The sequence below is a fragment of the Citrus sinensis genome, chromosome 3, assembly GCF_022201045.2.
Source record: "Citrus sinensis cultivar Valencia sweet orange chromosome 3, DVS_A1.0, whole genome shotgun sequence".
In the NCBI taxonomy this organism is placed as follows: Eukaryota; Viridiplantae; Streptophyta; class Magnoliopsida; order Sapindales; family Rutaceae; genus Citrus; species Citrus sinensis.
Window position 1 is genome coordinate 42229330 of NC_068558.1, and position 121896 is coordinate 42351225.

At 35.7% G+C, this 121896-nt stretch overlaps 16 protein-coding genes and 1 non-coding gene across 34 annotated transcripts in view; 8 read left to right on the top strand and 9 right to left on the bottom strand.

Annotated features, from left to right (window-relative positions):
- LOC102609202 (uncharacterized) overlaps positions 1–2701 on the bottom strand; it is a 3514-nt gene extending 813 nt beyond the window's left edge. For all 7 annotated transcript variants that reach the window (XR_008053593.1, XR_001508376.3, XR_003065679.2 and 4 more), the window contains exons 1-7: positions 2029–2701; positions 1702–1914; positions 1422–1622; positions 1174–1281; positions 861–998; positions 492–743; positions 9–329 (exon numbers count right to left, since the gene is read on the bottom strand). Coding sequence is in view for 1 of the 7 variants with exons in the window: in XM_006479362.4 (XP_006479425.2) it covers positions 9–329; positions 492–743; positions 861–998; positions 1174–1281; positions 1422–1622; positions 1702–1914; positions 2029–2514 (1719 nt within the window). In the remaining 6 variants the exon portion in view is untranslated. The remainder of the gene's footprint in view (positions 1–8; positions 330–491; positions 744–860; positions 999–1173; positions 1282–1421; positions 1623–1701; positions 1915–2028) is intronic.
- Positions 2702–11157: 8456 nt separating this feature from the next.
- LOC102609487 (tyrosine decarboxylase 2) lies at positions 11158–15847 on the top strand. 2 transcript variants are annotated; one of them, XM_025097986.2, is made up of 13 exons: positions 11158–11338; positions 11403–11541; positions 11712–11784; positions 11999–12229; positions 12641–12804; positions 13179–13319; positions 13753–13812; positions 14229–14393; positions 14495–14551; positions 14837–14901; positions 15116–15239; positions 15333–15470; positions 15603–15847. In XM_025097986.2, exons 2-13 carry the CDS (start codon positions 11440–11442, stop codon positions 15732–15734), a joined length of 1452 nt encoding a protein of 483 aa, XP_024953754.2. In that variant the 5' UTR covers positions 11158–11338; positions 11403–11439; the 3' UTR covers positions 15735–15847. The 2 variants fall into 2 exon arrangements, with proteins under 2 accessions (XP_024953754.2, XP_006479426.2); XM_006479363.4 differs by having other exon boundaries at positions 11159–11338; positions 11418–11541.
- An 8090-nt stretch (positions 15848–23937) lies between these two features.
- LOC102609764 (ABC transporter C family member 5) lies at positions 23938–32521 on the top strand. Its single transcript, XM_006479364.4, has 12 exons — positions 23938–24387; positions 24705–26939; positions 27099–27419; positions 27498–27584; positions 28027–28722; positions 28857–29021; positions 29379–29673; positions 30010–30224; positions 30710–31015; positions 31365–31428; positions 31529–31768; positions 31899–32521. Exons 2-12 carry the CDS (start codon positions 24831–24833, stop codon positions 32009–32011), a joined length of 4611 nt encoding a protein of 1536 aa, XP_006479427.2. The 5' UTR covers positions 23938–24387; positions 24705–24830; the 3' UTR covers positions 32012–32521.
- A 1465-nt stretch (positions 32522–33986) lies between these two features.
- On the top strand, positions 33987–38120 carry LOC102610078 (NADH dehydrogenase [ubiquinone] 1 alpha subcomplex subunit 9, mitochondrial). 2 transcript variants are annotated; one of them, XR_370830.4, is made up of 13 exons: positions 33987–34173; positions 34265–34364; positions 34783–34847; positions 35016–35101; positions 35207–35291; positions 35389–35459; positions 35925–36056; positions 36383–36498; positions 36645–36768; positions 36843–36911; positions 37201–37321; positions 37447–37653; positions 37864–38120. XR_370830.4 is itself a non-coding variant. In XM_006479365.4 (12 exons), the coding sequence occupies exons 1-12, from the start codon at positions 34080–34082 to the stop codon at positions 37584–37586; spliced, it is 1203 nt and encodes a 400-aa protein (XP_006479428.2). In that variant the 5' UTR covers positions 33987–34079; the 3' UTR covers positions 37587–38120. The 2 variants fall into 2 exon arrangements, 1 of the variants encoding a protein (XP_006479428.2); XM_006479365.4 differs by having other exon boundaries at positions 37447–38120.
- A 2998-nt stretch (positions 38121–41118) lies between these two features.
- LOC102610788 (xyloglucan galactosyltransferase MUR3) lies at positions 41119–43939 on the top strand. Its single transcript, XM_025098692.2, has 2 exons — positions 41119–41283; positions 41388–43939. The coding sequence occupies exon 2, from the start codon at positions 41725–41727 to the stop codon at positions 43594–43596; it is 1872 nt and encodes a 623-aa protein (XP_024954460.2). The 5' UTR covers positions 41119–41283; positions 41388–41724; the 3' UTR covers positions 43597–43939.
- A 1646-nt stretch (positions 43940–45585) lies between these two features.
- Positions 45586–47886, top strand: LOC102611392 (subtilisin-like protease SBT1.2). The gene has a single exon (XM_006479368.4). It carries the CDS (start codon positions 45586–45588, stop codon positions 47884–47886), a length of 2301 nt encoding a protein of 766 aa, XP_006479431.2.
- Positions 47887–48040: 154 nt separating this feature from the next.
- On the bottom strand, positions 48041–49529 carry LOC102611091 (photosystem II reaction center PSB28 protein, chloroplastic). 2 transcript variants are annotated; one of them, XM_025099464.2, is made up of 3 exons: positions 49288–49529; positions 48550–48979; positions 48041–48441 (listed from the first exon to the last, which is right to left on the bottom strand). In XM_025099464.2, exons 1-3 carry the CDS (start codon positions 49367–49369, stop codon positions 48291–48293), a joined length of 663 nt encoding a protein of 220 aa, XP_024955232.2. In that variant the 5' UTR covers positions 49370–49529; the 3' UTR covers positions 48041–48290. The 2 variants fall into 2 exon arrangements, with proteins under 2 accessions (XP_024955232.2, XP_015386361.2); XM_015530875.3 differs by having other exon boundaries at positions 48041–48979; positions 49288–49525.
- A 2606-nt stretch (positions 49530–52135) lies between these two features.
- Positions 52136–52347, bottom strand: MIR159A (microRNA MIR159a). Its single transcript, NR_129302.1, is given in 1 exon segment — positions 52136–52347. It is a non-coding gene; the product is annotated as a microRNA MIR159a (primary transcript).
- Positions 52348–60150: 7803 nt separating this feature from the next.
- LOC102611688 (bifunctional TH2 protein, mitochondrial) lies at positions 60151–64514 on the top strand. 3 transcript variants are annotated; one of them, XM_025098234.2, is made up of 7 exons: positions 60151–60793; positions 60910–61018; positions 61425–61715; positions 61866–62280; positions 62532–62798; positions 63553–63732; positions 63845–64514. In XM_025098234.2, the coding sequence occupies exons 1-7, from the start codon at positions 60615–60617 to the stop codon at positions 63847–63849; spliced, it is 1446 nt and encodes a 481-aa protein (XP_024954002.2). In that variant the 5' UTR covers positions 60151–60614; the 3' UTR covers positions 63850–64514. The 3 variants fall into 3 exon arrangements, with proteins under 3 accessions (XP_024954002.2, XP_024953999.2, XP_024954001.2); XM_025098231.2 differs by having other exon boundaries at positions 63553–64514; XM_025098233.2 differs by having other exon boundaries at positions 60612–60793; positions 60936–61018; positions 63553–64514.
- A 2480-nt stretch (positions 64515–66994) lies between these two features.
- LOC112498196 (MDIS1-interacting receptor like kinase 1) lies at positions 66995–70481 on the top strand. Its single transcript, XM_025098235.2, has 2 exons — positions 66995–69941; positions 70072–70481. Exons 1-2 carry the CDS (start codon positions 67295–67297, stop codon positions 70479–70481), a joined length of 3057 nt encoding a protein of 1018 aa, XP_024954003.2. The 5' UTR covers positions 66995–67294.
- A 559-nt stretch (positions 70482–71040) lies between these two features.
- Positions 71041–75938, bottom strand: LOC102612365 (auxin-responsive protein IAA11). Of its 2 annotated transcripts, none has more exons than XM_025098236.2 (5): positions 75168–75938; positions 73090–73391; positions 72521–72663; positions 71549–71610; positions 71041–71461 (listed from the first exon to the last, which is right to left on the bottom strand). In XM_025098236.2, exons 1-4 carry the CDS (start codon positions 75497–75499, stop codon positions 71590–71592), a joined length of 798 nt encoding a protein of 265 aa, XP_024954004.2. In that variant the 5' UTR covers positions 75500–75938; the 3' UTR covers positions 71041–71461; positions 71549–71589. The 2 variants fall into 2 exon arrangements, with proteins under 2 accessions (XP_024954004.2, XP_006479435.2); XM_006479372.4 differs by having other exon boundaries at positions 71096–71461; positions 72546–72663; positions 75168–75930.
- A 1695-nt stretch (positions 75939–77633) lies between these two features.
- Positions 77634–81213, bottom strand: LOC102612671 (uncharacterized). Its single transcript, XM_006479373.4, has 4 exons — positions 81000–81213; positions 80494–80628; positions 78437–78624; positions 77634–78089 (listed from the first exon to the last, which is right to left on the bottom strand). The coding sequence occupies exons 1-4, from the start codon at positions 81056–81058 to the stop codon at positions 77914–77916; spliced, it is 558 nt and encodes a 185-aa protein (XP_006479436.2). The 5' UTR covers positions 81059–81213; the 3' UTR covers positions 77634–77913.
- A 3074-nt stretch (positions 81214–84287) lies between these two features.
- Positions 84288–87780, bottom strand: LOC102613175 (hypothetical protein At1g04090-like). Of its 2 annotated transcripts, none has more exons than XM_006479375.4 (2): positions 87401–87780; positions 84288–86288 (listed from the first exon to the last, which is right to left on the bottom strand). In XM_006479375.4, the coding sequence occupies exons 1-2, from the start codon at positions 87501–87503 to the stop codon at positions 84682–84684; spliced, it is 1710 nt and encodes a 569-aa protein (XP_006479438.2). In that variant the 5' UTR covers positions 87504–87780; the 3' UTR covers positions 84288–84681. The 2 variants fall into 2 exon arrangements, with proteins under 2 accessions (XP_006479438.2, XP_024954868.2); XM_025099100.2 differs by lacking the exon at positions 87401–87780 and adding an exon at positions 86875–87042.
- Positions 87781–95973: 8193 nt separating this feature from the next.
- Positions 95974–98013, top strand: LOC102613459 (uncharacterized). 2 transcript variants are annotated; one of them, XM_006479377.3, is made up of 4 exons: positions 95974–96182; positions 96351–97192; positions 97455–97627; positions 97735–98013. In XM_006479377.3, the coding sequence occupies exons 2-4, from the start codon at positions 96398–96400 to the stop codon at positions 97865–97867; spliced, it is 1101 nt and encodes a 366-aa protein (XP_006479440.2). In that variant the 5' UTR covers positions 95974–96182; positions 96351–96397; the 3' UTR covers positions 97868–98013. The 2 variants fall into 2 exon arrangements, with proteins under 2 accessions (XP_006479440.2, XP_006479439.2); XM_006479376.3 differs by having other exon boundaries at positions 95975–96214.
- A 146-nt stretch (positions 98014–98159) lies between these two features.
- LOC102613965 (nuclear transport factor 2) lies at positions 98160–103259 on the bottom strand. The gene is made up of 10 exons (XM_006479379.4): positions 103099–103259; positions 102807–102939; positions 102552–102686; positions 101752–102061; positions 101148–101413; positions 100317–100530; positions 99649–99770; positions 99485–99553; positions 99142–99223; positions 98160–98651 (listed from the first exon to the last, which is right to left on the bottom strand). The coding sequence occupies exons 2-10, from the start codon at positions 102834–102836 to the stop codon at positions 98506–98508; spliced, it is 1374 nt and encodes a 457-aa protein (XP_006479442.2). The 5' UTR covers positions 102837–102939; positions 103099–103259; the 3' UTR covers positions 98160–98505.
- Positions 103260–104318: 1059 nt separating this feature from the next.
- LOC102614451 (pre-mRNA-processing factor 39-1) lies at positions 104319–114096 on the bottom strand. 3 transcript variants are annotated; one of them, XM_006479380.4, is made up of 14 exons: positions 113842–114096; positions 112870–113352; positions 111935–112044; positions 111349–111578; positions 110559–110726; positions 109527–109908; positions 108888–109031; positions 108297–108449; positions 108092–108208; positions 107376–107456; positions 107087–107236; positions 106178–106468; positions 105061–105168; positions 104319–104765 (listed from the first exon to the last, which is right to left on the bottom strand). In XM_006479380.4, exons 2-14 carry the CDS (start codon positions 113315–113317, stop codon positions 104658–104660), a joined length of 2490 nt encoding a protein of 829 aa, XP_006479443.2. In that variant the 5' UTR covers positions 113318–113352; positions 113842–114096; the 3' UTR covers positions 104319–104657. The 3 variants fall into 3 exon arrangements, with proteins under 3 accessions (XP_006479443.2, XP_006479444.2, XP_024954458.2); XM_006479381.4 differs by having other exon boundaries at positions 104319–104762; positions 113842–114009; XM_025098690.2 differs by lacking the exons at positions 111349–111578; positions 111935–112044; positions 112870–113352; positions 113842–114096 and adding an exon at positions 110884–111119.
- A 3593-nt stretch (positions 114097–117689) lies between these two features.
- Positions 117690–118963, bottom strand: LOC102611210 (uncharacterized). Of its 2 annotated transcripts, none has more exons than XM_052438259.1 (4): positions 118839–118963; positions 118443–118589; positions 118197–118340; positions 117690–118056 (listed from the first exon to the last, which is right to left on the bottom strand). In XM_052438259.1, coding segments are annotated over exons 1-4 (498 nt in total). In that variant the 5' UTR covers positions 118840–118963; the 3' UTR covers positions 117690–117850. The 2 variants fall into 2 exon arrangements, with proteins under 2 accessions (XP_052294219.1, XP_052294218.1); XM_052438258.1 differs by having other exon boundaries at positions 118701–118843.
- Between the last annotated feature and the right edge of the window lie 2933 nt (positions 118964–121896).

Below are 121896 nucleotides of genomic sequence, written 5' to 3' on the forward strand. Positions count from 1 at the left end.
AAGATTACCTTGAGAAGGTACTGGGTCAGTAAGCTTCCCTTACTCGCACCAACTCTCCCACCATGGCCAGGTCCTGTAACAGGAACTTCAGGCTTGTGGGACTTAATTGGATCCTTCAATAATTTCTCTCGCTGACGCTTGCGACTTGGCTGATCTCTGAACAAGGGTAATGCATGTGGATTGTGAATAACCGGAGCCACCTCAAAATCATCAACAGATTTTTTCCTCGGTGCTCGTGCAACACACACAAGAGCTCCTCTCTCACTCAGTCTTGGATCATATAATATGTGAGTTCCTCCCTGACTTTTATCTCCAGCTGTTGCAAAGATCTTCAAAAAAAGGAAATTAAGGGGAAAAAAAGAAAAAAGAGCAACAGATGAGTGTATCTCCATATGCATGATTGTGTTTTGCTTCGAAATGAAGCCATAAAGGATTCATCACACACAATAGCTCAAACCTTTTTTGGGGAAGGCAGCAAAAGTGTAGATTACCTGATTTAGCTTTGGGTGCCAAGCACATTGCACCACACTACAAGCCGGTGATATTCCAACTCTGGAAACAAGTTCCAGTTTCTCCCTATCATAAAAGCATAGAAGACCTCCTGTTGTGCTCTCTCTTTCCACAGATGTTCCAGTCAAGAAAAGTTGTTCATCAGGACTAAATGCTACATTTGTTTGGGCATAGTTATTGGGGAGATCCTCAAACACCTTAAGAGGCTCTTTCATTTTGCGCAAATCCCAAACCTGATACACATTTCAAGAATATGTAAGAATAGTGACAACATATTGAGATTTCGAGCATGCACACATGTACATTGAAGGAAGTAAACAGCAATATGTTGTGGAGACATCAATTGCTACCTTCAACGAACCATCAAAGCTCCTTGAGAGCAGAATTCGCCCATCACTAGAAAACTTAAGTGCAGTAATATCATCAGAATGACCTTTTTCAACATGAATATCTGGCCTGCTCCCCCATCCAGGCTTAAGGTTCCACACCTGCAAGAGTGAAAATACAAGGCACGTGAAAAGAACTGATGCAAAGTTCAGGAAGTCAAAGAAAGCATAAAGTAAAGAGAATTTTGATAGAAACATCAATTTGGGAAAGCCTAGGGTCTAGCCTAGCTTACAGTATACAAACACAAAAGAGATATCAGGCATCACAAGCAAATACCTGTATAGAACCATCTCCTATACCACCTGCAATGCATTTCCCGTCACAATCCCAAGCACATGTGGTAACTGCAACCCTTCCAGGCCTTGCAAGCTTTGGTTTGATAACCTATCCAATCCAGAGAAAGTCACATCATCAGTTGACAGCCATTTAATTCCTTTCAACTCACTTCATAAGAGTTAAGAATGCTTGGCATATATCCACCTGGCATATCTTAACCAAAGTTACAAAGTATAAAATAAACAAACCTGCTTCTGACTTTTGAATTCATTTACATCCCAAATGCGAAGTGATCCATCCTCTGATGATGTCAAAATTGTCTCTTTAGTTTTAGGGTGCCACTCTCCACAAGTCAATCCACAAATGTGGCCCTTTGTGTTTTTCAGATCACGTATATACATATCACCCTTCACAAACTCTCCTAGAGTAAGTCCATCTCGGTCATATATCTGAAATACAAAGTTATACATGAGAGAGGTGCCATAAACAATAAGCAAATAACAACAAAAAGCTAGCATGCACAAGTACCTTAGCTTGAGCAGAACCAGTCACACAGAGAAAACGGTCAGATGTTGGACTCCAGCTCAAGTTACGAACTTGATGACCCTCAGATGGCTCAAGCTGCCTAAAAGATTGTAGACGGGAATTCATTCCTTGAAAGTCATACATGCGTACCGTATAGTCATAACTTCCAGAAAGAACTCTAGAACCAGAGTGATCAACTGCAAGAGCTGAAACAATCTGACAAGCAACACCCATAATGTCGTTCTCAGCATAAACCAAAACCTTTGAAAAGCTAACCCTAATCCACCCACTTAAGAGCAGGCAATAGATTCTGCTCAATAAAAATATTACCTTAGTATGCCCTTTGAGTACAATCTCATTGCTCATCGGAATTTGATGCCGATTCTCCTCTCCCTCCTCTTCATCAACATCATCATCATCATCATCTCCTGACTCTGCCGGCGGCCGAGGAGGCCCAATCATTACGCTGTCAGCATCGTCCTCTTGCTGCTGCGGAGGCCGAGGAGGCCCAATTACCACGTCATCGTCATCGGCTTCCAGTTCCTGCTGCCGGGGAGGCGGAGGTGGCGGTCCAATTGGTGCAGCGTCCGAAGACTTAGGGTTTCGAAGCGTGCCCAGCCATTCCTTGGAGGAGGAAGAGATAGACGGCAGGTTGTTTTTCTCATTATCGGTAGCGGCGGTTGTTGTAGTTAAGGGGTCGGATCGGCGAGTGGCGTTGTGGATTTTCTCAAGGGGCGTTTGGGATTTTGCCTGTTTCCCGAATGTGAGAGGAAATTGGGCCCTAATTCCATCATATATCTCTGCCTCGTCTTCCATTTTGTTTCGTTCGCACCTACCCGTCGTTTATCAGTGATCTTTGTTTCCTTTTAAATTTGTGGACCATTTATACGCTTGCTTGGCCGCCATTGGAGTTCCTTCCCGCAGGAGCAGGGACAGGTAAAGCGGATGATGGGCCGGGTAACCCGAGGGACCCGCTTTAATTAGGCTTTCGGGTTCAAGTTGTTTTTTGATGCAGGGTATTTGACTGAGGAGTCGGCCTTTTGATAACTCTTCAAATTCCTTGTAAAATCTTTTTTTCTTCGATTGAAATTATTTAAATAACCTAACATAAATTAATTCAAATGAAAATTTAATTGAATATTTAAATAAATTATTCTTTTAACAAATATTCTACACTCAATCCATTTCATAAGTTATACTTATTATAGGAGTTTAGAGGTATGAAGATCAAAATTATAAAATTTAAAAAAAAAGAAGATAAATTTATATTTTAGGATAATTTAAAATGAAACATTTTTTTCAGTAAATTTTTTTGGAAAGATGATCAATTTTAATGATATATGAATTTCTATTTTAACAGTTAAACTAAGGGTATTACGAGGATATTAAAGGGGTGTACTCTCAACTGAGTGATGTGTTTTTGCGTAGAGCTAGTGATTGAGTTTAGCAGTCGTCCTGGGTGTACCCCGAAATCAAAGGCCCTCGTGAGTTCGCAGGCCAGCTTGGCACATGATAATCCATGTCTAGAAAGCCCGAAAATAAGCATTTTTTTTTTTTTCTAGTTCTTACAAATGTTTCGCGTGCGGGTGGTTAAGATAAGATAGAATCCTAAAACTTAAACGCACGGTTTTGTATCAGTCCATAGCCGAATTGGAAAGTTAAAACTTCCATTCTAAGAATTAAGAACGGGTCCCACATACGTATGGATAAGCATGACGCAGTGTATTTAATTTTTCCTTTATAGATATCACATCACTTAGAATGATGAATTTTATTATTCTAATGTTTGGCTAAAATTTTTTTGTTGTATTGGTGTAGTTTAAGTTTAGGAGTCTTACTAATAGTTATTGAGTTTATTTTAGTTGGATTTTCTTATTTAATTTTCGTACTCAAAGTTGAGTTTGTTATTTTATTTTAATTAGTATTTGTGTTTATTTGCCTTTGTAAAGTGAGATTATAATTTTTCAATTTTGTCATTCAATAAAATCATCTCTTTTATTTTATTTTTTTAATTATGGGATTATTACTTTAAATTCATCAATGTCACGTGTAGAATTGTTCGTACTGGAGTAACATTTAGTCTCATCACAATCTAATCGTAAATATTAAAAGTTAAATTGTATTCAATGATGTCAATTCACCTGTGTAAGAGAAATTCAAACATTAAACTTCTTGTATCAACACAAGAAATCATACAAGTTAAGACAACTAGCTCTTGTAAACCACATGATTGATAAAACATAAATCACAAAAGATTCAATAAATTCCACAAGAAATGATATATATAAGGAATGCACCTAGATGTGAAATATAATCAAGTTTTAAATAGTAATATAACATTAGACTTGTTTGGATCACTCGCACATCGTTTTCAGATAAAACAGCTATAATCATACCCACAACAAATTTTTAAAACTCTTTTACAACTGAGTTGTTCTTATTGGTGAGACACATTAATATCCGATGAAGTCTTTCAAATTTTAACATAGCAATTGAAAGTGCGAACTAAGGAATTGACTGAAGAGTCTGAGAGAAGAATGAAACTAATATGTGAAAGTTATTTCAACAAGATATCGAGTTCTTTTTAGGTTCTATCAAAGGTATTCTGTAATATTCAACTCATTATTATTTTCATATTATTTTGATATTTTAATTGGTTTAATTAGAGTATGTTCCATGTTCCCCTTTTGTCTTTCCCTGTCAATGAAATAGTTTATTTTTGCTTGAAATTATAATTAGGTTTTGATATCTTATATATCTTGTAGCCTAAGATCTTATTTTAGGTTAATTAATACCCTAAGATAAATTATCATTAATTTATGGTAATTGAATTTTTAATTTAATCCATGATAGAGATTTGGATATATGCAAATTTGGTAGTCAAATAGATTATATTTTACCAATTAGACTGGGAAAAAATCATTTCTTCCACCAGTATTGAATATGGATTATTCGAAAGATTTTAGGTAAGTTTTAGATGAATTCTGAAATCAATATAGATCTAGATCCATTAAGGTTCGATCCTTCTAGTGAGCTTAAAATTCCACCATTTGTTGTCTCATGAATCTTGGAGTTGAGGCGCCCGACTGACACCCCCAATTTAGGGTTTGGCCAGGGTAGGTTGATGGTCCGAATGGATACGGGAATGAGGGTTATCACCATAAAGAGGGGAAAAAAAAGATTCATACATATTTATAAGTACTAAATTTTAGTGGTCAATGAATTATATAAAACCCAAGATAACAAAATCTATATTACATAAATTCTTCTTTTCACACTCAGAAAGTTTTGCTATTTTCTTCTTTTTAAGTGTTTAAGTTTTAGCATATTTTTTTTTTCTTAATTGGTAAATTTCTTACCCTTGATTTTAGATTTTAGTAGTTTAATAATGCATATGAACAAGAGGGAAATAATAGCTAGTTCTTTATTTTTGCTGGTTCACCTACGTACTGTGTTATTCTTTACACTTCAACAGTTGATTGACATTTCATACTAAATGCATTTAGGATGGGTTTTTGAGACTGCAGTCTATGTCTTTGTAGGATAAATTAATTTGCTACTCAGAAAGTTGATCACTAGTACTAATCATAATGGGGAGGAATTCACTAGACATGGCTTGGCAATACTGCACAATAATTGACAAGAAGAAAAATCACTTGCGATGCAACTTTTGTGGGCATGAAATGCATGGGATCACACGCTTCAAAGAACACATTGCTCAGATGGGAGCGGACGTGAAAACTTGTACGGACTCTTGCCCTCAAGAGTTAAAACAAGAAATGATTGAAGAACTCGTTCAGCATTCTCTTAAGAGAGAAGAGAAGGAAAGAAGATTAAGAGAAGCGTTGCAAAGCAGATTGATGAATGTTACACCATCACCACCACCGCCGCCGCCACCACCACCATCACCGATATCAGTAGATTACAACAACAAAAAGAGGGCTGCTTCCGCGGCTACGGCCGACTTAGAGGCGGAAGAGAGAGCTATGATGGAGAAAGCTGTCAAGGAGAGCCTTCAAACGTTTGAGATGGAAAAGAGAAAAGTTGCCAGGTATGCTGATGACGAAATTGAGGCTGCCATTCGTGAGAGCATGAGATCTTACAGAGAGGAGCAACATTGGAGGCGCGGCCGAGAGGGTTCCAGCAGATATTATTCGGAGGCAGGACCATCATCATTTGGTAACTATGAACCCACTAATGATGTCGATTCAGATTACGACAGTGATTTCAGTTTCTAGTTAATTTGTTTGTTGTGTGTCTTACTTTTACTTTTATTCGTGTTGAAGAACTTAATTATGTGACAGCTCTTATATTTCATCTTCGTCATATGTTTGTTGAACTATTGATTTAGCTTTGTTATTATATATATTATTTAATTAAGGTTTATATGACCTTTAAAAATGTTAATAAATAAATGATATGATAGTCTATATATGATTGATATTATTATTTTATGATTTGTTATTTTTAAGATAAACAAATGTGCCCTTAGATCCTCGGCACATATCTCTGATAATATTGCTATCCAATATATAAAAATGTAGTTTGCTTAGAAAGTTATTTTATTTTCAGGGGATTAGAAGGCTATTAATTTAAAGGATTTCGTACTCACAGTCTAGACACCGTCAAATAATTAAATTTTCTAATCATCGTACCTAAATTATTAGGTAAGGCACCCGTAATATAGCGTGGTCCGACCTGGATTAGAAAGCCGTTTCTATTTATCTGAAGTCACTAACAAAACAAAATGAGGTGTGTTGATGATCTTAAAGAACATAATGGGTTAGGACTTAGGATGAGTATGATAAAAAACAAACAAGAGGTGGGCAATTGACGGGGTACTAGGAGTTTATAACTCGGCAAAGCAATTAAAACTCTTGTCTTTTATCTCTTTAAAGCCGTCTCAGAGAAGTATCTAATGGAGGAATAATCGTAGTTTTGTCAATCTATTGTTCTTCTTGTGTACTTTCAATGTTCCGAGTGATCATGTTCAGCAAGTGTTAATGAAATATTTTCTGATGAAAACTTTGTGATTTCTGCAACTCTATTAGCTCCCAGAAGCTTAGAGACATTCCAATTTTTGGTTGGGACAAATCACATACAATTTTCAGCTGAATCTTACGTGTGAGCAGCGTATGTACTTTCAATACGTGGAGGATCAAATAAGCTCCGACATAAGAGCTTATTATACACTGACAAAAGAGATTTTCATGTCTCTGTTGTTATAAAAAGAGCATTGTATGAATAAACAAAGACACATTTAACCGGTCGAGACAACTAGCTCCCCAAATAATGGGATTGGTAAAACATAAATCAAACAAAATCCGTTAAATTTCTTAAGCAAAGATATATATATATATATATATATCAAAGTATGTGGGTGAATATAAAAAAATAATCAACTTTTTAAGATGGTAAATTGGTATATAATTTTTTTTTGGATTATTTAAACGCGATTTTGGATAAAACAACTATAATCATACCAACCAAATTTTAAAAACTTTACTTTAGAATTGAGTTGTTCTGAATTAGAGAATATGATTAGCAAAAATATAAATATATCAGACAAAGACTTTCAAATTTTATTTACATTGATAATGAAAAAATGATCTAATAAGTTGATCATCAAAAGCTATTTTAATAAGATATCGTGTTCTTTTAAGTTTTCTTTAAGATTGAACATTTGGTTTGGTTTGGTTTTTTTTTTTTTTTTTAACTAAATCGAATCGAGCCTAATCAAAATTTCAGATTTAGTTTGGTTTTTTATATGGTATCTTTTGTTGTTTTAATTTTATAATATTAATTATTAAAATTAAGAAGCAATGAAAGCAGAATTTTAGAAATCAAAATCAATCTCCATCTTAAAAATTTTGACATGAGTGATGAGGTCTTCAGAAGGTTACCTGTGCCAGATTCTACCTTTAACGCTGGTGAAGAATATCAAAAGCTCTCTTGCCTTTGTTTGTCATAAGCCCCATCCAATTCATGTTTCCTTTGAGATATGGGTCATGGATGAATTTGGTGTCGATGGAATGCGGAAAAAACTAGTAACAGTAGAATGTAGTCAAAGATTTCAATGGCCTCTAGCATTCTGGAAAAATGAGGTGGTTATCATGGCGGACAGGGTTGGAAAGCTGTGCTGCTACGACTTTGGAACCCAAGAAATTAAAGAACTTCCAAGTTCACAAGCATCTCATAAATTAGTTTTTTGTTGTAATTTACATGAGCAGTCTAGATTCAGTCAGAGGAGGAAATAAGCTCGACATAGGATAGGAGCTTTAAAACCCAGGAAAGTAAAGTCTTCCCTTACTATAGTTTCAGACTGTATATCTCTTGAAAATTGACCCTGTGAAGTATCTAAATAATTGTAGTTTTGTCAACTTATTAAAATCTTCTTGGGTACCTTAATGTTTGGTGCCTTTCTCTTTAGCCAACGTAAATAAAATGTGCATATCTATCATGTACGCATTACTTTGATGACTGTGGTATCTGTATTCTCACCAGAGAGCTATCGTGTATGAAACAGGCTGTAACTCTTACCAATAGTGTCACAGAAACTTATACTACAGAAAGCTACAGACGCTTCAATCAATACGAGGAATAGACTGAGAAAATTACGATTTTCTTTTTATTAGATGATAAGAAATATACTTGTAACAGATCAGTCATAATCTCTTAGACCAAGCTTGTTACCTTCTCTAACTGAAACTACGGCAGAAATTTTTCTAAGAATTTTAATTTCTTGACTGGTGGCTGACTGGCTTCCATCATAAGCTCATTGCTTTTCCCAAAACAGTCATTAATTTTTTCCACGATCCATTGATACCAGATTCATCCACTACCCATATTGCACAGAAATTATGAACTGAGTAGAGATTCGTTCAACACCATAACATTTCTGGATTCTCGCGTGGGATTAAAAGCAATGGTGTCTTTGGAAAGACCTGATCAATCATATCAAATTAAAGGATAAACTGTTGACAAATGTGAGGATGATCACCCCGTGTCCATGCAATCCAGTAACAAGCTCCACTAAAGTATAAACATTCAAAATTGTAAATGAAAACCGTTCTTTAGCTTCACGAAGGCTTATGCCAATCAGTTCTCTCCAGGACTCAGCCCTTTCGGTTGAATCAAATCAGGCAACTTTGTAGTCATTGGATTTGGTGTCATAACCAAAGCCAACAAAGTTTGTGCTAAGACAAAGAAAATGGCAAGCAGTGTCAAGGCTGATTAGATGACTGAGGCAGTTCCCTGAATTCCCTGAGAGAAAGGTTAGCTAATACGACTGCACCAGAATCTAAAGCAAAACCAAAAAAATTGCCATGGCAATGATGCAATCAAACATACCACTTGATAGAGAGGAAAATCAATAAACGTCCACACAGGAGAAACATGATCATCACCAAGTGGGGTATCTGTTTTGTTATCAAAACAGAGTAAGGACCAAAAATTTTTCGTTTTGACGACCATCAATGAGGAGCTTGGACTTGAGAAAAACAAAAGTACTGTTCTGGTTATATATCACGGATTTTTGTACGCATTTGAAACTCACCAGTAAGTCTTCTGGCGATCATGCAATAATCTCCACCATGCACCAATTCTTCCACTATATTTTGATTTTATTTTTTCAACTCATTGTCCTATAGCATACATCTTCACTGTATAAATAATTGCCAAAATGCAAGTATTCATCTTGGAAATGTATTAAATAGTAAAAGATAAAATTATATGTAATGATCATTATATATATATATTTTTCAAACCAATAAAGTGTTGGCTCCACTGGCAATGTAGTCCCCTTAAGTGGCTTGATTGGGTTTGTTCCCCAGTTCGAGTCGCAGGGAAGTCGACTTTGTTGGGAGAACCTGTGCCTCTCGGTTCGAGTGGGGACTTCTAGTCTGAGTTGTGGTACGGACTTAAAAGTGCCTCCCACAGTTGGGGCCCTCCCCAAGATACCTCGTGGTCAAAACAAAAAAAAAAATATTTTTTTTCAATGAACCTAGATAATATTGAATTAAATGGCATGTTAAATGTTAACGCATCTTAAACTAGATTATTAATTTTTATCTTGGATCTGGAATTTTGATGCGAACTCTGACGTAAAAGCTTATTTCTATCTCTTGTCATTATTTTTCCTTGTTATGAGAATACTAAGGCCAATAATATTTATTATTAAAACTTTATTGAGACGCCTTAAGTTAAGTATTATAAAACCGTCCATATTTCCATCTTTACTAATATTAAATCAATAACATTAAAGCCACTAGGGTGAGCTTAATAGATAGAACTCATATCTCACAATTATGAGGTCAACCAACTGTGAAGTTTAATTTTCTTTTTCAATTTGAGTGGAGTGACGTTCCTCGAATAACATTAAAATATATCTAAACCCCCACTACTTTTACCCAATTTTTTTTCCTCCCCTCCTTTATCTCTCTCTTTTTTTTCTCTCTCTATAGAGTTCCAAGAACATATTCGAATGCATGCTCTGCTCCATCTCCAATTGAAACTAGCTATTAGGAACCGAATCTCAGCCGTTGAATTATTTAAAGTAAAAAATACCAGATGAAAAGCATTTCAACCCCCCAAAAAATTAAGGAAAATTATCATTGAACCACCTCTCTTTTGTCTTATATTCATCCAATCATCATAAAATTCTAATATGTTCTTTGTACCACCTTTCTTTTTAAATTTGTATTAATTACCTATTTTTGTACTAACACCATTAAATAATTTAAACGAAATAACAATTTTACCGCTAAATAAATTAAAAGATCATTTTTATTTTATAAAAACTTTGAAAATAAAAAATTATAATTATAAAAATACCTCTAAATTTAATAAAAAATAAATTCTAAAATTAGAATTTTTATTTTTTAATAAAAAATTATAATTATAAAAATAATTACAAAATTTTGGGATTTAATGCAAATCCCCTAAATTATTAAAATTTTGGGATTTATTTTTTAATAAATAAATTTAGTTATTTTAATAAAATTTTACAAAATTATAATTTTTTAATAAATACATTAAGTTATTTTTAGTAAAATATTACAAAATTATAATTTTTAATAAAAATAATTATTAAAACTTTATAAGATCTAAATTTAATAAAAATAAGTTGAGCACCTCTATTTGAGATTTATTTTTTATTAAATTTAAGGGTATTTTTATAATTATAATTTTTTATTTTTTAAAGCTTTTATAAAATAAAATAATCTTTTAATTTATTTAAGGATAAAAATATTATTTTGTTTAAATTATTTAACAATATTAATGTAAAAATGATTAATTAATATAAATTTAAAAAAAATAATATAAAAAATATATTAAAATTTTATAATAGTTAAATGAACATAAATCAAAAGAGTGGTGGGGTCTCAAATAATAATAATAATAGAAAAATAGTAGGCAATCGGCTTTTGTCTTTAACTTTAGTTTGGGCTACGTGCTCTTCATCTGCCTCGCTCATCCTATCAACCTCAGAATTTGGGTCAGGGTCAGTGCGTCTGATGTTTGATGTTGGATTTTCTCCATCCATATAAATTCGAAACAACAAACAAAATTTTATCAGGAAACAAACACAGGAACAGACTACTCGCAACACCCTGCATTTGCACAGCATAGCCGCCAAAATGTAAGTTCACGAACTCGCTACAAGTACCTACAACGCTGTAGTTAATGATCACTGAACGTGTCAGTTTGCTTTTTATTAGGGAGAGTGGTGGGTTGAAGCCAATGGATGCCGAGCAATTGAGAGAGAATGCTCACAAGATGGTTGATTTTATTGCTGATTACTACAAATCCATTGAGAATTTCCCTGTTCTCAGCCAAGTTCAGGTTCCTCATTCTCTCACTTCTTTCTTATTTCCTCGTTTTTTTAAAAAAAATATGCTATTATTTATTTGCATTCTGTTGCATTTGCTTGCTTTGTTCCAATGATTACATTATCCGATATCAGAACAATTCTTTTTATTGGTCACATTTCCCTGTGCATTTTTTATATGCAGCCAGGCTATCTACATAACCTTATACCGGATTCTGCACCGCATCATCCGGAGTCACTCCAAAATGTTCTTGATGGTGAAGTAATTCAATCGGTTTCTTATAATTTGAAACTTTTAGGAAAGAAAGAAAAAAAAGAAACAAGAAAAAAAATCATTCTTTTAGCTCAATTGTGTATGCAACTGATAATTCAATCATTGTGTGGGATAAAAAATTACTTTATAACTCAGGCTAAATTAAATTGTATCGTTAATTTTCTTTGACATTTTGTCCAAATTCTGAGGGTATATAGATATTCAAGAAAAGATACTACCAGGGGTGACACATTGGCAAAGCCCGAATTACTTTGCATACTATCCTTCTAACAGCAGTGTAGCTGGGTTTTTGGGAGAAATGCTCAGTGCTGGTCTCAACATTGTGGGTTTCAGCTGGATAACTTCTCCAGCTGCAACAGAGCTTGAGATGATTGTTCTGGATTGGCTTGCCAAATTGCTTAAGTTGCCCGAAGACTTTCTTTCATCAGGTATTTCTTTTTCTCTGTTTTCAAGAGATGATTGAAGATGCTGATGTAACATGATTCTGAGAATACTTCAGGTTAATTTTAGTGCTCCTTGACAGATAAACAATTTTTAGTAGTAGGGTTTATGGACTTAAAATAGAGGGATTGAATATGTAGAGTTTCTGATTTTAGTAGAGGTGACTCATGGGTCAAAAATGATAATCAGTGCTCTGCACAAATTTCCTAACATTTTGGGAAGAAACCTTCGACCTCATCTTAAGATTATGTACCTTTTGGATGTTTCCAATTGCTGGAATTTTGAGAAGTTTAAGGTTGTTGAATTTTTAAACCTCAAAGATAGCCATACGGGAGCTGATATTTTTGAAATTGAGCTTATTTGATGCAAGTCTCTGAAACTCATGAATGATGTTGCAGGACAAGGTGGCGGAGTTATACAAGGCACGGCAAGTGAAGCTGTTTTGGTTGTACTATTGGCTGCTCGTGATAACGCCTTAAAGAGGGTCGGAAAAAATTCCCTTGAAAAGCTTGTGGTTTATGCATCTGATCAAACACATTCTGCATTACAAAAAGCTTGTCAGGTATCTTTAAAATGTGCATTGATATGTAACTTCTTTACGTTTATTTTCACTTCTTTATGGTCTATTTTCTTGTTTTACCCAGAACACTTTATATTTAAGTGTTTCTTGCTGACACTGGTGAGATTATTTAGAATTCACGTGATAAAACCGGAACGAACTTATGAATGATGGTTTATAACCAAGTTTGTATTCTGTGATTCCTTAGTTCATTTATTGATAAACATTTTTTTGTTTTTGTTCTTTTTTTTCAATTTGCCTTTTGCATTATATTTTTAAAAATAAATAGGGAATCTCTTTAGAGCTTAGAGAATGAAGTTATAGTGCTGTAATCATATGCCTGTTTACTGCATGTGATATTTTTATTTTGATGGCAGATTGGAGGAATTCATCCACAGAATTTCAGGGTGCTAAAAACAGACTCTTCTACTAATTATTCACTTTCCCCAGATTCACTTGCTGAGGCAATCTCACGCGACCTCACCATTGGGTTGATCCCCTTTTTTCTATGTGCTACAGTATGTAATTTAGTTTCTTTCCATTCTTCTCCTTAATCATACATTTTCCCTAGATGCTTTATCTGAATTACCATTGATGGGAGCAGTTTGGAAGCTTGAATTCAATTGTTAGTGCCTACTGTTTTATCGAACTGGTTATGAGTGATGCACTGTTTGCATTCATGATCATAAGTTTTAATTTATGTACTGAAGAGGATGGTGCTAGCAAAAATGAACAACCACATCCAGGTGCTGCTTGATCATCAAGGTTTTAAGTGTAAAAACAAGTGCTCATGCTGGATTTAAAAAAAAAAAAAGGTTATCCAACTACTGCTTAATTTGTCAGCCATAACAAATAAGTTATCATATGTCTATAGCTTTTATAAGCTTGTAAAACATGATTGTAGAATTAGAGTTTCAATTGGCTGAGGAAACCTCCCATTTATACGTGCAGGTAGGCACTACATCATCAACGGCTGTTGATCCTTTGCTTGCACTGGGAAATATTGCTAAGGTAGTACTTTTTTGAATTGAGTTAGAAAATTATAAAAACGCTTTACATGTGCCAATGTGATATTGATTTTTTAGTTTGCCATACACATGGAAATGTCGAGTACAGTTGTCCACATACACATGGAAATGACATGTACAGCTTTCCACCTCTTTTTATTTGATTGTGTTTGAGGGATTCAGCAAGGTGTTATCAATGTAAGCTTTAGATAATTGGTAAAGAAGTGGAAAAGTGTTGTAATCAGTTCCTAGATGGTTCGGTTAAAGTATATGAACTAAGAAATAAAAATTTGATTTTTTTTCTTAGTTTATTGAAATTTTTTTAAAGCTAACTTGTCTAAGAGATCTTACTCAATGATACTCAAAATGTTTTGTTGAAGAAATAATTTAACAGTGCCTATATGGATGGCTTCTTGACAGAGTAATGGAATGTGGTTTCATGTGGATGCTGCTTATGCCGGAAGTGCTTGTATATGTCCTGAATATCGCCAGTACATCGATGGTGTTGAAGAAGCTGACTCATTTAACATGAATGCACATAAGTGGTTTCTAACAAACTTTGATTGTTCAGCACTTTGGGTTAAGGTATGACGTCAACAACTTGCCTGTAGTTGTTGTTGTTTTTTTTTTTTTCTTTCATATATGTAAGTAAAATATTTAAACATATGTAATTTTCATGAAAACAGGACAGAAACACGTTGATTCAGTCCCTCTCTACAAATCCTGAGTTTCTGAAAAACAAAGTAAGTTTCTACTTTCCTGATCATGATATATTCTTGTACTATTGTTTGGTGCAACTTTCAAGACTAAAATCAAAATCACATTTGTTTTTGTTTGTGGCATATTAACTGCATAACAGACTACCCTTTCAACAATGTGATGTTGACTGTGGTAGAGTTGAGCACATTATCAGGTGAAAATGGAAACAAATTGGTGATCTCTTGATACAAGATGGATTATTTGTAGTTAATGGTTCGGTACCCTATATAAATTTGGATAAATCAAATTTAGCATGACTGATATTTCAGGCCTCTCAAGCAAACATGGTTGTGGATTACAAAGATTGGCAAATTCCTCTTGGACGCCGATTTAGGTGTGCCTTTTAACATTTTCCTGAAAGATGCTTATGATTCCATTCAAAGAGTGTTTTGCATGCACACGTGTCTATAAACTTGCTCCATTATAAAGGAAGTTTGTAGAAAAAATATTTAGCATCAACTCCGTATAATGTTTAAGTATCAATTTCGGTTGAAAGACTAAAGATTTCAAGTGAATTATTTCCCTACTAATCCATTGATTGCTCTTAGGTCACTGAAGCTGTGGATGGTGTTACGACTTTATGGCCTGGAAAATCTACAGGGCTATATAAGAAATCATATCCAGCTGGCTAAGCATTTTGAAGGGCTTGTTGCTCAAGACTTGAGATTTGAGGTATTTAGACTCATTCTTTTGTTGCTAGTTGATAATTTTTTTCTGAAATCATTATTACATTGTACTGAAGCTGAACATGGTCAATGAGGATAGGTTGTCACCCCGCGGATATTTTCCTTAGTTTGTTTTCGCCTTCTGCCACCACACAACGATGAAGATCATGGCAATAAACTGAACCATAAGCTCCTAGACGATATAAACTCCACTGGGAAGATCTTCATATCTCACACAGTAAGCTCATTATTTATCCTTGCCGGTATGCTGATGTGTATTGTCCATTGTCTATCTGTGGCTTAAGTCCAGTTTCCAGATTATAACTGCCAATAAGTGAAATGTGCTTAATGCTTTAACCATTTTGTGCAGGTTTTGTCGGGCAAATACATATTGCGATTTGCTGTTGGAGCACCATTGACTGAATGGAGGCATGTAAATGCAGCCTGGGAAGTTATGCAAGACAAGGCCTCTGCCTTACTAGCTAGGCTGTCCGTAGAATAAGTACAATGTTTCAAGTTCTCTCTTTCATTATTTGATGACATCAATATGTTGATTCCCTTTTATCTCCCTGATTTATGTCATTGCCTCAAAACAGCAACGGACCCCCCCCCCCCCCCCCGCTCCCCAACAACAAAAAAACCTGAAAAAGAAAATTATATATATATGGTCGAGCAATACATGTTGTTTCCATCACACTTTTTAGCCCAGGTTATTCCAATTCTTCCTATATGTACTATGCAAGTGCAGCTGGAGCATAAATTCTGGAACAGCTACCACAACCTGATTTCATTCCTGTTTTGTCTTGCTAGCACTGCCCCTCTGCTTTGATCTTTCTTCAGTTATTCTGCTTACTGATCCCACCATAATGGTCCACGCTATCTGAAAATGGTCCATCTGGATAATGTTCCCGAGTCTAGAGCTGTCCCAATTTGTCCCGAAATGATCGTAAATCTTGATGCTTGTTTGGATATGTCTGGTAGTGGTCATTTTTGTTAGTTTCTTACAGCAAAAGAGACCTTGTGTGGGCACTGGGCAGTCAGAATTATTTTGGCATATTCATATCAGCAGGCATTCTTTGCAGCATATCCAAAACAAGTATCCTATTCATCCGTGGCCGCAATTATCATTGGCTCGTTGAATTATTTTTGGCATATTCATAATATGATGTAAACAATGAGCGAAATGAAGTTGCCACTTCTACTTCATTGATCATTACCATTCTCGGGAAAAGGACTTAAATTTTGAATAATTCTAGAATCTGAATAAGGCATATACTGAAAACTGTCTTTTATATATTTCGTTTTGTTATTAAATTAAAACATGACAAGTGTCAAGAAATAAGAAGTTTCAAGAAACAAACATGCATCAAGATATGGTTATCTTTAGAGGGCAGATTTTCTCCGAAGATATGATCCCAATGCTCCAAAGATACTCGAAGGCAAAATTGAAAACAAAGTCAAGATAGGGTAATCTTTAGAGGGAAGATTTTCTTTCGAATACTTAAAGCGTAGATTTAGGTTTTTGTTATAGTCTCTGGTATCTGGGTTGTCTCGTAATAAAGCCTATTCAAACAAGTTCTAGTAAATTTTAAGGTCTACTAATATGATAACACAGTTGATGTAACCCCGACCCTAGTAGATTCATGACTTCTTTCAATAGATGTTTAAGAAATGTAATTAAAAAAAAAAAAAAGTGGTAGTACAAATTGGCAAAGCCACGTATCAGCAGAGTGAGTGACAGGGGTCGAAGGAACCATATTTCATTCTCTAAAAAAATGATCAAATTATCGTCGTTAATTTATATTTATATTCCCAACTTCGGATGAATGGGAACCCCTTCTGAATGTTTAGCAAAGAGAAAGAATTGGATTCTTGGGGAGCTGCTACTGATTTCCACTAGATCTTCATATCATTTTACTTGAGCTTGAATAAAATGATCTTGTGGTTTTTGTTGGAATATTATTTGACATTTTAAGAAATTCGATAAACTTTTAAAATATTTGAAAAAAAATCAACGTCCACTGATCAATCCACGAGAGCCTCATATCAAACTCATGTGCATTCTAGAATTTTATAACATTAATCAAATTAACCTATGTGTCGGCATATATATTCATAACTCAATTCTTACAAATCAGGTCGGCTCATGAAGCAAACACCAATTCAACCACGTGTTAGACATACCTCAATTAAGTTGGTGCCGCCAGCTGTGTACCTGAATTGGTTTTGAAAACATTGAAGGGCATGGTCCTTAACCTGTTAGGGTGTAGGTGCCTTTTAATATGATATATTTTCTTTAATGTAGCATCTAACTTCTCAGCACTCGTTTATCATGTGCATTTCATAGACTCCTCTCTCTGTTGCAACTTGCAAGAAAAATAAAATATAAGTCACACATTTTAAAGGTATAGATGTATATATGTTTCAATTTTAAAGGTATATATAATATGCTTGGAAGTTAGAAAAAAAGTGGACAAGATACAGTGATGTATGTGTCAGGTCAACATATAGTCTATGATCAAAAGATAATGCATGCGCTCGAGAATCAATGCTAAGCTTTGCAACCGATAAAGTGTTGGCTCCATTAATAATGGAGTTCCATTGAGTGGCTTGACTGAATTTGCTCCTCAGTTCGAGTAGCAGGGAAGTCATCTTTGTTGGGAGAACATATGTCTCCCGGTTCGAGCAGAGATTTCTAATCTGAGTTGTGGTTCAAACTTAAAAGTATTTTCTACAGTTGGGATCCTCTCCAACTGAAATCATCAGTTCGAGTCACAGGAAAATCGTCTTTGTTGAGAGAATATGTGTCTCTCAATTCGAGCAGAGATTTATAATTTGAGTTATGATTCTAACTTAAAGATGTTTTTCATAATTGGAATACTCCTCAAAATATCTCGTGGTTAAAAAAAAAAAATGCCAAGCTTTGCAAGAGGCACGTCTCGTACAAAATGCTTTCCAGGTAATTTACCTTTTGCTTGGAGTCTTTGTGTTACGTACTGCTTTTAACAATTCCGAAAAGCGCTTTACGCTTAATTTAACTGTCAAGCACATAATCAAGACGTGGCAACTGCAAAAAAAAGTGCTTTTTGACGTAGTGAAATTGTGGTAAGATACCATTATCCTCGCATCGCTTTAATCGAACAGGGCGACCGGACAGATGGTTTTTCTTAAAGATTATAATAAATAGACCGTCAAAATTATTCCTTAATAGCTCCTAAGCAAAGATATAATAGAAAATTGCGAAGAATAACACCCTGTACTAATAAATTGCGTTTATTTTTATATCATTTGATCATCAAAAAGCTTACGCTTCTTTCCTTCTTTCTTTCTCTCTTCTTCTTTTTTTTTTTTAATGCATGGATGGGTGTATGTGGAATGAGTTTCTTCCTGTGTAAGCATTCATGTATGGAGATGCATAAAATTAATTTTAAAAAATTAAAAGTTAATTTTGATTTAAAAATCACTTTTGGTAAAATCACGCCCTTTCTATAGCGGATTTTGAAAAATAAGAAAGAAGTAACTTTTAAAGATTTGATTTTGAAAATTAATTTTATATTTAACACAATTCCATATATAGTAAAAAAATTATAAATTAATAATATTGGGGCCATACAAGACCTATTGATTTATAAATTATTAGTTTATAGAGTGTATCACAATTCAATGAACATACATTTTAATCGACTAAAACTTCATTATATTTTACCAATTTAATCAATTGAAAATAAATTAATGCACTTGATATAAATTAGATTAAAAAAACTCTTTACAATTCTTGGAGTTTCATAATTTAACCTTGGAACTTCTAAAAGCAATAAGCAAATTTTTTGATGAGATCCACTTATATTTAAATTTCAAGAAAGAGAAGTAACAATAGAGTCATAATTTATTTTTTTAAAATGTGACAGCAATTATATCTATAATTTCGATAAATTATTAATTTATGATATGAATGAGACCATATAGCTGTATAAGGGTTTTTTTTTTTTAAAGTATTATCTTATTAATTTAGCCCTTTGACCCAAGTTGGGCAGCAAAAAAAATTATTATATCATAGTGGTTAATAATTTAGTTAGAATTAAATTATAGAGGCTTTATTGTATATCCTTATGCATATTATAAAAATCTAAAATTATCTTTATTTATTTGGAAATAAATAAATTAAATTTAATTGTCAACTATATTAAGATAACCAAAAAAAAGTTAAAAACATAAAAATATCTATTTTAGTCATCAATTATTATATATACACAATAAAAAAAAATGTGCATGCTTGTAGGTAAGTAAACAAATTTTATTCTAACATTATATCTATTTTAGTTATTTATATTCTTATGACAGTTTAATAGTAATATTTACCAAACACATATACCTCATTTTAAAACCCATAATACTTTTTATAAATGAATTTTACGAAAAGTTTAACTGATTTTCTTTATAAATAATTATTTTTTCAATATAACTAATATTAATTATTTTAAAAAGTTACAACGTTACCAAAGTGACCTTTAATCGTAATTAAGTTACAGATGGGATATTGAAATTAATTAATTAATTGATATTGATCACCGGAATATTTGCAGCTTGATGCCAGTTGATTAATAATTGATGGATTTGATATCAACTTAAAAAAGGGGACGTCAATACCGGGGAATCTGTTACCAAGATTGACTTAATATGACTCTATATATATATATATATAAACGTGATTAATTATCGTTAATCCATGACACTCCAAGTCATTTAATTAATTATCAGGAATTTTTAACTCAGGAAGGAATCAGTTGAGTGGAGATTTCATTAGTCTTAATTGTAATTAATCAATTGCAGATCAACAAAAAATCTTTTTATCATCATTTCTTTGCCCGCCCATTGGGATCAACCGACCATGATTCCTCGTCACTCCTCAGTCATCAGTCGTCAGTCGTCAGCCGTCAGCCGCCAATCTGAGAAATGTATTTATTTATTTTAAGGAGTTCCGTTACCGCTTCAATTTTTATTTGTTTTTGTCAACAAAATGAAATTGTGGGCTTAAATAAAATGAGAGTCGTGTGCCGAGTGTCTGCCTCTATGTACAACAAATATCACTACGAAAGGTCAACAATTAGCCATTTTAATTAAATAAATAATTTTCCCAAAAAAAAAAAAGGATATACACCCAGTTGATTTTGCCGTTGTGGCTAAAAAAAGAGGTCAAAAATATTTTTCAATACATAGTAAATAAATAAATATACTGAATTAATTTTTAAAAGGAATGAGGTCTAAATAGTGAGTCTGACGGTCGACATATGGTGTGAGGTGTCGGTCCGCCGGTGGGGCCACCGTCGATCCTAGGCAATTTGGTTTTGAGTCCGACCGGTGTTATGATAATCAAAGGCAAGATTGGCACAAAGTCAGCATCAAATTGGACTTCTGAGAAAAACAATTCAACGAGCAATCAAAGAAACTACTTTTGTCTAATTCTTAATCCCACTGCTTCGAAGTTTTTTTGACTGGTAGGTGACAACAAACACAATTTATAAGTGTAACTGCAATATATAATATTATATGTAAAACGAGTCCACTCCCTCTCAATTAAAAAACTGTAAGTAATCGAATTTTTTCGTTATTAATTCTCTAAGTATTTAATTATTTTTATAAGACTTAAGGTGTCAAACTCAATAAATTTCGAGAAGCAATAATGTAGGTGCCATAACTTAGAGGCACTAAATTACGCCAAGCGTCTAAATAAAAAAAAAAAAAAAGAAAGAAACTATCTTAGAAAATTAAATAATAAATAAACTATATCCAATTTATTTTGGAGAAAGTAACATTAGGATAAAATTCCCCATAAACTTACAATAACAACTAGGAGAAAAAACTCATTCAAATTTTCGATTCCAGGGTTTGAGGAAACCACGCTGAAGATCATTACATCATAGAAACAAATAAGTACATGGGTACGGAATAAATGACGTGGGTCATGAATAAATATATTTATTTCCCTACAATTAAATTTGTTATGCAAAACAGAGCAATCTATCGAAATGCTTTGAGAGAAAGATCAATTAACACCTAAACTAAGAACCAACCAATACAAGAAAACCAAGAAGTAAGCATGCAGAAGGAATCAAGAACTGTTGAACACAAAAAAAAAAAAAAAAAGATAATGTGGTTCAATTCCACAAAAGAACCTACATCCACGGCTAAAAATGCCAACTAGGGCAGAAGCTTTATTGAACAAGAATGACTGATTACAATGACACTCCACAACACATATTAAAACCACTATATGCTTAGCGTTTTTCTCTCTGTAATGAAGCAGTAAAGCATTGTCTCTCGAACTTCATAAACAACACATATATACTGCTTTTCACACGTGTGTTTCCATTAACAGAAACAAGCCGTTATGACTAACTACTTATTCTCTTGGACCCCACTAACGCCAACTCATCAGCCACCTCAGCAAGCTCATAACAGAATATAAATGATTTCGGCTTCACAAAATTCACATCCACGTGTACAAAAATAGTGGGTGACACGTGTCATCAAGGAGAGATGCCAAGACAAAACCCTAAACACATGTCACCCATCATCTATAAATAAGAACCATCTCACCAAGAAAAAGTGAGATCTCTCCTGAGTAAAAGAGAAGAGCATTGTTCACCCCTCAAAAGAGAAAAACATTAATCTTATTTATTATTCTTACTCCTATTAAATCTTAAATTAAACACTGACTTGGGCGTCAGAGTGTTTTTTTCAGGTAACCACCTTGCTGGATTCGAGTTCAACAAGTGTCACAAGTTCTCCACAAATAAAAAATACTTGTGAAGGTAAATTCTTACTTCCTCCAAATAAAATATTAGAAATTTTGGAAAGTACGTCGTAAATATGTCATTTAATTTTTTGTTCATACATTAGATTATATCTAGAAATGATAGAAGTGTATAATAAATGTGGGTTTTTTTTTTTTTTTTTGGTTACATCTGAGTTGGAAGAAGAAAATTTGTTGCCGGGAGGTATTTACTTGCTTATTAATTGTTGCTTTAAAGCAATAAATTTAGTGGAAAAACTAAGCAAGACGTGAGGGGAAATGTTTGTGAACTGAACTCCTTGGAAAGTAATTTCGTTCAAAGCTTAAAAAGGATGAAAAAAGGCGACATCAACTTTTGCTTTTAATGAAAGGCAAAATTGTTTGTAAAACTACCAGCAAATAATGGCTTCCAATACAATCTGAGCTGCATGTCAATTTGCTGTACGCGGCAATTAAATGGATCTCAAATGAAGAAGATTAAGAGAGGTTTCTTTCTAATCTACCATGTTGGGGAAATGAAAAAGGTGCATTAAATTTTAATGCAACCTTAATGTAGCATTACCAATTTATCATAATTGACAGCTGACGATGAATTTCTCAGAAAGGGCCAAAGCTAATTTATGCCAAACTACTTGGATTTGTATTATTAGCTTAATAAATGCGACTTCATTTTCATATCTGAATGTTTAAAGTTTAACCACACAAACCCCATCTTTGGGATTTTGCCATTTGTACTAAATCTTCTTTCTTTAACATTCATGCGTCCAACGCACACCACAACATATGATATTGAGAATAAAGATGTTACAAAAGGTCAAGAAAGCCCGGACATTTACATGCTAAAAAGAGAGACAATATGGTCATCCCATTCAGCCTCCTCAACTCAAACCCCACCACTTTTTCCCAAGAACCAAACAAAAGGATTTTGGTGTTATATTCAAGTTTACTTCCATTCTCTTCACACAACTATATTCAAGTTTACTTCCATTCTTTTCACACAACCAGCCAAGACAAGCCGGTGTGGTGATAAGTGGGGTAGCTGGGATATTCAAGTTTCAACATAAATCAATTGCTAATTGCTAAATGACTTGGATTACCCATCATCACTTTATGGCTTGGACCCCCACTCCCACTTCACCATTTTGATACGACGCTGTGCTTCTGCTGCTCTCCGTCAATGATCAAACCAAAAACCAAAGTGCGGCTGCAGGACTTTTGGTTTTCTTCTAACCTCAGAAACAGAGTCCCCCCACTTCTCTCATAAGTGTCCATAAATCATGGCATTGTGACAATAATGACCTGAAAAGAATAACAGCATTACTCACACATTCAATCAAAATTCAAAATATATGTGTACCTTAAAGTTGTTGTGCAAAATTATAAGAGTAAAAAACGATACTAATTGTATATTTTTAGTTCGTTGCACTTCTTAAAACTCTTGTGGCCAATACAACATGCGACGATTTTATTGTATAATATTATTTCACTCAATTACGCACGATTTTCATATCTACTTCCATCACTAATACTAAACATATATGAATACGCTAACGTTGAACATGAAGTTACCATATAGTAAGACAAAACGTCATAATATAAGATTGAAATGGATCCAAACCATAAGCACAACACCCACCACACTGTAAAAGGAAAGATAGCAAATGTGGGGTGTTGAAAAAGAGACAATGAAACATTGAACAAGGGTCAGAAATTAAATAATAGTGATTTTGAAAAAGGCAAGGTGAGATCCCCATCGTGATGATGAATTAATTACATTTCACGACACATGTAAATAAAAAATAATATTCTTATGATGATTACAGAATAATATTCCTTTTTAATCTCTCACCCGTCTCTCTCTTGCTGTGACGGACTCAAATCGGGCTATATAAACAATAGTGAAGCAGAGGAAATGATATTGTAAACTAAGATTAAAAAAAATAAAAGAAAGAAAAATTAATTTCACTCATTCAGCTTTCCACTCACCGAACCAAATCATAAACAGAACACATAACACATTAAAACTCAAAAACATTTTTGTTGCTTCAAGTCTTGTACTCAAATACGGCAAGTCCTTGAAGCAAAAATAGAAACGACAAAACAACAGAGGAAGAAGAAGGGGAGAGAAAGAGAGAGAGGCACTGTGTCTTCTTCTTCTTCTCGTCTATGTGTCTCTCATTTTGATTATTATTATCGTACGTGTTGTAGTAATTTAATTCCTCTGTGGATATAGCCCAAAAAAAAAAAACAAAAGAAGAAGAAAGAAACAGAGCATTGTTTGCTCTGTTTTATTTTTGTTTGTATAGATCACAGGGTTTGCCTCGGCTGTCGCCACCGAAACGGTTTTCAAGGACAAACCCAGGTCAGTTTTTGTTATTTTCTCAAATGGGTTTCCTTCACTTTCTTTGATTTTTAGCTTCCATGACCCCTCTGTCTCTCTCTCTGTCTCTCTCCCTCTCTCAATATTTGTCTCCATGCCTAAGTGAAATATGAAAACAAAAATAAAGAAAAAATATTTTTTTTCATTTAAAAAGTGTTTTTTCTTCTATATCGATTTCTGTTTTTGGTTATTAATATCTGTGTGGATTTTTTGTTTCTATATGCAATGTGTTCGTAGATTCTATCTCCAGATAACACTTTCTTTTTATATGTTGTTTGGTTTCTGCTTCTCATGTACAGATGGTGAGATGCCCTGCTTCGGACGATTTGATGACGATCTCTATTTTAGCTTAACTCAACACCGACTCGGTTCCCTTCTTCTCATTTTAAATAAGCGTTTTCTTCACCTACTCACCTTGTTCGATAATGGGTATCTCTCTTTTGCTCAATAGAATCTCAGCTTCATATTCAACAAGGCAATCACATTTTGCCCTTTTCAAGGCAATTCAAGGCTTACCCGTTTTGGAGCTTTCTTCTATATGCATCAACTTAACACTTCTCCTTGTGTTTCTTTTTATAATATCTGCTAGGCAGATATCTGTTTGTGTGGGTCGAATTCGGTTTTTTAAGGATGATACTGCTGCAAGTTCCAGCCCGATTAGACGTAATGTTAGTGTCGATGGAGAAATTAGAGAGGTTAAGATTGGTACTTGGTTTAAAATGTCTGTCTTTTGTTGTTTCTATGTGTTGTTTGTACAAGTTCTAGTATTGGGGTTTGATGGGGTCGGCTTGGTAAGAAAGGCTGTTGATGGGAAGGTAGTGGGTTGGTCTGCACTTTGCTTGCCTGCTGTCCAAGGTTTAGCTTGGTTTCTATTGAGCTTTTCAGCTCTCCATTGTAAATTTAAGTTGTCTGAGAAATTCCCATTTTTGTTAAGGGTATGGTGGGTTGTGTCATTTTTGATCTGTTTGTGTGCTTTGTATGTTGATGGGCGAGGACTCTTGGTAGATGGTTCAAAGCACCTCTGTTCTCATGTTGTGGCAAATTTCGCAGCAACCCCAGCTCTTGCATTCCTTTGTTTTGTTGCAATTAGGGGTGTTACTGGTATACAGGTTTGTAGAAACTCTGATCTTCAGGAACCATTGCTTCTTGAAGAAGAGGCAGGGTGTCTGAAGGTCACTCCTTATGGTGATGCTGGCCTCTTTAGCTTGGTCACACTTTCTTGGTTGAATCCACTTCTTTCAATTGGTGCAAAGAGGCCCCTTGAGCTCAAAGATATTCCTCTTCTTGCCCCGAAGGATCGGGCCAAGACCAATTATAAGGCTTTGAATTCAAATTGGGAGAAATTGAAGGCTGAAAATCCTACTAAGACACCATCTTTAGCTTTGGCAATTCTGAAGTCATTCTGGAAGGAAGCGGCCTTGAATGCTGTCTTTGCGGGGCTGAACACTATTGTTTCCTATGTTGGTCCATACTTGGTTAGTTACTTTGTTGATTATTTAGGGGGAAAGGAAACCTTCCCTCATGAGGGTTATATCCTTGCTGGGATATTCTTTTCGGCTAAGCTGGTGGAGACCATAACGACCCGGCAGTGGTATCTTGGGGTTGACATTTTGGGTATGCATGTAAGATCGGCTCTTACAGCAATGGTTTACAGAAAGGGACTGAAGCTCTCAAGCTTGGCTAGGCAAAGTCACACCAGTGGAGAGATTGTTAATTATATGGCAGTTGATGTCCAGAGAGTAGGAGACTACTCTTGGTATCTCCATGACATATGGATGCTTCCTTTGCAAATAATTCTTGCCCTTGCAATTTTGTATAAAAATGTTGGAATTGCTTCTGTTGCAACATTGATTGCCACCATTATCTCCATTGTTGTTACTGTCCCTGTGGCGAAGGTCCAAGAAGAGTACCAAGATAAATTAATGGCTGCCAAGGATGAAAGGATGAGAAAAACCTCAGAGTGTCTTAGGAATATGAGAATTCTCAAGTTGCAGGCTTGGGAAGACAGGTATCGGATTCAGCTGGAGGAGATGCGAGGGGTAGAGTTCAGGTGGCTCCGAAAAGCACTTTATTCTCAAGCTTTTATTACATTCATTTTCTGGAGCTCCCCCATATTTGTAGCTGCTGTAACATTTGGTACTTCTATATTGTTGGGAGCTCAACTCACGGCAGGGAGTGTTCTTTCTGCTATGGCTACTTTCAGAATCCTCCAAGAACCACTCAGGAATTTTCCCGACTTAGTTTCAATGATGGCTCAGACAAAAGTTTCTCTTGATCGGATTTCTGGATTTCTGCAAGAGGAGGAGTTACAGGAAGATGCAACCATTGTTCTGCCACGAGGAATGACAAATGTAGCCATACAAATTGAAAATGCCGAGTTCTGTTGGGACCCTTCTTCTTCAAGGCCTACATTATCAGGAATATCAATGAAAGTGGACAGGGGCATGCGAGTGGCTGTTTGCGGCATGGTTGGTTCTGGTAAATCAAGCTTGCTTTCTTGTATACTTGGGGAGATACCAAAGATCTCTGGCGAAGTAAGTCAAATTATGGAACTTTATTTATTTAATTATATTTTGTCAATGCTAATTTGTTTCTTCTTTTTAAATGTTTTGTATGATATTTTTTTCTTCCATAGTCGGTCAGAACTGGTAGGTCCTCATATATTTTTCCCTTTTCATTTCAATGCTTTTCAGGTAAGACTTTGTGGTACTGCTGCTTACGTTTCTCAATCAGCATGGATACAATCTGGAAATATAGAAGAAAATATTCTCTTTGGCAGCCCCATGGATAAAGCAAAGTACAAGAAAGTTATCCATGCTTGTTCACTAAAAAAGGATCTTGAACTTTTCTCACATGGAGACCAGACTATTATTGGCGATAGAGGTATAAATCTGAGTGGTGGCCAGAAACAACGTGTACAGCTTGCCAGGGCACTTTATCAAGATGCAGATATCTATTTACTTGATGATCCCTTCAGTGCTGTTGATGCGCACACTGGTTCAGAACTGTTCAAGGTTAGACTTGCACAACGTATCACAAATGGTGCAAGTCAGCAAATGGCATTTGGCTAAACTTTTGTTATTGAACTGCAGGAATATATAATGACAGCACTGGCAAATAAGACTGTGATATTTGTGACTCATCAAGTTGAATTTCTGCCTGCTGCAGATTTTATACTGGTATGCAATTTTTTTAAGTATTTTACTTACTTTTTATGTTGGCTTTACACCGAGTAGAAAGTTTTATTATTTTTTATTTTCCTTCTCCGAAGGCTTTTTGTATAAGCTTATAATGGTGTTTTTACGTCAATCATTGACTTTTTTTTTTTTTTGGGCATCTTGTTCTCGCTTGTGCCACTCATTCTATAATGTTCTTTTTCATTTAATGATGGAGCAGCATGATTCAAGTTTGACATTTAGTTCGAAAATATTAGAAATCTTTCATTTCTTGACACGTTTTGTGATTTATGTGGCTTTTCACATTCATCATATTTTACAGCTATTTATTTAAATGATGGAAGTATTTACATTTCAGCATCTTTTACCCTTTACCTATGTGTCCAACCTCTTAAAGATTCAAGCTTCTCTCTTTTTATTTATTTTGGGTGAGTGTATTCTGTAGGTTCTGAAGGAAGGTCGGATCATACAGGCAGGAAAATATGATGATCTCTTGCAGGCAGGGACTGATTTTAATGCTTTGGTCTCAGCTCACCATGAAGCAATTGAAGCTATGGATATTCCAAATCACTCGTCAGAAGATTCAGATGAAAATCTGACTCTGGATGGTTGTGTTATACCTTGTAAAAAATGTGATGCATCTGGAGATAACATTGACAACTTGGCAAAGGAAGTGCAAGATGGTTCATCAGCTTCAGAGCAGAAAGCGATAAAAGAAAAAAAGAAAGCAAAACGCTCGAGGAAAAAGCAACTTGTTCAGGAAGAGGAAAGAGTAAGAGGAAGAGTCAGCATGAAGGTGTACTTGTCATATATGGCTGCAGCTTATAGAGGCTTACTGATTCCTCTCATAATCCTTGCACAAGTGTTGTTTCAATTCCTTCAAATAGCTAGTAATTGGTGGATGGCTTGGGCCAATCCGCAAACTGAAGGAGATCAACCCAAAGTTAATCCTATGGTCCTTCTTGTTGTTTATATGGCCCTTGCATTTGGGAGCTCCTGGTTTATATTTGTGCGGGCTGTTCTAGTAGCTACATTTGGTTTAGCAGCTGCACAGAAATTGTTTGTAAAGATGCTTAGAAGTGTGTTCCGAGCTCCTATGTCGTTTTTTGACTCTACGCCAGCGGGACGGATCTTGAATCGTGTAAGTTTTCAGAAAATAATTTTGATCTATTTTTCCTTTTGACATGCGCTTGGAGCATTTTTTTTCCCTTTATTTCTTGGCGTGATATGATCTTCTCTCACATTATATAATGCCAACTATTTATGACGTTTCAGGTATCCATTGATCAAAGTGTTGTTGATCTTGATATTCCTTTTAGACTTGGTGGGTTTGCTTCAACAACAATACAACTTGTTGGCATCATTGGTGTAATGACAATGGTTACCTGGCAAGTTTTGCTTCTTGTCATTCCAATGGCAGTTGCATGCTTGTGGATGCAGGTGCTTAATTATCTTTTTTCCCCTAGGTTTTGGTGTCAATTATTGTGTTTTCTATTAAAGTAAAGGAGATAGAGGAAAATGAAAGGCTATTTGTCAAGGTTCCCTTCCTTTTTGAATCATTTCCATTTTTCCGTGTTCTTTCTTGGAATCAAACAAGAGATCAAATTGTCACTTTCCAAGTCTGTTTATTTGGAAGGTTTTTAATTTTTTATTACAGGTTATCCTTTTGTACACCTCTGTCTGCTTGTCGTGTCATTCCCTGTTTTTTCTTTTGTCTTTCCTCCTCATTTTCTGTTTTTTTCTACTTATAAGGGAAAATGGATAAAGAATATAAATGTTATTGTATCCTGAATGCAGAAATACTACATGGCTTCATCAAGGGAACTTGTCCGTATTGTGAGCATCCAAAAATCTCCAATTATCCACCTTTTTGGTGAGTCCATTGCTGGAGCATCCACAATAAGAGGTTTTGGGCAAGAAAAAAGGTTTATGAAGAGGAATCTTTATCTTCTTGATTGTTTTGCCCGTCCATTCTTCTGCAGTCTTGCAGCTATTGAATGGCTTTGCTTACGCATGGAATTGCTTTCAACCTTTGTGTTTGCCTTTTGCATGGTTTTACTTGTGAGTTTTCCACATGGAGCTATTGATCCGAGTAAGTAATTAATTAATATTTCTACTTTTTCCCATCTCATGTAATAAGGTGTATAGACTTAACAAAAGGGAAGTTGTATAGGGAAATAACCATTAGAAAGAAAATGCCTGCACATGGAGAAAAAGCTAAGCTTGATGGTTGGGGTGATGAAACTAATAGTTATTACGGTCTTGTATCCTATCATAGTTTTTTCTAGAAGTTCGTACCATTATAGTGTACTGCAGATGCATCCCATTTGGCATTCTTATAATGTGTTTTTATTTCTCTAAAAATGATTATTAAATTTTTTTATCAAGAGTAAATTGATTTTTAAGGGCAATTACTTCTTGTATGCAGGCATGGCTGGCCTTGCAGTGACATATGGCCTTAATTTAAATGCACGTTTATCACGGTGGATACTTAGCTTTTGCAAGCTTGAAAACAAAATTATCTCCATTGAAAGGATTTATCAGTACAGCCAAATTCCAGGAGAAGCTCCACCAGTTATTGAGGATTCTCGACCTCCATCCTCATGGCCAGAAAATGGAACAATTGAACTTATTGATTTAAAGGTACTCAGTTCTGCATTGACCGTACATCTTGCTCAATCTTTTGGGTCAAATATAAAAACTTTTGGAATTGGAACTTTGTTCACATCTGGTCTACTAAATGATATATTTTCACATGAATTTTGAAATTTTGTTTGAGATCTGTTTCCGCTTTGCTTTGCATATTATGATCGTGGACAATTAGCTGGAGGCATCTCGGTTTATATTTGACTAAAAGTGCTCATTTGTGCCCTTTGTTTTATAAGTTGACTTTTGAACGTGGAAAGTTGGATTCTGGGTAAACTTTGTTCTTTACAGAAATGGGCAATGTTCTTGGCAACAGAGGCCAAGCAATAGTAACTGATAAAATAGTGTAATCTTTTGTACAAGTTTTATTTTAGTAATTATTTATGTATTTTTGGTAAAAGAAGGAAAATAAGAAATTAACTTCCTTTATTCTTGTTTGAGGGGTTACAAAATGCTGACCATTTCTGTTTTTGTTTTCTAAGGTTCGTTATGGTGAGAATCTTCCTTTGGTGCTTCATGGGATAACCTGTGCATTTCCTGGAGGAAAAAAAATTGGCATTGTTGGGCGGACTGGGAGTGGCAAATCTACATTGATTCAGGCATTGTTTAGATTGATTGAACCAGCTTGTGGGAGGATCATTATAGACAACATTGATATTTCAACAATTGGCCTCCACGATCTACGTAGCCGTCTTGGTATCATACCCCAGGATCCTAATTTATTTGAAGGGACCATTAGATGCAATCTTGATCCTCTTGAAGAGCATTCAGATAGAGAAATTTGGGAGGTATAATATCGCACACCATATATGTTCTTTCAATTACATGTGCAAGGCAACTTAAATTTTCTGGTTTAGGAGATGTCCTTAGATATTGTTTGAACAAAGTTTACTGAATTATTATTAACTTCTTAATATTTCGTTAATTTTTTAAATAACTAAAGTGTTAGCTCCTATTTTAAATAATCTCCAAGTTATAGATAATCTTGGAGTAATATATAAATTTGTGTTTTCTTGGCGAATTTATTCCCCAATAACAGTGAGATCAAAAGAAATCCTTGAATTACCAAATTATTTAACTTCCAATGCTTAATGCTCTGCCCAAAGTAGTAAAGTCATGGCTTTTGATTTCGGACAGGCGCTTGACAAGTCTCAGCTTGGAGACATTGTTCGTGGGAAAGACCAAAAGCTTGAAACACCAGGTTTACAGCTCTCCTGTTCAACATTAGTTGTTAATATATAGTCATTTCTTTTTGGATAGATAGTTAATCCATTAGTTGCGTTTTTTGTTCAAATATGCAGTGCTAGAAAATGGAGATAACTGGAGTGTGGGACAACGTCAACTTGTTTCCCTTGGTAGGGCTTTACTTAAGCAGGCTAGAATACTGGTGCTTGATGAAGCAACAGCTTCAGTTGATACAGCCACAGACAATCTTATCCAGAAGATTATTCGTACAGAGTTTAAGGACTGCACTGTATGCACTATTGCACATCGTATACCAACTGTAATTGACAGCGATCTGGTTTTGGTATTAAGTGATGGTGCGTGCAATTATACTCATGAGTTTATTTGAATTTGTTAACTTTTCCTCAGAAGTCTAATACCAGTTCTGTTACTCAGCTCACTGTGCTCATCTATGCAGTAATTAAAAAGTTTTTGATGATTATGCAGGACGAGTTGCAGAATTTGATACTCCAGGGAGACTTTTGGAAGATAAATCGTCTATGTTTCTTAAGTTGGTAACAGAGTACTCCTCAAGGTCAAGTGGCATACCAGATTTTTAATTTAAATGGCATGCCCAGAAACCTTTCAAGTCAGCGACTGCGAGAGCAGAGAATGAACTGCTGCTGCCATTGCTTTCGGGAAAATCAAAGGCAAAGGGGAACGACAAAGGTTGCTATTAAAGCAGAAGCCCATCGGAGGAAATTAGTTTCTACTTCAAGTCCATAATGAGTTCTTTGATCCCCCATAAGCATGACTGGGAATTCATGTACGGTTTGGGCTCTTTAACCGGAAAATAAGTTGGTAGGCAGAATAGTCATATTCTAAGGAAAATGGGCAGCTGATAATATTTGTTCGACAATGTTCAATAAAACAGTCTAGAGAAGAACCAAGTTGTTCTTGTTTAGTTGGGTAATTTGAAGAGGTATAATAGTTGAATTCAATTCAACTGTTACAAGTTGTGAATTTCAGTTTAGGCCTACTTCCAAGGCCGGGAGTTTTGTTCCATATTTTTGTTTTAGCTTCTGATTTGCCTTTCCTTTGATTATGAAAAATGCTTATTACACTGGTCACTCCTAATTCTCTCTCTCTCTAACTGTTGTTGATCAAGAAGTAAGGCGTTGCTAGGGCTTGCAAAATTTTATACAATCCGGTTATCTGACATGAATAAATGGGTATTAAAATTTGACACAATTCGATTATCTGACACAAATAAATGGGTGTTACATGTCTTTGTAATTGTATCTAGTGTGTCACACTGAGAATTGATAAATGACTTCACTTCATGATTTTAAATTAGAAGGTGATCAAATTTGACATGATTATTAAATAGATTGGGTAAGGGTTCAACACTTTTTCTTTTTCTTTTTTTGTTGGGTTAGGGTTGAAGTTTTTTACTTATCTACTTGATTGATAACAATTATATTTTCTAAAATTAATTTGTAGATTTTCATCATCAAAACTCAAATATTGGATGTGATTATCTACTTTTTTTTTTTTGGTAGGATGAACATATACATGATGTTTCATTTATAAAATATAATTCTATATAAATTCAAAACTTCAATAATGTAAATGTGTAAAATATATATATATATATAAGCGGTCTATTGAGTAGCTCATTTATTTTTTGTATTAAGTTAGAATCTCAATATTTTGACATGATTACTAAATAGGTAATGTTTAAGTTGGTCTAAATTTAATACGATACAAAATTGACACAATACGAATATGATTTAGCAATCCATTTTGCCAACTCTATGTGTAGACCTGCTTCATTGTCTCTTAAAAAGGATAAGAAAATAATGGATGAATAAAATCAATATAAAATGTTAAGATTATTTCACTAGGATGAATTAGGAGGTTAGGCCGTTGTTTTTTTAAAGGTCTTTTTTATTTTAGAAATATCTCTATTAATAATACTACTACTAATAATAAGTAATTTAAAATTACATGATTCTTTACGTTATGTTTTTAAATTGTCATAAATTTTAAGATATACCCGCAGGTCATAACGTAATTTCACTATTTGATTATATCTATTTTAAATTGATAAATTTTTAGGACGCCGCAAGAAAGGAAAGAAAAACCGTAAGATTTTTGACAATTATTTAATTTTCTTTTCTGGGTAAATTTTATGATTCTAATGCTAATATGCTATTCATGAGTAGAAGTTATAAATGATTTGTCATATAATTTTTTATTCAAAGTAAAAAGTTTACGACGTGTCATATTTACAAGTCATGTAAAATTTTAATAGCTTTCTAATTTATGAGATGCCATATAAGTTCTTAATATATGTAAGTGACATGAAATATAAATTCAAAGTATAAATAACAAGGCATACGTCAATGCCCAATTTTTGTTTTTTTAGATAAAAGATCACATCATTTATGATGTAATATTTATATAAAAATTATCTTTTTAAAAGGCAAAGTATTAAAAGACAAATGTTATTACAGAAACTCATATTAAAAACAAAAATAAACCAGGAGGCATTGGGCCTGGTAAATACCTGACCCAGATCCAAATTAGTGTTCATCCCCGTTTCCAAATCCAAATTCCCCAATTACATTCAGCAGATTCTTGTGTGTGTGCGTCTCTTGCTGTGTTAGCTGAGAAGGAACAACGATGCAGGCCATCACAAGGCGATTAAGGCACCAATCTGTACAGCCCGCAACTTCCATTTCTTCTCTTAAATCGGTTTACCCGCTCTCCGATTACTGTAATTCCATCATTTCCTTGTCTCTTTTAGGGTTTGTCCGTCAAATTTTGCCCCCCCCCCCTTTTTATATATATTTTGTAAAATTTTACAGATAATGGAGCTGATCATCGGAGATTTGGATCTACTTCGGTCGCCACTCCCGGTACCGGCCACCTTGTTCGTAAGGGCACTGGTGGAAGATCTTCTGTTAGGTAATTTTTATCCAATTCTCTTTGCATTTTCCGTCAAATGTAGATAATATTTTGAGTACTTTGTTTGGGATAATGTGATCACCAAATGGGTACTCATTTTTTTTGTATTTTTCAAAAGCGCTGTCGCCTTTAGCTGATAGGTAATTTTGTGTTTTCTTTCCCTTTTCTTTGTTGGGGGGGGGGGGGGGGGGGGGGTGGGGTGGGGGGGGGGGGGGGGGGGGAAAAGAAAGAAAGAAAAGAGCTTTGGGCTGGAGAAGTGTTTGAAGGTGCAGTTGTCAGCAAGCATTTTAAATTTTTTTCCCCTTTTCTGGAAATATTTTACTCAAAAGCTCTTAAAGGAATCCTTATTTGCTTTTGAGGAATTTTCTTCTTGTTTTATTTCATATTGCCTTGTGACTAAGATGACTTATGTTTACAGTGGCATTATAGCTACAGTGTTTGGCACAACTGGGTTCCTTGGACGTTATGTTGTGCAACAACTTGGTGAGTTATTTGTTTCAAAGCTATTGATTTTAGTTGATATTATGTTGTTCCTGGTGTGGACGAGTGATATTCGATCGTGTTGATTTTTGTTTCAGCTTACTTTTGGGTTTCAACTGTGAATTTTTTGGGTTATTTCCTCTGACCGCTTGTACTCTATGTTTCTTCCAGCTAAAATGGGATCTCAAGTGCTAGTTCCTTTCCGGGGCTGTGAGGATGATCCTCGTCATCTCAAGTTGATGGGAGATTTGGGACAGGTGTAGTAGTAGTATGCAATTTCTTTTAATGGACATGAAATACAAATCTCTGTGCCGTGCATTTATGATTATATCCAATGATCTTTTGATATTTCTCTTTCTCAGATTGTACCGATGAAGTTTAACCCAAGAGACGATAACACAATCAAGGCTACAATGGCAAAGGCTAATGTTGTTATCAATCTTATTGGTAGACATTCATCCCTTGCGGTTCTGCCTATTAAATCCTTTTAATCTTAGGAGTGTGTAAAATATTAACTATAACTGCTAATATTTCTTATTGGTAGGAAGAGAGTATGAGACCAGAAACTACAGCTTTGAGGATGTGAACCATTTTATGGCTGAACGCATTGCAGGGGTAGATTCTTGCACAGTCATCCTTGTCATGTTGAACTTTTATTGAACTGTGGTAATATTTGCCAGAGTATGAATCAGGAATAGAGTGGTTGAGCAATAATTAATTGAAAAATTGCATGTATTCATTGGAGATCAAGTTGAACCTGATTTGTAATAGAGATAATGACTAATTCTGTGTGGGCCAAGCCTTGTAAATGGGGTTGAAATATTTGTTGAAAAGTAACATTTATCTATTGCTGCTGGTTTGCAGTTGTTGTTGACTGAATTTATATCTATCAATTGTGAATTTTCATGTTCTTTCTGGACCAGTATCTTCACTGACGTATGGTTTTGGGTTACATTATGACGGTCTTGTATTTGTTATTTTCTTCTGTTGTCATCCAAGTTTATTTTCATGAGGTTGGTGTTTTGGTTATTAAGAATTTGATTTTTTTTTTAATAATTCTTTTACCCTAAATTTGTCCAGATTGCAAAAGAACATGGTGGCATCATGAGATTTATTCAAATTTCTTGCTTAGGGGCATCTTCATCATCTCCATCAAGAGTGTTTAGTACTAAAGCTGCTGCTGAGGAAGCTGTTTTGAGAGAATTACCTTGGGTGAGTTATACTTTTTCTTTCCATCAGCTAGGCTGCTTTTTCCCTTGCATTGAAATTTTTTGTAGAGCATGGTCATCCCAAGTGTGAAGTAATCTTATCTCTGACATAACCCTTCTTCTCTGACTAAACCTCATTTCGTTGTCCTGCCAATATCTGGTAGGGGATGTTAAGTTAGATAGGATGTTTGAGTCAAGACTACAAGCATAGCTATCTCAAGTTAGACCACCTACAAGGTCTATCCATCACATGCTTTTCGAATTTAATTGTTACATTTTTGCTCTCATACGCCGATATGCGGAGCTCCTAACATAATATAATTTCTGTAGGCCACAATTATGAGGCCTGCTGCAATGATTGGTACCGAGGATCGGCTTTTGAATAAGTGGGCACAGTTTGTGAAAAAATTTAATTTTTTTCCTCTTTTTGGGGATGGATCTACCAGGTATGTGTTAACTCATCAACTACCATCGCAGATGCAGAAAGTTTTCTTTGTTTGAAGGCTTTTATAATGTTTTGCAGGCCTGGCAGAAAATTATTTTTTCGTTTGAATCCTTAATGGATATATTCCTGACATTGCCTGCTTTGCAGAATCCAACCTGTATATGTTGTTGATGTTGCTGCTGCAGTCACTGCAGCGTTAAAAGATGATGGAACCAGCATGGGAAAAATTTACGAGTTGGGTGGTCCAGATATCTTTACAGTGCATGAATTGGTAATTTTTCTTTCTGCTTCTCAATTTCTTGTGGTTTTGCAGGTTTTTATTTCTGAACTTGTATTGCCATGCAGGCAGAGCTTATGTATGATACAATCCGTGAATATCCTCACTATGTGAAAGTTCCTTTCCCTGTTGCAAAGGTAAATTATATGGCTGTTGTATCTGGGTGTTTGAATGAATAAATTTCTCCTTAAAAGGATAAGAAATATTTCTATACATGCTTCTGGATGTTTTTGCTATTATAAAATAATTAATTTATATGGTGCATCAGATTTGAGTATTTGATAATCTACCCTTTTTTCTGTCTTAATTACGTGTCTTTTTTCACTGTGCTGGCTTGCCAAAACATTTGTGCTATTTATATATTTCTTTTGATGTCTGAGAGTGTTCCCAGTTAATTTGGTTGCATCTTGGCTTAAATGTTTTCAGGCGGTTGCTATGCCTCGGGAGATATTACTTAAAAAGGTTCCCTTTCCGTTGCCCCGTCCTGGCTTATTCAATCTGGATGAGATTAATGCCTATACTTCAGATACAATTGTGTCAGACAATGGTTGGTTCATTACTATTAGGATTACAATGTCACTTGCTTTTCCAATCATATTCATTGCATGTTTAGTTGTCTCCGTGTTAGCATCCTGAATCTCTCAAGTTCTCATTTTGTGGTGTGCATTGCAGCCTTAACATTTCAGGATCTGGGAATTGTGCCACATAAGTTGAAGGGATACCCAACTGAATATCTTATCTGGTATCGTAAGGGTGGCCCAAAATTTGGTTCTACCGTCAGCGAAAGAATAAATCCGGAAGCTTGGCCATGATCTTCTTTGGCTATTCTATTTTCAATTGTTTGTCAGAAAATACCATCTATTTGGAAATATGGGAATGGTACGTTTAATTTTCATTTCCCTAAGACCGTGAAAAGACCTATGAGTGCAAACACTTTTGTTTGTTTCTCTCATGAGAAAAAATTCATAATCATCTGGATTCATCGAATAAGCTGGGTAGATGATCACTAAATAACAATTGAAGCATTAGCGATTTAGTGTTTTGGATTTTGTGGAGATACTAATAGCTTTGAGCCTTTGCAACCAATAGGTTTCCAGAACGCAGCATGTTTCTTCGGAGGCAGACCAGGAAATAATAACGATGTGGAGAGAGTTCTTCAATAACTCATATTTAAAATTACTGAGAAGTATTCTGGCCATTTGTATTTTTCTAAAAAGATTCGGAATGACTTATCTTGGCCTTTGCTCTGAAGCCCTGTATTTCTAATTCGTGTTAGGAAATTGTTGTGTATTTTGCTTCTGCATCATTCTTAAAGTGACTTTTGCTTTTTGCTTTTGCTTTCTTCAGTGTTGTTGTTTCTGTTCAATTTTGGGATATTGTTTTAAAACAAGTACACTCAAAGGTGCGAGTGTTTCCGAGGAGGCTTATATGCATGGAAGGAAGTGTACGAGCTTGCCTAACCTTACCATACCATTTATATGGTCATATTATTCAGTTCACCAAAATTATACTAATGCATCACAGATTTCATGTTCCCATCAAGCCGACCAACCATAAGAAGAGAAGCTGTTTCTATTCAAACTCTTGTATCGATTTCCTGCAATCTGAACCCTTATGAAGTTGGTATTGTTTTTATGCATTGTTTTCGTAAAGCCTACTAGTAGGTGAAAACGTGCCTTGAGTTATCTAAACAACTGTTGGATTTCCTTGTGTGTGATGCCTTTGCAAACGAGCAAATCCGCTAACTAGAGAAAGTATGAATAACATGAAAACAGGAGTATGGCATGGCTTGAGGATAAAGTCATTCCAAGGGATCATAAACTTTCCTTGTAGCTAAAGGCAAGTGAAAGTCCTTCTAACTGGGCACACAAGTAAAGGACATAGCTGCTACATTTGTTACAATCAGACCTAGCCGTAGCTTCTTCATTCTTTGGAAACAAACAAACAAGGGAAAGGAAGAGCGAAATCCAAAGTAAGAAGACCGATCAGAGAGTCTCCTGGTCATGGCTAGAGAAGGCAGCCACGATTGCCTCCGACGAGTTAACTTGGACGGGACGAACGTGGGGGCTACAATGTTCGTCCGCCGCAACGCCTCGGGCGAGTCATCACCAGACTGCTGTTGCCTTAACATATACGTAAACAGCAACGTTCAGGGGGTCAATAACTCCATTTTGGTTGGAAGCGAGGTAAAATTAAGAGATCCTGGAGTTCGCATATATTTTTTCGGAGATGTCGTGTTGAATAGGAGACGGCCGGGGTCAAATACCAAGAGTTGCAAGCCCGATTGGTCCGTGATGTTTATTCTTTTATGCATCTCAATTTTCATGCTGCTTTCATTTCTATGATTAGCGGTAACTAACAGATATTGAATCAGATACATTGTACGGTCAGCGTTATAATATTGATTGAATTAATATATTATTAAGACGGTGTTGAAAGTACTCTTCGTGGCCATCCACTCTTTCTGTTGTCATGTTTTTCATATTAACAGTTTGCCGCCCAACCTCCAGACTCCAGCTTCCCTACATGCAGACAGGCAACATGCTCGATACTCGACTACTTGTGTCATTGCAAGTTGCGCAACTCAGCAAGCTTCATGCTTGCTTATATTGTCGGATCTGATATCTGTTTAAAAATTGACTTGCCGTTGACTTTACCACGCCGGCCGGCTAGTGTCTATGTGATTGATTGATTTTGATTGATTTATATACCGTGTTCGAATATAGTTAATAATTTTTGTGGCGTACGTCTTTATCAACCGGAACATAATTTTAACAATAGATGGAGGCAGCATCAGCTTGGCTGTATATGCTCTCCCGTTGTTATCAAAATGAAACCATAATACATTATATTCTATATGTATTGACCCACGCCCATCAATTATGTAACTTTTCTGGAAGGACTGAAAGGTTAAATATATATATGTGTGTGTGTGTGTGTGTGTGTGTGTGTGTGTGTGTGTGTGGTTCACAAATTACAATTAAGTTTGTGGTGTCCATCCAAAGTCCAGTTGCGGTATTATTTTGATTCGGTTCTACTTTTTGCAGTGATTTTGAAAGCGAGTTTAATTCCATCACTCCAGGCTCCAGCCAGCTGTAGTTAATTCCATTTTGGTTTTAGCAGTCAAAAAAAAAAAAAAAAAAAAAAAACTTAATCTACGTTGCATGCATCTAATAGGAAATTGCAAATTCTACCTCTCCTATAACCAACCCCATACGAAAGAAAAACTGAAGGAAGTTCATGCTTGGATATTTGGAGAGCGTCATTAATTAGGTTCCATCTTTAGTCTTCAGGGAAGGAGAGCATTGGTTAGATTCGGGAGATTAGCTTTACACTGTCTTTGATATTAAAATATATGACCAGTGTTGTGTCATTGATTATCAGATTATGGTCTAAAGTGTGCGCTTTTGGAAGTGGGAAAAAAGATTAGCGCAATCATGAGATGACAAGTTGACAACGTGCATCAATGATAGACTCCCTCCCAATATAGCAAATACTTAAAAGCTTTTAAAACAGGTACCTTCTTCTTCTCCTTTTTTTTTTCCCCCCCCTAAAATCAGTTTTTGTGATGGATGATGCAAGCTAAACATTTGACCAAATCACCAAAACTCGTCTCTTAATGTCAATAATGAAATAAGCTAAAATAACCAGCCAAATTGAAATCTTGTTAATTTTATCCTCACAGTAAGGATCCTGCCTTCACAGGAGGTTGCAGCAGTAGTGTTAAATACAGCCATTAATTGTGTCGTGTCACATACCTCAAGATGCCGCCAAGTGCATCTAGCTGGCTCCGGCTTCTTCCCCTTGGAAAATTAAAATTAGGACCACCAAATTATCCCCCCCAATTAATCACTGAATCCTATGTTCCCATTTAAGTTTAGCAGCCTCGTTGACTTAACCGATATCCAAATCAATGGAATAACTTCACCGTTGACTTGGTCTAATTAACAGTAAACGCAAATTACATACAGATTTAGTAAAACAAACTCAAAAATGAATCCCCACCCACCGATCAAAAATCAAGGGGTTTTCGCCCTTTTAAAAATGGCAGCTTCGGTGTCATTTCCGCAAAACGAAATTCAATTCAAGAATCGAAGAAGGACACCAAATTTTGCAAAACGCTGATTTCAATTTTTAATCAGCCAATTGGGTTTGAGTAAAAGCTAAAAAGTCACCGGTCTCATTTGACCCTTCCACTGGATATCCGCCACGTGTGCTACGCATTCTGTTTCGGTGTTTCAAGACCTCTTTGGACTTATCACATTCATCATCATCAAAATCAACAATCATAAACAAATCATACGACGTAATTCCAGGAAATGCCAGTGTGACAAAGCTGACACGTAATCACGCGTACCCACGCGGCACTCTTCCACCGGCTACCGACAACGCTGCCCTTTCTCTCTTATATACGCCCATCCCCGATTTCTGTGTCTGTGTTCTACAAATTTTATAGCAAAATTTTCTCCATCTCTCACAAAATCCAAATCAAATCAAATTAAATATCTTGTAAGTTTATTTCTCTACTCTGTTTTCCTCTTTTGCTTTCTTAATTTTTCTGTCATTTCTGTCGCTGAATTCTTTCTGTTTTGCTGCTGACATGTCCGTAACAGATCATATGTAGCCCTCATTTTCTCATCATTTATGTTGAATCGTCGGTTTGTTCTTGAAAATCAAGATCCTCTTCTTTTGATTTGATAGTTCAGTTACCCTTTTGGTGATTAGTCGGTTACAGTTTAAAAGTTTTTTTTTTTAATCTTTGTTGTATTTAAGCTTCATTTCCGGAGACTTAAGCTGAACTATCGAAACTAGGGTTAGGGTTTGTCATTTTTTGTAATTTGCGTGGTTTTGCGAGTTGTGGGTGTTAGATTATAACTGGGATTGTGAGTGTTTTTGGTGAAATGGGAAGTTGTTTGATTGGTTGATTTATTTGGGGAAATTTAGAATCTGATGAGACGCCGGGTGGCGGCGAGTGGCCCGACAGAGCAAATGGATAAGGGAGCCGGGAAGAATCATCAAAATAGGCTATGTTTTTTAGTTACATTGTCCGCTTTCTTTTGGATTCTGTTGTTGTACTTTCATTTTATTGTGCTCGGGACTAATAATGTTAGTGAATCTAACCAATTGGAAACCAGTATCAAAAACTCAGAATCTTCTTTTGTCCATTTAACTAACGATGACCATCTAGCAGAACCTCGGAAGGAAGCCACCCAGCCTAGCACTTTTCGTGAATCTACCGATTCACAATTCAAACCAGTTAATCCAGAACCCATTAACCCTGAAGCCGTCGTTCATGAATCTCCCCAATCACAATCCAAACCCATTAACCCAGAACCCATTGTTCATCAATCTCCCGAATCACAATCCAATCCCGTTATTCCAGAACCCATTAGTCAAGAGAGTGCTGGTCATGAAGTTAAGAGTTTTCCATTTATGAAGGCACTGGAAACAATAGAAAACAAGAGTGATCCTTGTGGGGGTAGGTATATTTATGTGCATGATCTTCCTTCTAGGTTTAATGAGGATATGCTCAAGGATTGCAAGAGTTTGAGTCTTTGGACCAATATGTGTAAGTACACGGCTAATGCGGGATTAGGACCTCCGCTTGCAAATACTGAAGGAGTGTTTTCGAATACTGGGTGGTATACTACAAACCAGTTTGCTGTTGATGTGATATTCAACAACCGAATGAAGCAGTATGAGTGCTTGACAAACGATTCTTCCATTGCTGCAGCAATTTTTGTGCCTTTTTATGCTGGGTTTGACATAGCAAGGTATCTTTGGGGGTATAATATATCCATGAGAGATGCTGCCTCACTTGATTTGGTCAATTGGCTGACGAAGAGGCCTGAGTGGGGTATCATGGGAGGGAAGGATCACTTTCTGGTGGCAGGGAGGATAACTTGGGATTTCAGGAGAGGATCAGATGAGGAATCTGATTGGGGAAGTAAGCTTCTGTTTTTACCTGCCACAAAGAATATGTCCATGCTTGTGGTTGAATCTAGCCCATGGGGTGCAAATGATTTTGCAATCCCTTATCCAACATATTTCCATCCATCAAAGGATGCTGAAGTTTTTGATTGGCAAAATCGGATGAGGAAATTGGAGAGGAAGTGGCTCTTCTCATTTGCAGGTGCACCACGGCCTGGAGACCCCTTGTCAATTAGAGGGCAGCTTATGGAACAGTGTAGGAATTCAGAGGTGGGTAAGCTGTTGGAATGTGATTTCGGGGAAAGCAAGTGTCACTCTCCGAGCAGCATAATGCAAATGTTTCAGACGTCCATCTTCTGTCTGCAACCTCAGGGAGATTCATACACACGAAGATCTGCTTTCGACTCTATACTGGCAGGTTGCATACCTGTTTTCTTTCATCCTGGGTCAGCTTACACACAATATACTTGGCATCTCCCAAAGAATTATTCTTCATACTCTGTTTTCATTCCAGAGGATGACATCCGTAAGAGGAATGTAAGCATAGAGGAAAGACTGAAACAAATTTCTCCCGAGCAGATTAAGGAGATGAGGGAGACTGTTATCAATCTCATTCCAAGGGTGATATATGCAGATCCTCGCTCAAAATTGGCGACTCTCAAGGATTCTTTTGATGTTGCTGTACAGTCGATCATTGACAGAGTAACAAGGTTGAGGAGGCTCACCATTGAAGGTCTTCCAGAATATGATAATTTTGTGGAGCAGAATGGCTGGAAATATGCTTTGTTAGATGAAGGACAGCGTTCAGTAGGACCTCATGAGTGGGATCCTTTCTTCTCAAAACCAAAGAAAGTAGATGATCGCGGTCGCAAAAAATTCATGGAAGAATGAGCTAAGAGCTTGCTCATTCATGAGAGAAGAAGTTGAGGAAGTAGCTATTGAAGTTGAACTGATGCGCAAAGTAAGTGCAGACAGGCATGTTACCTACGGGATTGATCATTGTAGAAACTGCCATAAAGTTTCCTGGGGATAATAGACACTTTTTTTGGTGCTTCTAATACAGTTGTTTTTTCACATTTTGCATTTTGAATCTGCTAAGCAAATTCTTTGTAATGAACTGTAGTTGAGAATTCAATTTTTTTTTCCATATTATAATATAATATCCAATCAGTGTACACCAGAAATTATTACAAAACAATCAATAATTTTATTTTTGTGCTCCACTGAGTGCACACACTTTTGTCTTGTTGTAGCCACCCCCGGAGTCATCAGCAATGGAATATGTAAGAATCAACTCACTATCTCTATGTCGTGAGCACTTACTCTCTTGAGCTGTTAGTCGCCATCTCCTTTTTAATAATAAAATACTGCTCGATACTTTTTTATACCTAGGGAGGGAGACCCATTATTCCATGTAATTTTCTCTCTTCTTCTGGGTAGACTGTCATATGAAATGTGAATTGGAGAGTGGTTGTTGAGCTGGAAAAACAGAACGAAACAAAACGGATGTATGAACTGGTAGTCCGGAAGTAGCCCAGCTGGACACAACCTGATTTGTGTTTGGTGGGGTGGACTCTTCCAAATTCCAGATCGACTGTCGACCCAGCCCAATATGTATAGATCCCGCACTCTAGTCAATGAAATCAAAATGCCTCTCCTTCTGGACCTTCTCCAGTTAGGATCTTCTCCTTATTTTTCACTCTGCTCTATTTTTCAAATCCAATTTTTTAAAAATTAATTTAATTATAAACAAGAGTAAAAAAAAAATGACCTAATTCTTAATATCAAAATTTAAAACTCAATATTATCTACTCATTTAACAAGAAGAGATTGAAAGAAAAATAAATAAATAAAGAACAAGGAGAAGGTCCATGTCCCTCCTCATCTCATCCTATAGATTTTTACATGTTAGTTTTATTATAAAATTATACTCAAAATGAGAGACCCCACACAATTTAATAGGCCTAGGAGTGGAGAAACTTCCTTGTTTGTTAGCTGCATGTAACTCTAGTTACAAAACAACTTTAATGCAATGAAATCTTTCTTAGATTGTTGAAACAGGGCATAAACAGTAGGCTGTGCTCTGTGGTGTTTCAGCGCAACACTGTCAATATTCCCTGTAATTACTCAATTTAACTGAATATTAAATAATCTTAGCTCTCAATTCAGTTCGGTTCCCTTGAATTTGAATATACCCTCATTATTAACAGGACAAATTAATATGAGTTTTATTATAGATTCTTTTTAAGGTTAAACACTAGGGACCGGCTACAAAATACACGTATCCAACAAAGGAACCTGAAAATAAAGAGCCATCACGTGTATGTTCAATTACACGACATACAAAAATAGTGGCATCAAAATGAAGAGGAGCAGACTGCAGTCAAGCATAAGCACAGGCCGCACGAGGCCGGGGGGGAGCTGGGAGCCATTGCATATCTGCATTTGCTTGCAATTGCAGTCGTAGTCATAGCATAACATAGATAGAGCGTCTCCTACATAAATGTATCTTTTATGTACTTTCCAACTTTGCATTTAATGACACCCCCCATTAATATTTTGTTGTTTCCTTAATACCTTTTCGCTTCATAAAAGATCCCGTAGGAATTTTTGAATCAGCTACTTCAACATACATGTATTAAAACTTACTATAGTATCTCGTGAAAGCTAACACAGTTAAGCCCTTTCGTTTAGCTCCTCAAGAAACTAGAGCCTCTTCTCTCAGTGCCTGTCACAACAAACGTTCCTCGTGATGAAGAGCTCTTCAATTTCACGAGTTTCATATTCTCACACAGGCCTCTCTTCAACATCTTTAAAAACCCCACAATGTCCTTCACCAAATCATGCATGCTTTTTCAAGCTTCGACTTGTTATCAAGTAATGGAAGCCAAATCTCAGCTTCTATTTTCTACTCTTTTTTTATCCTTTGTTTCTCTCCATGCAAACACTCTCCAAACCTACGTGGTCCATCTACACCCACATGGCGTAACAAGCTCTTCGTTCACTTCTAAGCTTCATTGGCATCTCTCATTCATTGAACAAACTCTTTCCTCCGAAGAAGATCCTTCTTCACGTCTTCTTTACTCTTACCATTCCGCCATGGAAGGTTTTGCAGCTCAACTCACTCAATCAGAATTGGAATCCTTGCAGAAGTTGCCTGATGTCATTGCAATTAGGCCTGACAGAAGGCTTCAAGTTCAGACAACTTACTCTTACAAATTCTTAGGACTGAGCCCCACAAACGGAGGAGCTTGGTATGAGTCACAGTTTGGTCATGGATCAATAATCGGTGTCCTTGACACCGGAATTTGGCCTGAAAGTCCAAGCTTTGATGATCATGGAATGCCCCCGGTTCCAAAAAAATGGCGTGGGGTTTGCCAAGAGGGCCAGAGCTTCAATTCTTCAAATTGTAACAGGAAACTCATTGGTGCCAGGTTCTTTACTAAGGGCCATCGAGTGGCTTCAACCACAATGTCACCGAACATTATTCAGGAATATGTGTCACCACGGGATTCCACTGGACATGGAACTCATACATCATCAACGGCTGCTGGGACTTCGGTTTCTATGGCTAGTGTGCTTGGTAATGCAGGTGGTGTGGCTCGAGGAATGGCCCCTGGTGCTCACATTGCAGTATATAAAGTCTGCTGGTTCAATGGCTGTTACAGCTCTGATATCTTAGCTGCAATGGATGTGGCAATTAGAGATGGAGTTGATGTTCTTTCTCTATCTCTTGGTGGCTTCCCATTACCTCTTTTTGATGATAGCATTGCAATTGGCAGTTTTCGAGCAATGGAACATGGGATTTCAGTTGTATGTGCTGCAGGAAACAATGGACCACTCCAAAGCTCAGTTGCTAACATAGCACCTTGGATTGCTACCGTTGGTGCAAGCACGCTTGATAGAAGATTTCCAGCTATTGTTCGAATGGCTGATGGAGGACTTCTTTACGGAGAATCCATGTACCCCGGAAACCAATTCTCAAAGACAGAAAAGGAGCTTGATCTAATTTACGTGACAGGTGGTGATGGGGGAAGTGAATTTTGCTTGAAAGGGTCTCTCCCAATAGCCGAAGTACGTGGCAAAATGGTGGTATGTGACCGAGGTGTCAATGGAAGGGCGGAAAAGGGTCAAGTTGTGAAGGAAGCTGGTGGTGCTGCAATGATTCTAGCAAATACAGAGATAAACCTGGAGGAAGACTCAGTTGATGTCCATGTCCTGCCAGCAACATTGGTAGGTTTTGCTGAGTCAGTTCGCTTAAAGGTTTACATAAATTCCACAAGAAGAGCTAGAGCTCGAATTATCTTTGGAGGAACTGTTATTGGAAGATCAAGGGCACCAGCAGTAGCACAGTTTTCAGCCAGAGGACCAAGTTTATATACTCCTACCATTCTCAAACCAGATGTAATCGCCCCTGGAGTCAACATCATCGCTGCTTGGCCACAAAACTTAGGCCCCTCCAGCCTTCCAGAAGATAATAGAAGAGTGAACTTCACTGTCATGTCAGGAACTTCCATGGCTTGTCCCCATGTCAGTGGAATTACAGCTCTAATCCGCTCAGCACATCCCAAATGGAGCCCTGCAGCTATCAAATCAGCAATAATGACAACTGCTGATGGAAATGACCATTTCGGAAAACCAATAAAGGATGGGAATAAACCTCCTGCGGTGTTTGCTATTGGAGCTGGGCATGTAAACCCAGAAAGAGCCATCAATCCTGGACTGATATATGATATCACGCCAGATGAATATGTCACTCATCTGTGCACTCTTGGTTACACAGAGTCAGAAATTTTTACAATCACACACAGGAATGTAAGCTGCCATGAAAATTTGCGGATGAACAGGGGTTTCAGCCTCAATTACCCCTCTATTTCTGTAGTTTTTAAGCATGGAAAGAAAAGCACAATGATCAGAAGACGATTGACAAACGTGGGCAGTCCTAATTCCATCTACTCGGTGAAAGTAACGGCACCGGAAGATGTCGAAGTGCGAATTAAGCCTCAACGGCTTATTTTCAAATATGTAAATCAAAGCTTAATTTATAGAATCTGGATTATATCAAGGAAAAGAATGACAAAAGATAGAATGAGCTTCGCACAAGGGCAGTTGGCATGGGTGCATTCAGGCAACAGCAGCCTTTATAGGGTTCGAAGTCCCATTTCAGTAACTTGGAAGTAAAAGCAGAGGTGGGACAGAGGCGGCATTGCTAACAGTTGAGAGAGTTCTACTGATTGCTATAGTTATGTACTTGTGTTCAGGATGATTCCAGAACAAATTTCCAAAATTATGCCTTTTGTTTCTGATTATTACATCAATAAATACTAAATTATGATAAGCTAGAAACATAATAGAATTATCCATAAGCAGACATATCATGTCATCAACAACAAAAGGTTAATACATTCCCAAAGCTTGGACAACTTGCAGTGCATCTAATCTAACAAGCTGTATCTTCCAGGAATCACATTCTCATCACTTCTCAGACATACATTCCCATAATAGACTAAATCATTAAACATGCACGGATTCCTCTCTTCTCAGACAATTTGGAAAAAACAGATGATTAATTCATTAAGAGAAGTTCAAGAACACGGACCATCACCTTGCATGTACATAATGAAGGGAAGAAAATCGAACATCAGTAGCAGCAGCAAAAATATGTTGAAGAGAAGAGAGCATAAAGGTTTTTGCATCAAACTTAAATGGCTGTCAAGCAAAGCCTTCACCATTTGCCTGACCAAATTACACAAAACCAAAGATTTAATAGGGTAAAGCAAAGCAAGGAGAAGAAAAAAAATGCCTCATTTCTTGACAAATTGCAAGCCATTCTGATTAGCATACCGCTCCATGAACCTCATGAACCTATCCCACTCTCGGGGAGACCGCATGATATACTTTGCTTCAATCCTAGAAGGTCTCCCATTGACAAATTTGGCACTTACATCAACTGATTGAAGAGTTCCCTCCTCATCAATCATGTAAAATCCGGTGATATCACCAATTTCACCGGACGAGTCAAAAACGGAGGGTTCACTAAAACTGAATATGGCCATACCGTTTGAACCATCTCTTGATTTTGTTAGCTTCACATCCGGAACTGTCAATTCATCAGTTCCTTGGATGAACTGAATTGTTGGTTTCACCGCCATCGTTATGGGTCCAGATACCTTAGAATTTCGTGTTACCAGGGACAAACGCATACGAGGCATATGTACAGATTGGCCGTTGAATGGTGATTGTGCACTTCCATGCACAGCCCATGTTACAATACCTGTGAAACAGAACAGGCAAAGATAGGTCTTGTTCTTAACATTACCAAATTCACAACAACCAAAGAGAGGTTCGATCAAAGACAAAGGATTTCAATGAAATTTAACCAACTAGATACGCAAATTACTATTGGCAGCATCCAGTTTATGTTGTTTATGGGATTGCATAAATTTTTCGATATGCTGCCCCATAGAACAACAAATTTGCACATTCAAACATTCGTGCTCATGCATAGACAATGTATTTTCTAGTTACGGGTTACGTTCATATATGATTTTTTTATTTTTTTTTGAAGAAGAAGAAGCGTACCAGAGAGAGAGGGAGAGCGGGATTGTGGGTGCCAACAGTGTGAGATTGGAGAGGCTAATGCAAGAGACCGCAGAGCTGCCATTGCACAAAGACACTGAAGCAGAGACGGAGTCGGAGAAAGAAGGAGGTAGCCAAAGAGAGAGAGAGAGAGTTAGGTGTTGTGTTGAGACGAGGGAGAGTTATGTGTAAGAAGGATGGCCATTCACTTACCAGAGAATTCTTAGCTCTTCGTCCTCACAACTCACAAGATTGGTTAGGCTTAAGCTTACGTTACACCTACCCCACTTCATGCATGGCCGGATATGAGAATCCGACACCATTGCCTACGTGGCACTTGTGGCTACGTGGCACTTGTGGGTGTTCTGTTTTGGGCTTATTGATAGGCCTGTGGATTCTATGTGTAAGTAGCCCGAGTTCACTTAGGTTACCGGCAAATCAATTTACAGTGTACTGCCCCCATCCCCCATGACCGAACTGGATCTCAAAAAAACTGATTAGGTTCAATTTTTTCAGTTTCAGTTATCAAAGCTGAACCGAATAAAAATATCTAAAATGATTTTTAAAATTCACAAGCTGAGCCGAACCAAAAATTCACAAATTGAACCAAAATCAAACTGAGCTGAATTGATGCCTACCCTTAATAGAAATCACATAAAAAGACAAACATACGATTTTTTTTCCTTTTTCTTTTTTCTTTTTAATCTCTTTTGGGAAATGGGATATTCATTTAAGTAACTATAAAAATTTATAAATATAGCCACTTAAAGGACATGGTAGGTATATTATGAGGAGCATTTAGCAGCGTTCCAAGATTTTGGGACATAAAGCATTTTAAATTTTTTGTTGTCTTTAATTCTCTTCGAGATTTATAAGGTTGTCTTATATATCTCCCTAAAACTGCCCATTTTCTCCAACACCAGATTAATAATATTTTGAACATTTGATTCTACAACCAATGGGGCTAGTCCTAATTCCACAGCAATTTGAATACTAAAAGAGTGCTGTTAAATATAGAGAAGGCTGAGAGAAAGATGAATTATTTAAAAAATTAAAAATTAAAAAATTAATAGAAACACATCTTTCTCTCTACCTTCTTGACATTTAGCGTTTTCCATACTAAAATTTCTTATATTAGCAACAGAGTGGGGAACTAAGGATAATATTTATTGCAACAGGGTGGGGAACTCATGCTTGATCTCTCGCCTTTAGTCTCGCTCTAAATCTCCAGTAAAAACAAATTTCTTACTAAAAAAAAACTTGTTTGAAGATAGTTTGTGAGTAATAAGAACCATACTAATATTAGGGTTTGGAACATAATAGAGTCCGTTGAAGGTTATTTTTCGAATTAGAAGGGGTGTCGTTAAATATTTATATTATTATGATATATATTAATGGAATAAAAAAAGAAATGGGGCTTCAAGAGAACTTTGAACGGGTGCCGATAGTTTCAATTACCGATAGCAAAATGCAGGTTTGAGTAAGGTTTTTCAAGCCCATTGTAGAAATAAAATAATAAATAAAGTAAATAAGAGCTTAGAGATTTAATTTCTTTTTATTACTGGAACCTTTGATCTAAGCAACCTCTCAACTAATTAATGCTTTAGAGGGAGTTTAATATTAGAATGTTAGGTTATTGACATATGAATTAAGAATTTAATTTCTTTTTATTACTGTAACCTAATTTTAGAAATAGCCGAATCTATTTCAAAATTTCAAAAGAATAAAAAAAAAATTGAAAAGAAACATCAACCTTCAAAACACACATGAGAGAACTAAAAGCATAAGCCTAGACTCTTGGAGAGCTCTCAACTTTGATTAAGAAATAAAAGAGAATATGTGCCCAACAATCAAGGACAAGGAGCGGCTTTGCCTTGCCTAATGCACGAGATTAGAAAACAAGTTTATAACATCACAATATAAACTAATTCCACGGACAAAGGTTTGTTAATAAACAATCAATCCACTATTTGCTTAAACCATAAAACCCTAATATCATCCGGATATTCGCCAGTGATATCTGCAGTCTAAAGAGTACAAGCTACACCTTTGCTAACGAACGGTATCCCTAAAAATGCCTCCTCCAGAACCCAGAGATTCATTTCAAGATTGGAGGGGTGTCAAAACGATATAACTCGACCGGCAAAGCCTGATATCAGACCAAGACGCCAGCCACGGAAAGAGAGACTTAAATCCATAGTTTTTTTGTTCTTTTTATATGTTTGTTTCTCGAGCCTTGCGTCCAGATTCTAGCAGTAGGGAACTTGTTAAATAATCCGGACTGGAAAATGTTAAGTATAGAAGCACGGGATGATACACATATAAAATCACATATAATAATTATCTTCTTTAACATTGCAAGTTTAATCTTCCGAGAATAATGGGAAGCTGGAAGATAAAAAAAAAAACCAGTTGAATACAAAATGAGATAAAGATTTACAAGCTGAATCAACAGGCATCCTAAAGGGATCCAGGTTTTAAATTACAAAGATGCTTAAGTACAAAAACTACACACATTGCCAACTTCTAAAGCTTGGAACTTTGAAGAAAAAAAAAAAACAATTCAAGAGTGTTATTCTGGTCAGGGCAAGCTTTAGCATGAAGGTAAGAGAGAGTTCAGGATATTTGACTTCAAGCTCCAAAAACCTTGTGTCAGATTCTCCCAGCAGCCAGCTGAGACTGTAATTACGGAAGTAAAGGCAAGTGCTTTCTGGCAATGTGTTAGCTTCCTGCAAAATAATAATCGACAAAATCTATGCAACAATATTTACAGCATCAAGCAAGATATTAATAAGAATAACAAAAATGAGTAAATGGAGAAGAAACTAATCAAATAAAAAGTGAGTAGTGTGTAGAGAGGTAGAGCTCCCTTCAATCCAAAAAAGGGTAAAACTTAAGGGGTAATGAAGCTCCAGAAATATGCAAGCCACAAGCCTATCATCACCATCATCAGAAACAAACCCTAAAATCTGATACATAGGACTGTGGGATCCATAGCTCAGCAGCTCAATTTACCCTTGCTAGAACCTCTTTTGGACTTCAAGGAGCTCCACTCCTTAACCCTCTTAACACCAATCAATTAATTAATCCCACAAGATCACCAACCAATCAAAAAGCCCAAGGCTCCTTTTTCCCTGACCCTAGATCAAGAAGAGCATGCATAAACATTCTTCTTTAACAATCAAACTGCGAGCACTATTTCCTATTTCCCTCATCAAGTCATCAAGAAACAAAGAAAAACAAAATAAAGTAAAAAAGATAACCCAAGCAAACTGGTTAGCTAGCTTATACACAAAGAATCTTTAACAGATCCATACTATCCATACAAACCCTAAAACATTTTCAGTGTTTCTATTTATAAAACCACTCAAGGAACTTTCAGATCCACCAACCCACCAATAAAGAAAGTACCCTGGCTAGAAATTAAACTTAACAAGTAAACATATAATATGCATCTGCAACAACCAAATTAAGTCAAAAGTTCAAGAACCATCCATGAAAAACGACAGCAAACAGGCGGTCAAACCCTAGCTTAACTAACCAAAAATACTCATAAACCCCAAAACCACAAAAAGTGCTTTGAGGTAAAGATGAAGTTGAAATGAAGGGGAAGCAATTTCATGTATGGATAGCGCTGTAGGGTTGAAGTTGATTTGAACCAATTAATAATGGAGGGGCGAGGGTGGGTAGAGCCTCTAATCTATTATTATCACCAACTGTCTCGGCAACTGCGCTCCATTAGATTCCCTCTGTTAACTGTGATCATCACATGCACTGTCCCACGCGATATATTAATAATATCCCTAAATATAATATCGTATCATTTTATCGTTTTCATCCTCACTTTATTGCTACAGAGTAAGTGTTTCTTGTTTCTTTTCTTTTTGGTGGTGAAGTGAAGTTTACAGTGTTACTCATATGATATTTTCGAACCTGTCATTAAAAATATTGCTATTAATGACTGTCTAGCATTATAGAATGATGAAAGGCATCTTTGGCCCTTTTTATTTTTATTTTTTTCCATCTTTGATTGTGAATGGTCGTACATTTGGTTGATGAACACTCAAAATTTGGTTGATGTTTTCAATTTACATGCTGTATGGAATATGGTAGAATTAACCTACAAAAAACAATCATAGACTCTTACACCAATTGTGTGAATCACAAATATCTTTTTTTATTTAAATAAGAGCTACTACGCTATACACTTGCTATAAGTTTGTGTGTTGTCCCATTTTATTAATTATTGGCATTGATAACTGAACAGTATTTTTATACAAATATACTATAATTTAGTTTGAATCCATATACTCATAGTACAATTTTTATAGTGAGCAATACTCATAAACTTTTATTAATTAGAAGCGATATTAAAGTGACATCTGCAAAAACTTAAATTCATGTTCAGCTTATCATCAAACTACATGCACAATGTCATTTATTTTCCGTTGTTGATCCTAATAAATTCTCAAATTGTACATTAACAAACACAAAAATACGTAGGGGTTGTTTGGCTAATGTCTAAAATTTAAGATTTTATTAATTTCAAATCTTTCCTAAAATTTACTTTTTCTTTTGTAACTTGTTATATCCATATTTTTACCAAACTCGACACAATGACAAAAACAAATGTGCCCCAAGCCTAAGCCACATCCAATAACATGCCTTGATCTAAACAAGATTAAACAATACAAGTCCTAATTCTCGCCAAACTCAAATCATACAATATAAGAGATATGCTTTCCTAACTTAATTATTCTTATGATAATCTCTCTTATATAAAGAGATTATCACTCAAAGATATACATAGAAAAATAGATATATCAGAGAAGGTGGTATAATATCATCCAAGTCATTTCTCTTACTCTCTTTTCTCTATCTTATTATTTGTTTTTTATCGTGTCATTTTCAATCTTAACTTAAGAATACGAGGATCTACACCGATAACACCTTTGTCGACCTTGATGTGTTATTATTTTATACGATTTTGGTCATCGAGCTCTTCACTCTCAATAATGGCGATCATGAGAACATCAAACTCTCCCACAACCCATTCTTCAAGTAAGATAACTCTCTTTCAACTTGTAATGTTGACCCAAACTTTGGTATCAACATAACTTTATATGATTTTTAAATATTTATATCTTAATAGAAAAAGTAATTTTTTTTTTACTTTTATCTAAATGAGAAAAAATTTGAATGAGAAGTTTACATTATATTTTAAAAATATCTTTATAAAATATATTTATTTCCTAAACTATAAAATCTAGTCCTCTTTTTCTTTTGGTTAGCAAGGATATAAATGTCAAATAAGTATAAATTTTTTTATTTATAAAAATAAACAAAATGTCACTTATATTAAAATACAAAAAAAAATCACCTGAATATTCTTGTTTACACCCATTGTAACTTCAAAAAAATTTGAACATATTCAAATTTTAGCGGAAAAAAAGACGTTATATTTAAAAAAAAATGAATGTTTTTGGTGACAACATTATTGTTACATGTTACAAAGTGGTCCATGGTGGTGATGATGAAAAGAAAAGAAAAAATGTTTACCAAAATATAAAATGTTACCTTCAAATTCAATGATGCCAAAATAATCACCCCCTTTTCTTGGTTTTGTTTTGTTTGTTTTGAAATGGTTTCCTTTCGTCAATCTCGCACTTATCAACGTTGCACGAGTTTTTAACAAACTCGCAAGATATCAAATTTTATGTCGTGAGTTACACGTGCCGGTTAAAACAACCGGGGGAAAAGTCATGAATGGTAGCCGTTGAATAAAGATTATTTTGATCAGACAAAAGAGACGCTGATGTGACAACTCAAATTCAAAAAAGGCGAAAAAGAAAAATGGAAAACAGAGACCATTGGGGGGCCACTGCCCGCTTCTGCAAGTTATCACATCCTCTCGCGGAATTATCACTTTACCGTCACCAAGGTTTGAGAAATTATCACTCGGATGGAAAGGTTGATTATTAGGAACATACCCCCCTCGTTTAATTGACACTTTTAATAGCAAGTGAGTCAAGTGCCTAGCAGTTGATACTTTTTATCCAAGTGATAATTTTCCAAAGATCAAGGGTGGTAAGTTATAATTCTCTTCTCCCCGCGCCAAACTGTTTGCGTCCCGCTCTTTGATTATGTTGATGATTCGGTACACGTGTCATTTATTCGCAGCCGTACAGTTGGTGGCACATGACAGACAAGTGATTTAATTTTTAACGGGAGTACGGGACCCACTATTTGGTGGCTCACGTTGATAAAGAAGAAGGTCAGGACTCAGGACCAGTTTAACGGAACTGCTATGACAGTAGAGGAGTAAAACCTACAAGAAATCTAAGGATAGATCTCGTTTTGTACGAACTCACGATTACTTCGCCAGGCTGTCGGGGTTAATTTTCATTTGGTTTTTATATTGGCCACGTGTTGTGTTGGTGGGGCAAATACTTCTTCTTTAGTAATGGAGTTGAAGAGTCGAGGTGGACACGTGGTTGGTGATGATACATTTGAATTTTGTCAGGAGCCCCCACTCTAACCTCTTTTGAAACATATAACACATGGGCTGTGTTAAGTTTCAACGGGCCCTTTAAAAACACGAAGCAGGTAAATAAAGTAAAGGGTGGAGCTTTTGACACCCCTGGAAAGTCCTGATAAAGCCCCTTTACAATATTTATGATTTCACCATTGATTGAAATGACAAATTGTTGCAGCGACACCACCAGGTCACTGGTCGCCGCAGTGGTATTGACCAATTTATTTTGTTTTATCTGGCATCCGGGTGGTAATTGTTTTACTGAAGCATCAATTAATCATTTTCTTTTTTCATCTCGATTAATTTTTCACTTCAACAACATACTGGTCTCTCTCTCTCTCTCCTCGCCCACACAACCATTCTGATTCTCTGCAGCTCCACTGCTTTCTCATTCCAATTTCTCTTCTTTAACTCAGGTGGGAGGATAAAGGCAGTAACTGAAAAATTAAAAATGGTGGTGTTTGTTTTCTCTCATTCTGCCCCTCCCCTAACTCTATCTATTAATCCCAAAATCACGTTTCAATCACCAAAGAATCCGTATCGATTTTGATCGAACTCGATAGCGGCAAGCTAGCGAAGCTGGTCATCGACCAGTCATTGAAGGGCGTTCAGAAGCTAGACGCGGCGATGAAGATGAGTTTGGAAAATAATAATATAAAATGTTACTCAACAACCAACTCTAATTAGAAAATAAAATAAAAAAACTGTGATGTCTCCGCCACATTACAAAAACTTATTGGCCAACGTCACCACATCAGCCGATGACACGGTGGTGTTGACGCTGGGGAGGACTCCCTTAATAAGACAATGTGGCGTTATTAGATTTAGAATGACTTCGGTTGGCATTATTTAAATGGGGTATCCTTAGTAATATGTATTAGAAGGACTTTTGCGGGGGTGTCAAAAAGCGGGACTCTAAAGTAAAGTAGCAAATGAAGACCAAGGGAAAGACATAGCCCGACAAACATATGGACAATGCTATTTAAAATCCACTAAATTCATTTACTAAATAAATTCATTTACTAAATAAATTCATTAAATTCATATTTAAATTTTAAAATTTTAAATTTTACTCAATAAACCTATATAAATACCCAATATACCTTTATTAAACCCATTTTTTTATAATAATACTATTTGTACTTATTAAACCCATTAAATTCATTTATAAACCCTTAATAAATGTTTCTTTTTTTTTCCCATTAAACTGAATATTTTCTTTATGAATATGATTCTAAAAAAATAGTTACAGGCTTACAGCACATATTCATCCTTATTATTATTATTATTATTATTTTCAAAAAGAAATTTATTACAGCACAACTATTAGACCTTGTTCAGCCTATTTTACACCATTTAACAATGTCTCAACTTTTGATTCAAGATGAAAATTATACAAATTCTTCATGGAGGCAACAAACAAACAATATCTATCATCGCTTCTGCAGTAATCACCAACATAAAAAAAAAGAATTGCGTTATGGCAAAAATAAGAATTGTTTTATGGTTGTCTACAACATTATTTGTCTTCTTTTTTTTTTTTTTTAATTACTCATGTTTTCATACTCCAGTTTTTAGAAAATTTAAAAATGATCAATGTTGCCGACTATTGCTTAAAATGTGTAAATACAATCTCTTCAACGGAAATATATGACATTTTATATACCTTAAATTTCCATTTATTCAAGATCTCTTGAGCTCTGAAAAAAGGCATGTCAATGGCAGAAGATACTGGATTCTTCAGAGTCACGTAGGCTTTCTTGTAATTTGGCCTAGCAACCAAGAGACCCTCTCTTTTTTTCCTTCTTCCCCTGCATATTCAGTGTTCTTACATTCTCAATATTTCACTGCAACTTTTGATGGCGACAGGGGATGAAGTGCCTCGAAGTGGTTTAGATAAGTTTTTCAACAACACTACTTGTCCCACCAACTTTATTAATTATCCTGAATCTAATTACATTTGCCTGATGAACAAAAATATGTAGTTTGGAAGAAAAATCACGCCTCTAGTTGATTAGGGTTTGACAAAAATATGATTAGAATTTAACAAAATTATATTGAATATAAAGATGGGTTCAAAGTGTAAAATTTTTTATTTATTTTTACTATATTTTAATGTCCATAATTATAATTTAATTTAAGGTATTTTAATAATTTTATTTTTGTTTAAATATGTTTAATGAGTGGTTTGGTGGATTCAAATAGCCTCACTCCTATTAATATATTTGTTTTTCAATGCCTCAAATAGGCCTTTTTTTTTTCTTCTTTTTAATTTTTTTCCTATGCAGGCTAAAATATAACCAAACAAAGCGCAGAGTTACAAGATAAAAGCGAGAAGCATCAATCAAGATGTGACTGTAAAGAAATTCGAGGAGAATTTTATAATGCACAAGTCATATTGAAACACCCATCGTAGCGTACGAATTCAAATAATCAACACAATAATAGTAATAAAATGGGCAGATTCAAATTCAAGATTGTTTCTATTTGTGAAATATTAGTTCCTCACGCATTTACGTTGTCTAAATCTATCATGTCAATGTGAAAATGAATCCGCCCCCGTTTTTATCGAGCGTTAACAATGTGATTAGAGACTCCACATTTGTCGCGACGGACAATGGGGTTATGAACTTCCAAAATGCTTTGAATAATGAATGAATATTGTAATTGGGACCATGATTCACGACAAGTATTAGATGACAATGTTTTTATTGTGCCAAGTCTTCCACGCACACTTAGAATTAATTTCACGCGATTACACACAACTATTCAAGATTCTTTTATAAGCCATTGGAGCACTTTTGGGAAATCCTAATTCATAGCAAAAGTTAATACAAATTCCGAAATTGTACATGTAGTTAGGGGTCATGAATTGGACTAATAAGTCAATTGTTTTAATTGTCTCAAAAGAGAAAATATGAGTTATAAAATCTCTTATATTAAAAAATTAAAAAAAAAAGGGGGGGTTTTGGCCGTGCCGCCACATATTTGTACATGAAATTCACAGAACCAACCAATGTGTCAAACCAAGCAGCAGCAAATCTTGGAAAAGGGGTGTCTTAAAATTCTGTTGTCTTGGTAGTCTGCTCTAATGTTTATCCACTTCCACTTATTTATTTTATAATTAAGAAATGCATATTCTATTAATTAATTAATCATGCAAAAGTGTTTTTTCAAGATTTTATGGCCGCCCACACCTCCTTTCCACATCCTCCGTGGGCCACGGCCACCATAATTCCAAAGAGATCTAGTCACTCACACGTCCAGCATGAGTAAGGACTGGTGCGCATGCTTGAATGAGCTCGGATGTCAGGAAAACCTCAACAGCTCCATGTATAAAAGAAGTTTTATTAAACGAAGGGAGCCCTATGTTACAATTAATGTAACATACACATTCAACAACAACCACATAAATAATGAACCCATATAATTTATGTGGTTGTTGTTGAGTGTGTATGTTACATTAATTGTAACATAGCATTTGCCTTAAACAAATTGATAAAGAAGCATAATTATATTTTAATATAATTTTGAGGGTAACTTGAAAAGAAGAAGAAGAAGAAGAAAAACTAAGAGCAACATTACTCTCATACCACAATACTAATATTTACAAAGCAAGAATACAAGTGAATGTTAGTTGGCTCAATTGGTAAATTCTCAATAAAAATATTTACATAGTATAGTCGTATGTAGTTCGAATATCGCTCATTTTTATGATTTGAGAAAGGATTTAGTTCGAATATCGCTCATTTTTATAAGAAAGGTATAGGTTGAGCATTTACTAAAATAAATAAGAAAAATGCTTGATTTGTATCATTTCAATATCATCAAACAATTATTTATCTTATTTGAGGGCCATATGTATGTTAGGTGAGTTAGTATTAAAAAGAAGAAAAAAGAAAAAAAGTATAGTTACCAAGTAAATTATTTTTTCACTTTTGGTAAAGATACAGTATATACGCTTTTGCATTAGAGAAATTGAAAATAGATAATAATATTTCCCCTCTAAATTTTAATAATTGGGTCTAGATACGTTGGAACCACTCTAAAGTAGAGTATCTTTTTATAAACACACAATTAAAATTATAATAATTTTTTTTTACTATTCATCACTTTACGTGTGTAGTTATAATTCGTGCTCTATTTTAAAACAGCTCCAAAATAGCTGTATCCTTAATATTTTCTTTCAAATAAGCACATATTTTGTCCATTTGCATCGAACAAGTCCCTACCTCTTATTCAAATGACTAAATTACCCATATCGCAGTCAATTTTGCCCATTACATTAAAAGATTGTACTAAGGGGCATTTATTTCATCTAGACATTCATTTTCAAATTTCAACAGAGCAGGGGCCTATTTCATGAAACGGACAATCTACGTCTGTCTTCGTTGAGAAACCTTGAGACTTTAGGGAACCAGAGCGCGTTGAAAAATCCACCATGGTTGTCCTACGTGTTAAACCTCATCTGACGTGGCGGAACCACCGGCGTGGCGCAATAGGCTTTTACCGTCGTTGACCATTCTCTTTTCTTCCTCTCTTTACTTAACATGAATGGAAGTTGAAAACTGAGTCCGAGTGGGCCAAACTGACTCAGTCTCCTCGCCTCGGTTCCATTCAAAACTCACAATCTCACATGAGTTCCTTCCTTCACTTTTGACCGCCGGCTATATTTTTCTTTATTTAATAAACGTAACCACCACACCAACAGACTTGTTACTCAAAACGACATCACAACAACAGCCTTGATCTCTGTCTTCATTTAGCAAGATTGTGACGGCGCCGGTTTTGAAGAATGGGAGAAGCGGACGAAGGAGGAATTGCGAGGAAGTGGTGGATCAAGTTCAAGGATGAGTCTGTTTTTGCTAAGTACACTCCATTCTTCGTTTGCTTAGCCTCCGGAAGTTTAAACTGCGATACTTTTATGCATTTTATCTCTCAAGATGTCCATTTTCTCAAAGCCTTCGCTCTCGCGTAAGAGTTTCTGTACACATTTTCATCACCGGTTTTATTTCTCTGCTGTTCTGTTCTTACTCAATATATTAAACGACAACTTTTCCTGTGTTTCCGTTCTTTTTTATTTTTTTTAGTTATGAATTGGCTGAAGAATGTGCAGATGATGAAGAGGACAAGCTTGCAATACGCAAGCTGAGGAAACGGGTCAAGCAAAAGCTTAAAACGCTCGATTCCCTTGTCCGCGTATGATTTCTTTTTTTTCAAGCTTTGTTTATTCCCTTTTTATAGTTTTGTTTTTTTTTGTTTTTGGAATAACTTGTTGATTGAAAAGATTAACTTTTGATATTAGCACACTACCGTAGAATTATTCAAATTTCTGAAATGTAGTGATCACTCGACAGTTAAGCATGTCCGTTAATTGAATCCTTAAGCTAATTCAGGGGAAAGATAAAAAATAAATAAAAGCAGTTAATTGAAATTTTGTCTGCTGAAATGTACTACCAAGTTCTCTGTTTGATTCAACAGAAATGCAAGAAGTTCAACAGTAGTAAATATGTGGCTCCACAGCCACAGCGACACTTAGAGAAAATCTTACTTCTTATTACACATGTATATCTATGTATATAAACTTAAGGAATCCCTTGTGCAGGAATGGGGCTTTGAACTTCCAGAAGAGATCATTACCGATGATGCAACAGTCAAATGCACTGACTTTTTACTATCAACGGCTTCAGGTAAAGTTGAGGGAGAAAAAGTTCTTGGGAAAATTGAAACTCCGTTTGAGAAGATAAAAGTTGCTGCTTATACACTTAGTGCTATTTCACCCTGCTTGAGGCTCTTTGAAGTCATCGCTAAAGAGATCCAGGCTCTTCTAAATCCTGATGATGGTAGTCACTTATACAAGAAATGGATTGACTACTATTGCTCTCAAAGTTTTCAGGTTCGTATTTTATACGATGACCAACTACTAAGACGTCTTATAATGTTTTCTTCTAATTATGCTGATAAAATCATTTTTAAAAAAAGTTTCATATTTCGTTGGTTGCCAAAATGCATTTGATGGTACTAATGACTCTGTTTCTGATATCAGGAATCAGCTTTGCAAACTGAAGAGTTGCTGGATAAGTTAAGTGTTTTGTTGACAGGTGAAGAGCTTGAAGTTATTAAAAAGCTTTATTATAAAGCTATAAAACTTCATGTGAATTTTTTCGCTGCTCAACCAGTTAAACAGCAAACCACCGTTCCTTTGTCTTGGGTGAAAGACCCTGTGGAAGGTCATCTGACCCTATTTTGTGACTTTGACTGGACATGCACGGCTTTTGACTCCTCTTCGATTTTAGCAGAACTTGCAATTGTTACAGCACAAAAGTCTGATCCTGATCAATCGGAAGGCAAACTTACTTGGATGTCATCAGCTGACTTGAGGAACACATGGGATGTTCTTTCTACCAAGTATACCGAAGAGTATGAACAATGTATAGAAAGCATCATGTCCAGTGAAGCAGGTATGCTATCTGATTGGTAGATGCCTGACTTACATGGTTTCATAGTCCAAAAGTAGTGTGTCAATAAAATCTACCATTTTTTTATTCAAAGAAAGTTCCATTGGCTCATCCCGAAACAAAATTCTCGATTGATTTGTTGTAAATCTAGGGATCAATGCCAAATCTTTAAGCTAAACACACACACTTTTATGTGTTATGGAGAAGAAATATTTACTGGAATTCTATTTTTACCTTGTTTCCTGTCTTGTCAGTGGCAGAATTTGAATATGAAGGTCTGTGTGAAGCACTCAAGCAACTAGCATATTTCGAGAAGAATGAAAATTCAAGGGTGGTTCAGTCAGGAGTGCTGAAGGGTTTAAATCTAGAGGACATAAAGTGGGCTAGTCAACATCTCATTTTTCAAGATGGATGTAGAAGGTTCTTCCAAAATACCATAAAAAGTACTAATTTTAAAACTGACGTTCATGTACTTTCGTACTGTTGGTGTGGTGATCTCATTAGGTCGGCTTTTGCATCAGGTATCCTTTCTGAAACATATAAGTCTTGTATCATTCATTTTCGTGAGCATACTTTGTCTGAAAACTCTTCTGCACCACTTATGTTATCAGGTCTATTTTATGTTTCCGTTGGTGGTGAACTGGTGACAATTATTGACCTTTTTCATCACTGCATATGTAAACTGTATCCTCAGATGAGATCTGAAAAGTTATTAAAGGGATTTAAAAAAGAAATTTATTTTTCTTCCGTCTTTGAAGTTCACTAGTTTGCTGTTTGCTTACAGGAAACTGTTGTTTTGCTTATAAATAATTTTCAATAAAACTACAAAGGGTTAAGAAGGAATGGTGTCAGTTTAGGCATCAACATTGGAAGTTTGTAATTTCTTGAATAATTTACTTGGTGTCTAATTGTCTGTCAGTTTTATCTGTGCACTGAGTTATTTCTGTTCCTCAAAACCAATTTTATTGGAGATGGCTGCCAGGTAGATATTGTTAAAATTATCATGTCTGAGAGGATGTTTTCTTGTTTTCATCGTTGGACGGTCAGAGGTTTGTTGAGTCAGACTGGATGTAGTTAAATATTAGTTCTAATCTGTTGCTGTTGGTAGGATGCCATGATTTCCTGTATTAACAGGATCAATTTAATACCTTTTGAATGCACATTTTTGTGTGGATAAGCTGCATTCCAAGTCTTTGTTTCTCAAAATATGAGATGTTGCTGTGACTTTTTTTAACTTATCATAATGATATTAATATCTTTCCTAACATTGAGCAGGGGATCTAAATGCATTTAGAGTGCATTCAAATGAGTTAGTCTATGAAGAATCCATTTCAACTGGTGAAATTGTCAATAAATTGGAGTCTCCCTTGGAAAAACTTCAAGCCTTCAATGACATTCTGAAGGACCACAGTAATGATGAGCAGAACTTGACAGTTTATATTGGAGGCTCACCAGGTGACTTACTTTGCCTTCTCGAAGCGGATATAGGAATTGTAATAGGTTCAAGTTCAAGTCTAAGGAGACTAGGAGATCATTTTGGTGTTTCTTTTGTCCCATTGTTCTCCAGCTTAGTAGAGAGACAGAAGGAACTCGTTGATGGCAGCTCATATAAATGGAAAAGACTGCCTGGCACATTATACACAGTCTCTAGTTGGGCAGAGATACATGCATTCATTTTGGGGCCATAAAATCCATGAACCCTCTCCCTCTCTGTGGCGTCTTCTTGTTTAAACAGATATGAACCCGAAGGGAAATTCATTTACAGACTTACAGTAGGATATATACAGAATGCAGATGGTGGCTAATTTTATACTAGGGCCACTGGTCAGTCTGCATTGCAGAAATACACAGATCTTGTAATTGGGGTCGTCAAAAGTGTCTTGTTTCGTGGTAGAAGTTATTTACCCACTTCTTTTCTCCTCCGGTTCATTAGTTGTTCTTTTCAGGATTGTGGCTGCAACTGAACTGGAGTTGCAAAACTCTTATCGTAGTTAAAGAGGTAAAAGGATGCTATATCTACATGCTGTCATATGTATATTTCGTTTAAGGAGCCCCCTATAATTATAACGTACATCCACATACAGCAACAGTATTTATGATGGAATCTGCTATTGTTGTTGTATGTGGCGTACGTTACGATTAATATAACGTAGCACTGGCCTTTGTTAAATGTTTTTTCCCCATCTTAGATTTGTAACTGTTAGCGGGGTAATGATCAATATTTTGTTCCAAACTAATTCTAATACTGTCACCATGAACTGATTAAGCCACCTGGCTCATTGGTTAGGTCGCCGGTCGGCCCATTAATTCAAAAGGTCGTTATCTGAAATTTAAACTCTTACCATGACTTTGACTATTATGTGATTTTTTTTTTTGACAGAATCAATGAAGTCGAAAACAATATTTTTCGGCCATCACACTTTCACAAAAGAAAAATGCTAAAGAAGAGAAAGACGAGAGAAAAAAGAAATAAAGTGTGATGAAAATGAAGAGAGAAAAAATAGGTTGGGTAGAAAGAGAAAGTAAAATTCTCTAATTTTTTTTTGTTTTTTTTTTCTCTTTAGCATTACTCTTCACAAAATTTAAAACTCTAAGTGTTGGTTAAGAAATTAGCTTTGTTTGTCTGAATCTTATAAAATTTTCATTATCAATTGTGTTTATTTAGTTACAAATTTTAAGTTATGAGCTACACATATAGCTCAAGCTAAGGCATATTTTAAGAATGTAATTGAAAAAAAACAAAATAATAACCAATAAAATATAACTTGTGACAAATGTACATTTGATTATTCTTTCCTTGTCTTTGAAACACTCACGTAAAATCAGATATAAAAGAATTCATCAGTGTCTATATACCGACAAACTAGAGGGAAATGGAAATTGACAAAGTCTAATCCTAAGAAGAAAAGCAAATAAACCACCGAAATTAAATTTTTGATGACCACCTTAATGCTAGTTTACATAACATGTATAAGCACGTGGCACATGCGCAGTGTCACAAGTGTGATCTCATCTCTTTCTCTTATCTTTTCACGATCGTCAAAGGCTGGTTTCTGATGCGTTGGTTGGCATAAATACAAGTGGAGCCGCGTAAGAGTTCATCTCCACATGAACCAAAATGGGCAAACCCCATTTTATTTTTTCAACACCTTACTCGTTACCGCAATATGAATTTAGTTTCTTTTTTCTTTTTAATTTCTCTCTCTCTAATAATAGGGAAGCAGGAAGCTAGTATTGATCCTTTCCCTAGGAAGCTGCTCGTACTTTTAATATAATACCCAAATAAAAAATGAAAAAATAACTCCACTCTTATGTTACTTCACTTTAATATCACATGATTCCATGTGAAGTTTCATATTTTTATTCTGTTTTCTATTAGTTTATTGTCTCTGGTTTCAGTCTCAGTCTCATCAGACCATGATTGACAATTTTATCTTCTCTCACTTTCCTCCCATTTCTTCATCATGTTAGTTTTTTATTTCTTTACTATTTCTTTTGGTTTTCAAGTGGCGATACAGCACAACACTCTATTCTCTAATTAATTAGGGACAATTAATTGAATTCCACCTTAATGTTAAGAAAATAATTAATAACTTAATGAGAATTTTAATTTCCGATCCCATAGTGGCCACAGTGAGTGATCCTTGGTTTTAGCTTTGGCCCTAACATGGGTAGATTCCTTCTCTTTCAATCATACATAACGAATAACTAACCCACTTAAAATTAAAGTAATCGATCCATGATGGGCTTGATCTGGCATCTTTGAAAATATTCATTAATTGTTCAACACTCAGGCTGAGGCTTCCCACTATCTTTTCGTGAGAGATTACGACTTACTACTAGTACAACTTAGAACAAGGATTTAAACTTATTTGACTATTTTGTACGCTTATTTAAAAGAATAAAATAAGTACACAATGCTCTAGCTAGTAGCTACTCATTGGCATGACTCATGTGGGTTGAATTGTTCACATGTATATTAATGTCTTATATGATTCCTAAATCCTTGTCATACTTAGAAGTTACCCTATCTAGTAGCTAACTGGCTGAGTACCTTTACTTGGGAATGTTTGGATCCAAGATATCTAAATCATTTCACCATGCAGCCTTGGGTTCCTCACCCTTCTGAAGTACCATTTCAAAGTAGTTTTTGCCATTAATCTATTCCATTTACACGTCTTTAGAAGAAAATATATGATGCATCTTTACTGCGGCAGTTTGATTCATCTTCTTAGCCATAACTCAGAAGCCCAGATGTGAAATATCTCTTTTACTCTCCTATAGTGATCCCGGATTACCTGCAACCACAATTTAATTAAGTACAAAGATCTTCTTCTTTTTTTTTTCCCTCCAATTCATATTATAATTTGCTGACATTACAATCATGGTCTATGAAGAATTTAAACTCATGCAATTGTCTAAAAATCTACTAAGTATAGCTCGAAAATTTATCTTTAATATAGACGAGATCTACCCACACATACAAATAAATATTTACAAAGAAGAATGAGTTTTCTATGAAAACTCGAACTCATTCCCTTTGTGATGGCGGGAGAGTCTTTACCATAGGATTGATGAAAGGGGGTATAATACTTAAATGATAAATTTTGTTTAATGTATGCAGCATTTTCTGTCAGGTTAATGAGCTTGTGTAATTCTGTAAATGATAAAATATTGTAGGAAAACAGAACAAACCAAAAAACATTACCATCATCATTTGACCATCATATACTTAACAGAAGAAGTAGAAGAAACGATACATCGATTAATGGTAAGAACACATTCTTTCCCCATGTTTAATATCGGAGAAACTTCCAATAAGTCCAAAAGCTTAGCTGTTGCAGAATCCAAGATCTCACGAGCTCTCCAATAATTTAACTATCAACATACATACGAATATAATGTTTCTTTAATACATTTTTTTAATAATATATACACTTATACATTAACCAATCTTTATCTTCTTCCCATTACTTCTCATACAAGGATGGAAAGCTGAGACATGAACTAAACCAACATGCAGTTGAAAATTCTGTTGTTGGTTCTCTGTTTCTACTGTTACATTGGCTGTACTTGTTTTGGTTCTGCTAAGGTGGTTGCAAAAACTGCCTTGAATGATGAGTTATTGGCTCTGCTGTCGATCAAAGCTGGTCTTGTTGATCCATTAAATAGCCTTCATGATTGGAAGTTGCCTTCAGCTCACTGCAATTGGACAGGAGTGTGGTGCAACTCCAATGGAGCTGTTGAGAAGCTTGATCTCTCCCACATGAATCTTAGCGGCTGCGTATCAGATCACTTCCAGAGGCTAAAGAGCCTCACTTCTCTCAACTTGTGCTGTAATGGGCTCTTTTCATCATTGCCTAACTCTTTAGCCAATCTTACTTCATTGAAGAGATTCGATGTGAGTCAGAATTTCCTTAATGGTAGCTTTCCTGCTGGTCTTGGCGGAGCAGCTGGACTGACTTTCCTGAATGCTTCAGGCAATAATTTCTCGGGATTTTTACTGGAGGATCTTGGAAATGCAACTTCGTTGGAGACTCTGGATCTCAGGGGAAGTTTCTTTCAAGGCTCAATTCCAGTGTCATTCAAGAATCTGCAAAAGCTGAAGTTTCTTGGCCTATCTGGGAATAATCTCACTGGCAAGATACCTCGAGAGCTTGGGCAACTTTCATCCATGGAGACTATGATTCTTGGATACAATGAATTTGACGGTGAAATCCCAGTAGAATTCGGGAATCTTACCAACCTGAAGTATCTTGATTTGGCCGTTGGTAATCTTGGGGGGAAGATTCCAGCTGAACTTGGGAGGCTTGAGCTATTGGAGATAATGTTTTTGTATCAGAACAACTTTCAAGGCAGGCTTCCAGCAGAAATTGGCAACATTACTTCATTGCAGTTGCTGGATCTATCTTATAATATGTTATCACATGAAATCCCAGCTGAGATTACTCAGCTGAAAAATTTACAGCTCTTGAATCTGATGTGCAACCAGCTGTCCGGCCATGTACCTGCTGGACTAGGAGGGCTGACTCAATTGGAGGTGCTTGAGCTTTGGAACAACTCTTTATCAGGTCCACTGCCTGTTGATCTCGGCAAAAATTCACCATTGCAATGGTTGGATTTATCGTCCAACTCATTCTCTGGTGAGATCCCGGCAAGTTTGTGCAATGGAGGCAATCTCACCAAGCTCATTCTCTTCAACAATGCTTTCTCAGGTCCAATCCCAGTCAGCTTATCAACCTGTCATTCACTTGTTCGTGTTCGAATGCAGAACAATCAGCTTTCTGGGACAATTCCGGTTGGCTTTGGCAGACTGGAGAAGCTTCAGAGGTTAGAATTGGCAAACAATAGTCTCACTGGAGGAATTACAGATGATATAGCTTCTTCCACGTCACTTTCTTTTATAGACATCTCTAGAAATCACCTCAGATCTTCCCTTCCTTCCACGATTCTTTCAATTCCAAATCTGCAAACATTTATAGTATCAAACAATAACTTAGTAGGGGAAATCCCAGATCAGTTTCAGGACTGTCCTTCACTTTCTGTTCTTGATCTTTCATCGAACTATTTTTCTGGTAGCATTCCATCCAGCATTGCTTCATGTGAAAAATTAGTAAACTTGAATCTTAGAAACAACCAACTAACTGGAGATATTCCAAAAGCAATATCCATGATGCCAACATTGGCTATTCTTGATCTATCCAATAACTCTCTCACTGGTGGGATACCTGAAAATTTTGGAGCCTCTCCAGCCTTAGAAGTTCTTAATGTTTCATATAACAGACTAGAAGGTCCTGTTCCTGCAAATGGTGTGCTTAGAACAATAAACCGAGGTGATCTTGCTGGAAATGCTGGTCTCTGCGGGGGTGTCCTTCACCCATGCAGCCGATATTCACCAATTGCATCGAGCCATAGGAGCTTACACGCAAAGCACATCATACCTGGATGGATGATTGCAATTTCTTCTCTTTTCGCTGTTGGAATAGCAGTTTTTGGTGCTCGATCTCTATATAAAAGGTGGAACGCAAATGGAAGCTGCTTTGAAGAAAAATTGGAGATGGGGAAAGGAGAGTGGCCCTGGAGACTAATGGCATTCCAGAGGCTTGGTTTTACAAGTGCTGATATTCTAGCCTGCATCAGGGAATCGAATGTGATTGGAATGGGAGCAACAGGAATCGTTTACAAGGCTGAGATGCCACGATTGAACACAATTGTGGCAGTTAAAAAGTTATGGAGATCAAGAGCTGATCTTGAAACCGAAAGCAGTGGTGATTTTGTTGGAGAGGTTAATGTCCTGGGAAAGCTGAGGCATCGAAACATAGTTCGGTTACTAGGATTTCTTCACAATGATACCAACATGATGATCGTTTACGAGTATATGAATAATGGCAGCCTTGGAGAAGCCTTGCATGGCAAGCAAGCAGGGAGATTGCTTGTTGACTGGGTTTCAAGATATAATATAGCACTTGGAGTGGCACAGGGGCTTGCATATCTCCACCATGATTGTTACCCACCCATTATTCATCGGGACATCAAGTCAAATAACATATTGTTGGACTCAAATCTCGAGCCAAGGATTGCTGATTTTGGGTTGGCAAGGATGATGATTCGGAAAAATGAGACAGTTTCAATGGTGGCTGGATCCTACGGATACATTGCCCCTGGTGAGTTGCTAGCTTTACTCTGCCCTTGACTAATGAACTATTTATTAATATTTGTTAAAGAGATCTGTGTACGTTGAAACATATCTAATCTGCAATTAAGATTTATAATACCGTTATGGTTTCTTGGCAGAATATGGATACACCTTGAAAGTAGATGAAAAGATTGATATATACAGTTTTGGAGTGGTTCTATTGGAGCTTCTGACAGGAAGACGGCCTTTAGATCCTGAGTTTGGAGAATCTGTAGACATTGTTGAATGGATTAGGATGAAGATTAGAGATAACAGAAACTTAGAAGAAGCATTAGACCCCAATGTAGGAAACTGTAAGCATGTTCAAGAGGAGATGCTCTTAGTCCTTAGAATAGCATTTCTTTGCACCGCCAAACTCCCCAAGGACAGACCATCCATGAGGGATGTCATAACGATGCTGGGAGAGGCGAAACCTCGACGAAAAAGCAGTAGCAACAACGACAACGGATATGAAAATAACAAAGAGAAGTTAGTCTTCAGCACATCGCCTGTAAGTGGCCTTGTGTAGGAACAGAATTTGGGTTCCTTTAAGGCTGTCAGTTCATTCAACACATTCTTCTTTTGTATGTAGAATTGTATTTGTTCATGTTTGTAATCACTGGTTCATATTGGTGTCTGGGAGATCAACGAGTACATTAAAATCGACTTTGCTTTGCAAATAAAGTTCCATTCTTTTTTGTGTAGCAAGATGCTGTGCCCATAAATTAATAGAAGATGATTCTGGTACTAATATTTCTGCAGTATTGCAAGACAAAAGAAAACTTCGGTTTCAACTATCTTAAACCGCCTTGGTCAAGTCAAGAGACAGGATTGCTATCCCCATACTTGAAGTTACAAGTTCCCATACTTCGAAACTTCATATGAGTGCAGTACTCTGAAAATTTCGGCAAATTTAAGAGAATTCGCTACAAATAATAAGAATCATGGTAAAAGGGCAAAATTTCAACAAGTCTAACAGAGATAATGAAGTCTCAGTCAGTGAATTCAAACCATTTGTTGCATACAATTATATACTCAACACAAGATTTTTTTTTTTCCAAAAAAAATTCCAATAGACCCAACAAAAATACCAAGATCATCCCTTCCATCGACAAGGAAGAGCAAGCTCATTTCTGAAGCAAATTCCAAAAACATAGAAGTGGTCTGATATATACAGCGTTAAAACACAACGTCCATTCAAGTATATGCTTGTAGGTATTATATATTGTATACTAAGAGGCTTGTAGCTTCCAGAAAGTATAGTGAGTGTTGCCAGATACCAATATTGAGAATGAACATAGGTATAGTAAAATAATAAAGCAACCACAAAACAAACAAACAGCCGTAGAGGGCAAATTTTTACTAGTCAAAACGCTTTTCCTGTTTTCGTATCTCTTTTTCTCCTTTTGTGTCTCTTCTAGGATGCAGTATGTTTTTATCATGCTTAAGAGAAAACAGGCTAGATGGGCCTGTTTCTTTGTCTCCCATTACTTTCTTGTAACCTTGGAGCTGAAAATTAAGAGATAGACAAATGTAATTAGGATGCACAAATATAATGTATCCATCAGTAAATCATTATGTTATGCATCTGCATACCAAGTCCAGTAGCTTCAGATGTCCTCATGATTCGGAGCCTCTTAACAGAGCCAAGAAACATGCTGCATAAAAATTAAGAGATTAATAGAGAAGAAAAAACAAAGATAATTAACTTCATGCAGAGAAGCTTTAGTTAATATCTATCCATATGCGACTCAATGAAGCATCTTTTCTACCTCACTTTCTTATTCCAGATTCCGACCCCCATTATTATGCTTGCATTACATGATCATGTATATCCATAAATGGGCACAAATAAGTATAGAACTAAAAGTGTGCTATATTGTAGCTCTTCTCAGAACTGCCATCAGATAACCTTGAAACTTGCCATACTCAAACATAAAACAAGGAATCACTCTCTCACATGTGATTGTAGGTTCATGACCAAAAAGCCCTTGTCAGAGAGCAACCAAAACACTTAACAAAGTAGTTCGGAAGCATAATGTTTGAGATCTGCCTTGTGGTTAGACTTGCTTGGAGGAGGAGTAAACTCTATTTGCAAATATCTTAAACATGGACTAATGGACATAAATCTTTGACACCCAAAGGGTAATTAATATCAAAATTCAACAAGATAAGCATCCTTGGATAGCAATGAGAAATTGACCCATATGATCTATCTCTCCTATAATGGTATTCCATTCTAGTTAATAGTTATTGAATGGCCATTGATTGGCCACCCTTTGTTCATCGGTTCCTAATTATTAACAAACTTGATCGAGAGAGACAGAGAGAGGCTACCAAACAGTTTTAGATTTAGTCCTTATCCTCATATCAAGGAGACCTGCTGTATTATACAAATAAAATGTCAATGACGATTGTTCTAATGCTCTGTCATCTATTATTCCACCACATTAAGAAGCTTCAGATTCCATATTTCAGTTCAGACCTAGAAAACAGTTATAAAAAATAAATAAAAAAGTAAACAGACACACGTGTCATCTGAATACGGATAGGGTGTCGTATATTTACACAGAAGCATGTTGATGATACATACCCCCATGGGACATCCCCAACAAGCATCCAATCTCCTTCCTTGTCCTCGTACGTGAGCACATAGTCAGATGTTCCATCAAGAAGTTTTGAGGATCTTGTTGGCTCCTGTACGCTTGATCCTAATAACACAAATGATGCTGCTGTCAGCGAAAAACCACATTTACTTCAACAACAAAAACTTTTATTCAATGAACATGCATCCCTCACCACAGAAGTAGAAACTTTATCAGTTTAATGTTTTAAGGAATTTTAGATTTTCCTCAGAATTTCAAGTACAGGCCTGGATTTGGAGGAACTCAAAATTCCATAATTTGAACAAATTTTGATTAGGATAAAAGTAATGCCAATTACACACCTGAAGCATAAAAAATTTGGTCAATGGTGCACGCAAGCAAATAGCTCATCTACATTTCTGATTGATCTTTATGTTAATAATTCAACATAAGATTCGTCCTACTCACAGCTTCTTATTTAGGAAAAGACGACCAATAGAAATATGTGTACCGACGCTAAAACAGGTAAAATGGAGCAAAATTTAAACTCACGAGTTGTTGGCTGGTAGAACATATCCTCCAGAGTCTGTACTAAGCTCTCATAGCAGCCATGAGCATTCAGATCAATCTTCCTTCCAATTGGAATTCCATCCATATTCACCTTCACAAACGGGGAAGTCCTGCCCTTAGCACTAGCACTGTTCTTACTGCAGACATCAGTAGTCTTCTCAACCAAAGAATTTTTTCTTTTATTCTCCATCATTGAGTTGTATTCTTCACTGGCTACTGATTTTGCTTGGTTAACCATGCTGTTCATTCTATAAGCTCTTATAGGAGGCCATCCTACAACTTGGCTGCCTCAAGATTAAGATTTAAAAGGACCCAAAAAAAAAAAATATATATTCAGTTTTAGGCAAATAGAAAAGGTTCTAGACCTTATAGCTAACTACATTTTAAATCCAACGACACTTGAGTAGTATGTTAACAACAAAAACCAATCATATCAGCAAAGAGCCAAGCGCCAGAGAAATATCATAAAAGGAATGGAGTTTCACATGACAACTTTCTTAATCACCTGCCTCAGGCCCTGGCATTGATTTTAAGGTTCAAATATTCACACGTCATGGCCTAATCTTTACAAGTATGACTAAGCAAATCAGCCTGAGTTCTAACTTCCAAGTCACACAATACAGTCAAACAATGAAAAGAATGTTAGAAATCACTATTAACTGATGAGGCATAATGTTTACTGAACCAAAGACAGTTTATACATCAGTACCGTATAAACCCCAAAGTAATCAGCTCAACAATCACTTTCAACAGGAAAATAGTAACTGCCTAAAGAATGATAATGACATATTCAACATTACTCGAGTATTTCCAGATGACCACTCAAAAACTTATCAGTGGATAAGCACTTCCAAAGACTTTAGAAACCACAAGAAGTTGTCAATATGAACAGCCAAACAATTTTTGTTGACCTACTGTGCCTGCCTGGTTCAAATATGAAACTCGCACAACAGCTTCAGCCAGGGCAATGATATCATGCAATCATACACCGAAGCTCAATGCACTAATTGGTAAGGTCCCAAAGTGCCATTTGTCAAAAGAATGACGATGCTTCCATGCAAAGCATTCACCACAAGTGTCAACTAAAGATGCCTTATCGTTCTATCTTTATCTTGTCACCAAAGTTATCAGAATTGTGATCCTACCTCGGTCAGTGAACAGATCTTCAGAATAGTATTGTAGGTTAAAATTAAGAATTACTTGATCATATAACAATCTTCTACATAAAACAATTTGTACATGGTCTAAATTTAATTCTTCATCTCTATAATGAGCAACTTTCTCAAATGCCAAACGGTATAAAAGGCCACCATTCCAAGTATTTGTCGACACATTTGCTGATCCAATTCTATGATCTCATAATCCTATATCAATCTTACATGAATGATTTTTAAAAGAAGAAAGATCATTTCTAAAATGTGAGACATAGCTCTATCCAATTTTATCATTCAGACAAGATTTTGACAACTATGCTTGCTGCTACTTGTGAGTAAAGCAACGGTAAGCTAAATCCATAGAAGCAAGATCTAGTACATCTCAGATTGGTAGTCCAGATCCATGAGGATAAAGTTAATAATAGATTACATAGCAGTTTTGGACTCAAAAAGAAAATTAAATGAAGGACACAACAAAATACAAATTAAAAAAAGCATCCACGCACAGCAGGGAAAACGGAAAGGCAGAGCAATCCAGTCACAAAATACTAGACGATTACCACGCCCATAGCTCCCCATGATTATTTCTTAAGCAATGAATTCTTAAATAATCATCTAGGCCATACCCATATCAATCAACCCCTGTCAAGCCTTATCTCTTTGTAACACCACATTAGGATAAGAAAACCCCCCAGCATAATTTCCAGGGAAATCCGAATCCCTAATTATGAAATTAGGATATCAATTAAGCTACCTATTTTGTTTAGGCTGAAAAATTGAAAATTGCGAGACAGCATATCACCCTGAGATAACACAACTTAAACAGAGAGCCACAAACCATAAGCAACAATAATTCACCTCAGAAAAAAAGAGCTTGAGCACAAATTGAAAATAAAAAACTTTTACCTGGAACCATTAGCAGCAGCCACAGAATCAGAACTTCTCTTGGTGCCAGCAGCGACATAATCACCTCTGCTCAACGAAGAAGACGATGAAGACAAACAAGAAGATGAAGAAACAACAGAAGAAAAATCCTTAGCAGTCAATATCCTTGCATACTGACCGCCGCCACCGCCGCCACCTGAAGCTTGCTGCTGAGCCTTAATAAACCCACCACCACCGAGACTCAACCCAAGACCCAACTCGAGCTCAGACTCAACCGGGCTCGAAGAATCCTCAGATGACAACACAAGATGATCATCCCTTGACACTGTTGACACAGACCCACTAGCAGACATTTTCTATTTTTCTCTTAAAAGCTTCAATCTTTCTGTCAAAGCTTCAAAATTTTAGTAACAAGAAGACAGATTGTGATGTAATAATGCAAAGAGTTTATTCTGGTTTTGAAGAAGAAGAAGAAGAAGAAGAAAGATATTGGGGTGTGTTTGCATTCGCTTGGAGGGTATTATTGGAAAAGTATGCAGAAGTTAAAAGGGAAAGGTTGGTTTGGTGGTGACGGAGATGGTGGTGGTGGTGATTACAGTGGGGTCTACATGTCTGGTTTGTGCGCCTCCATTCATTGTTTTTATCTTTTCCTTATGATTTTTTGTTTTGTTTTTTTTCAGGTTTCTATTTTATTACCCTTTTCTGCTCCCATTGATTGCTTGCTTGTTGCTTCTAGACTTCTAGTTGCCAAGATGACTGAAAGTGGTTGCCTTATTGAAATTGATATACAAGAAAACTTTCAGCTTTCAAGCACCCTGATTTTAAAATTTGGGGTATTTGTGGGATTCTAAATGAATAACAAAATGTGACAAAAACAAAGTTGGATGAGATTAGTAAATGGGCTCAAGTAAGTCCAAAATATATTAATTAAATAGTCTGACCATGTCCCCCTCTCTCTACCAATAATAATAAAAAAAAATCAATCAATCTAGAACTCCATATTTTTAATCTGTCTTCAGGAGTTTAAAGGATAAAATGGTTTTTTTGGTTCCGCTTCAAATCAAATTTTGCATTATTACATTACTCACTCAGAAAGTTGTGAAAATCAAGCACTACTTCAAAATTAAATTTTCTCATAAACCATAAACTAAAATCAATATTAATTACTGGTATATCCTAAACTCGAGTATAATGGTAATATTGGCGTGAGAAAGGCGGGCCAGGGCCGGCCCGTAGAGTAGGCCCAAAGTCTCAATATCGTATCGCGATTCGCGAGAAAGCAAGCATATTTTTGGAAAGAGTTAATATGATATGGCATCCAAAAAGAGACGGCCAAGGGCCAACTACCTCTACGCTCCAAACGACAACCCGACAAGAGTGGGGACAAGCCATCACAAGCACTCGACAGCGTGGGACCCGCGTGTTAGACACAAAACGTGTGACACGTGCGGGTCCACCCACCCGTCAGAGACACAACGCACACGTTCAACGCCAACATCAAGGCACGTAGACAGCTCAACTCGAACGACCGAGACATCATCATCCATCAATCAAAAAGTTGAAAAAAGGGCACCAAAACTTCACGGGGCTTTTGAGTTCCGGAAATTAATAGACACCCTTCAAGTCCGTGAAATGGTGCCTCGCAACGTGGCAGTTGGGCCTCTGTTCCGAGACTTCAACGGGGCGCGGCCTTGTCGTGCGCCCAGGGAACAGAGTCCATTGTTGCCTTGGCTTTCAAACTGTTGTGGTGGGTGCCGCCATAATTTGATACACCGACAATATTATAAATTCCACGCCAGCCCTGCTGCTTTACTGACACGTCAAACTCCAGATTTGAAAAATAGCCTCATAAACAGCGGGTCTTGCCAATTTACATTTACATTTTGTCTAATTGACAGTCCATACAAAAATCATCTTGTCCCACTGTCTCTTACTATAATTGATCAGGATCTGTAACAGCCGGCTGTAAACTTACAGCTGCCATAAACAGAAGCCCCTCTCTTAACTTCCAACCAAGTGACCATTGACCAACCACCTTTATTAGTTATTACTGATCACTTATTTAGTCACTAAGTAATTATAATTAATATGCAGATTTTACCACTTGAGTCCTTGTTATTTGTTCTTATGGCACTAAAACTTTTAAACTGCGTCATTTATGTCCTCGTTAGTCTTTAGTTGCATCTGCTTCGTTCAAATAAACTTTTCATATTCAATGTTTAAAGTAACTAAGAATGAGATGCAAGTTTAATCATGTTTCACTTATTCTCACTAACAACTGAACTTGGTCAAGGATTTGAATAAACACACTGTAATTGAGGACTATCGTGAAGCATTCTTAAAATTTCTGATCTTTGAGATTCTTTCGATAAATTACAAGATCTCAAGTGATAAGAACCCTTAAAACATTCAACAAAAGTTAAAACATACGTTAGAAACAATTTCTCTGAATCCAAATCATTTATTTCCATTTTCCACACACGTATATAAAAATAGAACGTACCAAACTCGTCTTATTTTATAGAAATATTGCAATGCATTACAAAAGCATTTATTCCAAAAGATTTATACCGAATGAACCAACCGAACTGGGTCTTATTTTACAGTCAATTCGCAAAATTTATCTTCTGATGGGGACATCAGATATTGGAGGTTTCTCCACTCTAGTTCATATCACTATCACAGGAGACTTCAAAATTGAAAAATATTATCCACCAAACTTCTAATTTATTTTCAAGTATGGCCGTTCTCATTTCTTCTCAGATTTCTATGATACCTGAGTCTTGCAGTCAGTGCAGGCCTTACAATCCGAAGGTGAGAAAGGATCCAATAGGTTAATTTTTAACGTTTGCTGCTGCCCTTCATTTCCGGGGACGTGAAAACGAGCATCCATTATTAATATTTCCCAGTCTCTTGGCCCCAGAAAGGGAAACCAGCCGGGATCTGTAAAAATATCAACAAATAAGCAAAACGATTTATTTACTAGCAAGGAGAAAAATACAATATCGCTGAAGTTTGTAACTGAGAGAAATCAATCAATATAACTTGGAATCTCTTTCCCCCTAACTGAAACAAAAAGAATTTAAATCCCTAACATAATGCTGACGGAAATTGCATTTTTGCACTTCTCTTGCTTTTTACTCTCAAAGAGAAATAAATTATGGCACAGAAGACGAGCAGGCAACTAATCATACGTCAAATGTATGAGCACAAAAACAAGAATCAAGCACCCAAGATTATACAAGACATGGAATTAGAGGAGGCGAAGAAAAAAAAAAAAAGGCACAAACCTCCATTACGAACTGCCTTCAACTGGAAGATCCCATTACCTTGTGGTCCAGACACAGGGAATGTGCAAGACACAGAATGTCTATGGTGAGTTACAGCAAGAGATGCATTGTACCAGGGGCCCTTCTTTATTGGTTCTCCAATGGCATCAATGACTGCCTGATTCTTACTGGCTTTCTCCATGGCCTTGCTAAGAAGTTATGACGAAACGGTAAACATGACGGTTATATCCACATTTCCATGTAAAATAATGAACAATTTTTTTCTTTCAACTTGAAAAAAATTTGCTCTTCAACAAGAAGAAAGTTTAGAGAAATACAGAATCAAAAAACCAAAAACAAATGAAACACAGCATTATACATCCTTTGGGTGAGAAAGGACAATTTTATTTTCCAGTATGTTGCCCATAAAGTGATATGCATCATTATTTCATAGATTCACACAAAGATAATCATTTCTTATTATTTTATTAGATATTTATGCATTAAAGACTGTCAGCTGGCTGTATGATAGACCAACAGATACCTTATAACATATTTCATATTCTAAACAACAAGGTTAGCTTCTGAACAACAAATTGACCCTTAAGTGGTCTGCACATAAAAGTAGAACCCTGCAACATCCCAATTTTCGAGTCATCGTGTCTCTAAGTGACCGAGAACATAATCTGCTAAAGCTGAAGATGACAGTATCAGAAGTTATTGTTACAGTTAAGGCAAGATACTAAGCTGAAGAGGATGACTAGTAACCAGTCAGCAAGTTTCTTCACTCCTCAGGTCCCTAGCTATCTTTGGACAGTTTTAGGAATTTCCATCTACCATGTATTTGAGAACCTTAATGTACTTCAGCTAATGACAACTGAATCGTAAGCGTCAACAAAGCTGGAATTATCATGGCTGGATTTTGATCATAACAGCTAGAGAAAGATCAGGGGCATTGTTTTTTGGGGACTTGGGAAATATTTACTCATTTCTCCACAATGCTTTAATTAAGTGAGCGCTAGATAATGTTTGGCTTTCAACTATGTTATATGTTCTTAGAACCCTACTTCAGATACCTTCTCTTGGACTTAAATCTATGAACAATAAAACATACAAACTCTGGTTTCTATACAAGGAACTTGAGAAGCATAAATAGCTTATCATTTTAACAAACTAGATCTTGCAAAAGATTTCCACAGGGTACTACAGATTAAGAAGACAACAAGCATTACCCTGCTTCTTGCCCCTCATCTGCCAGCATTAATATTTGGCTGGTGATTTACAAAAAATGCCTAAAGCAGAGAAATAACACAACAAGAATCCACAAAAGCTATCTACATAAACTTGAGTACAGAGAATCATTATTGCATAGGGTTAAAACTACAAGACAGGTCGCTAATCCTAAGAAAAGAGTGGGTCAGTTCCAGAGATTCAACACGGGATGAACAGGAGATCATTCCGAAAAGTCAGCATAATGTAATTAATATATGAATGATAACAGTGAAAACAAAACAGGGTAACCCAAGGCGGCCCATTTATGATCATTAGCATAGGTACCAAAAAACTATATCCATGGTGAACTTGACAAAGTAAAATTAAACAAATGTTATCCACTTTTCAGCTTCCAACCAGAAGGATAATGATGGGAAAAAATCCAGGCAAAAGAAAAAGAATAGAACATGATATAGTTCCTCAAATGTCTATAAGAAGCTCGTTGATAACTTTCATATGGTAAGGATCCATCCAGTCAAGATCTAAGTAAACAAGAAAACAAAATTACTACTAATATGAATAAGTTAAAAGTAAGTTTCTAAAAAAAATAATTAATCAGAAAGAATCGTATAAGAAACCAATGGCCAATAAAACCCATCCAAGGTGAGCTATCTCTCAAATTAAGGGCTTAATGAGATATAAAGCCCTGAGCCTAACATTTTTCAGATGCATCAACAACAAGCAAAATCGTCCTTAATGCAGTAAAATGCAACCTCATTACCGCTTAGATTGTCTAACTGATAGTAAAAAGCCTACGAGCTTCTGCAACTCAATGGATATCTCAGGTCAAAAAATAGAAAATATACCTGCTACAGCTGTGATAAATAGCAAGGTCATCAAGGGCACTTAACGCTACACCACCCGTAACAGTAATCAAGACAAAGGACACTGCTTTACGACCAAATGACTTGCTTTTTTCTTCATCCACAGACTTTGCTGCACTGCAAAAACGAATAGTATTAGAAAAAAACACTTGTTGGGAAAAAAAATCGACAACGCTAATAATATAAGAAATGCAAAACATCTTAAGCATTTAAGTCCTTGACATTTCCCTGTTCCGATATTGAAAAAATAAAACCCTTTATCCAACTGAGACTAATACATAAAATCAGCCGCTATAATTTTTTATTTTTTTCCCCACAAAGCAGAACAACATAACATAAAACGAAAAATTAAAATACAAATATAAAAGTGAAGAAAACGAAGAACCCAGTTAAATAGAATATAAACAGAAACTAATTCTCCAATCCCCACGAATTAAAATGACAATTTGCTTATAAAACTTAAAAAAAAAAAAAAAAAAGGATTGTACCTGGACGCCTTTGAAGTTGGAGGGCTCTTAAAGAAAGAACTCAATCTTCTCGCTAACATTTCTTCCCTCTTTTTCTCTAAATAAAATTTATTTATTTGTTTGTTTGTTTTGTATCTTTGTAATTGTGTGGGCACCGCCGCACCGGCCGCAACGTATTGAGCTTTCTCTGTAAGCGAGTAGTTTTAGACTCGGCTAATTTTTAAAAACCTCCATGAGATTTGTACTTGTTGCAAGTAGATGGCGATAATTTATTTATTTATAAAAAATTCTTTACCATAAGTTAATTTTAATATTGACCATTAGTTGACTGTGCAAAGATAATATTACCCTCAACAATAATTTGTAGACGAAAATAATTAAAAAAAATTAAAATTATTGGCGCGAAAAATACAAACCCTATTTTTTGATAATTTTATCTTTGTCAATTTTAAAAATTTACAATATCATAGGTAAAGATTATAACTATTTCATTTTTAAGTTTTTAATTTTATCTTTTTTGTAGAAACTTTAAGAAAATATCAATAATTTAAAGAGGATTTTTTAAATTTTTAATTTTATCTTTCTTGTAGGAATTTTAAGAAAATATCAATAATTTAAAGAGGGTAAAATAGACAACAATTTTAATTTTTTTTAGTTATTTCCGTCTACAAATTATTATTAAGGGTAATATTATCTTTGCACAGTCAACTAACGGTCAATGTTAAAATTAACTGACGGTAGGAGGTTTTTTACAAATAAATCAATTCTCGCCATCTACTTGTAACAAGTCCAAACCTCAGGAGAGGTTTTTAAAAATTACCCTTTTAGACTCTGACCACTCGGCTGAATTTGATGGGTCAACTCGAAATAAATTATGTAGAGTTGGTCTATCGACGCCCACAAAATTTCTCATAGAACTTCTTTTTAATTGAAATATTAAAATATTTGGAGTTAAATTAATTCATTTTTTTATTTTTAACAAAATTTTAATAATACACTTTAGTGAAATTTCTTTAGAAAAAAATTAATTTAGAATTATTTTTTAAAAATTTATAAGAATTTAAAATATGGAGATATACACTACAAAATTAAAAAATAATAATTCAAGATTTTTATAAATCAAAACTTAAGACAAATATTTCTTTTGGAGGAAACTTTTATGGTAAGATGGTTGATCTTAATATATGGTTAGTAGCAATAGCAACGGGTCGAGCATTATGTAGGAATATTAATACCCATACACTTTACCTATTAAAGGTTTGAACGGATAAAAGTTGGGATTTTCTCAATAAAAATTAAAGATGCTCGTCCCTTTTTTTCTATACCTTATATTCACTTTATTTCTTAACATTTGTATTCATTTAAAAAAGAAAAAAATGATACTTTAATTATTTAGTTCAACATGAACATGTATCATTTTATTCTAAAATATTTTTAAAATTTATTTTTAATTTTAGGTAAGTATTAATTATATTTTGATGATTGTTAAAGTTCAATTTTAATCAATCCATCACTATATATTTGGATCCGAAAAAAAAAAAAGTCTCTACTTTGATATTTCCTTGTCTATCCTTCTCTCCTTTCAACTGACCATGATTTAAATATTATTCTATTGTCATTTGTTTTTAATTACGATAAAATTTTAAATGATCTAGTAAATAACGAGTCCATTAAATGACTAAAATCTCTAAGTAAACGTTTAGGATAATATCATATTAGATTGTTATTCGGATTATTAAGTTGTTAAGTGCTAATATTTATGTTATAGGCTTTTAATTTTTTACTTTAATATTTATTTATTTAACTATTAATTTTAACTTTTAAAAAATTAAAAAAAAGTAGCCAATTGTCAAATGAATTTAGTGAGCATGTAAGTAGGGGTGGGCATGGGTTGGTTTTGGTTGAATTTTAAGTCAACTCAAATCAAACCATAAAAATTTGGATCCAACCCAAATATTTTTAACCCAACCCAACCCAACCCAAACCATTTGGGTTTGGTTTGAATTTTATTATCAAAATAATTTTTATTTTAATGAAATTTAATTATATCAAAATTATAATAATTATTAATTTTTATTAATTATTAAATTGATATTAAAATATAAAAAAAATATAGTGGATAAAAATTTTAAATTTTACAATAACTTAATCCTTAAATTAAAGAATACTAGAAAATCAAAATAAAGTTTAATCACAAAAGTTATTATTTCTCAATAAATAAGATATATACACTTTAATAATAAACTTTCACAAACATGACATTAACAATCTAATAATAAAATTTGCCACTTGTTATTTATTTAATTATGCAGTATTTGTTTTTATTTATCGTTTTGGTAGTTTTGTGTTATGTTGTCTACTTATATGCTTAATTTTATTTACATTATGATATTATCTAGTGTGTATGCTTTATGTTCTAATTTCATTATATGGTAAGCAAAGTTTTGTACAGGGCCTAATATGGGCATTACATTCAATTATTGACAAAAAATTAGCAGCCATCTAGCATATCGGACCCAGTCCAAGCTGAGTTATTATTGATCACTAGTAGAGTCTCTTACTCTTTCTATGATGATCCTTCCATGTGGGAGGAATTATTTTTTGTAAATAAGAAAAAAAATTTATGTTATTTACAACAATATTTATTTAATTTAAATTTATTTTTACATGTCATTTTCATTTTCTAACTGTTGACAATTGATCACGCCGTAAAAAATTTAATGGTGGCCTTTTACTTATTTGTGTTTATTTATTTTGTTTTCATTTATTTCATTTGAAAAATTTGATTGTTGGGGTTTTGTCCATGACCCATGGGTAAACCATACCCAACCCATAATAAAATTGTTTTCTGTATAAAATACACAACTAACCTATTTTCATAATTTACCAAACCCAAACCATTTAATTTGGTTTGGGTTTGGATAAACCCATGGGTTGTGGGTTTATGCCCACCCCTATATGTAAGGGTATTAGTGTTTTATATCCATACCCATTACCCAAGTTATCTAATCGACTATAAAAATTTATAAAAAGAAAATAAAATTAAACCAAATACTCAATCCTAACATAATGGACCCCCATGGGTCCCTATACTTGCAGGAATTTTTTGGCATCCTAGATTAATATTTTACAACTTAATGTATTTTAAGAAATAAAATTCAAAAGTGGTGTTACAAGGATTTTAGAGGGGTGTTAAAGGCTTCACTCTTAATTATGCATGAAGCCCAAATATTGAGGCCCGAGAAAAGCCCATAAAGCCGTTTTTGGTCGGTTTTCAAAGCAACACAACTTCTATTGTACTGGAGAAAATTTCAAATAATCAGCTGAGAAGTATTGGATAAAAGACATCAAAAAATTTAGTTTCTTTCCCTCTATCTCCTAGGCTGTGTTACAAACTCATTGCACTTGTCGCACACCATTTTATCAAATCTGTTCTTCTAACCTGTTCCAATGCAAAATTACTTCTAATTGTTCTGATAAATAATACTGCACAGTGCTTCTTCATACTTTAACAAACAAATCTGTAACTCGGATGTCACTCTGCAGATTCTTCTTCTTCAACCTTCCTTCCTGGAGCTCTTGCTTGGAATGCCAGCTACACCCTTCTTATCTTTAATATATATACAATTATGACTAATATACAATTTTTCCGTAACTTAGTATGAGCACAACAACAGCAGTTGAAGTGGAGTCTGCCATGAACCTAGCCTCTTTCATCACCCACCCAGTTGTTCTTCTCCTTTGGCCCAGTAGGACCTTCTTCGCCATACAGCTCCAATGGCAACTTACTAACTGCATTCTCCACAGAATACCGAATCATCAAGGGCAAAAGCTTGATTATCTTATCTAGCTCAGTTTTGGAATCATAAACGATAGTTGGACCCCACTTTCTCATGAACTGCAGCCAACTAGGCTCAGCAACGACCCCTTCTCCAAGATACTCGGCAGCAACAAGTTCATATTGGATGCTTGAATCCACATATAGATTACTCCGAGCAGCATCATTTCTCACTCCAATCCCAAGTATTTCAGATCCCTGAAGATATGTACCTGGATGAGGAAAGCTTGCATGTCCATTTTTCGAAGAATAAACGATAGCCTTATTTCCCTCTATGTATTCCAAATCATAAGCAGCCACCCATTTGCCGCCACTGTGCTGAGAGAAGTATATGCTCCAGAGTTCTCCAGTAAAATTGCATATGCGGAGAGTAAAATGCTCCCAGTCACCCACATGCTGTCCAATCTTGCTAAAAGCAACATTCATGATTCCAACTTTCAGAGTACCTGGCCCATTGAAGGGACAAAAAACCCACATTACAATATCAGTGAATGTTCCACCAACAGCGGGCTTCACATGAACATAAAGTTTTGCACTTTCCATGTTTCCATGTTTGACAATCTGTCTTCCACCATCACTTGGTAGGTCTATCCAAAACTCTCCGTCATTTCTCCCACCGCTAGGCAAATTTGAGCCACTAGGATCAATGGCCTCACCAACCAAATCCCCGGCCTTGTACAATAGTGCACCATTTGTGAAAAACCATGAAACAGAAGATGGCAAATAAACCTCATCAGCATGAAAGAATACAGTTGGTCCATAATTCCTGATGAGCGCATGAATCTGATCGCAGTTTGGCATTGCATGGAGCTTAGGATCTAAATTCTTTAGGCATGCAATATTCAACTCCTGTCCTGATATCCAATTGCTACTGCAGAAAAATGTCCCCAAAGAAACACCTCTACCCAGCATTCCTCGGTTACAGGGTCTTGTGCTCCAAACCGAAAATGGAGAACTTGAGAATTTAGATATGGCATCAAATATAAGGTGATGAACTTCGCATTTATCAGTTAGATCATCTCGGACACATCTAACTTCATCCAACTCAGGTTTATTTGGAGTTTTGGTAACCAAAAAGCCCATGGACTTATAGCCATCAGGAGGCTGAGGTAACCAGAAGAAAGCACAGCCTTCATAGTTCCCCTGGCCTCCTTCATCTGAACACCAAACTAATGTATAATCAAGGGGATTTTGAAGAGCTGGTGACTTAAAAAGGTTAGAGGTATGAGCTGCTTCTGCCTCAGAGGAAGCCAAGTCCCTGGCCACAAGTACAAAACCTCTCAAAGGCCTACTGTCAAATTGGCAATAGTGACCAAGGCTATAAAATCCATCAGGGATTCCCGCTGGTTCATAAAATGTAGCACTTTTTTTCTTGCTCTGCAAAAGATTGCACCTCCAAATGAAGTTAAACCTGGAAATTCTACAAACTTCTATTTCTCCAAGATTTATTCGTCCAGAAGCAAATCCTTGACCTGAGAAGGCAAACACACAATTACATTGTTCAACATGATAACAGGAAGGCAAAACCAAAAGAAAAATGTTTTGACATTTCATGTAGTTGACATTATTTAAAACTTCCAGCATTTGGAGATACAATATTATGAGCAATTGAAAATTTGACAAAGCATCACATAAATTAAAATGCTCAGTTCAGTAATGGCACCAAAAGATGAATAACAAAAAATGACAATATCTGCCAAAACCACAACATGAAGTTTGCAGGTTGCTCAGGACACTGTCAACAATTCTTTTCTACTAATGTCCTTTAAAATAATAGGCTTGCTACTGCCAATCAAGTACTTCAACTCAACATGAATGCTGACGCTCCAAGCACCAAGAGTTCTATGGTCACAAAAGATGTAAAAGTCTTTTTTGAGATGAATCATTGATAAAATTTTCACCTGCTATAGAAACAAAACAGCAGGAAAAGCAATTAAAAGAATTTTAGAAAGTGAAAGAAAAGAAGAGAAGCAGAAAAGATGGGGTTAGTGGCTACTGAATTTGAGAGAATATAGCGCACAATAGTAAAGAAGAAAGATGAGAAAACCGAGAATATACTTTCATTCTTAATAGCCGTAATCCGCAACCACAAAATAACCCAAGTCACCATCTGAATAAGCTTGTTCTAATGTGATCTACAGAGTTTAATTCGTTTTCCTTGCAATCAGTGAAATAGCTGCGCTAATTCATTGCACACGGCCAAAATGACAAAACAAGCGTTAACCGACTTACGGGAACAAACAGAATGAGAAAATGGTCAACTGTTGAGCATTCACCTAGCCATCTCAAGTTTTTATCCTTTATAGAACCTCAAAGCAGCCCACAGAAACAACATTCACCGACAACGGGCATAAATGCGATAAACAAAATAAATAAACAAATCAATGAAGTGAATACGACCAATGATCCAGAGCCGCATAAGGGTAGAATTCAATAGAACCCAGATACCCAATAAGCTAATTACAATAATATACCAAATACCCATCAACCGAACCGAAAAAAAAGAACTACACAAAAAATAATTAAACCCCACATGCGAATTCGTCCAAAAAATAAAGTATTTTTAATCCAAAATTTGTGATACCTTGAGGCCAGGTGGGAAGTGGAGCAGGCAATGAGAAGGTTCCAGGTTCTGTTGGAGACATATTGTTAACTTCGTTCCAATAAAAGCATTTGCACCCAAACATTTTTCTTGCTCCAAAAAAAAAAAAAGCTCAGATGTTTCTCTGATGATCACGCGTTAGATTCTTGTCTTGCAGCACAACTCAACTTTGATTTAATTATCTCCAATAATTTCGCTAACTTGGCAGTGGAAGCATTTTCCACATGTCTGTGAGATCCGGGGAATCAAATCACCTTCCGGGGGTGGGACCCCGTTACAAATTATAAAACGAACCCCAGTTTCTTGTCGTCTGGAGATAATTTGTAACGGGGAAGATTTGTACATTGTTCTGTTTAGTGTTCGTTAATCTAATTACTAATCTTCGCGGGTAAATAATTTTTTATAAGATTACCATGTACGTCCCTAATTGTTCGCATTTTTCTAGAAGAAGATATAGTATTTCCATTTGTATCATATTGGTCCCTAATGAAATTGCAAGTATGTATGAGACTAATTAGGGACGTTGAACTTAAAGTGTACTTTATACGGACACACGTTCGATTGCTTATTAATTGTTTCTGTAATTCCAAATACTAATCTAAAACAATTATTAAACATCTTAACAATTATAATCATGTTATATTTTTTGCAAAAATAGTTATAGTGTTGTATGTCTAATTATATCCTCATTAATTCTAAGTGGTATGGCTTATTTAAGAGCCATAAGTGCTTATTTAATCGTATAAGCATTTTTTAAAATTTTTTATGGTGTTTAGTTATTTTTTTAATAGAGTTTTTTTAGTTTAAATAAGTTAATTTACCTCTACTAGTAAAAGTCCAAAATTTGAGCTTTTGGAAGTAGAGGCTACAGAACTTTTCTAAAAATATATAATATAAAAAATATCACACATTTTAATGGTTCAAAAGTACTTTTTTTATTGACAACCAAACACCCAATGACTTTTTGTCCAAAAGCTCTATTGGTATAAGCTCTACTGCTATAAGCTCTATTTAATAAGTTGTACCAAACGGAGCCTAAATCTAAATGTGACAAACATTGCATAATTTTATTAAATAATTAATATAGTATGATTTATTGAATAGTTAATCGTCTATTAATAAATGAGTTTATGTGTTGAGAACTCTAAATTCAAACCTAATACCAATACTATTCGATGACATGGATCCGACAAAATTAACACGGTGAAGAGATTTGTGTGCATGTGAAGAGATGGTTTTAGATGATGTCTTATGTGCACTTTAGCTTCATCGTGAGTGTGATTTATAAGTCTACTATAGTTTTTTTTTTTTTTTTTGAGAGGAAGTCTATTATAGTTCAATCGTGGTTATACTTGTCTTCGAATGAATGAATTTTTCCCTATTAAAATTAAAAAAGGAAAAAAGATAAATGAAACAGTGTCACAAAATTAACACTTTTACTTAAACATTAAATGTTAAAAGGAAACTTAACTTTGACTCTTCCATCAATGCTAGAAATTCGAAATCGAGATCTGTTCTTGCCACAATGTTAGAGAAGGCAACCCAACTGATAGAAAATTTAAGGACAAAATGGCTTCAACCGGCGACTCAGAAATTGGGAAATCATAAAGAAGCGCACAACCCGTGACGAAACTGCTTTGCTCGAAACTCTGAGAATTGCCCAGAAGGACTTTCAGTTATGTCTCTGACGCGTGTACGGTCTGAAGGCCAAAAATACCACATGCAAAAGCAAACGGGTGCAGCTCATAACTCATCCCTCAACGGTTGGTAACTTCCCATCGTCCGTACCACGAAATGTTCTAGAAGACAAAATGTACTTTTGTTATGCATACCACGTCACCACACGCCATGCACTCATGCAGCAGCAGATTGGAGTCAACGTACGATTTTTCAGAAGTTGAAAGTAGTAGCATCCGACGGAGCATATGCTCTGCCTCTTTACATCGCTGTTTAAACAATTATCACGCTGTTGGCATGCGAAGAGGGAGAACAATCATAGAAGCCTACCTCTGAGCTTGCCAGCTAATACAAACATGTGATGAACTCACATCACATGATCACAACACAACAGCTAGATATTTTGGGAAATTTGCAACCTACCCCCAAATAAACTGACATTTTGCACCGCGCACCCAAGAAAAATGACATGTTGCACCGCGCCCCCAATTCCGTTAGTTTTTCGGTTATTATTAACAGAATGGTGTGAAATTTAATGAAATGACGAAAATACCCATTTTTTAAATTCAAACACTAAAGCTACAAAAGACCATTTTTTTATTGTGTTAATTGACGTTATTATCCCTGTATGAAGGCTTTGCACATCGTTGATGAGGCTAGCGATAGACATTTGCTTGAATGGCCAAGTAAATATGGATTATTTACAGCCGCGTGGCAGCACATGAATGAAGCAACATTCAACTTAAGTGAATGTTGAAGCCTCGATCCAACGGCTATATATGTTTCCAACGGTCAAATTAAGCACCCAAATATATAGAGATTCAAGACACACACCCTCACAACCAGCCTCCATCAACATTCAACACACACACCCTCACAACCAGCCTCCATCAACATTCAACAATAAACATCAGCAGTAACTTCATACCTTCAACTTTCACCCAATGCAAGCTTAAAACATCAGCAACAATAACAGCATACCACATTCAACAATTAAGCATAACACTTTCAGTTGTGACTCCATTCTTTGTACATATCATAAACATTACAAGGAATAATCCATAGAAAAAGAAGAGAAGAGATGTCCAGTTCGAGGAGTGCATCAAGTTCATCAACCCACCCAACATCACAGAGGAATTTAATCAATGGGGGCATTATCAAGTTTCACAACAAAATATGCTACTGTCAACGTAGAGCAGCAATCAAAATTTCAGAATCTATACCAAATCCCAATAGATTATACTACTGCTGTCCTAATGACCATGGATGTGGTTTTTTTAGATGGTGGGAGCCAACTAAAGAGGAGGCTGGAGAAATTCAAGCAAGATCACACCTATTTGAAGAACAAGCAAATCCATACATGGTCGAAGAAGCTGTTCACAACAGCCGTAGTTTTAGTGACAAATTAGACATTGACGCCTTTCATCATAGGTTTACCAACATTGAAACCATGCTTCATCAACTGAAAAAGTATCAATTCACAACCATATTGATGCTACTAGTTTTGTTGTTTGTAATACATTATAATGCAAGTTATAATAGTGTAGAATGATTGATTGTAACAAAAAAGCAAGACATATATTAACTGTAATACCTGATCTGATTTGAGCATTCTAATATAAATTACTGTTTGATTCTCAAACAAACATTGGCAGCAGCCTATACATTCTAATTAGAACCTCTATGGTTACATACATTTGAAACCAAAAAACAAAATGAATTGTTGGTCTAATCTCTAATACTTGTATATGAGTCTTATGCCCAACAACTTACAAAATGCCACGAACCTTGCACAACTTATATACTACTTATCACAAACTGCACACTACAGCTCCAATTTCATGTAAAAAATAGAGCAAGTCAAAATACAAGCCTGTTGATCTTCATGTCGGTCGGGTGGTTCAAAATGGCATTGTGGAAGGTGTCAAAAAATGGTTATACTACCTCCACTACTTGTTAGCAAATCTGCTACTGCCAATGCTTCAAGCAAACATACACGATCACTGCATTTAAAATGACATTATTGAAATATCATACCAAGTTAAAATAATATACATGAAATATTACGCATAATGTATCTAATACTCATGTATAATAAGTGTAGATGATATGTTTACAAATACCATAAAACTTCCATTTATAAAGTATTCAAATTAATTTTTGGCCTAGCAAACATATAACTTACCCTTCATGGTGGGAAAGCCAATGCCTTCCCTTTGTCCAACTTCTTTTTAGCTTTATGTTCATCTCTTCGATGGTCTTCCCTCGGGTCAATTCCAGCAGCTGTTATGATCTTTTTGCCTTGGACACCCACCCAAGTAGCATCACTGCTTCCTTCCATCCTTTTCCTTTTAACCAAATTCTTTGAAGCTGATGGGCCTGCCTGAGTGGCAGTCTTATGCTTCTTGGAATTACGCAGATTGTATGTTGTTATATCTTCAACTTCTACAGCCACTTGGATGTTATCACTTGTCTGTCTTGGAGCAACGATTGATGCACAAGCAGGTCCTTCTAATGCTGCAGCTGTATCTTTTACTATGGCATTAAACATCTTTCAATTGCTACTTTACTTAATATAAATTAAATCATATGCATAATGCTATTTGACATGTATTTAATGTAGCAATTTAGAATGCTAATTTAATTGCTTAAATCAAACAATTCATGTCATCAAGTAATTAGGTATTTAATTAACGCAGCAAGTAAGATTAATTAATTAATTTAGCAGGGAATTAATTAATTTAGCAGGGCAGCCTAAATTCAGCAACAATGTAACAATAAATTGTGTTAAATAGTTACCGACCTTGTTCTTCTCCTTCACGCCTTGTTAAATAGCTTCTCAGATGACGCTGAGACAAATCATAAGCAAACAAAAAAAAATTTATTGTTATACAGCTGTCCTCTATTGTAAAGAGCATTAAAAAAAAAATTAAAACTTCCAACGGAAGCTAGCCAACTGACCTTGTACAATCTTGTCCTCTTATTTAAATTTTCAGGGTTAGCAGGACAACCTCTTCTATTGTGACCATACTCTTTGCAACACTTGCATTGGAGCCTGTATCTTTTACTTTCTGGTGGTACCTCATCAGCTTCCCTTCTTCTGTTAATCTTAGGTCTTCCAGGAGGCCTTTTCATTAAAGGAGGCAAAATTTCATCACCACCAGGATTTGGCCAAGAATCCTTATCTGGAATTGGGTGAATCATCCACGAATAACCTCTTATGTAAGTGTCCTTCTTTAACCATGGGCTGAGAAAATCAGCTTGGTCCTTATGACTGTGGCTTATACAAGGCATGGCATGGATGCAAGGAATCCCACTTACTTGCCAATATCCACAGTCACAAACATGATGTTCAAGGTCAACAATATAGGTTCTGTAGCTGTCATCCACTTCATACAACCATTCGCTAGCTCTTGAAATTGGATTTACACTTCCAATTTTCAAATGATTCATCATCTTGTCATAAATTCTTCTTGGAATCTTATTCCCCCAAGCCATTGCTTTCTGTTTTCTATTAATCAGTCTCTTCATAAGCTTTTTTCTGATCCACTCTAGCATTGTCAGTATTGGCATCTTCCTTTGAACCCCAACCCATGCATTAAATGATTCAGTCACATTGTTAGTACAATGATCAGACTTGCAATTATTGTCAAAAGCATGTCTGGACCAAAACTTGGCTGGTAGCTTCCTTAGTGTCTCATATACGCCCTCATCTGTCTTTCTCAACTCTTCCATAGCTCTATCAAATGCTCTTCGATTTGAAGCCCTTGTTGCTGCCCAAAAATGTGGTTTGAAATCAGAGTGTGGATGCTTTGCTTTCAGATTGGCTAGAATGTGTCTGGCACAATACCTCACATGTGCATTAGGGAACTCCAACGCTAAAGCATTTTGAATACCTTTCTGCCTATCACACATAAAGGTGAGCTGCCTATTATCTCCTAAAAAAGTATTCAAGTGCCTGAGAAACCATGTCCATGTGCTAGTGCTCTCAACACTACACACACAAAAAGCAATTGGGAAGATTCCATCATTTGCATCAATGGCCACAGCTGATAGCAGTACACCCTTGTAAGGGCCCTTCAAATGGCATCCATCAATGCCCAAGAAAGGTCTACAACCTTGGTTAAAGCATTCTCTTAATGCAGGGAAGGATACAACAAATCTGTCAAAGTAAGTCTTGGGTTGTTCTACATGATACCTGATCACACTAACAAGTGCCAGAGCCTGTGGCATCTTGTTAAGTATCATCTGCGCATAACTCCTCACTAGCCGATAACTTGACTCATGATCAGCACCTTGACGCTCTAAAACTTTCTTTTTGGCTCTGTATATCTTATGTTTGTTAACCTTCACACCATATCTTCTTCTAAGTTCGCTTATAAACCATTCAACCTTGGTGTCTGGCTGCTCTATAAATGTTGATGCAAACTTCACAGCTATGAACTCTGCTGTACATTCAGGGTTTTTCAGATCTCTTTGGCATGTGTGGACGTTGTGAAGTCTCTTAATAAGAAATGGTGGTCCGAATCTGGTCTTTGCTGCATGTAAAAACCAAGGGCATTGAAAGAAGGCACAACCAACTGTAATTCTAGATCTTTCAAACTTGTGCTTGTACATTTTGAACCTATTTTCAACTGCATAATTTCTTAAAGCCCAACTTAGCTGCCTAAAGTTTCTAAAATATTGTCCAATTCTAAATACAACAGGGTCTTCACTGGGAACATACATGTTTTCTCTCATTGTTGCATCCATCTTTGCCAAAACCTCATCAGTCTCATCATTAGAATCTTCACCAAATTCATTATCATCACTGTCACAATTAGATAGTATGCAATCCACATCACTATTATCAGAATGAATATAGCCCTCATTAGCTTGATCAATAGGAGGGGCTGCAGAATTAATAACATTTGCAGCACCTCGTGGATGATATGGATCTTCTTCTTCGGATTCAGTCAAGCAATAATCACTGTCATCAAAGTCGTATGTGGAAGCTATAGGTTTAGTTCTTGTGGATTTCTGCCCATTATCAGCACAACTTTGAAAAACATTATATGTTTGGAAGACCTGTGAGTCAGGGTTCTGTGTTGGTTGGGTTGGGAAGGCATTTGGGGTATCAGGTGTTGGTTCACGTAGATACGACATCTGTTGTTGCTGCTGAAGCTGAGAAGAGATGGAACAATGTTTTGTAATTTTGTTCTTTTGTGGGGTTTCATCAGAACAATTTGAAGAGGTTTTATCAACACTACTATCACTAGTAGTATCAATAGTGTCTGTTTTATTGCTCTGATTTGGTGATACTGTTTGCTGGCCTGTTGATGATCTAAAATAGATGTCCATAAAATCCTCAAACAAATCAGAGTTGGCACTTATCCTAGTAGGAGGGACATTTGACACAAGATTATTCTGATCAATGATGATTGGAATGCTGGTTTTAGGGGCTGTAGAAGTGATATCTTCAGAAGTTTGGAATAACGCTCTTTTTGTTGTTGACTCTGTAACTGAATGTATCTCGTCGAGGTAAAGTTGCATATCATAGCACAGCCTGTTGTGGTGCTCCTGTAACTGAACAATGAGATCATGATCATCCACAATTTGAACCTTCTTCCTCTCCCAAGATTGCCAAACATTTAGATTAAACTTCTCATCATGAGTCATCCTTCTTCCATACACTGTCATTAGAACTTTGTTGATAACAGAGACTATACTCAACTTGTCAGGATCAATGACACCAAGATTATGTGTTGTGTCTTTGAATGTGACATAAAAAGTTGTATTATCAGCATCATCCATTTTCACCTGTACAAAGTAGATTTTGTCCTTAAATACCTAATGTTTACAGCTAGTGTCATGTAATATAGATATTATATTCTGTAAGATGAAGGTGCAAACAATTCACCTAAATCCTCTCCCGACATTATCGTTAAATAGTGAAACTATAAGCCCGAAAATCTCGAGTTGCACATACATAATGCAATAACATGCAAATAATGAACTTTAAACTAAAATTTATTACCAAAAGCAAGCATTTAAAGTGAAATTGAAGATCCAATCACATACATAGTGCAATAACATGCATATAGTTTCAGTTAATTAAAATAAAATGGGTAGGCAAAAGCAAGCATTCAAAGAATTCTATTAATTGCTATGAATAAAAATAAAATCTTCATCAACGAAATTCGATCTTTAAAAGAAAAATTAAACAAAAATTTACCACAGAGCACTATGATAGGAATCGAATGAGAAGCAGGGAAGAAAACCAAGACCAAGATGGTGAGGAAATAAATGGGTAGTGAGTGAAAATGGAGCTACTGTGAGTGTTAAAAAAAAAAATAAAGACCCAGCCATCATGGAAAACCAAATCAACAAAAAATAAATAAAGATTTCTTACTAACCTGGGCTTCTTCAACGACCAAACACTGAGTTCTCCTCTCTTGTTAGTAAAATGCACATAGCCACACACCAATATCCACTATGGCTCTCACAAATTTTATCTCCTTTGCATATGAGTCTGGGTTAGGTGGTTTTTTTGGCGCCCAATTACATATCATCGTCTCGATTTTGGATCCATGGAATTGCTTTTTCTATGCCTGTCCTTGCCGACTTAACAAGTAAAATCATAGATGAAATGACTTGGCGCGGTTTTCGATCAATATAATTTTTTATTTTTAAATATCACTTTGCTTTTCCATTTTTGCCCTTTCCCCGTTAATAATAACCGAAAAACTAACGGAATTGGGGGCGCAGTGCAACACGTCATTTTTTTTGGGTGCGCGGTGCAAAATGTCAATTAATTTGGGGGTAGGTTACAAATTTCCCAGATATTTTTTAATCCTCAATTTGATCAAACATCTCTCCACCACTCAAATACAAATCTATTTTTTCCTTTTTGTAAAATCAAAACATAATCATAGCCTAGACTCAGCATTTTTCATCTTCATTAAATTATTAAACACATTCCTCTCTCTCTTTCTCCTTTCGTATATAAAAGGAAAGGGGGTTGAGAAACAAGTTCAGTTTCTGATTATATTTAATTTTGCAGCTGCCTGCTAGCTAATCTAGCTGCTCCTTTACTCTGCCATTCAAGGTCTACTATTTTTGCATCTCAAACTTGAGGAGGTGTGTGTGTGTGTGTGTAGAAGTCAATTTTGCTTTTGCTTTTGCTTAAAATGAAACATCTTTGTCTAATTATGTAATAGTATCTTATATTTTGAGTTACATAATTATAGGATATATCATCAATTTTCTTGTTCAGGGATTTCTATTACCACCACAAGAAGCCATAATCAAGAAAGCAAAGAGATGTTGCTAAGAAGCTCCTCGACACCAGTTCTAGGTTCTCTCCTTTCTCCAATCCAAGAGGGTCCCAACAGCAACCATGAAACCAACGCCACCTTCAAGCACCACCTGCCACCACCGTCACCGACCACCACCATTCACCACAGCCACAGCTACAACAAACTCCCGTGTGCGGCCTTTAATATTCCTACAGTCTCCTGCCATTCCTCTCCCAGGTCGTCTCCCTCTGTCGCCGACCACAAAGGCATTCGCCGGGCGCAATCCGAAGGGAACTTGGCAGGCCTAGCTCATGCTTCTTGCAAGGATGAGGAGGAACATCTCTATAATGCAAACCAACCCAACAGCAATAAGAGGGTTTTAGGGAGATACAAATGCTCGGTGTTGAAATCAATACCATCTTTTTCGTCCGTGGATGAAGACGATGAGGAGTTGTTGCAGAATATAAGAGGAGGAGGAGGGGGAGAGACGGTCACGGCCGCGGGAGGTGGTGAATTTAGATTGAACAATGGAATGGCAGGCACGGCGCTTAGTGAGGAGGTGAAAGTCATGGAAGCACTTTGGAATGCTGGTTTTGAACAGGAAAGAGGGACAGTTGGTCAAGAGATGTACCTGGCAAAGGGACTTGGCGTTGGTGGCAGAGGTGGCAGAGGAGGAGGAACTGGAGGTGGAGGCAGCGGGTTTTATCCAGCAGGCTCCGGTGGGGACAGCCAAGGGGTCGAGGAGTATTATAAGAAGATGGTCGAGGAAAATCCAGGGAACCCTTTGTTCTTGAGTAATTATGCCCAATTTTTGTATCAGGTGAGTCATGCTCCCTCCTCTATTAGGGTCCCTCTTAATTTTCAACATGCTTCCAGCTTTCACGGATAATAATGGAAATAAGGAGTTAAATCTATTAACCAATTACAGGCAGCAATATTACAAGATTAATATATGAAGCTACCTTTCTTTTTTTTTTTCTTTTTTTTTTTAAATACTTGAAGCTGTTGGAACATGATTATTAGTTTCTGTTCGGTCAAATTTACATGGTAAGATCATTAAATTATTCTGATTTGAATCACAGTCCAAGCAAGATCTTCCCAAGGCAGAGGAGTACTACTCTCGAGCCATTCTAGCAGATCCTGGAGATGGAGAAATTCTATCACAATATGCCAACTTAGTGTGGGAGCTTCATAATGACCAAGACAGAGCTGCTACTTACTATGAAAGAGCAGTCCACGCTTCCCCTGAAGATAGGTATAAAAGTTGTATACATGTATATCCATACTCTCGAATCCAAGTTATTTTATCATTTCTAAATTCATAGTTCAGCTTCATTTACCTGACATTCACCCATTTTTCAGCCATGTTCATGCATCATATGCTGGTTTCCTCTGGGAAACAGAGGAAGACAATGATGAATGTGATGCACCGAGTGAGCTTGACTCCAACACCCTACAGATTGGTCATGCAGCTGTAGCTTCTGCAAATGCTTAATTGTAAAAATTTTGCAGAGTTCTTCAGATCCCACTTGAAACACAATATAGAAAGAGGTAGAAAGAAGAAAACCATGCTGGGAGGCCCCATTCATTCTGTTGTATTATTTAGTATGATGAATAAATGATTTTTTTTTTTCTTTTGAATCTCTGGGTTCCCTTTTTGACAGAAAAAATCAGCTTAATGAATCCCAAAACAAAAAAGGGTCCCAAATTGCTTCAAAATCGGACGTCATCAGCTTTCCAAATTACAAAGAAACCATGAAAACTAATTCCCAATTACAAAGAAACCATGAAAACTAACAGTAAGAGATTGATATTGTAAACGAGCTCATCACATTTCCCACACACAGAGCTTGGAAGTTCCAAAAATATCCCCATGAATTGCATGATAAAAATCATTCAAGGGGAGTAACACAAAGGTTTATAACAGCAGAAGAAAACAGGTGTCCCACACTCCATAGGATGCCACACCCCATAAAGTACAAATACATTTTCCTCAACCATTTGGAATTGCTAAAATGTTCAACCAGGAATCAGCAAAAACCTCTAGACCCTCGGATATAAGAAAAAGTGCCCACGTATGATCCCCTAGATGATTTTTTCCTGTTCATGTTCGAACTCCTAAGGCCCTTGGATTCATTGTGAACCACGTTGATAGAAACCATTGCCTCTCGATCTGTTATAGTCGCCACCATCTTGGGCACTACCCCTGCCTAAACCACGACCACCGAAGCGTCCCCTTGGAGCATCTGTTTGGTAACTTCCCCTGCCTCTTCCCCTTCCTGATCATGGTAGCAAAGAAATTTCAGAGCTCATTTGCCATTTGGATAATCATACATAAAAAATCTATTTCAACAATAAATGGGAGAAGAATATTTGCGATCAAAATGTAACATGCCCCAGCAAAGTTGTGCTAATAAACTCAACACATGTAACACTAGTATACAAGTGTGAATCCTGTGACCAACTACCATATTACAGTAACTTAGTTTTAAGAATGACAATCACATTCACACACAGAAAATAGGCTTGTGAACACAGAAAAAAGGCCTAAATCAAATTGAAAAAGGATAGCCCATAAAAATAAATACGCAAAACCCAGCAGAGCATAGGATTGCAGCAGAATAAATCATATAAATTTCATTATGCCACCAACATATCAGAATATTTTCAGAATCCATCAGTTTAAAGATTGTGGAAATTTATCATAACATGAATGATGATATCAGCCTCTGAAAAAGAATACAAAGACCACAGGGTTCAGATACGTACTTCCTCCTCGAGAAGTACTGCCAGTGTTTGGTCTCCGCTCCTCAATGTAGACTTGCCTTCCAGCTAACTGTATTGGAGACGCCTACAGAAATAACAGGACAAGTCAACAGACTGCATTAAAACTATTGACTGTAATAGATGATATGTATCATAAATAAGGCTCCATGTGTTTTACAAAACATATCAATAACACAAAATGCATGACCATTCTTAAAGATGTAAACATAGGTAAATGAAAGAGTCAAACAAAACATGGGAAGCAACAAATGCAACTCTTTGATCACACTAGATTAAAAAATTGGGACCGCAAACATCGCAGATATATAAAAGCTTAAAATCAAACCTGGATAGCATTTTGAACACCAGAAATGTCTTCAAACTCAACAAACGCGTAGCAAACACCAACAACATCCTGTACACAACACAATTGCTAATTCAGCTTCTTCAAATACCACATATAGAGATTAATTAGGAAAACAAAAAGGGGGCCAGGGGGGGAGGAGTAACCTTCCGGTTTCTAACAAAAACACCATCAGGCTTGATTCTGCCAAAGTTCTGAAACTCCTCCTCAATTTCAAAAGCAGTAACAGTAGAGGGCAAGTTTCTCACATAGACAGATTTCACCTCACCTGAAAGGACAAATAATCAATAATCAATATGAATATCCTCCTTTCAACAAAAATATGAATCTCAAATAATCAATTTCATTGGATTGCAACAAGTTACTCTGAACTCCCCAACATAGAAGGCAAGCTCCAAAAATGAACATAAACAAGCTTCAAGAACTTTTCTTGAAATCACAACAAACTTTTATGAACAAAGGGTCAGATCAAAATACTAGATGATCCATGCCCAGATTCACATCCTTTGCACAAAACTAGACTGTGAGATTTAGATATTAGCAAATATCAATCAACTAGAATATTGGAATTCAAATCTCATGGAAAAATGGACCCCATGAACGGCTCTCACAAAAATGAATAAAAAAATTAAAAAAATAAACGACCAGGAAAAACTTCACTGTTCATTAGATACTAGCATTCGGTCCTGTGGGAAGAAATATTCATGCAGCCAGAAAAGGCACAATGATTATCTTCTATATTATTATATAATATGAGTCTACTATAAGACAAGTCTCACTATAAGCACCAGATTTTTAAACACAAACAATTAACCTTCATCTAAGCCCAAGCTGTCATCCACTGCTTCAAATCCAGATTCAGGCATATGTGATGAAACTCCGGATTCAGGCACAAATGATGATGTGTAATTTGACTGCTGGGTAGTGGGCTGGGGAGCAGGATTCCAATCTGATGTAGTTGAGGCGGTTTTGGTAAATGATGGCTGAGTGGCAACAAATGATGTACTCTGGCTCTTAGATACTCGCAACTACATGTTTTCAAAAGATTGAACAAAAGTTATAAATTTGTCACTCAATAACACTTGAAATTATCACAGCAGATAAAAATTTAAGAGTGTCCAGCCCTCCCACACATTTCTAGCTCAAGTAATCAACTATTATGACCCCCATTATCTTGCTTTTCTTCAAGTTCCCCACAACACTAATAATATTAACTGAAATCAAATGCGCATTCTCATTCACATATTTCTCTTGCAAGCACAGAAATATTCTGGTCATGGAGAGGTACTAAACATAAGATGAACAGTAAAATCTATGGGACTTTGTTATCCAATAGGATGTAAAATGTTTATTAATTATTCAGATGCTATATGAGCAGATTCAAAAAATTAAGATCCATACTTGTTGATATCAAACTGGAAGAATCACCCATTAGCAGGACCACAATAACAGGTGAGAATGGCTTTATGTAGTTCTAACAAACTTCTCTTTACCACTATTAACCTCCCATTAAAGTATTTGAACAGTGCTCTCAAAACTAATGGTTGGATGCTATAGAAGACACATGTAGCAGGAAACTTCTGAGGTCGCACACAAACAGTACGCATAAGACATGCCATAGAAAGAGAGTAGAAGCTGTGCTTACAATAGAAGCATAAGTTTTCCTTTGAGGCTCGTCCACGGGCTCTTCCACAGCAGGGGCCGGTGGGGGCTGCACAGGGCTCACATCAGTTTGAAACGATGCAGGAATTTCTTCTGCGGGAATTTCCTCATCCACTTCTTCAGATTCAGGTTCTTCATCCTGCTGTTGCTCTGGGAGACTGTAATTATCAGTTGCATCATCTTCAATATGAACTGAGCTTACATACTCTCTAGCCTCTTCTTCCAAGACATAATCAGAAGCTGCTAAACCTAATGAATTTGAGCAAACATACTATGGTCAAATTGTGAAAAAGTATTTATCAGATATCAGAATTGTGAGCGAATAACCTACAATTTACCCATCATAACACAGTCAACCCATTTGCATTTGTAGTTGATCCACACATTGAACAACAATTATACTGTATAGTTAACTAAAATGTATCAGCTCGGATAAAAAGTCATAGCCTAAAACTTAAACATCCCTGCTAATTAAAACAGAAATTTGTATCATAAGAAGTAACTACATTGTCATATGCCTGTCCTTCAGGATCACATATCTCAAACTGCTTGACGCTTGTTGTATATATAAAACTTTATCCTTGTACCTGCTTGTTCAGGGATGGGGCTAGAAGCATCATGTTGTACGTCAAACTTATTTTCTGACAACACAGGAGCTGGATGTTGGTAAACCGGTTCTTCATCAAGGAAGTGGAAAATATCATTAAGAACGAAGTAACCCTTCTCTTGAGGAGCAAGGAAAAAGGTCTGCACAAATTTCCTTCTTCTGCTGAATTCCTTAGTTTTGACAGAACCTGAAACCATCACCAATACACCTCCATTCCAAGAACCAAGTGAATTGATTGTCTTGATCTCAATTGCAGTGAAATTTAGCGAGATGACGAGTGAATGAATATCCTGCAGACAAATGGATAAAAGTAAGAATTTCTAAAGAAAGCTAATTAAGATAGTCATTTATACGTCAGAGGATGAAAATACAGGTACAGAGTCTTTAAATGGACAGTTTAAAAATTTGAAGGAACAAGTGAATGCTGTATAGCCTAACCAAGGCAGAAAGTCCTTCATAATTCCAAACTCACCTTCTAATTGTCACAGACAATCAACAAGGGAACTAGCACAAGTTTTGTACTTGCAAAGGCTATAATAAACTCAACATAAGCAAACTGAAAAAACATATGATAAATTTTCTATAGCACCTACAATAGAGGATTAATATGTAGAAGACACAGCGCAATTTACAGACAAATCAAAATACTAATTTCATACCAAACGACATGTGGCCAAGAAGAATGCTTATGGAAGAAAGCTAGCTAAGGCATGAAACACAAACAAGTTCATCAAAATATACAAATATATTTACCAAAAAAAGAAGAAGAAGAAGATCTACCAGCATTGAAGAAGCAGACTCAGTGGAATCTCCATCGACCCGAATCATGGAACTGGCATCAGAGTAAAACTGATGAACAAGATCAGGTTGTTGTTGAAGTACCTGATAGTATTGCCCCACAAAATACGAACCAACCTGATAACAACACATCACCCCACTTCACTTCCATTAAAACCAAAAGCCCCCCCCCCCCCCCAAAAAAAAATTGTAAACTAAAGATATCAGGTTGTGTTTTTTTAATTTTTAAAGAGTCACCTGCATAGGCGCTGGATATTGAGAGGCCATTATTGGTTGAGCTCAGAACAAAAGCATGCAGTTCAAAAATATCCACGAGAAACCCCTCGTAAAGCAGATCCACTTGAAGGTCAAGTATTTGAAAAACCCTAATCTGGTAACCAAAAGAAAGTTTATATATTCTTCGATTTGAGTGCAAGATTCTTCTTTTGAAATTCTCTTTATTATAGATGATAAGAAAACAGCAGCTCAAGTCAAGAAGCAAGAACGGGAGGCTCCAAAGAGAGAAAGAGAGAGATAATAAGGGACTCACGTTTTAGACAGGGGGTTTTCTGAGAACAACAAAAGAATCCAAAGAAGAAGACGAAGTGCTCTAGAGATAGATCTGTGTAGGCGTACAGAGAGTGCGCTCTATTATATACTACTACTATTACTATACTGGGTTTTTAAAAATTTTTTTTAAAAAAAAAAAGGAAAGAAAAGAAAAGAGAATTTATTCTTTTGATTGGGTGATTAATTACTGTTTATATTATATTGCTTTACTGGGGAATGTGGATTCGCGCAATAATGAATATCAGAGCTGTCCATTAGAGAGTGAGCGAGGTGTATTTTCGGAAGGAAACTTTTGGATGTACGGCTGTGATTTTAGATTAAAAATCATGGGGTTTTGGTCAATACGATATCCTCCGAAGTCAGTATTATGAATACAATTGGTCTTTTTCATTTCCTAACAATCACGGAATTTGTAAATTTTTCCAAGAGGGCCAAAAAAAAGAAAAAGAAAAAGAAATTAATAATTAGTTAGACTGGATTCTCCGATGTGCCGTTGTCAGTCAGTAACTTGGAGATGGTCCACTGTACATAACAACAGAAAGCAGGTTCTTCTAACCAAAAGAGGCATAAGATGACGAAATCCTGAATCTATATCTTAATTTGGAGACGGTGTCCGCATGCCAAGTACAGGAACCAATTCGGTTCGAGCAGGTGTTTAAATAAAGATACTAAATAAAGGAACATGCCCTCTTTTTATTTTTTTTTTCTATGGCTAGGCATAGGTACACGATTATTTCAATAAAACAAAATAAAATTTGTTTGGCTGGGGGGGTGGTTGGAGGAGAGGAAAAGACCATCGCGGTCCGTCAATTACCATCTGCGTCCAAACTAGTTGTAAATCTGGAAGAACAAACCGTACTTCCGCGAAATGAATGATACAATTCAAAGAACCCGAAGAGGTGGAAAAGACTCGGAAATGCCAAGAGTCTTTGAGACGAACTACCTCCTCAGAAAATAATTGGAACCATCTCCCATTCTCGGTCAATTTCTGAATTTCTTACCAGCCCGCATTTATTGAAAATTTAAAAAAATTACTCACTCAATAATGACGCCAGACAGCCGCATCACTAAAGATTCAGAACCTAATCTTTTTATTGGCAGTTTCAAGATAGTCTTTATGTCAGAAGTCTTTTTCTTCTTTTTCTTTTTTCAAAAACCCGCAACCATAGACATTGGCGAGAACAGTCAGAAGCCTGAGTATGAATCCTTTAGATTTTTTTTGGCAGCTGAGAATCTCAACTGCGTCGAAGATTTATCTATCAGGAAGTTCGTGTTTACAATTTTCTCAAAATTACCTGGAAATAAATCATAATCCCTTTTTCTTTTTTAACCTAAAATACAGGTTCACCATCACAACTTCCAACAGAATAAGTCAATAAGGTACTCGCCATCCATCCTCTCTCACCTGGCCTACTCTGGTTATCATCCTATGTTATAAAGAAAACAAAGTTACACCTCATATCAAACCCATAGAATTGTTAAAAAAAAAAATGGACTTCTTTCTGTTAAAGAGTGTATGGTACAAAATGTGCTAAGCTCTCAATAATAACTTCCATAATAAGTCTGCGAGACTGAGGCAGGTTGCTGAGCTGGGGTTACTGTTGCCGCTGCACTAGGTTGCGAGTAACCTTGTTGAGGAAAGGTCTGCTGAAATTTCAACCAAACTATCAGTTCTCAACATAGACAAGAAGAATGTCAGCAAATGACAACATCTGTTTCCTCCAGTTTTTCTTAACAGTTCTTTTTAACCACTCCCACTTGCTATTATCTTTTAAAATAAATTATAGATCTTTTTCTTTCACGCAATTTTTTCGCCCCCATCTCTCTCATTAAAACAATTAAGTTCAAAAAATATTCTGGGTTTTACTTTTGTAAGTTAATATTGAAAACACAACACATAAAAGAAATGTTAATATTGTACTTAATATTTTATGCCACATACCTGGGCGGGATATGCAGGAGGATAAGCACCATAAGCAGCATTCTGTGGTACTGATGTTTGTGGAGTAGGATAACTGCTGCCATAAGCACTATATGCACCATACGCGGCCTATCACAATGGCAAAAGGAAAAAGCGGTCAACCAAACCAACCACAAAACAGATGCACAATTCAAGTTCCGTGCATATAAGTAGTGTGATCTTAAAAAGTTTCAGACAAACTAAAAAGAAAAAACATACACTCCAATGCAATGTATTTTTTCCTGTAATGTCTTGAAATTTGTGTTTTTTTCTCTTCTAACTTGTCTCTTACTTTATTAAAGGAATTTCCTTATTATAAAATTACTCTATATATAAATAGAGAGAGAGCAAAAAACAATGTAAAATTTAAACAAACAAATTGATTTTATAAGTATAGGTCAAAACAGACAAAATGGATATATTTAGAACACTATCTAAATATTTGAATAATGCAACTATTAGAAAACAATTTTCATGAATAATTCTACCAAATATCTTTCACAATTTACATACTTTCAGACAAACTCACAAAAGATTCATCATTTCTATGCTCAAGAACAAATTTGAAACAACAAATACCAGGAAACTATCTAGTAAAGTCGAAAGATAGAACTTTACAGTTCTCAACAGCCTGGCTTGCATAGAAAAGATAAGTATTGCACCCACATGACAGGCAAATCCTAAAGTACCAGCTATCTCAAAGTGTACCACACTTATGTAATGACCAAGAAGAACACCAAAAGAAAACTAATTCATGAAGGAAACTTCTATTGAGTTCACTACTGTAGTTTCTGGTGGAGCTCCATTCTCCCCTTTTTAAATCATTGAAAGAAACTAATTACAGAGAGTAGCTTAATTACAGTGATCAATTCCCACAGTTAAGCTCTTAAAATTAGCTAACAAATTATTTCCCACATAACAGGTAATCAAATCCTAAAGCTTCCTTGGCGTTACAACTTACTTGAAGCAAAAAACATAACTAGAAACACTCCTCCTAGAAACATCATGCTTACAACAAATTATAGTTAAAAAGAGCTTTTCTACAAATTATGCTTAAAACATAACTACCAGAGAGTTCGGTCCAGACAGCGATATATACCTGTTGATTCCATTGTTGTGCCTGTGCCTGTGTCGCCGGTGGCCAAGTTTGTGGCTGAACGCCATAGCCAGCTGCCCAAGGGTTTTGTGAACTTGGATAAGCACCCATCAATGATTGGGCTGGTGAAGGAGCGCCAGAATAAGATTTGGCCATCTTAGCCCTCTCTGAGGCTAAAAAATCCTCTGCATGACGTTTCCTTAGTTCTGATGTGCTTCTATGAGGTAAGAAAAGTCTGGCATGCCTATCTTCAGCCTTCTTGATCAACTGTGCATCCCCAAAGAGACCCAAAAACTGCAAAATTATATCTAAGCTTATTAGACTTTCAAATCATACATGTTCTCGATAACAAATCAAAGCGTGTGATTGTCATCTCCAAAACCTTTTTCCTTTCCTAAATTCGGGAACAGATAAAAAGCACAGTTGACAAAATACATGGAAAACGTTATTGTATAAACTCAAAAAATCATTTGGAAACTCAATTGTTATTAAAAACGAAAACATTTCTGGGCTTTCCAAAACAGAATTTAGTTAAGGCACATGACTTCTGCTGCCAGAAAACTTTCTTATACAATCAATAATATATATATACATATATTTTACAGAATAATTCTCCAGAAAACAAGCCGAGGGTTTCATGGATCTAGAATTCCATATATTATCTTTCTTTCATGCTTTGTCAAAAGAAAATTGTCAACTCAAGCGAAACTAACCATTCAACAAAAAATAACAACTGCTCAAAATTTTAAGCAAATGTCTCAATGATATAAGCATTGCAATCATAAGAAGTAACTTATTCAATAAGTAAGAGAACAGAAGATGTATAAACCTCAAATTTCATTTTTCCCTTATCATTGAATGTATCCAGCTTCCAGCAAATCAAAATAAAATCCAAATTTTACAGTTGATTACCTCTAGAAAAACGCAAGACAGCTCTTCCCTCTCAGCTGCATTTGCAGTGCTGGGGCTATCTGAATTTGACATAAGGAACTTCTCAACCAATTGCTCCAGAAAATCAATTTGCTTTGGTGAAGACTGAATAGACTCGAAATGAATCAAGGCCTGTGTGTTAAAAGAACAAAAAACCAGGTTATTAGCTAACAGAAATGGCCTTTTCTGAAAGAAAATAAATAAGGATAATGCTAAGATCTGTGTGTGAGAGCAAGAGACAGACAAAGAAACAGAGTGGGAGAGAGCAAACCTCTAGAAGTGGTTTTGACAGCTGAACATGGTCAAGCGAGTCAACAAGAATTTGCCGGGCTTTCTCTGCATTTCTAGAAACCTAAAAGAGCAAGAAGAATGTGATAGTAACTTTGTTTTTTTTTTTTTTTGGTTTAAAAAAAAAAAGCCTAACCAGTGGAAAACGGCAGCTTAAATTTCAAAGAATAAATATCTTACTTAGATTCAAGAAGTACAAAACATCCCCCAGAGAGAGGGATAGAGGAATACAGGGTCCTGAAGTACTGTCCAAACTGATGCCTGTCCTGGTTGTTGGTAACATTACACTTGATGGTAATTATTTGATGGCTTGTCAAAATGGACTCAATTGGGTGTCCAAACAATTTTTAAGGCATGAAAGCATGTTTGAATCAATAAAATTCAATTTGTTTTTCATACAATAGTTATAAGTCTGCTGAACATCTCTGAGGCCCATAAGTATACGAAAAATACAAAGGACCCATAGTAATTGCTCCCAGTGTAATCATACACTATACAAAAAATTTTACTGTCACGAAGGCATTTATAAATCAATGCAAAGACATTGGGAAGTGGAAAAGCAAACAAAACATAGAAGCATCGTACAATCAATTACATGATCAAGCAAGTCTATGCCAAAAATAGAAGCTGGATATATACTAATGGGACTTGTAAGAGCCATACTAAAATAACCAAAACACAAAGTAAAAGTCCACTTACCAGGTGCAAAAATCTAGAGTACTGAGCATACAACATTGGTAATGTTTGTGAATGCTCTTTCCCTTTTTCAATAGCAATGGCCTGTTCATATAACGAAAAGGCATCTTCAAGATTCCCCTGCAAAAGCAAGAGAAACAATCAAGTAAAACAAGCAACATCTTTGTTACATCTAAACACACTAAAAATCTAGCTTACACAAACCTACCAGCCGTCGTTCCATGTTGGCATGCTTAATAATTGCTTCAAGAAGACCAGGAGAAGTTTCTGTATGTACAAGTTGATAAGCAGCTCGAGCGCCATCTATATCCCCATTCTGCTCTTTGAATCGGGCAGCAAAAAGATGAATCTCTGGCAGCCTCTGTTCAAATTGTGAAAAAACAAAAAGCTCTTGTTAGTCATTTACAAAATACCAGAAAGAAAAGAGGTAATTGTTATGGTGCATGCCTAAATATCAACAAAGATACCTCTTGTAAAGGTAAGTAATTCAACTGTCAATGGCATATTGTTCAAAAAATCACTGACCCTGAATTATTATTCAGAGACCAACCACAGACAGAACAAACACAAATATTGTAAATGAAAAAACCATAATATCCTCACTAAACGTATGCCACAATTTAGAGAGAGAGAGAGAGAGAGAATCTCCTTCGTTAAAAAGATACCAAAAACAGTTCTATCTATCTATCAATCTTTGTGTGTGTGTAAAGAGCCAATAACACATGCTTCCTTCTTATTACCTGAAGAAAAGAGAAAAGGATACAAGCTTCAAGGCAAAACATAGTCACATATTCAATACCTTGACAAAGACATGAGTTGCACGAGCAAGTGCATTATGCGCAAGATCCATACTTCCACTGGCTTCCATGCACAAAACATATCGTATCCAGTACTCAGGATAATTGGCACATGCTATCAAACATCTTTCATATAGCTTAACTACCTAGTTCACAACAAAAGCACATCACAAATCATTAAGTATAATAATTCACCAATACAAGAAAAATAGACAATAAAAACCACAAAAGAGATACGCATAAGAAATACTCCATTATTGGAAAAGAGAGGCCCCTCATATACGAAAGGAGGGACCCTCCTTGCTTGACAGATAGATGGTTAGGAAGACAAGAACACACCTGCATGCATAACATGGGAATTTTAAAAAGAATAAAATATACTATACAACACATCACGAACCTAAAACGTCCACGGACAAACGAGGGTTTGAAGTACTTAGCCTTAAAGTAACCAAATCGAAGGCCCAGCCTTTAGTCTCAGTTCAATTTCCCTTTAAAAAGTTGCTTCACCCAACGATTTAGCCAATAAAGCATATGATGCAGCAGATATTACTTAACTGTAAGTCAACTTATAATCAAGAGACAACTAAAAGCTACAAACCAGAGATTCTCAAATATGGACTGCAAACAAACCCAAATACCTTGTTGAAATCACCATCTCTTTCTATAAAGTCCAGATAGTTATGCCAGTTTTCAAGCTCAGTGACACTTAGTGGCTTGACATGAAAATATGGCCTCCTGATAGCTGTTTCAAAACCAATGATCTTAGAATCAAACTCTTTAGCTTTCTTATACATCTCTTCTCTGACAGCGATATACTTCTCCAACTCCTCCGCTTCTGTTAAGCCAGCACTAACAGGTTTAGAAGTTTGTTCAGTAGCATCAGGCTGAACCTCTTCCTCATTTGCTTTAACTTCAGCACCAGTCTCTGAAGGTGCTGCTGCAACAGCAACAGCAGCAGCATCGACTTCCTCAGCAGTCCTTAATTCAGATAAAGGTCGACTTGCAGCAAACTCCTTGAAACTGTAAAATTCCACCACTTGATATATTCAAAAGGTCTAATGCAAATAACTAAAAAAACTACATAAACTGAAGATTGTGCTGATATATAAGTACTTAATTGCAACAACTAACACATGCCCAAGCACATAATTGGAAGCATGACAAGAAACACTCATATTAAATGCACAGAGCTAATGACAAATTCCCAATGAATTCACACACTTTTCGCAAACTATATGCAACATGCAATCCATTTTAACAAACAAAACCGTAGCAAAATTCAGGTGAATTTCTGCTTCCTAATTATTTTGATTATCATCAAGACCAATTGTAAAAATAATCTTTGGACCATAAGCATAGTGTAGAGACCCCTTCCCCACTAGTACCATCCAAATCAGTATTCTAACCGTACACAATAGCACTGTCATGGAGCTTGTATGAAAGTATGCGTGTGCTCGCACACTCACAAGTTAGTGTAAATATATCAACGGTGACATGACTACCATAAAACACACATAGGGAAAACAGTTCATTAGAACAAACATATAATTTCAAAAGTCTAGCAAATAGTCACCACCTCAAACATGCTCATCAAACTAAACTTAAAATAAATCTTAAACCAAATCTCAACATATAAGTCAAGCTATGTGCATGTGATAACAAGAAATTACCTGCTGAAATACCGATCTAACTGTTGAATCGGATTCTCTAAAATCCTAGTGTAAATCATTGCAACGCGACTCCACTCCTGCTGCATGTATTCATATTCAATGTATTTGTCCCAAAGTGGGAATGACAAGTAATCTGTCCCAACATAAGCCAACCCTCGTTCAAAAAGCCTGAAGCAAATCAGGAGGAAAAAGAAATTGTTAGGACATAGGTAATAACCATCAACTGAGCTGATGCAAACACATCCACAAATGGAGACATCTGCCCTAGTCTTGAAGGAGAGCATTCACGCTAACGGCATATGATGCATCCAAATGCTGCAATTACCTTCCTGATAAAAACCATACTATGTCCGAAATGAAGCAGTGAAAGAGGCCATCTTAGCCTTTAATTGGACGAGATCTTCCCAGCAGCATTTTGCAAAATGATGCACCTCAGATGTCAAAGTTGAAGACAACCATGATTCAAAAATGACTACAAAACTATGACACAGGCCTCGGGGAAGGATTGGGAGAAAGGGGCACAAAGAGGCCAAAAATAGTATTAACATCAAATAAATTCACAACTATGACAGAGGCTTCAATTCAAGAGTTTGCACACAAAAAATATATAATTTATAAAGTGCATTCCCATCAAACTTTTCCATGAGTGTCAGCTCTGTTGCAGGCATACTGAAATAATGTTAGAAATGAAACAAAAATAGATTAACAGATCCTTGCGACTGAAAAACTCACACAGTCAACATCTCACAATGCAGACCAAAAACAGCAATTGAGAAGGAAATAATATTACCTTCGGATGGTTTCAGGATCTCCATATGTGTTTATGGCAAATATGCAGTAATGCAACCAAATGTCTACTGAATATGTCACCCCTTGAACTGCCCGTTCGTAAACTTCCACAACTTTGTCCATGGAGCCCACGCGTGCCTCGTGATCAGCATACTTCTTCCAATAACCATAGCACAAAGGAAATTCAGCCAGAAAAGCATCATACACTCTTCTTATTTTTACTATATTGTCCTGTACAGAACGAATTGATAGGAAATATTACTTCAAAAGCACATAGCCAATTAAGTTACACCACACACACACTCTAAAGCACATAGCCAATTAAGTTACACCACACACACACTCTAAAGCACATAGCCAATTAAGTTACACCACACACATACACACTAAATGAAAAAACTAACCAGAGGAGTGTTCCAGTGAAGAATTCAAATTGATCTTTGACTGAACTTTGTCTTAGATAACATGTAAATTTTTTAGGCCACTCAAAGCATATAAACCACCAATGTGAAACTCCCCAAATAAACTTAAAATCTACCTAATGAACAAAAAATGATGGTATAACTTATCTACCAAGAACAACATACCTGTGCCAGCTTCTCTGTCTCTTCAAGTAGGGCAGTCCATGCACTAAAGTCAGAAGAATTGGCCTTCACAATGTTCCATAGCCGATCTTCTTCACCTGACATTGCTGGCACTACAGTGCAGGGGCAAAATGAACATAAAATATCTCGATATCAGAATCTATTAAAATAAAACTCTAATCTACAGAATATCATCAATGGACATTTCAGTTTCACCAAGCTATGCAACCCTAATTCCAAGGCATACAGTTTATGTTCTAGGATATATACAGTAAAGCCAATGATAACTCGTTTCATGTTCGAAGTCATCAAATGGCAGAAAATTAAACCCCAACATTGGAGTATGTAGAATTGAGGTCAAAAGAGAAACCATTACATCTATAGAATGGCTAATAAACATGAAACATGAAGATGCAGAACAAATGACAACATAAATAAGAAATAAAAGGGGATAAATTCAAGTTGAATGAGAACAGAGGATTCTCGAACCCAGCCAAAGTGTGAGAAGAAACATTTAAGCTAAATGCCAACATTGATTTCATGACTTCAGCTTACATATGTCCTGCAACATTGCTTCGGTGTAGTGGTAATAAATCTTACACATAACCATTTAGTGGCAGACTGAACTTTACAGCCTTCTGTCATACTGGCTTTTTGTGCAACTCACAAGAGAATGCAAAAACTTATAATGAGTTTGTACATGTATGAACAACCAAGCCAGCTACACAAAAAGTTCCATGAGAACACTTATAATCCTGAAGACACTTATGCATAATATAGTTTATGCAACATCATCACTAATTAATTTCATACTAAAACAATTTGCAACGCACTTTTGAGTTTTATGATTATTCTTTGAAACGACAATCTGCAAATGGCACTACAAAAAGTCTCCAAAACAGCACGACAAGAAACCATGCCAGAGAAGACATACATACCAGAACCATCCACAAGCTCTTGTCCAGCAGCAGCCCCACTTTCAATACCCAAAGAGGTTCCATTTTCTGTTGATGTGGCATTTCCTGCTTCATTTACAACATTACCATTCATAGAATTATAACCAGCAGCTTGAGATGACCCCATGGCTTCATTTTCTGAAGTAGCAACATTATCACCACTGCCAGGGGCCCCAACACCTGGGGCTTGTTGCATAACAGCATTAGGATCCATATTATATGCATTTCCATCAGCTACACTAGGTACTGAATAAGCTGCATCTGCCGATTGCCCAGGAGCAACATAACCTCCAGTAGTCCCTGAGGCAAAGGCACTGGCATCAGGACCAGCATTTGTGCCAGCCTCAGCATAGGCAGCATTAGTATAGCCCGCAGAGTTATAACTCATAACCACAGATGTTTCAGCAACTAGTGTTTCACTGTCTCCCATACTAGAGGAGCAGACTTTCAGTTCAACCGTGGAAACTGCAAGAATAGAATCAACATTCCGATCACAATTACAACTCCCCTTTTTTAAACTACATCAAATTCTAGTAAACACACACAAATCAAAAGCTCAATTGTCTTTGGATAAAATAAAACAAATTATCTTTACATACATACATACATACATGTATGTATGTATATATATGTATTACATTTCTTACCTCAAGAAAAAGCACTAAAGTTGATCCAATATTTTACAAATTTCAACTCAATTGGTCACAAGTACAACAAAGAATACACAAACTTGGAAAATTTAACGCTATTTCATAGACTATCAAAGAGTCTCGCTCAGTTTGGAAACATAAAGCAAACCTAGGCCAATAAGACTACACCGGACACTAAAAAATTATAAACACACACACACACAAAAACAACAAACCCTAATCCCAACGGTTTCGCACCATAAACCCTAGCCGAGAACACAAATACAAGCACGAAAACAATAAAAAGCAATTGCTGTAGACTTACCAGAAGCCAAAGCAGCGGCAGCGTCTCGCGAGACTGCTTGATTTGGTTTACGAATTGGAAGGGTTTTGTGTTTTTGTGTTGATGACTTGATGGGGTGTTGGTGTCCGCAATTTCTTTTGGGTCTTTGGATTTTTGGTGGGGCGCCGGGCAGGGGCAGGGGCAGGGGCACGGATATAGTAGGGTGTCTAATTTTGGAACGTGGCGATCTTATACGATGACGAGGACCGCTGGTGACAGTTTTGTTTTTGTGATTGGTTTAATCTGGGCCCTTGGATTTGGAAAATTTTGTGATGTAATCATGTGCACCCCGCGCTTGGTGGCCGCGTAAGCACGTCTTACCACATTGGGTTGGGCTTAGTGGACTTTCGTTTGAGTGGAGCTTTTAACACCCCTTCAATTCGCATAACACCCCTCTAGAATTTTATTTCCTAAAGCTCCCCAAATTTTAATTTATAAAATACTCCGTAGTCCATATAAAATTTTAATTGTCTTCCCACAAAATTTCATCTCTAAAAAGTTATCTCTTTTAAGATTTTATTATAAAATACATACAAATCTTAAAATCTTAATTATTTTCTTCTTATTATATTATTTATATCTCCATAGCTCAAAACTCTTATAGTTTTCTTTAAAAAAATATTTTTCATTTAGAATTTAAAGCATAAAAATAAATTATGAAATGGGATAGATATAAAAATTTAGCTAAAAATATTTTACAGTGTTCAGTTGTATTTTCATTGAAAAAAATAATAATTGTCTTTGGTTATTTAGGTAATTTTAATAAGAAAAAAATTTTGTGAGGAATTTGAGGGATGTCAAAAAGAGAGATTGTAGAGTTCTTCTGTTTTAATACCACCCATTCAATGAATAAGCGCATGAATTAAATATAACTATTAATTACATGATATTTTTAAAAAACAAAACACACACTTGTCATGCTTGCATTAGTAGGTGCACTGCTACAAAAGTGCTCTAAAACCTCTTTGCAGAAAGCCTTTGATTTTTAGAATGGGTAATTTTTAAAAACCTCCCCTGAGGTTTGGGCTTGTTGCAAGTAGATGGCGAGAATTGATTTATTTGTAAAAAACCCCCTACCGTCAGTTGAGTTTAACATTAACCGTTAGTTGACCGTGCAAAGACAATATTACCCTTAACAATAGTTTATAAACGAAAATAACTAAAAAAAAAACCAAAATTATTAGCTATTTTACACTTTTTAAATTATTGATATTTTCTTAAAGTTCTTATAAAAAATTAAAATTAAAAAATTAAAAAATCCTCTTTAAATTATTGATATTTCCTTAAAATTCCTACAAGAAATATAAAATTAAAAATTTAAAAATGAAATAGTCATAATCTTTACCTATGATATTGTAAATTTTTAGAATTGACAAGGATAAAATTGTCAAAAAATAGGGTTTGTGCTTTTTGCACCAATAATTTTGGTTTTTTTTTAGTTATTTTCGTTTACAAACTATTGTTAAGGGTAATATTGTCTTTACATGGTCAACTAACGGTCAATGTTAAACTTAACTGACGGTAGGGGGTTTTTTACAAATAAATCAATTCTCGCCATCTACTTGCAACAAGCCCAAACCTCAGGGGAGGTTTTTAAAAATTACCCTTTTTAGAATACATTTGGGCTCAACAAATATATGATTTCTAAAATAATTTTATAAAAATTTCAAAATCACTTTTTACTTCAATAAAAGTAATCTAAAATAGCTGGGGAATTTCAATCACTTTTCACTTTTAACTTGTTGGGCATTTTTTTTCTTTTTTTAACTTATTGGATATTTGGGATAACTTCACTTTAGTACTTCACTTTAACCTAAGATATTAAGTATTGTATTATTGAAAAGTTTATCTAAAAGATTTCAATCGTTTTTCTATTGTAAATTAAATAAACACTTACATATTGGTGGGGCTATTTTTTTTTTTTTTTTTTTAAGAAAGGAAGAAATTCATTAAACAGACAAATGAGAGAATAACCAGGGTGGTGGAACATGTCTCCATTCACCCGGACCTGACAAAGAACACCCCACCTTAGCCACAACATGGGCAGCGGTATTCGCAGATCTCCTTACAAAAGAGAAAGTCACCTCTTTTAAGCTATGAGCCAAGGCTCTACAATCCGAAATAATAAGGCCAAATCCATTCTGATAGTCCTTGGAATCAATTAACGCATTAAACACTTGTAAACAATCAGTCTCAATAATAATAGGAAAAAACTGGGTGTTCTTAAGCCAACTCAAGACCTCCCGCACACCCAAAGCCTCTGCCTCACGGGCTTCAAAATTGCCAACCAAAGATCCACATTTTGCAGCAAGAAATTGACCCTCAGAAGACCGGATAACTGTGCCGTAGCTAATCCTAGTAGTAGCACGGGAAGTGGCAGCGTCCACATTGCATTTAAACCATCCAACGCGAGGGCGTTTCCAACAAAAAGAGCCAAGAGTTAAATCTGCTGGCATCTGAGTAAAGTGACTCAGTTGACGAGCCCTTTGCCACTGGAACAAGTCTTGACCAGCTTTATTGAGCACTTGAGGCACTCTGCCTACTACATGCCTCCAAACTTTAGTATTCCGATTTTGCCAAAGACCCCAACAAACCATTGCAGCAAGACAACTATCCTCAATACTACACCGAGTAAATAGAGCATCCAACCAAGCTCCAAAAGTAACAAAATTTCCAGCATAACCAACCAAAGAAACCATCCAGCATTGTTTGGCAAAAGGACAATCAACTAAAACATGATAAATTGTCTCAAGAGATGCATTACAGATAGAACAATAAGGGTGTACCTCAACTCGACGACTGAGAAGGTTATCAGCAGTGGGAACCACATTTGCCACAGCTCTCCAAAGAAAATTCTTGATTTTGGCAGGCACAGCCAGCTTCCAAATCTTATTCCAAACTCCACTGTCAGGCGGTTCCGATATAATATCCATCCACTTATAACAACTTCGAACAGTGTAAACTCCTTTTGCGTCGGGGAACCAATACCAAGTATCACAATCCCTCCGAGAGCTAAGAGGAATTTGGTGGGGCTATTTAAACCCATCAAATTTTTCTATACACTCATTTAAAAAAAATAAATAAATAAAAGCATTACTACAAGTTTAAAATTTAAAAATCTCAAAACTACTCTTCATTAATCACTTTCTCTCTTTACCTTACAATTATATATTCTCTTTCCAATCTCACGTTTTATAAAACAAACGCTCAATTTCTCTCTCATTTCTGTGGCATTTCTTAATATATCATAATTTATATTTCATACTTTTTATATACAAGTTTTTTTTTCTTAATACTCGTTAACATTGTGTTTTGGTGAAAATTAATTATTTAATATACATTAACTTTCATACCTGATAAAACTTACTGGTTATTTACAGTTAAATTGATATATCTAAATGAATTAATAAAAATTTATAAAATTGAGAAGAGAAAGAGAAAAAAAAACTAATTAAGTAATTTTTTCAAAAATTATTTAACTAATAAAATTTTTAATTAAAAGGGCGTAGAGAGAAACTTGGTGGATTTAAATAGTCCTACCTAACTACCCCTTATATATGTCATTGGATCCTTTACAATCAATTTAAATTTGAGAAATCCTTAAATCGTTGTTTGTCTCTTGCATGAATCAAGAGAAATAACTAATAAGTATACATGTAAATAAAGAAAAAAAGTAAACAAGGCAACTGAGCTTGCCTTGTAGATAAATTTTTTTTTGTCTTAGATGATTTTATATACATTTCTGTGTATAAATATCATTTATTTTTATGCGCCAAAAAGTCTTGTCAATATCAATTGGTTTAAGGATCACACAGAGTGAAAGTTATTAATTAGAAAGGAAAAAATTGTTAATTGTTCAGCCTATTTGTAAAAGAAGCTCAACATTTTCAAACAAAAATACAAAATTTTACATGATTGCGGATCAACAAACAGTAGCGGTATTAGAAAGAAGCTGAACAGGATCATGGAAACACATTTAAAGAAAGAAACTTCAAGACTCGCTTTCTCCCTTGAAAGATTTAGTTCGAGCAAGGCCACTCCTGGCACCAAATGAAACAGTTACAGGAGGAGTTACGGCTTTAATTGGTGTAGTTTTGGCTGGCATTTTGTTCTGCCGATCAAGAATAAGCTTCTTCGTAGATGATGAACATCTTTTGTTATCAAACTTGTTTCCGTTTCCAATCAATCTGTCGTTATCTAAGAGCAAAATTGAAGAGATCTTGGTGTCAACTTGTTGAACACTCATAAACTAAAAATTAAAGAAACCCAATATAACATTAAAAAAAGCAATAATAATAATAAATAATAATAAAGAAGAGATTAATTATTAGTATTACCAGGACTGGATAAGACTGCACGAGGACGCATAACTGATCTGACTTTGTGGTTTTGTTTGATGTCCTTGCTGATATCTTTGGATGCAGAGTTACAAGCCTTTTTAATTCTGGCAATTGAAGGTGGTGAACCGCTTTGATTTTCCTCTGTTACAAAAAAACAAAGCATGCAATGGTGATTAAGAACTAATATTTTGCTAAGCATCAATCAAATTGAGATAACGGGGTCCCGTATTATAGATCATGTACTGGTTGAAGAGCTGTCTGGTAAAGCAAGAGATTCAAGAACCCTCAGGAACAGAATGGATCCCTTGTCATTTGGAGGAGAAAAGTGATTCTCTGCTTTTTCTTCTTCTTGCTGTTGTTCCTTGATTCTGACTCTTGGCCGTGGGTACACTTCAAACTCCAAAAATAACACATACCCACGTAAGAAAATTGCGTGAATTTCAAACAAAGATAAGAAAGAAAGACTTTATTTTGCATGATGTATAAATGCTAACAACATACTCTTTTTTTTTTTTTTCTGTCTTGTGCTTCTAATCTCCAGAAAAGTCAAAATGTAGGATGAGAGCTTAAGATCAAATAAACAAATCCCAGAAGAGAAAAATGAAAGAAACAAAAAAAGCAAGGGAGCTATAAACTCACTACAAGATTTGCGCTTCTGAATTCAAACGGCCTTGGCTCCTTGTAACGTATTAAAAGCAAAAAGGCAATGAATGCGGCAAATCAGAAAGCAACGGTCTCTGATGACTGGAAAAGTGGTACTAACGCTTTTCATGTCTTGACTTGGAAACCAAGAAGCAAATTCATCCTGCTCAGCTAACACGTGGCAGCAATGGGTCCCCATAACATTATGTGAGAGGCGGGGGGCTGACAGACGTGTCTGTGAAATCTGAATCGCGGTCGCTTTGCTGGGAGAAAAGTGGAAACATGATGACACTCGCTCTCGCAGTCGCTCAATCAAATTATAATCTCCCATTGTGCCACAATATTTATCTTTTCTTCAAAGCTATTGACACCCAATAATCAATCAAAGTGGTCACAAATTATAACAACTTAATAATAAGACCGGACATAATGCATTATAAGTTATAGCAATCAAATAATTCACACAAAATTTATTGAAACCCTAAAAAGGATAAGGGCGTTTGGTATTGTTTTTGGCAAAACAAAAATCCGTTTAAATGAGCTTTAAACAACAATAATAATAAAAAATTAAAAGTCTTTTGAGTTTGATTTTGGAATTTAAAATAATTAAAATTTGATGATGTGCAACAACATATTTAGCGTCTATTTTGGAAACAATTTTATTTTTGAAAATTAATTTGGGGCTATTTGCATCCATCAAATTTCCCTCTACATCTATTTTAAGAAATAAATTTATTTTTAAAAATTTAAAAATTATCTTTCACTAATCACTTTCTCTCTAAGTTACAAATACATACTCTTTCTCTACTTTCACATTTTTCAAACTAAACACTTGATTTCACTCTCTTTTAAATTAATTTTTTTGGCCTTCCTTATTACATCATGATATATATTTCATTTTTTTAGGACATGAGTAATATGTAAACATACTTTTTTTTTTCTTGGGTCTGTTTTGTGCTTCTAATCTCCAGAATAATCAAACTGTGGGATGAGAGCTAAGGTCAAATAAACAAATCCCAGAAGAGAAAAATGAAAGAAACAAAAAAAAGAAAAAGCATGAGAGCTGTAGACCCACTATAAGATTTATGCTTTTGAATTCAAACGGCTTTGGTTCTTCTTCTTGTGGAGAAGATGGAATCAGGAGCCTTAATTTATAACGTATTAAAAACTAAAGGCAATGAATGCAACGGCCTACCGTCTTTTCATCTCTTGACTTGGAAACGAACAAACAAATTCATATTGCCTGGTTAACACATGGCAGCAAAGGGTCCCTGACTCCCTGCCAGTCCCCTGTAACGGTGAGAGATGAGAGCTAGACATGTCTGAAATCTGAAACATGGTGGCGGTGCGGGGAGAAAAGTGTAATAACACTTGCTCTCCCAATAATTCAATTAATTAAAGAGAGAGGTTATTTGAATCCGCTAATTTTTACTCTAAACACTTTTTAAATTAAGTTTTTATTTTTAAAATAATTTTTAATGAAATTACTTAATTAACCTTACTTTTCTTTTTCTCCCAATTCTGCAGTTTCATTATAGGTAATTATAGGTAATTGAAACCGTTATCATTCAATTTCAAATAAACATTCACACTTACTTCTAAAATTCTTAAAATCAATTATATAATGATTATTACAAATTGGGAGGTAAAAAATTTACCGTAAAAGAAAGAATATCAATCAATTTTTACCAGTCATGAAAACTATAAAAGTTTCTTTAGGTTTCATATTTATCCTTGAAATAACAAACTTAATTTAAGATGCAAAAAATGAAAAGAAAAATAATAGAAATAAATAAATAAAGTTTGATTTACTGGTTAGAAAGGAAGAGAATCAATGGGCAAAAGAATAAAACTTAAATTTCAAGATGCATAATGCAATAATAGAGAGAAAAAAAATACAAATCCTAAAGTAGGGAGAGAAAATGAGTGAAGGATAATTTTGAGATTTTAATTTTTTTAGTATTAATAATTAACATATACTTTTAGATGGGTACAAAGAGGGAATTGGTGGGTTCAATGGATTTCTCTATGATGTTGTGTGAATTTTTACAATAATGATAATGGAGTAATTATGGACCCTTAGATTTAAATATTTCACTTTTCACCATTGATTTAATTAAGTGGATAAATAACTAATTACTTAATAATTAATAGATAATATTCAAGTTCATGGATACGATTTATTTTTTATAATTCCATAAATATTTGCTAAATCACCAACAAAATTAAAAATTAAATATGCAAATATATAAATTAAATTAGATGTGTGAATAATAAATATAGATAATTCAATCTTCAATATACATGTTAATTCAGACCCATTTTTTCATTTATAGTTGGGACAATAGAATTTTGAATTCTTTTATTCATTGTCTTTTTTTTTTTTGCTTTGAAATCACTCATTAATGAAGATTGAGTTGAATTAATTGTTGCAATATTTGTTAACCTGGTAAATTTTTGTTGAAAATGAGATAATAATAACAGGATAAACTAAGATTGAGTTGTGTTAATATTAAAAGTACATATATTTTAAAAGGAAATATAGAAGTATTAATAGACTATATTTGTTTTTTTCTAATTTAATCTTTAAAAGGACATGTTTAACAAATTTAAGAACTAACATATTTGAATTTTTAATAAAAAACTATTAATTAAAAATATTATCCTAACTAACTTTTAATTAAAATATTTATACCATTATTGATGCTACAATTTTTATAACAAAGTCATAGAGTGAATCGGTTCAAATAACCCCACCTTTAATCAAAATTTGCCAGTTTACTATAATATTTATCTTTTCTTGAAAACTATTGACACCCAAGTAGCAATCATAAACCTCCTTTTGTTTTTCAAACCATAATTTTAAGAGTTTTAAATTAACAAATCAAAAATTTTACAAATTATAACAGCTTAAGATTCGAGTTTTGTCTAGAAAATCTGAAATTCGAGGACATGGGTCTCTCTGCTGCCAGTTTATTAGCGGTAATCTGCTGCTAGATTCTGGTTTATCCTTGAAAAGGCTTATCATGAGGCTATTCTGCTTGCTATGCCTATT

What these genes read in the sequence shown, in the direction of transcription:
- LOC102612671 (XM_006479373.4), bottom strand. Translation starts at nt 81,058, where the DNA reads ATGTTAGCGAGAAGATTGAGTTCTTTCTTTAAGAGCCCTCCAACTTCA. An exon ending in CCAACTTCAAAGGCGTCCAG is followed by an intron (nt 80,629 to 80,999) that starts GTACAATCCTTT and finishes TCGTTTTTGCAG; the next exon opens with TGCAGCAAAGTCTGTGGATG. An exon ending in GAAGGCAGTTCGTAATGGAG is followed by an intron (nt 78,090 to 78,436) that starts GTTTGTGCCTTT and finishes ATATTTTTACAG; the next exon opens with ATCCCGGCTGGTTTCCCTTT.
- LOC102611392 (XM_006479368.4), top strand. Translation starts at nt 45,586, where the DNA reads ATGGAAGCCAAATCTCAGCTTCTATTTTCTACTCTTTTTTTATCCTTT.
- LOC102612365 (XM_006479372.4), bottom strand. Translation starts at nt 75,499, where the DNA reads ATGTCTGCTAGTGGGTCTGTGTCAACAGTGTCAAGGGATGATCATCTT. An exon ending in GTTCTACCAGCCAACAACTC is followed by an intron (nt 72,664 to 73,089) that starts GTGAGTTTAAAT and finishes TTGTGTTATTAG; the next exon opens with GATCAAGCGTACAGGAGCCA. An exon ending in GTTGGGGATGTCCCATGGGG is followed by an intron (nt 71,611 to 72,545) that starts GTATGTATCATC and finishes ATTTTTATGCAG; the next exon opens with CATGTTTCTTGGCTCTGTTA.
- LOC102614451 (XM_006479380.4), bottom strand. Translation starts at nt 113,317, where the DNA reads ATGGGAGACAGTGAAACACTAGTTGCTGAAACATCTGTGGTTATGAGT. An exon ending in ACTCTAGATTTTTGCACCTG is followed by an intron (nt 107,457 to 108,091) that starts GTAAGTGGACTT and finishes TTGCTCTTTTAG; the next exon opens with GTTTCTAGAAATGCAGAGAA. An exon ending in CACAACAATGGAATCAACAG is followed by an intron (nt 105,169 to 106,177) that starts GTATATATCGCT and finishes CCATTGTGATAG; the next exon opens with GCCGCGTATGGTGCATATAG.
- LOC102610078 (XM_006479365.4), top strand. Translation starts at nt 34,080, where the DNA reads ATGCAGGCCATCACAAGGCGATTAAGGCACCAATCTGTACAGCCCGCA. An exon ending in TTATGTTGTGCAACAACTTG is followed by an intron (nt 34,848 to 35,015) that starts GTGAGTTATTTG and finishes TGTTTCTTCCAG; the next exon opens with CTAAAATGGGATCTCAAGTG. An exon ending in TCTTTACAGTGCATGAATTG is followed by an intron (nt 36,769 to 36,842) that starts GTAATTTTTCTT and finishes ATTGCCATGCAG; the next exon opens with GCAGAGCTTATGTATGATAC.
- LOC102611688 (XM_025098231.2), top strand. Translation starts at nt 60,615, where the DNA reads ATGGGAGAAGCGGACGAAGGAGGAATTGCGAGGAAGTGGTGGATCAAG. An exon ending in CATCATGTCCAGTGAAGCAG is followed by an intron (nt 62,281 to 62,531) that starts GTATGCTATCTG and finishes CTGTCTTGTCAG; the next exon opens with TGGCAGAATTTGAATATGAA. An exon ending in TAGGTCGGCTTTTGCATCAG is followed by an intron (nt 62,799 to 63,552) that starts GTATCCTTTCTG and finishes AACATTGAGCAG; the next exon opens with GGGATCTAAATGCATTTAGA.
- LOC102611210 (XM_052438259.1), bottom strand. An exon ending in ACCAGACAGCTCTTCAACCA is followed by an intron (nt 118,341 to 118,442) that starts GTACATGATCTA and finishes TTTTTGTAACAG; the next exon opens with AGGAAAATCAAAGCGGTTCA. An exon ending in TGCAGTCTTATCCAGTCCTG is followed by an intron (nt 118,057 to 118,196) that starts GTAATACTAATA and finishes TTTTGCTCTTAG; the next exon opens with ATAACGACAGATTGATTGGA.
- LOC112498196 (XM_025098235.2), top strand. Translation starts at nt 67,295, where the DNA reads ATGCAGTTGAAAATTCTGTTGTTGGTTCTCTGTTTCTACTGTTACATT. An exon ending in CTACGGATACATTGCCCCTG is followed by an intron (nt 69,942 to 70,071) that starts GTGAGTTGCTAG and finishes GTTTCTTGGCAG; the next exon opens with AATATGGATACACCTTGAAA.
- LOC102613175 (XM_006479375.4), bottom strand. Translation starts at nt 87,503, where the DNA reads ATGTTTGGGTGCAAATGCTTTTATTGGAACGAAGTTAACAATATGTCT. An exon ending in ACTTCCCACCTGGCCTCAAG is followed by an intron (nt 86,289 to 87,400) that starts GTATCACAAATT and finishes TTGCCTTCTCAG; the next exon opens with GTCAAGGATTTGCTTCTGGA.
- LOC102613965 (XM_006479379.4), bottom strand. Translation starts at nt 102,836, where the DNA reads ATGGCCTCTCAATATCCAGCGCCTATGCAG. An exon ending in CAGCTTGGGCTTAGATGAAG is followed by an intron (nt 99,771 to 100,316) that starts GTTAATTGTTTG and finishes TTGTCCTTTCAG; the next exon opens with GTGAGGTGAAATCTGTCTAT. An exon ending in GTGTTCAAAATGCTATCCAG is followed by an intron (nt 99,224 to 99,484) that starts GTTTGATTTTAA and finishes TTATTTCTGTAG; the next exon opens with GCGTCTCCAATACAGTTAGC.
- LOC102609487 (XM_006479363.4), top strand. An exon ending in CCTTTTTTCTATGTGCTACA is followed by an intron (nt 13,320 to 13,752) that starts GTATGTAATTTA and finishes TTATACGTGCAG; the next exon opens with GTAGGCACTACATCATCAAC. An exon ending in GTTCAGCACTTTGGGTTAAG is followed by an intron (nt 14,394 to 14,494) that starts GTATGACGTCAA and finishes TCATGAAAACAG; the next exon opens with GACAGAAACACGTTGATTCA.
- LOC102611091 (XM_025099464.2), bottom strand. Translation starts at nt 49,369, where the DNA reads ATGGCAGCTCTGCGGTCTCTTGCATTAGCCTCTCCAATCTCACACTGT. An exon ending in CCGCTCTCCCTCTCTCTCTG is followed by an intron (nt 48,980 to 49,287) that starts GTACGCTTCTTC and finishes TCTGTTTCACAG; the next exon opens with GTATTGTAACATGGGCTGTG. An exon ending in TTCATGAGGTTCATGGAGCG is followed by an intron (nt 48,442 to 48,549) that starts GTATGCTAATCA and finishes TAATTTGGTCAG; the next exon opens with GCAAATGGTGAAGGCTTTGC.
- LOC102610788 (XM_025098692.2), top strand. Translation starts at nt 41,725, where the DNA reads ATGAGACGCCGGGTGGCGGCGAGTGGCCCGACAGAGCAAATGGATAAG.
- LOC102613459 (XM_006479377.3), top strand. Translation starts at nt 96,398, where the DNA reads ATGTTGCTAAGAAGCTCCTCGACACCAGTTCTAGGTTCTCTCCTTTCT. An exon ending in ATGCCCAATTTTTGTATCAG is followed by an intron (nt 97,193 to 97,454) that starts GTGAGTCATGCT and finishes TTTGAATCACAG; the next exon opens with TCCAAGCAAGATCTTCCCAA. An exon ending in CACGCTTCCCCTGAAGATAG is followed by an intron (nt 97,628 to 97,734) that starts GTATAAAAGTTG and finishes CCCATTTTTCAG; the next exon opens with CCATGTTCATGCATCATATG.
- LOC102609764 (XM_006479364.4), top strand. Translation starts at nt 24,831, where the DNA reads ATGGGTATCTCTCTTTTGCTCAATAGAATCTCAGCTTCATATTCAACA. An exon ending in CTGCTGCAGATTTTATACTG is followed by an intron (nt 27,585 to 28,026) that starts GTATGCAATTTT and finishes TGTATTCTGTAG; the next exon opens with GTTCTGAAGGAAGGTCGGAT. An exon ending in CAGATAGAGAAATTTGGGAG is followed by an intron (nt 31,016 to 31,364) that starts GTATAATATCGC and finishes GATTTCGGACAG; the next exon opens with GCGCTTGACAAGTCTCAGCT.